Source organism: Telopea speciosissima, chromosome 11 (assembly GCF_018873765.1).
Source record: "Telopea speciosissima isolate NSW1024214 ecotype Mountain lineage chromosome 11, Tspe_v1, whole genome shotgun sequence".
Lineage (NCBI taxonomy): Eukaryota > Viridiplantae > Streptophyta > Magnoliopsida > Proteales > Proteaceae > Telopea > Telopea speciosissima.
The window spans coordinates 29,437,296-29,581,474 of NC_057926.1; the positions used below are offsets into that span (position 1 = coordinate 29,437,296).

Genomic DNA, 144,179 nt, shown 5'->3' on the forward strand with positions numbered 1-144,179 from the left:
CGCGGACGAACTTCTCCATCTCGGTCTCTGTTATCTTGGCCAAGGGTTTAGCTTCAACCCACTTGGTGAAGTAGTCGATCGCGACGACCAGGTACTTTCTGTTTCCTGGTGCTGCGGTGAAGTTGCCTAAGATGTCTAGTCCCCACATGGCAAAAGGTATGGGGTTGAGGATTGATGTCTGCTTGGTGGCGGGTAGATGGGGTCCTGGGGCGAACAACTGACATTGCTCGCACTTCTTGGCATATTGGATGGCCTCCTCTTGCATTCGTGGCCAGTATAGTCCCTGGCAGAGGATTTTGTAGGCTAGGGCTCGTCCCCCCATGTAGCTTCCACATATCCCCTCATGGACTTCGGCTAGGGCGTACTCTGCCCCCTTGGGTCCTAGGCACCGGAGTAGTGGTGCTGTTGCCCCCGCTTGTACAGTACCCCGTCTAGGACGGTGTACTTTGCAGCTCTCATCCTGATCTTCCTTGCCTCGGCCTTGTCTTCTGGTAAGACGTCGTCCTGTAGGTAGTTGAGTATAGGGTCCATCTAGCTAGGCCCCTCCTCAATCTCATTAACTTGCTTCTCCTGGCATGTTAGCTCATGTAATATTTCCACGTACACTGCATTGGCCAGGTTTCTGAGTTCATCATTGGCTAGCCTGGACAGTGCATCAACAGTTGCATTCTCGATCCTTAGAACTCGAACCATCTCAAACTTCCTGACCTCGGACCTCGAACCTCGAACCTTGAACCTTGAACTTCTACCATGGTTTGTCGATTGTGGTCCTTGGCCATGGCCAAAGACCCCCTTTTTATTTTTCTTTCTTCTCTCTTTTCTTCTTTGCTTTTGGGCAGCGGCCTTAGACGGATGGCACCCAAAAATTTTTTTTTTTTTTTTTCTCTGGCTCTGTCTCTGGTAAGGTGCATTCAACGACGAAGTCTGCCAAGGCTTGGCCTTTGATGGCAGTCCTGGGTTGGAACCTGATGTCATGCTCACTTAACTCCACCGCCCATGCTATCAATCTCCCGGAGACGTCCGGCTTGTGCAGTATCTTCTTCAGGGGTAGGTCTGTGAGGACTATGATGGTATGGGCTTGGAAGTATGGTCGTAGCTTCCTGGCTGCCATTACCAATGCATAGGCTACCTTCTCGATCCTAGTGTACCTGGTCTCTGCATCGATCAGGACATGGCTGACGTAGTAGATGGGCCTCTGGACTTTGTCCTCTTCCTTCAGCAGTACTGCGCTGACCGCGACAGGGGTGGCGGCCAGGTAGAGCTGCAACTCTTCGTTAGGTTCCGATCGCCCAAGCAGGGGTGGGCTCTCTAGGTACTCCTTCAATTCTCCGAACGCCTTTTGGCACTCTTCCGTCCATGTGAAGTCCTTAGGGCTTCAGAGGTTCTTTAATGTTTTGAAGAATGGTAAGCACTTATCACCTGATCGTGACACGAACCTGGAAAGGGCGGCAACCCTTCCATTCAACCTCTGCACTTCCCTGACCGTTCGAGGAGGTGCCATCTCTTGGATGGCCTTGATCTTGGATGGGTTGGCTTCTATTCCACGGACTGAGACCATGAACCCCAGGAATTTTCTTGACGTTACACCGAAGGCGCACTTTGCAGGGTTTAGCTTCATCTGGTTCCTCCTCAGTACTGTGAATGCTTCCTCTAGGTCGGTCAGGTGTTGGTCGGTGTGGACGCTTTTCACGAGCATGTCATCCACATATACCTCCATGTTGCGCCCGATCTGCTCCTCGAACATCTTGTTGACCATTCTCTGGTAGGTGGCCCCTGCATTCTTTAACCCGAACGGCATGACGTTGTAGCAGTAGTTCTCTTTGTCCGTCCGGAATGCGGTGTAAGACTCATCATCCTCATACATGAGGATCTGGTTGTATCCTGAGTAGGCGTCCATGAAACTCAGCATCTCATGGCCGGCGGTGGCGTCGATCAGTAGGTCGATTCGGGGCAGTGGGTACTCATCTTTTGGGCATGCCTTGTTCAGGTCGGTGTAGTCGACACACATCCTCCACTTCCCACTTGGCTTTGGTACCATGACCACGTTGGCGAGCCAGGTTGGGAACTTCTCCTTTCTGATGAACCCTGATCGGCTTAACTTCTCGACCTCCTCCTTGATTGCTGCTTGTCGGTCGAGGACGAAGTTACGCCGCTTCTGTTGAACGGGCTTCCTGGTTGGGTCGACATGTAGTCGGTGTTCCGCTATGGAACGTGGTATTCCTGGCATGTCGAAGGTCGACCATACGAAGACATCCATGTTCGCTTGGAGGAGGTGTCCAAGCCCTTCTTTCTGTTCCGTGCTTAGCAGCGAGCCGACCTGAACGACCTTGGAGGGGTCATCCTGGCTGAGGGGCCATGGGATGAGGTCTTCCACTGGCCTTCTCCTTCTCTCTGTCAGTTCATCTCTCTCGTCGATCATGCTCTCTAGGCGAGTGCCATTCCATGGGTGTTGCCATTATTCTTTTTCATGAAGGTGGCGTAGCACTCCCTTGCTTTCTTTTGATCTCCTCGGACTTCGCCTACCCCATTCTCGGTGGGGAACTTCATCTTCAGGTGAAGTGGTGATATGACTCCTCTAAGGGCTGTCAGTGATGGTCGCCCTAAGAGGCCGTTGTAGGACACCACGGACTTGACTACCATGAAATTTACCATGATGGTTACTTGTTGAGGGTGTACCCCGAAGGTGACGGGTAGCTCTATGGTACCTCTGATGGAGGCGGTGGCACCTGAGAATCCATGGAGATAAGTGGGCTCTGGTTTGAGCTGGTCATCCCCGAACCCGAACTGTCGATAGGCGTCCAAGGAGAGTACGTCAACAGACGCCCCTGTGTCTATCAGTACCCTGTGTACAGGTCGATTGGCTACCTCCACCTGTACTACCAAGGCATCTTCATGCGGGAAGTTTAGTCCTTCTAGGTCTTCATCCGAGAAGGGGATCACCGCCTCAGTCTTGGCTATCTTGCTGGGCTTCTCTGCCACTCCCACGAACCTGGCATGAGCTTTAGCTTTTCTGGTGGACTCTTGCCCTGGTCCTCCAAGTATGGTGAGGATAGGAGGTCCCTTGGTGCCACTAGGTTCTGTGGCATCTCTCCGCTCTTCTGGGCGGTCTCTCTCTCGATCTGTTCTTCTTTCTTCTCGTCTTGGCTCCACTCTGTCTCCGTCGCGACCTCTATCTCCTTGGCCTGAGCGGTTGTCACGTCTCCCCTTCACATACTTGTTCAAGCTTCCTGCTTTTACCAGTTGTTCTATCTCTCTCTTCAATTGATAGCACTCCTCTGTGTCGTGCCCATTCTCTTTGTGGAAGAGACAATATTTGTTAAGGTTTCGCTTCTCTGGCGCTGCTAGCATGGGTCGTGGCCAATGGAGTAGGTCACGGTCCTGGATCTGCATGAGTATCTGGGACCTGGTGGTGTTCAGTGGTGTGAACTCAGGGGTGCTTGCCCTCTCGCTTCTCTCTGGGTGGCGGTCTGTCCTCCTAGATGGGCGGTCGTTCTTCTCTTGTCGGCACTCTGTCCTCGACCTCTTACCCTCGTTGCGGTCATCAGGTGCTGACCTCTTGTTATCCTGTGGCTTGGCCTCGATTATTTTTGTTCTAGCTTGTAGTACCTCGGCCATATTTGCAAACTCATTGCACCGCTCCAGGAGCTCTTTCATAGTCCTGGTCTCATGACGTGCCAGGTCCTTGATCAAGTCCAGGTCCCTAATACCTCCTGCTAGGGCTGCATGCTGTGTCTGGTCATCCAAGTCTCGAACCTCCAGGGACTCCTTGGTGAACCTGGTAACGTATTCCCTGAGAGATTCCCCAGGGTTTTGTACCACATTTAGTAGATTGACGGTGGTCTTCTTCTGCTTGATGCTGCTTTGGAAACGGGTGATGAACTGTTCACATAGCTCTGCAAACGAGCATATAGATCTCGGTCGTAGCCTGGAGAACCATGATGTGGCCGCTCCCTTGAGGGACGCAGGGAATGCCCGACAGGATACCACGTCCGACCCCCCATACAGCGTCATCATGCCATTAAAGTAGTTGATGTGGTCATTAGGGTCAGTGGTACCACTGTAGAGTTCAAAGGTGGGTAGTCGAAACCTGGAAGGTAGTGTGGCTGACATGGTCTCTGCCGAGAAGGGGTGTTGTCCAAGTATGGAATGTGTCTCGCCTTTGGTCTGCTTCTTCAACCCTTCCAGCTTCTCATCCAGGTTGCGGAGTCTTTGATCGAGCTCCTCATCCGGTGTCTGCCCCCCACACCTAGCCGGACGTTCGCTGCGACCCCGTTCACGCTCTCTCCTGGATGTCCCCTCCCGCCTTGAGTGTTGGCGGGATGGTGAATGGTCATGCCGTGATGAACCCTATCATGAAGGTGAGGGGCTTTCTTCTCTGCAGGTCCGGCTTCGTCGTGGTATGTGACCTTCTTCCAGTCGTCCGTCGAACACAGACCTCCGGACCGATCTCTGCGGGCTAGACACCCTCGCCCTGGGTGTTGGCGTCCTCCCACATTCTGACCGTGGCGAGAGGTCTCTTGTTCTCCTGGGATGCTGGGAAGGCTCCCCCCGCTGCGGAGTGGGGGTTGCCTGTCGCGCAAGTCTCTCTGATCTCGCGCCCCTGGGAGATGATCTCCTAGGGTTTGGCTCTTGTTGAGGTATGGACTCCACCCTTGCTGATGGTGAAGTCCTCCAACGGTGAGATGTCGCACGCTGCGTCAGGTATTCTCGAAAGAGTCGTTGTTCATCGAGGATCTGTCGTTGCAGGTCGTTGATCTGACCCACAGTGGCTGGAGCATTGGGGTCAGGTGTCACCTCCACCACCACATCGTCGGCCTCGTCATTGTTGGGCTTGGCGATCACGAACTGGTCATTAAGGGTGATCTCCTCCTCCAGAGGGACATGGTCCTGGTTGTTGGCTCTGCGGCGAGAGTACTCTGGGGGTGGTGATCCATTCCTTGCTCCGTTGTTGGTGGTGGTAGTCTTCCTTCGTGCCATTGAATGAGTATGGAAGCGAGCTAGTAGCTGTAATGGCTAGCGTCATTCCCACAGACGGCGCCAATCTGTTGCGTCAAGAAATCATCGAGCGGTCCTGCGAGTGCCGTCACCTGCAAGTGGACCAAAGGGGTCAACAGAGAGAACCGGTGTGGTCCTGGCCTAGGGCTCTCCGATGCCAAAGTTAGATCTCCTGGCACAAACAGATGAATAGTGATTATTCAGTATGAGTTTAGATGTCCCTTGATGGGGTTGCATACCTTGCCTTTTATAGTAGCATATGGCGGTGTATGGCGGGGTGGAGAGTCCCCGTTTGATGGCGATTGTGCTGTTGAGTGGATAGAGGCCCTGGGTAACGGGGCTCTATCCTGATTGGCCATCTCCCCGTGGGAGGGAGTGTCCTGGTGGCATCAGGATCCTTGGTGGATAGATACCCGCGTGTGGTGATAACGTCCTTGGTGCTTGAATCCGTCTGGATGACGTGACCTCTAAGCGGCGGTCTAGAGTCCTGGTAGTGACATGAGTCTTAGCGATACGATCGGATCGTAGATGGGTGGCCCCCACCTCACGTGCCCACGATGTTGTGCCTGGGTGCAGGCCGTGCCTGGGTGAGGATGCGCCTGGATGTGTGGCTGCGCCTAGGTGAGGCCGCGCCCAAGTGGTGGCCGCGCCTGAGTGAGGCCGCGCCCTGGTGAGGAGGCCGCGCCCTGGGTGAGGCCACTCCCTGGTGAGGAGGCCACGCCTGGGTGAGGAGGCCGCGCCTGGGTGAGGCCGCGCCTGGGTGAGGAGGCCGCGCCTGGGTGAGGCCGCGCCCTGGTGAGGAGGCCGCGCCTGGGTGAGGCCGCGCCTGGGTGAGGAGGCCGCGCTTGGGTGAGGCAGCGCCCTGGTAAGGAGGCCGCGCCTGGGTGAGGCCGTGCCCTGGTGAGGAGGCCGCGCCTGGGTGAGGAGGCTGCGCCCTGATGCGGGGCTGCGCCAGAGTGGTGGCCGCGCCCCCGAGTGGTGCTGGGACCTCGGTTCGTTCCCCTTAGCTATGGAGCGGGTCGTCTGTGACATGTGGCGATCGTTGATTGGCCTGGTGAATATTGGATGTATCAGGTCCCAATTTTAAAATCAAAACCGAACCATTTAAAACGGTTTTATGGTTTTGGTGTAAACGGCTCGGTTTAGTTCGGTTCTAATAAACTATTTTGGTTTGATTTTGACTCCCTTACTTTAGAGTATGTGGTTTCGAGAATATTATGGGAATACGAATTAAAAGGAAAAGGGTGTACCCAGTGCACGAGGCTCCCGCAACTGCAAGGTCTGAGGAGAGTCATAATGTACACACCTTTACCCCTGCTTTCGCAGAGACGCTGTCTCCAAACTCAAACTTGTGACCACTTGGTTACAATGGTGCAACCTTACCGTTGCACCAAGACACAATGGGAGCATGAATTTATACACGTATTATTCGTATATTTACTAGTTATGGTCCGAGCACAACCCATTCTTTGGCAGACCTGCCAGCCTAAATGATCGTAGTAAGAAACTCTTTTTCTTTACAGTAGCATGGCTCAAACATCTACAATTTCTAGATTTTTAAGATCTAAATGGGAAATGTTAGGCCAACAATACTTGATTCTTAAGCTAAAAGGTATTGGAATTTTCTTAAAAAGTGGAATAGGAATTTTTTTTGCATCTCTTTAGTTTCAAAGAATCTCTTTTTCTACAGTACCATAAGTTGGAATCCTTAAAATGTTCTTCTCAGACAATTGTTCATTTTTGAATTAAAAAAAGAAGAAAAAAGAAGAATTAATTGGTTCCTCTTATTCATGAGGGTTACGTTTGGTCGCAAGGGGAATTAAAGGGAAGGGAAATGTAATTTTCAAATCTTAAAAGAAACTTTTGTAATAATTAACCCATGTGATTGTATAAACTTTTTAAATTTCATACCATATTTAGTAATGATAAATTTTACATGTAATTTTTATTTTACTTTTTAAACCATAGGAAATTGGATGAAAAGTAAAGTGAAATTTAATAACCAAATATGGAATGATATGGAGTTAGTGATATACTCACATGGTGTAATGATTACAAAAATTTATTTTTTAAGTTAAAAAATTTCACTTCCCTTCCTTTTACTTCCCCTTGCAACCAAACAGAGCCGAGGGGATTAAAATTCCAATTCTACCATATAATAGCTGGTCTGAATTGAGAAAAATCGTTATTGTCTATATTAAGGACCATGTTGGGAATATGGTCAATGATACATCTACAATGGCACAATTTTTGCTGATCATCTAAGAGGTATATTTGCCTCTTCTTATCTATTATACCCATATTTCATTGAAACTTTTTCTCAGCCCACTCTTTCAGACTAAGAAAAATTAGCATTGACAACTATACCATCGGAAGAGGAAATTAAATTTGCTTTTTTCAGTGTTGGAGCTTTTAAGGCCCCAGGTCATGATGGTATATCTGTTGTTTTCTATCATTAGTGTTGGGAAATCATTAAATATGATATTGTTAATGGTGTTCATGATTTTTTTCCCCCAAAATAACATCTTAAGTTTTGGGACTAACCACACCCTTATCTCCTTGGTTCTAGGATTTTGAGCCTATAAATATATGTATTGTTTCTTATAAAATTAGTGAGAAAGCACACATTGAACCTACGCCTTGACACAGGGGCACGCAAAATGATCGTTGTAGCCTGATCATTTCCAGTGTTCCAAGTGGGTGCGACGATCATTTCGAGAGCCAGGTAGCGTTCTCTTTCCCATAAAATTATTGTAAAAGTATTAGTGAATAGGCTTAAGTTTATCTTGATAGATATATTTGTCCATGCCAAATGACATTTGTCAAAGATAGACAACTATTTGACATCATCTTTACCCATGAAATATTTGTAAAATCAAAGGTTTTTTTTTAGGGGGGGGGGTTGTTAAGTATTCGGAAGAGCTTAATCCATAACAAGGCTTGTTTGAAGAAATGATTCATCGAAATAATGAGGCACTCGTTCCGTTGATATGGACGCATCTGAGATCACTAAATGCTCAGGAATTCTTCTATTCAATCCCTTTCCTTGATTCCTACTTCAGGCATTTGTGTCTCAGTTAAGAGGGGTGGGTCATGGAAAGAACAGGATTCTGAAACTAGGTTGGTGTGTCCTTATTAATTCCTCTACCCTTTGGGTCCGTGTGCTAAAAGCTAAATAGTTTTGAACCTCTAAACTGCTTGAGCCGTGTTTGAGACTTAAAAATGGCTCTTGGATTTGGAATAATGTTAAATAGATTAGAACTATAGTTTGTACCAAGATAGGAGATAGGAGACAGGACAGGCCCTTGGATTCCTAATCTTGATGGGTTTAGTATACCTGCAACAATCCTACCAAGCATCAATTTTTCTTGCAAGGCTCACGAGCTTCTTCACTTTGGTGAAACACTAATCTAATACACTCAATTTCCTTCATCATATTGTTGAAAGTATTTTGAAGATTTCATTACTTAGGCACATCACCAGGATTTCTTGATCCCTGCCCAGTTACTAAGAATGGTAACCTTTCATCTGAAGTGGTAGCATCTCACCGGTTACGGACTTCCTTCTATTCGGATTGGTGGAATCTGCACAAAGTAGGGTGGCAATTCCTTTGGAAGCTAACAATAAAACTACACCCTGAGTTCAAGTTAAATCTTTTGAAAAATTGTAGATGATGGCCTCCTTACTCAGTATAAACTTTCTGGTGGCATACTGTCTTGCAATTTTTCCAAAGGGAATTGGGTTTATGAACTAGTCTTATAGATTTGATTATTCCTGTGTTATGCAAGAAATTCGTGTGTTTTCCACCAATGTTCCCCAAAATCCATGGGTTGTTTTACAAAGTATTTGTAAGTGGATTCAGGTTTGTACATTTATAATTATGAATCATCCACTGGTCATTTGTGATGAGAGTTATGATTATACAACCTAAGAAGGTAGTTGGGCTTCTGTGGTACTGTTTAAAAATCAATTTGTTATGGAATATGGATTTTTGTTTTGTAGAATGTACCCAAGAAACAGAGGCAAGGTGATTGCAGGGACTGATATCACTGGGAAACACCAAGTTAGACAAATGGACTGATTGCAAGGGATGATCATCCTTGGCCATGAGAATTACTCTTTTTTAAAAAAAAAAAATATTGATGCTACACTTGAGACTTCTGGTTCTGTACCTATTTTAGAGCAGGACTGTATTTGGATTTCTGTTTCTCATATACTAGCTACCAAGGCAATACTAGGAAAAGTTTGAAGGGAACTATTGACAGACCACCATAGTATGTTATTTGATGATTAGTTTTTCAATGGTATAAAAAAGGCGGCCACAAGGCTCCTGCCACTGCGGGGTCTGGGGAAGGTCATAATGTCGGCGTCAGAATTACCCCTGCTTCGCAGAGAGGCTGTCTCCAGAGACTCGAACCCATGACCACTTAGTCACCGTGGAGTAACCTAACCGTTGCACCAACGTCCACCCTCTTTTCAATGGTTTTATATTCCATTAAAAAAAGATATATAACCTCAAAATATTTGCAGTTACAGGATTAATCAACTCAACTATACTATTTCCCAACTAGACGAGAGAGCACTCATCATTGTTAGAAAGATAAGGAAAACAAGAAATTGATTGTTAATGCATGTACCAGATATAGACGACGGACACACCCAACTTTGGCAATATTTTGGAAAATTTAACTCTCCACCATCAAAGCAATGTTGTACGATGCCTTGTTCTCCTTCATTCTTTACAATGCGTTGTTCTTCTCACTTCTTGTACTTGGATGGTTTGAAAATGCTGTCCTTAAAGTATTTTAGTTCCCTGATGCTCTCTTTGATGGCATCCATGGCTCTATGCCTGTTTTCCTTCGAAGGTGCTTTTGTACTTTCTATAGGAAAAATAATTGCCATAAGAACAATGAATATGACCAACATTAAGGGGGACTATCCCCTTCGTGTGTGTGTGTGTGCGTGGGGGTGGGGGTATGTCCTTAGATAATGCCTTCTTTTATCCTTCTGTCGTAAATTTGTGCAAATATGCATTTGGATGGGCCACATAATTCAAGCAAAGTGGAATTCATATGGCCAAACTAATGATTAGGTTGATAAGGCATCAATGGTCCACCATGTATTTAGTTTTTGGACTAGCATTTTCAGCTCCCAAACCATTTTGTCAGAAGGTCGACTATCAAAGATTTTTCAAAGTTTCATGCAGGCACATGGTGAAATGACTTGGGACTAAAGCTTACCATGAGTACCCAGATGAGGACTCATGCCACAAATTTGAGCAACAAACTATAACACACCAGATAAAGAGTGTATTTGGATCAGCCACATGCCATATCTGGGTCACCAAATTTGCTTGATCTGTTATTGTTGATCCTAGGTTGACACTGAGAGGGGGGTGAATCTGTGTTCATAAAAAATAAACCCTAAATTCTAACCCTGTGTTGACGTCAATGCAGAAGACTTCAAGCAAACCTGATTGGCCAGGGTAATCCCATAATTATCAATTCCACAACACACATGCACGCCCACCTCGCAACCACTGTGGCCAAGTCTACCAGACAGTGCACTGCACTTTACAGATCAAACACACTCCAATATATGCAATGGAAAGTAAAGTAGACAAGACACCAAGTTTACGTGGTTTGGCCAAACTGCCTACGTCCACGGAGCAATACCCTTCCCAGATTTCGTATATTGCTCAATACGCTACTCAAATTTTTGACTGCAACAACAGCCCTGGAACTACAATCCCTGCTTCGGTTTGTGCAACAACACAAATGAGGGCAACTACCTCAATCTCTGTACAAGCCCCCACTTGACAGAGTTACAATAATTAATTGCAAATAACATAACCAAATCCCCTAATACACTGGCCAATATTAGCTTACAATCAAACTAGGTTTTTTCAACTAAACATGCAAACTAGAAACTCACAATGGGGATTTACAATTGGGGATTATCTCTTGTAGAGTAATCCAACAATCATGAAGCCTCTGACACATAGAAATCGTGTCTATGTACGCTCCACTGCTCAAACCATCTGCAATACGGAGTCATCGAACATAAAACAGTAATATCATTAATTTTCTATGCTCAAACGATGCTGTAACTCCTTTCAATGGCTTCCTCTCGAAAAAATACCCAATTTCAAAAAAAATTTCGTCCCATTTGGATATCGGATGGCCAAGATACGGCATTCCAAAGTTGAATGCTCCAAAAATTGGTAACCAGTGGCAAATCCGTAAATAAAGAGATTCTTCGTGACAAACCATGCACAAAAGGAAAAATGCGTCAGAGATTTTCACACTCTTCCTTCATAAGAAATAGGGGTGATGTCATGCCAACATCACACTTCACTACACATTAGTTATTTCCTTTATTTCTTCCTTTATTTCTTTTTCATTCTTTTTCTTTTAATGAACCAAATCTGATGCAAGATACCGATCCGAAGCTCGAGGAGGTTTTGGAGTTTTAAAAAAACAATGGAGAACGTCTGTCTACAATATAACACTTAAAGATAAGCCAAAAATTTTGGCTAAATGTATAAACTTTTGCCTATTCCAGATTTGCTCCGTTTTCGTGCATCAACACGAAAATATCTGTAACTTTCTCGTCCAATACTAAAATGATACAAAACTAGTTGCGTTGGAACCATGACTCAAAGAAATTCATTTCTTGTCAAGACCACTTCACCCAGAATTGCCATTAAGCCTTCCAAAAATGACCTTAAACTCACTGTCATCGCATGAACCTGTGAAATCACAACTTTAACAGTATGAAACCTTCACTTGTTGCTTCGCCCCTTTGCCAAACACTATATAAGGACTTAATACACTGTTAAATGGTGTTCTTCAAGTGCGGGTACCCTTGTAACCCTGCCAAATGGCCAAAATGCCCTTATAGCTATGCAGGTGACTGTTTGACCATTTTGATCAGCTCTTTCAAACCACCAATAGCTACTGCCACAACACCACTTTGACCAAATACGTTGCCAACAATGACAACAACATTCCACACACTCCAATGTACTAACAGTTATGATTCACATGTAGGTTCCCAAACATTTCTGATGTCCTTGCTACTCGTTTCCTCATCAATAGAATGCCTTCGTTTGTGTTAGATAACAAATCCCCTTTCTCTGTGATTTATCCAACTAGTTCTCTTTTACCTTTACGACCACGACTATTTGGTTGTGTTTGATTTATTCAGATTTTATCCCATCATATTGATAAAAGTTCCTCCCGGGCTGTTAAGTATATTTCCCTTGGTTATTCTCGAACTCAAACGGGCTATAAATGTTACGACCTCATTTCTCATAAACAATACATTAAAAGTTGCTCGATCTCTTATGATTCACATACAGGTTCCCAAACATTTCTGCGATTCTTGCTATTCGTTTCCTCATCAATAGAATGCCTTCATCTGTGTTAGATAACAAATCCCCTTTCTCTATGATTTATCCAACTAGTTCTCTTTTCCCTTTCTCAAGCTCTTGCCTCCCAACACGGTCGGGTTCTGGCTAATTGTTATCATCTTCCTTCATTATCTGAAGCATCATAGCCAACCAAAGTTCACAAACTCGAACAATCAAAAGGGAAAGAAATAGAGGGCTAAATAGAGAAAAAAAGAAAAAACCCTAAGAAAGAAAAGCCGGAGAGAGAACATACCTCGCTTTCAGCAATGATTTTGCGACGTTCCTTAAGAACAGCTGGGGTGAGGAAAACTTCCTTCCGAATCATAGTGTCGTTCTTGTAGTTAGAGTTGTTGGCATATTGAAGTTTCCCATCAGGGCGAAACTCGAACTCCAAGAACTCATGTCCAAACTTTCCTTTGTGCCCTACGTAGTACCGTAGATAGAACTCACCGTTGTTTTCCCCTGCCATCTCTCTCTTCCCTTTGAAGAATACAAAGAAGAAGACCTAAAAATTTGGAAACAGAAAGTAAAGAGTTAAAAGACCCTCAAGTTTAAAATGCTCTTTGCCGCAGAGAATATCAGCAGAAGAGGGACCTTGAGTGCAACTGCCCAAGGGTATCAATACGACTCTTAACCCAAAGCCAAGTAACGAACCTGAACCAACCGGTTAAAACCAAAATCGAACCAATTGATTATTAAATGGTTTCATTTTAATTTGTGAGTATAGGTTGCCAAGACTAACTCAGTTTTATTATTTTTTTTATTGATTGATTTAGTATGTACAATCAGTTAAATACTATATCGAATTTTTTTTTTTTTTTTTTTTTGGGTAATCAATTATAATTGGTTCAAAACCAACATTTCAATGATTTCAATTCTTAAAATCAATATTGAACCATTTAATAAACAGTTTCACTTGTTAAAATCAAAATTAAATCGATTAATAAACAGTTTATCAATTATGATTTAAACGATTCAATTCGATTCGATTTCAATATATGATTTCGCTTTACAATTGAGACCTTTAAATAAGACCAAGGTTTGGTATTGGCTCCACGATTTAGAAATGATTTATTTTAATCTCAATAACTATGGTTCTAGCCCCAAAAGGATATTAGATGTATTTCAACTATTAGAATTTTAAATGATTTTGAAATACTTGATTCATAATATTTATTAATTTTTTTCTTAGAGGATTTTGTAATTTTCTAATAGACACCTAAATGACCAATGGGTGTGTCCGTTGGAAGACTTATTTGAATGGTCAAAAAACAAATAGTCTGGGAAAAGACATGATTTGTGGGTATATCTTTTAGAGACACCCCTTAGTTATATCTCTTCCTCTATTATATAAGGAGAGGAGGTCTTGCGTTTTTTTGAACAACCTCTTTGGAAGTAATTTCAGTTTTTGTTTTCTTCTCTACCTTAGTCTGTTAGTGTTAATGCATTAGTGCATGGTCAACTCGGATTCAAGAATTGGGGCATCTAAAAACTTTAAGTAGAGCATCGCTTGATGCGACTCAACTCTACCTTTATTATTCGGGTATCACAAGAGAATGTGTATTGGTGTACTTCTTTCTACAAGGATATTTCAATGCCATGCTAATAAGATAAGTCTCATTCTTATTGTTCGTTATATTATGTTTCTAGTCTTATACTTTCTGCCCATCTTATTCTATTAACATCAATAACTTGAATAATTGATATTGGCTCCAAGGTTTGGAATAGATTTGTTTTTTTTTTTTTTTTTTTTTTAATGAAAAGAAATCTTATATTACTTAAAGTGAAATATGAACATCACTGAGATTTGGAAGAGAACAACTGCTATTGACCCTGGATATAGCCAAACCCAAAACTGATTTATAGAAGGTTTTGTTACTACACCATTTAAAACTGTATTTTTTTGGGGTAGAAAGCAAGGCTATTCATTCATGCGAGCCCAACGCCAAACAAACAGGATACATAACACTGATAGATAACATGATAAACGCGAGGTTTGGATATACAATATCCAGAACCAAGGAATGGAAATTGATCCGGTCTCACATGTTAGAGAAGTTTGTAGTTTTCTTGCCTAAACTAAAGTAGTGTTGAAGTAAGTTCTAGGGTAAACACATTTTATCACTTGGATAAAATAAAGAACAAAGATCTTTGTTGTAGCAGCACACTTCTTTGAGCCTGATATTAGCTTTCACAGCATGTTTCCACCCCTGCAAGAGTTCGTATAGTTTTGCCTTCTTCTCATCAGTGGTTGTTAGTCTACCTGCAGATGTTAAACCATCCTGACCATTTAGCAAAATTCAAAAAGCCCAACCAGTTAATCTTAGTTTAGAGTCATAGATGCTTCGCAAATCAAACTAGGGAATTGCAAGTCAGGGTTAGAACCCTGGTTCAATTCATGGGATAAGTATGTGTAAGGTGATGATGCATATATAGTATGAGACGGGGGGTTGAATATGTAAATCAGCAACCCATCGAAATACATCTCTCAAAACCATCATGGGATCAGCCTTGGTCAATCTCTTAACAACTTTGTTTCTTATCAACCAGATGAAATAGCATGTAATAATAAAGACTAAAAAACCAAAACAAAGATTGTTTATCAAATCTTTTTGAGCAAAGGATAGAAGCACACAAATGTGCTAATGAAGGGCTGGGTAGATCAGTTCTCAATCTAATAGGGCCAGATGCCCAAATACGCTTAATCCAATAACATGACATGAATATATGCTACTCAATTCATCACAAGCACCATAGAAAACACAAGTAGGCTCGATGGGCATCCATTACAAGATAGAAGATTTACCAAGTAGTCCTGCATGTAAGACATGCCAAAAGAACATTTTAAATCTCGGATGAATGTTAATCTTTCAGAAAAATCGCCACCATTTGGTGATCATGGGGTAGGGCTGATTAGTTGATGAAATGAACTTGGCTACGAGTTGAGTAGAAAACAACCTTGAATTAGAAAAGGAACAACTCCAAACATCATTAGATTTCAAAATATTTATTTTCAAAATATTATTACTAACATGATTCGGGAAACAAGAAGACAGAGCAAGTTGATACCAATAACAATCAGAGATCAAGTCATTTACATTAACAAAGTTCAGATTAAAAAGCTGATTGAAGGAAAAGTATTACCTGGTTCTGATGGTATCCAAGGATCAAACCAACAATGGGTATTTTTCCCATTACCAACCCGAGAACACACCATTTTCTTTAGGTCTGGAAGGACTGATACAATGCTGTTCCAGGTCCAAGACCCCGTTTGGCTAGTGTTTTAGGATAAAAAATTGAGGTCTTGGGGAAGTACTTTGACTTAAGGATTCGAGCCCAAGTAGAAGACTTTTCAGTGAGTAGCGTCCACCCAACTTAAGAATGAGGGCCTTATTATGTGTTGCTGATTTACGCAGACCAAGACCTTCGGAGCTATTGAGTTGGCAAATTTCTGACCATCCAATCAGATGTCCCTTTATCCTGTTGTCATTATCATTATTCCAGAATCTTAAGTAAATTGAATCCAAAGATCTACAAATATTCCAGAATAGATTGGTTAATCTAGATGACTATGGTTTTAACCTTAAAAAGATATTAGATGTACTTGAACAAACAACAAATTAATTACTCAGCCTTATCACAACTTAATGGGGTCGGCGTACGGATCCAAACAAAGAAAGTAAGAAAAACTGGGATCTAGCAAAAATGTGAAGATGTGGAAATTGGTCCTGCACTTCTTGCGCATGCTTTTGTGCCACGACAATTTTGGTACCATGCATTCAATACAACAATGTTTCTTACTAACCGAATACCCACACCTATGCTCCATAATGTGTCACCTATATATCAAATTTATGGTAAACATCTAATATATGATCACCTAAGGGTGTTTGGCAGTGCATGTTATACTCTTTTGCGCTCTTTTTCTCAACACAAGCTGGATTATCGGTCTAGTTGTCACACCTTAATAGGATACACTTCATGCCACAGAGAATACAAGTGTTTTGACACTACAACCAAGAGGATGATTATCTCCTACCATGTGATATTTGATGAAGAATGATTCCCCTTTAAAGATCCCTTGGCGCTCTACCATGCACAATAATACCCAACTCTCTCTTCTAGGACCACCACCTCTTGTATCGTGGCTGCCTTCTACCTCTCCCCCAACATCATCAAGTGACACATCCTCACCACCTTCAACCACTCTCCCTACCTCCCCTAGTTTGGCCTACAATGCCCCTCCTTTACAATCTTCCTCTCTGACTCAATCCTCCTTCGGTGACACGTCTTCCCTTCCCACCTTCCCACCTTCCCGTTAGGGTTAGTTTCGTCAAACCTTAAATCTCTAAGACTCGCTTTATGCAGAAAACAAGTCATTAAAAAAAAGGCTCATGTTCTCTGAGTCGCAACGCAGACTACGCCCAGACACATGGACCTGCTACTTAGGGGGGCAGGATGATCATTGCGCCCACCCCCATGTGTCTGGGCGCAGCCTGTGCCCCCGACACAGAGAACATTCTCCCAAAAAAAAAATTATCACCATCAAGATGCTCAACTAAGGGTCTTTTTGGTATCATTTTTCATTTTGTTTTTGGCCAATTAAAAAAGTAATCATTAAAGAAAACCATTTGGATAAAAAAATAAAAACTGTTTGGTAACTATTGGACATAATAGAGTATAGAATGACAAATCATTTGAAAAATAGTTATGCATAAACAATTTTCAGTGGTGTTGAAGAAATTCCCCCATCACCCATCTTAATGTTTTTTTTTGATGGGTAGGGGGGGGATATAGGATGTGAACCAGGGGACTTGAACTCAAGGCCTCCTGATAGCGATGGGCCTTTACGCACCCCTAGCTACCAAGTGCACTAGGCATTTGACCACATCTTCTTAATGTTCATTATGAAAGTTTACTTGTCTAAATCAGTTTACCAAACCATTTAAAAACAATCACAAAATGAGCACTACTTCATTAATTACAACCCCAAAAGAAAAGAAATAGAACATTATCAATTCCTAATATAGACAACTAAATAAGAAAGATCCATCAAAACTCCATCAGGCATCCACATACTCTCCATAGTCTCCATCATTCTCTTCAATCATTGCATAAGGGTGAGTTCGACAGCCCAATAAGCAAAGTCCCCAAAAAACAACGATAAATGCATCATCGCCAATTCGCCACAAAACATACTTTATAAACTTTAAATCATATGAGTTCATAATTTACAAAATGTACTTTAAATCTTACTTCATTAAAAACACTACCTTCTTTGCTTTGCTTTACTTTATCTTCCTTCTTTATTTTCTATTCTTTACATTTCGTTTCCAAAGTATCATTATTGCATCTGCTTCATCATAGAGGGAATTCATGCTTTCATACTTTCATATTGTCTCCACCTCCTCGGGGTAGTGTCTTGGCCACCTTGACGTCAACTCTTCTGGGAAGGATAATGTCACATTTCATCTCACCACCTTGGGGTGGTGCCTTAAACATTTACATACTTTCATCCTCCTGGTAGCATCCTATGTGTACCGGCCTCAGATGCAAACTTTAACCCCAATGCACACCAGCCAAAGAAACATTGAATACTATTATACTAATGTATTTAAATGAATCCAATCCAATTATTTTATTACAAATTCCATATATACCCTTCTACCAATCCATGTTTGACTTTCATTGTTTTCAAATTAATCAACAACATATTGTTTAAAGGCACGAACTGTTGAACTAAATGGTCCCAATTTTAAAATCAAAACCGAACCATTTAAAACAGTTTTATGGTTTTGGTGTAAAACGGCTCGATTTAGTTCGGTTCTAATAAACGGTTTTGGTTTGATTTTGACACCCTTACTTTAGAGTATGTGGTTTCGAGAATAATATGGGAATACGAATTAAAAGGAAAAGGGTGTACCCAGTGCACGAGGCTCCCGCAACTGCAAGGTCTGAGGAGAGTCATAATGTACACACCTTTATCCCTGCTTTCGCAAAGAGGCTGTCTCCAAACTCAAACTTGTGACCACTTGGTTACAACGGAGTAACCTTACCGTTGCACCAAGACACAATGGGAGCATGAATGTATACACGTATTATTCGTATATTTGCTAGCTATGGTTTGAGCACAACCCATTCTTTGGCAGACCTGCCAGCCTAAATGGTTGTAGTAAGAAACTCTTTTTCTTTAAAGTAGCATGGTTCAAACATCTACAATTTCTAGATTTTTAAGATCTGAATGGGAAATGTTAGGCCAACAATACTTGATTCTTAAGCTAAAAGGTATGGGAATTATTTTCAAAAGTGGAATAGGAATTTTTTTTGCATCTCTTTAGTTTCAAAGAATCTCTTTTTTTGCAGTACCATAAGTTGGAATCCTCAAAATGTTCTTCTCGGACAATTGTTCATTTTTGAATTGAAAAAAGAAGAAAAAAGAAGAATTAGATTGGTTCCTCCTATTCATGAGGGTTACGTTTGGTAGCAAGGGGAATTAAAGGGAAGGGAAATGAAATTTTCAAATCTTAAAAGAAACTTTTGTAATAATTAACCCATGTGATTGTATAAACTTTTTAAATTTCATACCATATTTAGTAATGATAAATTTTACATGTAATTTTTATTTTACTTTTTAAACCATAGGAAATTGGATGAAAAGTAAAGTGAAATTTAATAACCAAATATGGAATGATATGGAGTTAGTGATATACTCACATGGTGTAATGATTACAAAAATTTCTTTTTTAAGTTAAAAAATTTCACTTCCCTTCCCTTTACTTCCCCTTGCAACCAAACGGAGCCGAGGGGATTAAAATTCCAAATTCTACCATATAATAGCTGGTCTCAATTGAGAAAAATCTTTATTGTCTATATTAAGGACCATGTTGGGAATATGGTCTATGATACACCTACAATGGCACAATTTTTGCTGATCATCTAAAAGGTATATTTGTCTCTTCTTACCAATTATACCCATATTTCATTGAAACTTTTTCTCAGCCCACTCTTTCAGTTATTGGTATTCATGATTTTTTCCCCCAAAATAACATCTTATGTTTTGGGACTAACCACACCCTTATCTCCTTGGTTCCAGGATTTTGAGCCTATAAATGTATGTGTTGTTTCTTATAAAATTAGTGAGCAAGCACACACCGACCTTGCACATTGACACAGGGGCACGCAAAATGGCCGTAGCAGCCCTGATCATTTCTAGTGGTCCAAGTGAGTGCGATGGTCATTTCGAGAGCCAGGTAGCGTTCTGTTTCCCATAAAATTATTGCAAAAGTATTAGTGAATAGGCTTAAGTTTATCTTGATAGATATATTTGTCCATGCCAAACGACATTTGTCAAAGATAGACAACTATTTGACATCATCTTTACCCATGAAATATTAGTAAAATCAAAGGTTTTTTTATTTTGGGGGGGGGGGGGAATTGTTAAGTATTCGGAAGAGCTTAATCCATAACAGGCTTGTCCAAAGAAATGATTCATCGAAATAATGAGGCACTCGTTCCGTTGATATGGACGCATCTGAGATCACTAAATGCTCGGGAGTTATTCTATTCAATCCCTTTCCTTGATTCGTACTTCAGGCATTTGTGTCTCAATTAAGAGGGGTGGGTCATGGAAAGAACAGGATTCTGACACTAGGTTGGCGTGTCCTTATTAATTCCTCTGCCCTTTGGATCCGTGTGCTAAAAGCTAAATACTTTTGAACCTCTGAACTGCTTGAGCCGTGTTTGAGACTTAAAAATGGCTCTTGGATTTGGAATGATGTTAAATAGATTAGAACTATAGTTTGTACCAAGATAGGAGATAGGAGTGGCCCTTGGATTCCTAATCTTGATGGGTTTAGTATACCTGCAACAATCCTACCAAGCATCAATTTTTCTTACAAGGCTCACGAGCTTTTTCACTTTGGTGAAACACTAATCTAATACACTCAATTTCCTTCATCATATTGTTGAAAGTATTTTGAAGATTTCATTACTCAGGCACATCACCAGGATTTCTTGATCTGCCTAGTTACTAAGAATGGTAACCTTTCATCTGAAGTGGTAGCATCTCACCGGTTACGGACTTCCTTCTATTCGGATTGGCGGAATCTGCACAAAGTACAGTGGCAATTCCTTTGGAAGTTAACAAGAAAAACTACACTCTGAATTCAAGTTAAATCTTCTGGAAAATTTTAGATGATGGCCTCCTTACTCTATATAAACTTTCTGGTGGCATACTGTCTTGCAATTTTTCCAGAGGGAATTGGGTTTATGAACTGGTCTTAAAGATTTGATTATTCCTGTGTTATCCAAGAAATTCGTGTGTTTTCCACCAATGTTCGCCAAAATCCATGGGTTGTTTTACAAAATATTTGTAACGTGGACAAAATATTTGTAAGTGGATTCAGGTTTGCACATTTATGATTATGAATCATCCACTGATCATTTGTGATGAGAGTTATGATTATACAACCAGAGAAGGCAGTTGGGCTTCTGCGGTACTGTTTAAAAATCAATTTGTTATGGAATATGGATTTTTGTTTTGTAGAATGTACCCAAGAAACAGAGGCAAGGTGATTGCAGGGACTGATATCACTGGGAAACACCAAGTTAGACAAATGGACTGATTGCAAGGGGTGATCATCCTTGGCCATGACAATTACTCTTTTTTTTTATTTTTAAATATTGATGCTACAATTGAGACATCTGGTTCTGTACCTATTTTAAAGCAGGACCGTATCTGGATTTCTGTTGCTCATATACTAGCTACCAAGGCAATAGTAGGAAAAGTTTGAAGGGAACTATTGACAGACCACCATAGTATTTTTTTTGATGATTAGTTTTTCAATGGTATAAAAAAGGCGGCCACAAGGCTCCTGCCACTGCGGGGTCTGGGGAAGGTCATAATGTAGGCGTCAGCATTACCCCTGCTTCGCAGATAGGCTGTCTCCAGAGGCTCGAACCCATGACCACTTAGTCACAATGGAGTAACCTAACCGTTGCACCAAGGTCCACCCTCTTTTCAATGGTTTTATATTCCATTAAAAAAAGATATATAACCTCAAAATATTTGCAGTTACAGGATCAATCAACTCAACTATACTATTTCCCAACCAGACGAGAGAGCACTCATCATTGTTAGAAAGATAAGGAAAACAAGAAATTGATTGTTAATGCATGTACCAGATATAGAGGATGGACACACCCAACTTTGGCAATATTTGGAAAATTTAACTCTCCACCATCAAAGCAATGTTGTACGATGCCTTGTTCTCCTTCATTCTTTACAATGCGTTGTTCTTCTCACTTCTTGTACTTGGATGGTTTGAAAATGCTGTCCTTGAAGTATTTTAGCTCCCTGATGCTCTCTTTGATGTCATCCATGGCTCTATGCTTGTTTTCCTTCGAAGGAGCTTTTCTGCTTTCTATAGGAAAAGTAATTGCCATAAGAACAATGAATATGACCAACATTAAGGGGGACTGTCCCCTTCGTGTGTGTGTGTGCGCGGGGGTGGGGGTATGTCCTTAGATAATGCCTTCTTTTATCCTTTTGTCGTAAATTTGTGCAAATATGCATTAGGATGGCCCACATAATTCAAGCAAAGTGGAATTCATATGGCCAAACTAATGATTAGATTGATAAGGCATCAATGGTCCACCATGTATTTAGTTTCTGGAATAGCATTTTCAGCTCCCAAACCATTTTGTCAGAAGGTCGACTATCAAAGATTTTTTAAAGTTTCATGCAGGCACATGGTGAAATGACTTGGCACTAAAGCTTACCATGAGTACCCAGATGAGGACTCATGCCACAAATTTGAGCAACAAACTGCAACACACCAGATAAAGAGTGTATTTGGATCAGCCACATGCCATATCTGGGTCACCAAATTTGCTTGATATGTTATGATTCACATGTAGGTTTCCAAACATTTCTGGTGTCCTTGCTACTCGTTTCCTCATCAATAGAATGCCTTCGTCTGTGTTAGATAACAAATCCCCTTTCTCTGTGATTTATCCAACTAGTTCTCTTTTCCCTTTATGACCACGACTATTTGGTTGTGTTTGATTTATTCAGATTTTATCCCATCATATTGATAAAAGTTTCCCCCGGGCTGTTAAATGTATTTCCCTTGGTTATTCTCAAACTCAAACGGGCTATAAATGTTACGACCCCATTTCTCATAAACAATACATTAAAAGTTGCTCGATCTCTTATGATTCACATACAGGTTCCCAAACATTTCTGCGATTCTTGCTGCTCGTTTCCTCATCAATAGAATGCCTTCGTCTGTGTTAGATAACAAATCCCCTTTCTCTACGATTTATCCAAGTAGTTCTCTTTTCCCTTTATGACTACGAGTATTTGGTTGCGTTTCTTTTGTTCACATTTTATCCCCTCATATTGATAAAATTTCCCCACGGGCTGTTAAGTGCATTTCCCTTGGTTATACTCAAACCCAAAAGGACTATAAATGTTACAACCGTATTTCTCATAAACAATACATTAGTGCTGATGTCACTTTTTCGAGAATACACCATACTTTTTTCCTTCTGTACTACCTTCTACTGCAGGTTTGCCCAGTCCTTCACTTCCAGAACTCATTCCTTCAGATGTTCCGCCTAATAAACCTCTACAGGTGTATCAGCGACACGAGAGGACTGTGCCCCCCGCTAGTATGACCCCTGCTCCACCAGTCAGTCCATCGAACTCTGATTCTGTGGTTCTTGCCTCTCCTCCCATGCCACCTGATCCTGCTCCACCAGTTTTCTCAGTGGATTCTGATCTTCCCATTGCTGTTCATAAAGGTAAGCATTCCTGTACTCAAAAGTCCTTGGGTGTATCCTATTGGGCAGTATATGTCCATTTCTCATCTTCCTGTTTAGTTACATAATTTTGCCTTTTCTCTCTCTACTAACTCCGTTCCTTATAATTACAGTGTGGCTTTTTCTCATCTTGGCTGGCAGGTAGCAATGGACACTAAAATGGAGGTGTTATTATCTCGGGGCACATTGGCATTGGTTGGTTTACCTCCTAATAAAGATCTTGTTTAGTGTTGCTGGGTATAAAATATCAAATACAATCCCGATGGTACTGTTGAACGTTTTAAGCCTATCTTATTGCCAAAGGGTTAGTCAGATGTATTTTGTTGACTATTTTGAGACCTTTTCTCTTATTGCCCGTTTGAACTCCATTCTTGTTATCAATTCTGTTGCTGTTAATTTGGACTAGCCCTTCTATCAGATGGGCATAAAGAATGCTTTTCTCTATGGTGACATGTAGGAGGACGTTTATATGGAGCAACCACCTGGGTATGTTGCTTAGGGAGAGAATTCTGCAAAAGTATGCAAACTGCATAAAGCTATCTATGGGTTGAAACAATCCCCTAGAGTATGGTTTGACAATTCAACACTATTGTTACTCGCTATGGTTTCTTTCAGTGCCACTCTGATCACTCTGTATTTATGCATCACAAAGATTCCAAGGTTGTGGTAATGGTGGTTTATGTGGATGTTATAATTATATTTGGGAATGATGCTGTTGGAATATGTAATCCAGAATACCGTGGGGGTATTCTGGTCCTTTTGGGGTAGATTTATTCTTATGATATTAGTATGAAGTTGCTGCTCTTATAGAGTCAGCTAGTTAAGGGTAATTATGTCTATTTCAATTCCTTTGTAACTTTCCCCTAGGGGCTTACCTATCAATGAATCTAAAACATTCTATTCTCTAATTCTCTCTTTCTAACCCACGGTTCTGCTAACATGGTATCAGAGCCAAGTCTGATCTAGGTTAGATAGAAAGAAAAAACCCTCCTTTTCTTCTTCAATCGACTTCTCCCTCCTTTCTCTCTTTCTCGGTTTCATCTTCTTCTGGTCTTCTTCTTCTCACCCTTGTAAGGGGTCAGCACTAATGAGGTAAAACCTAAACCAATGATTTAGTTGCTGCCCTCCTCCATCCTATCTACTTTTTTTCCTTTAAAATTCTGCTGGAACCATACCTGCAACTTGAAGGTTTCCAGAATTTTCTTGAAGATCAGATTCCTCTCACACAAGAAGGCTGATCCTCCATTGTTGGAGCCTCGTATGCAACCTTTTCCAGCACCTTTCTACCTTCTTCCATCTACTACCCTTTCTTTTCTTCTCCAGCCTTGATTTACCCCAATCGATCTGCCCAAACCCTTAACCTTCTAATTTTGGATCAACCCTTGGTTCTCACAATCCAACCATTAGATCAGGTTAAGATTTCTTGCACAGGTTACTACCTATACAAGCCATACTCGACCTAAGTTTGGACCTTTTCTGATGGCTGGATTAGTTTCTACAGCAAAGCCTCATTAACCTTCTAATTTGGTTACCTACTAAAAATCCTAACAAAACCCTGAATCTAATCGAATTTAGGTTACAGGTTTTAGCTCTTGCTGATTTTCGGAGGACTGATTACTTCCACTTCAAAGAGCACTCGACCTCAATAATTGCTCCATTCCAAGTTTTTGAAGACTTCTACCCCAATCGATTTCTACTTTTCAGGGTTTTCCAAACCCTGACACATTGATTTTGGGTTAGGGATTTTTGCTACTGATGTAATCTTATGGAGTGTTTCTACCATAAAGGGGATACTCTACCTCATCAATTAATGGCTTGAAGAAGTTCCTATTGAAGCCCCACTCTCAGGGGTTTTCCAAGACCCTGATTTAAATCGATGTTAGGGTTAGGGCTGTTCTTTTTTGTTGATTTTTTGAGGAGAGTCTTATACATATCGAAGAAGCATACAACCTAAATATCAGCATCATTCTTGGAGTTTTTTTTCAGGTTTCACTCATATGGCTTGATTTCTCCATCTATCAACCTATTCTTTTACTGGTTCCTATGTGGCTGGCTGCTTCAACTACCTATGGATCAGTTGGATTATTTATTTTATACTTGTTGATTCTATTGAGCTTTACTACATACCTTGCTGGTTCTATTGATTGGCTTCTGTAAACATGACTGGTTGACATGTTACTACTGCCTTTATGAGGACTACTGCTGCTCTGTTCTAGAGACTGAGTATCCTACTATTGGAGATCGAATTTCTTTCATTGTTGAAGACTCGAATCTACTACCCTAGAGATCAGTTTATTTGGGGTTATAACAGTGTGTTCCATAGTTATTGGTTGCAACTACGAACCTAATCAGTTGTGTGAAGTTTTTCTACTGGTTCATATCCAGCTTACTTTAGGAGTTTGGCCCTAGCATTGTTCACTAATTCAGATCTGATCCAAGTTTTTTTTAAGCTTATTACATCAGTTCTGCCAGATATCTTCGTTTGTTCTATTTAGCATGTGGGAGTTTGCAAATTGGAGTTTTGCACACTGGTTCTTCCGTGTTTAAAGATTAATCAAGCCTTGAAGATTGGAGTCTTTCCTTCAAATCAGATCTGTTTACTTATCAAATTTGAATATTGGAGTTAGGTGTTTCTCCCCTGCAGGTGTTTCCATCTAAGGAGTTTGTTTGATCCTTTGAAGATGGTTGACAATTTATCTGTTGCATTGTTTTTCTCCGTGATTCATTATTCCACTGTTTTTTTTTTTCACTTCACCACCTCCCATACCATACCTTTGGCATATACCCATAACCACTTTGGAAGTTTATGGTATTCTCTAAATTGCCATTTCTTCCTTTTCCATTACCCTTAGCACCTTTTGGAAAATTCTGGAATATTATATTTTTGCACTATTTCTTACATCAATTCTATTATCTGTCCATGTGAACTACTACACGTGAGGGGGGGATTATGTACAATACACATGCAGCCATTGCAGAAAGCAGAACTTGCAGGAACATTGGTGAAAAATATAGAAGGTCAGTCTTCTCCACCATTGCTATTGGGTATCTTTGCAGGAACATTGGTATAGAAGATTAGTCTCCTCCCCCATTGCTATTGGGTATCCTTCGTTATTGGGTTGAATTTACCGTAAGGGGGAGATGAAGAGTATTGAAGATGTTTGGTTATTGCCTGCCTATTTGAGGATTTATAGTGCCTATATGAGGATCTACAGTTGAGTTGATCATTTCCGTTGCCTGATTCATTTATTTGCGCTGCTTTCTGCCCTAGTTGCTTATCTTCAAGATTATCAGTTAGACATTCATCACTGGACAGTTGTAGAAGATTGGTGAAAGCTGCCTTTTTGGAAGACATTCCAGTCCTGGTTTGCTGATCAAGTCTACCCAGGTTTTGAAGATCTATTTTTAAAGTTCTTGAAGGTTTATTTGGGAGCTGCATTCATCTGTCAAGCTGGACTTTGCAGCAACTGTTTCTTCCTGTTTTGTTCAAGTTGGGCATTAGTGCCTTGTATGCGCCAACTTGAGGGGGAGTGTTAGCATTCTTATGGAGTTTTTTTTTTCTTATTAGTTCAAGTTGGATCCTCCTTCTTTACTTATATGTATAAGTCCAGCTTGCGGGGGAGCGTTGGAATGTGTAATCCAGAATATCATAGGGGTATTTTGGTCTTTTTGGGGTAGATTTATTCTTATGATATTAGGATTAAGTTGTTGCTCTTATAGAGTTAGCTAGTTACGGGTAATTATGTCTATTTCAGTCCCTTTGTAACTTTCCCCTCTATTATAAATAGAGGGGCTTACCTTTCAATGAATCTAACACATTCTACTATCTAATTCTCTCTTGCTAACCCACGATTCTGCTAACAGATGCTTTAGGAATTGCAACAGTAAAATCATATCTACATCAGCATTCTTAGATGAAAGACTTAGGTACTCTTTGGTATTTCCTTGGGATTGATGTGTTACGAACAACAAATGTATCAGTTTATCAAAAAGAAAGTATGTCTTAGATCTTTTATCTGAAACTGGTTTGCTTGCCTCCAAACCTGTTCATACTCCTACGGACCCTCACCAGAAGCTTGGGACTAATGACGGAGAACTTGAGGATAAACATTAGTACAGGAGAGTTGGCAAATTTATTTATTTAACTATTACTAGGCCAGATATTGATGCAATGGTAAAGGTTGCCCCACTGGGGCCAAGTGGTCACGGGTTCGAGTCTGGATACACCCTTTTTTAGGCTAGACATTGACACAGTGGCGGGAGCCTTGTGCATTGGGTACGCCCTTTTGTAGGCTAGATATTTCCTTCACTGTTGGTGTTATCAGTCAATTCATGCAAACTCACAAAAAATGTCATTGTGATACTTGAAAAGTGCTTCTGGAAAAGGGTTTATTTATAAGTCTCATTAGAGAGTTGATATTGTAGGATTCTCTAATGTTGATTGGGCTGGATCCGCCAGTAATAGGAGGTCGACTACTGGTTATTGTACCTTTGTTGGAGGTAATCTAGTCACTTAGCGGAGCAAGAAGCAAACTACTATGGCACGATCCAATGCCGAGGCTGAATATAGAGCTATGACTCACACTACTGCTGAACTTATGTAGTTGAAGTCTTTATGCACTGAGTGGGAGTTTCCAATTAGCTCCCCTATGGAGATGTTTTGTGATAATCAAGCTGCTACCTATATTTCTAGTAATCCTGTATTCCTCAAGCACACTAAACTTATTGAAGTAAATTGTCATTTTGTTCGGGATGCTGTTATGAAGCAATTACTGGTCAATCCGTCGGTTCCCTCTGGTGATCAGCTTGGTGATAGGTTTACTAAATCCTTGTTCAGTCTACCGTTTTAGAAGGGTTGTTCCAAGCTCGGCATGGGTGATTTGTATGCTCCAACTTGAGGGGGAATGTTAAAGTTGTGGCTATGTAACCACAATAGGAAGTTTCCTCTCTATCAAGGATGTCTCTCTCTCTTTCTTTAGTTTCCTAGTTGAGTTTTGATTGGTCTCTAGAGTCTAGGACTTCAAGTCCTTTTATTTGTACTTTCTTAGTCTGAATAGGAAAATTGTTAGAATTTGTGTAGTAAGGGTATTGTACGAACTAACTTGTTAACTAGTTGCCTTATATTATAATTTTTTTTACCTTTACCTCCCTAGGGAGGTGTATGTAATATCTTTCATATTATTAATGAAGTAATATAAGTGTGGAGGAGACATCACTCCAAAACATAACATTCCAACATCTTTTCTCTTCTTCAACCTTCTACTTTCAGTCTTCTCCTTGTCATTGTAGTTTTAGATAGGATAAAACCCTACTAGAAGCCAATTAAACCAGGACCAATAACAAGGAACTAAGGGGTTGTTGGTTCTGCAGTTTCAGTAGGACAGAATTGCAGTTTTTGGTCAAATCTAGGGCTTAGGTTAGGATAATGGAAGGGGGACTTAGGGGGTATGGTTAGACAGGTTTATAGGACTCTAATAATGTAGGTATTATAGAGTTTTAAGTGTTTTGAAAATTCTGTAAAACTGGCAGTAAGTCAGGATCGACTATGGGTTTTGGGGAAATTAATGAAGGATGAGGGGCTTAGGGTTTTGATGGACAACTATGGCTGAGCAGCAAGATCTAGAGTTTAATGGAATTAGGGTTTAATGGAATTCAAGCAAAAATAAAGGGGGATCAATTGGGGAAGGGAGTAGAGGATTAGAAGAAGAAATTAATGAACAAGTTGCAGCAGAAATCCACTAGCAGCAGCTTGGACAGAAGTGAAGGATAGAATCACCTTCGAATTGGGATCCTCCCGGCTGTCACGGCGCAAGGAGTCGATCGGATTCTACCAATCCCTTTCCACCTTGAGAGAACCACAAGGAGCACATGAGCAGCAACAATGGCAGCCAACAAGCAAAAGCTTTTTTCATTAATCAAATTCGTGTTTAAGTCTTTGTCCTCTTACAACCTTACATAAAAAAACTCAAAAATAGACTTCTACTCAAAAAAAAGGAAGGCCTAACCCAATCCTTAACCTATTAGGTAACTTAAACTGGCTAGGAAACTAAAATACTAAAAGAAATAGACTCAAAACCTGGCTAGACTTATAGAATCCTAATCCAGCCCAACTTACATCACATGACTACTTAAGTTGTCACATGACCACTTAAACAAGTCACATGATCACTTAAGTGATCACATGACCACTAATTACATAAAAATCAAAACTAAGGAATTAAAACAGCTAATCCCGTATGCAACCTAATTACCCATATTTTAGGCTCATAAAAATGGCCTATTACACAGAAAACCCATGGGATCAAAGGCCCAACATACATATAACCCAATACTAGACTTATTTCTAAAGAAATAAGCCAATTTCGGTGATGAATCTACATGAACTCTCCCCAACTTGAAAAAATTCGTCCTCAAATTTTGCAGTGATGAGGGGGAAACAACATATAAGTAGCAACTTCAACCATTCCCAAACAAAATTCTGGTGATGCAGGAACATTAGGGATGAAGTCTTCAAGGCGTGGAATTTCTCTTCGAAGAACCATGGTGGCATAACAAACTCTATGTGTTCAATCTCTGAATCACCCGTGAATGCCCTATCCATAAAGTCTTCAGTGTTAATAACCTTCTTAGACACCAGCTCCACCTCTTCCTCTTCTACTGTATCAGCCTTATCTACATTGATTTCTTTGACATAGACCACTTCAGTAGGATCTTACATGTTGATTTTCCATATTTGAAGCTATAGGAGTGTCTCTTTCTTTTCATCACAATTCACAGTCACTTCAGATTTATTTTCAACTTCCTTTGGCAATGAAAATATGTATTCTCTATACCTGTCTGTGTCTTCTCTGTAACCTTTGAGTCTATCCCTGTGATCTCTAACAGGGGTGACTCTTTGTTCTCCCAATCGTTGCAACCTATCCAAGATGGTTTCAGTTGCAGCCCTTTGTTCAGCAACAAATTTCTGGAACAATTCCAAAATAGCAGCCATAGGATCTGCTGATGGATTTACTACTTGATTACCATGCTGATCCATAGCTCTAATACCAAATAATGTAGTTCTAGATAGGGTAAAACCCTACTAGAAGCCAATTAAACCAGGACCAATAACAAGGAACTAAGGGGTTGTTGGTTCTACAGTTTCAGTAGGACAGAATTGTAGTTTTAGGTCAAATCTAGGGCTTAGGTTAGGATAATGGAAGGGGGGCTTAGGGGGTATGGCTAGGCAGGTTTATAGGACTCTAATAATGTAGGTATTATAGAGTTTTAAGCGTTTTGAAAATTCTGTAAAACTGGGCAGTAAGTCAGGATCGACTATGGGTTTTGGGGAAATTAATGAAGGATGAGAGGATTAGGGTTTTGATGGACAAATATGGCTGAGCAGCAAGATCTAGAGTTTAAAGGAATTAGGGTTTAATGGAATTCAAGCAAAAATAAAGGGGGATCAATTGGGGAAGGGAGTAGAGGATTAGAAGAAGAAATTAATGAACAAGTTGCAGCAGAAATCCACTAGCAGCAGCTTGGACAGAAGTGAAGGATAGAACCACCTTCGAAATGAGATCCTCCTGACCGTCACGGCGCAAGGAGTCGATCGGATTCCACCAATCCCTTTCCACCTTGATAGAACCACAAGGATGCACACTCACAAGGAGCACAGGAGGAGCAACAATGACAGTCAACAAGCAAAAGCTTTTTTCATTAATAAAATTCGTGTTCAAGGATTTGCCCTCTTACAACCTTATATAAAAAGACTCAAAAATAGACTTCTACTCTAAAAAGGAAAGGCCTAACCCAATCCTTAATCTATTAGGTAACTTAAAATAACGAGGAAACTAAAATACTAAAAGAAATAGGCTCAAAACCTGGCTGGACTTACAGAATCCTAATCCAGCCCAACTTACATCACATGACCACTTAAGTTGTCACATGACCACTTAAACAAGTCACATGATCACTTAAGTGATCACATGACCACTAATTACATAAAAATCAAAACTAAGGAATTAAAACAGCTAATCCCGTATGCAACCTAATCACCCATATTTTAGGCCCAAAAAAGTGGCCTACTATATAGAAAACCCATGGGATCAAAGGCCCAACATACATATAACCCAACCCTAGACTTATTTCTAAAGAAATAAGCCCATTTCAGTTATGAATCTGCACCACTTGTTCTTGTATATTCTTTAACTTCCAACTTGGCATCAGAGCACACTTTGCTGGTTTGCGAGTCGAGTAACTATCTTGTTCTTCCTTCTTTTTCTCTATGGAACCCTAGGTTAGAAAGGGGTTCCAAGGAAGAGAATACTAAGTGAAAGATTCGAAGAAACCACGAGATGAACTTGTTTGAAGATCATTGGAACATCAAGAAGAGGTCTCGCATGAAGAAGTAGAGCTTTTGAAGCTCAAACCAAAGTGGGACAGCATCTTCACCTTTACCGCCAATTTTTTCTTGGAATGGGCATATCTCACTCATCCGGCTGCCATTAAGGCTGGGGTAGGGTCCATTTGATCGCCCTAGGCCCTCCTTTCATTCCTTCTTGCCCCTCGGTTCATGAAGAGAAGGGCTGTTAAGCCACAACTCTGAGAAGACCTCATTCAAGGTACCGCCTCCCCTATTTTTTCCTTGTTTGTTGGCTGCCATGTGGACTGCATTGTGTGGAGACTGTATTATGTGAGATATTTGAAGTAACTTGCAGGGAACATGACAACCATGGAGAAACCAAAAGAGCATGTCTTTTGAAGGAATAGGCATTAGAAGCTCCTCCCAAGTAAATCCAGCCATGTCCATGTTACCGCCAGCCTATTTTGATATTTTCTCTCTCTCCTTCATTCGGTCAATGCTCCATACTTCTACATTTTGGTGCTTCACAACTCAGTTTTTCCCTTGTTTTCAAGTAACCGCCAGCTTCTTTTTTTCTCTGTTTTGCCTGAGAAATGGTTCATTATACTTTGGTTTGCTTGAAATTGGTGCCTTATGATTGTTTGAGCTTCCTAGTGGTTGTATAATGAAACTATGCTTTGAAGCATTTGGTGGAGTTGCTTTTCTTTCAGATGTTTGCCTTGTTTGATTGCAGGATTGTGATTACCAGTATTTGAAAGGCTCTTTTGAATGTATTTGGTTGAGACTTGTTTGATTGCTGGGCTGTGATTACCAGTATTTGAAAGGCTCTTTTGAATGTATTTGGGTTGAGACTTTACTCCCCATTTGGTTTGGGTAGCATTCCCTTTTTTCGTGTATTCCTACATTATGTCAGCAATTAGAGGAAGAGGCCAGGTTTCTCCCCAAGGGAATGACAGGGATAGATTCAGCTGTGACCACTATAGGAAATCTGAACACACTAGAGAGAGATGTTGGATACTTTATGGCTGTCCCCCTAGTATGTAAGGCAAAAAGAGAGGGGGAGCCAGAGCACACACTTTGATGACTAAGGTTTCACCTATGGGATCTCCATATGGACTACAGACAGACACCAGATCTCTCACTTAGGATGATATCGCAGTACTACACCAGATGATGTCTCGACTAGGCCACTCTTCTACTACTCCTGTAGAGTTAGATTCTTTGACCTCTGCCTTACAGGCCTCTACATCTGTACACTCTTAGGTCATTGACTGTGGTGCCACAGACCATATGACTAGTATGTCTCAGTGTTATGATTCCTACACCATTTACTCTGGTAGGGATAAGGTTAGAATTGTTAATGGTTCCCGTTCTTCTATTTCTGGTAAGGGTACTATTTGAGTCATTCTTCTATTTCTCTCGACTCTGTTCTTTATGTCCCTAACTTTGCCACTAACAACCTGCTATCTGTAATTCATCTACTAAAATTCTTGAATTGTTCTGTCACCTTCTTTCCTTCTCATTGTATTTTTGTAGGATTTGCTGACAAAGAGGATTATTGGCAGTGGACGGGAGAAAAATAGACTCTACCTTCTTGATCTAGGACCATCACTCCTACCCACTGCTCAGCCCTACATATGTGGCCATAGTGACACTAGTAAAGTTGACTATATGATGTGGCATCAACTTTGGGGCCACCCTTCCTTTAGTGTTTCAAGACAAAAATTACCACATTTGTTTTCTTCCAGTCCTCCTTCCCATGTATTTCAGTATGAACCATGTCTATTTGCTAAACATTGTCATTCTTCTTATCCTTTTTTTTTTTTCAAGATCCTAAAACAAAAATCCAGTTTACTCCCGATTGAAGTGAATCAACAGTGTAACAGAAACACTCCTAAAATTGTTTAAAATCTAGTACTCACAAATAAGTTGAATGTGAAACCCCAAACATATGCACATGCATGCGCTCAGGAGACGAGGTTGTCATTCAGCAACAGCGAAGCCAATTGATCAGTTGGACTGCTTGCCTGCTGCTGCTGTTGAACGTTCCTCAGAACCTCCATGGCCTCTGCAACCTTTGCTTTCAGAGCTTCAGGTGATTCCAGCAAATGCAAGACCTCGGTCTGGTCCATCTCCAAAAGCATTCCTGTAACCTTAGCTGCCATTTCATGCTCTAGCTGATCAACTAGCGGGTACAGACTTTCACCCAGCATCGTTCTCTGTTGCTCGGGTGATGAATTTGCAAGGGCAGAAGCCAAAGCACTAAGAAGAATAGGCTGAGACATTGCAGAATCTCGCAATGGCATGCCGCCCATATCATATGGCATAGAAAGCATGCCACCAGCAACCCCTGGCATTGGAACATCAGGCATGTTACGACCTGGCGGTACATACGTCCTCCCCTTGGAAGCACCTGCTGTTGCATCAGAGGCACTGGCTGTTGGTTTTGTTGCACTGGTCCAGCCCCTGCACGCCTGCCCCCTGGTCGTTGACCCTGCTGACCTTGTTGAACCATTGGTACAAAGAAATTTGCCATGGGAGCACCGCCAGGCCTCATCCCAGGAACAAGTTGCTGCTGGTATCCAAATCCAGGCTGAGGAGGAATCAGAGCAGGGGGACCCTGACCATAAAATATTTGTTGTCCAATACCAGGACCACCAGGAGGGTAAATTGGCACATGAGGAGCAACAGGCCTCATTTGAGTAAATTGAGCCTGCAATCTTGCTCGTCTATCTTCCTTCCTCTGTGCAAGCGCGACATAGAGAGGTTTGCTTACAAGCATTTTGCCATGCATTTCAGCAAGAGCTCGTGATGCTTCTTCAGGAGTAGAGAAAGCAACAAATCCAGAACCTCAACTTATTCCATTAGGATCTCGCATAACCTTGCATGACGTAATTGTACCAAACTCTGAGAACAGCTCCCTCAGCTTATCATCACCAATGCTATCATCTAAGTTCACCCCTTGATATTTATCTACTGCCTCCTTCACACTCTGATCAAATCGCCCTTTCAGTTCTTGTTCTCTTTCAGATTTCTTCTGTGCCGTCCCAACATACCATTCCTTCTCATCAAACTTCTTCCCATTAAGACTCTCAACAGCTTCAGCAGCATCATCTGCATTCTCAAAGTTGACAAATCCAAAACACTAGGATTTTCCATCTGCATCCCTCATTACCACCACACTAGTTATTGGTCCATATTCACCAAAACTTTTCTTCAGATCTTCTTCAGTTGTTGTCTCTGAAAGATTCTGTACATAAACGTTGTTGAATTTTGTCTTGGTCATAGCGGATTGTCTCTCCTGCTTACGAAGAAAGGGTCCAACATAAACTTGTTTATCGTTCATCAGCATGCCATTAAGTTTGTCTATGGCATTTTGGGCCGCTTCCTCACTATCAAACTGAACAAATCCATAGCCTTTTGACTGGCCAGAAGGATCTGTTGCTATCTTGCAAGACAAAATGTTCCCAAACACAGAAAAGGTATCCTGCAGTGCCTTGTTGTCAATTGCCCTGTCTAGGTTCTTAATGAATATATTAGCCGTCCCACTTTTACGGATACTAGGGTCACGGTGAGAATACACTATGCGAATGGCCTTTCCATTAAGAGGAGTGAAGTTAAGTACATTCAATGCCCTTGCCGCATCTTGAGTATTGCCGTAGTTAACATATGCGTAGCCAAGGGACCGCCGGGTGCTCAAATCCCTGCAAACACGAACAGACACTACCGGACCAAGCTGGCTGAACAGATCGTAAAGCTGGGAGTCCGTCACGTTCAATTCAAGGTCTCCAACATATAGAGACGTCGACAGAAATGAGTTAGCCCCAGTGTTGCCCGCTGCATTAGGGCCAGAAGAAGGAGGAGCTTGAGGCTGAACCCACAGAAAAACCCTTAATCGATCCTAAACCTTACCGACTTCCTTTTTTCACTTCTTTTTTTTTTTAATTTTTTCCTTTTTTTTTTCTTCTTTTTTTCACCCCTCTCCTCTTGTTATTGAAACAAACCCTAAGAGGAAAAAAAAAAAAAAGAGAAATATCAAATACTACTCTCTGCCTCGCTTCTACACTGATATAAAAAAGAAAGCCACACTAGTTACTCGCCGAAAGACCGTAGAGAACAGGGGCGATGAATTCGAACTAAAAATCCCTCTCCCTCTCTCTTTATAGAGACAAAATAGTGAAAGGGTTTTGCTGGAAAATTCCCTTTCTGGTTTTTCTCTTGTTTTTTGAAACTTTTTTCAAAAATGAATACTAATTGAAGAGGAGAGGGAAGGACAGAGAGGGTAAATGGTTGGAGATCCGAACTGCAACACAAGCGAAGATGAAGACGACAGAAGGAGAAAGAGGGATGGATTGAGGAGGGCAGCCCAAAACTGCACCGCCCTTGATCTTTATATCGTTCTTCTTATCCTTACAATGACAATAGATCAACAATTCCCTTCCATATTGTGCATACTAATGTTTGGGGCCTTCTCCCACTACATCTTTATTTGGTTACTGTTATTTCGTTTCATTCGATGATGATTATTCTCGGTCCATTTGGACCTCCCTTGATGAAGCACAAAAGTGATGTCTATGCTGCCTCTACAAATTTCTATCAGATTGTTCGTACTCAGTTTGAAACTATAATCAAAATCGTTTATTCTGATAAAGGAGGGGAGTACATGTATGGTGGCCTCCAAAACTTTTTCACTGTTATGGTATTATCCATCAAGTAGCTTGTGTTGATACATCCCAACAGAATGGGGTAACTGAGAGGAAAAACCACCATTTATTGGAGGTCACTAAAAGTCTTCTTTTACTTGGCATGCATGTTCCTAGAACCTTTTGGTCCGAAGCTCTACTCACTGCTGCCCTTTTAATCAACCGCATTCCTTACTAAACTTCTTCGCTCCAAATCCCCTTTGGAAATATTGTCTCCCCAAACTTCTGTTTTCTCTCTTCCTCCCAAGGTCTTTGGGTGTATGTGCTATATCCATGTCAATAAATCTATTGAGACTAAGCTTGACCCCAAGGCAGTCAAATGCACTTTCCTTGGATATTCCTCCTCTACCAAGGGATATAAGTGCTACTATCCCTCTTCCCGACAACGACTTCTCTCCCAAGATGTCACCTTCTTTGAATCTATGCCTTTCTTCACTTCTTCTCAACATCCTCTTCAGGGGGAGAATAGTGGGAATGAAGAGGCTATTGATATCCCTTTCCTCCCACCTTTGCCTACTCCCTTTCTATTTGATATTGGGAAACATAAAGAAGGGGCTGTTGGTGGTATTGATGATAATTCTGGTGGTGGTAACTGGTAATGAGAAGGATTACCACATTGTGTAGCGAAGAAAGAAGAACAAGCAAAAGAAGAGCTGCCAAGAGTCCTCCTTGAATCTATATCCTGAAATACATCCTCCTCAGTTAAATGACATCCCTCCTCTTCCTTCTGATTTAGACATTCCTATTGCTGTTAGAAAAGAAAAGAGAGCTTGCACTAATCATAGAGCCCATTCGTTTTCTATGATGCTCTTTCTCCTATAGGTGTTGCCCTCACTGTTGCCCTCTCTTCTATTTCCATTCTAAAAATGTCACTGAAGCTATGTCTGACCAAAAGTGGAAACAAGCCATGTCTGAGGAAATGATGGCTCTTAAGCAGAATTATACTTGGAAACTGGATGACCTTTCTAGGGGGAGAGTTTTAGTTGGATGCAGATGGGTCTACACAGTCAAGTACCAATCAGATGGCACAATCGAGAGATACAAGGCCCGGTTGGTGGCCAAATGGTATAGTGAGGTGTACATGATTGACTATCAGGAGACATTTGCTCCTATGGGTAAGCATAATTCTATAAAGGTTTTCTTATCATTGGTAGCAAATAGAGATTGGCCCACTATATCAGTTGGATGTGAAAAATGCTTTCCTCCATGGTGATTTACAAGAGGAAGTGTACATGCAGCCCCCTCTTGGCTTCAAGTTCCCTTCAGCTGAAGGGAAGGTGTGTTTCCTCAAAAAGGCTTTATATGGTCTAAAACAATATCCAAAAGCTTGGTTTGAGAGGTTCAGGCAATCTATTACGAAGGATGGGTATTCCCAGAGTCAAGCCAATCACACCTTATTTACCCAGCGAGGTAATGGTAATATTACAACCCTCATTGACTGTGTTGATGACATTGTTGAGATTGGAGATGACAGAGCTGAGATAGATAGGCTGAAGACCCACCTGACTCAACAATTTAAGATTAAAGATTTGGGTCCCTTGAAGTATTTCTTAGGAATTGAAGTGTCAAGGTCCAAAAGAGAAATCAACTTATGTCAAAGGAAGTTTGTTATTGATTTGTGTTAGATATATGACCAGAATACCGTGGGGGTATTCTGAACCTCTTTTCTTTGTTATTTTATTAGTTTTGTATTATGTGGTTTAGTCCCACATTGCTACCATACAGATGTTTACTGTTTTATTACTCTTATAAATAAAGAGTGCTTGGGATGAATAGATCATCCAAGCTTTCCCTAATTTTAAATCTCTCCACATGGTATCAGAGCAGATTTCGAGTTAGGGACAAAACCCCTCCTTCGAATTTCAGTTTTCTTCTCCCTCTCTCTTTCGATCTTCTTCTCTTCTAGTTCTCTCTTTCTTCTCCCTTGTTCTCCATTCCCATATAGGGCAGCACTGATGAGGTGATCATACGATCCAGTTGCTGCCCCCATTACCTCTTTTATGCACTATAATTCTGCTCGATAAGGACCTGCCAAGCCTGTCAGCGATATTGGATCTTCAGTTTTTTTGGAGCTTTGCTTCTACAACAACTACAAGGCATTAACTCCTTCCTATGAAGACCACAAACTGCAGCAGGATTCCTTTTTTTATTGGTTCAGTTCTTATCTACAGATTTGAAGACCTCCTTGAGATCGATCCTACTATCACAGGGTTTTTTTGCAAAACCCTGACACCTATCGGTCTTGGAGTTGTTGCAGCCCAGTGTTCCTGATTTTTCTGCAGGCTGTTTCTTCCAGTATAGAGGGTTAATTGACCTCAGTTGAAGCCATTTTTCTGCAGAATTTTGGACTCCTTATTATCCTCATCGATTTCAGCAATTCAGGTTTTCTCAAAAAACCCTGCCATTATCGATATAGGACTCTTCACTGCTGCTGTCTCTGATTTTTGGAGTTAGTTCAGCCTTCACTTGAAGACATTATTGGACTTCTTTACTGGCAGTATGGGTGACTCTCTCGATTCTTGACTACTTGGATCAGCCACCTACCGATGGTCACCACAAGACCGACTACCACGACTTCACACCAAATCCTATTAAACTTGATGGCTCGAATTACCTTTTATGGTCAGTGCCTCTTTTGCCATTGCTGACCGTGGTCTCACCACCATATTAATGGCACTAGTGTTCAACCTATCGCCCCAGGCCCCGCTCGGACGGTGGCTTGCTAATAATGGTGTTCTCATGTCCTACTTAATTGGTTCAATGGCTACAGATTTGCAGCATAACTTTCTTCTTCTAGACACAGCTGCACAGATTTGGGCTGCTTGCAAGGAAACCTACGGGCAGCTTGGCAATGATGCCCAGGTATATGAACTTAGGCAGAAGGTCCTCCATACCACTCAAGGTGAACTTTCGTTTCAAAGTACTATGCTACTCTACGCGATCGTGGCAGCAATTAGACCACTTCTCGACTTCCACCCGTCTAGATTCTTGATATTGCTTCCTATAAGAAGCATGTGGACAAGATCGGGTCTATGATTTTTTGGCTGGCTTGAATGTGGAGTATGATCCAATTCGTGTTCAAGTGTTGGGCCATAAGCCTTTTCCCACACTCGAACAATCTTATGCATTGGTTTCATCTGAGGAGAACCGTAGGGCTGCCATGTTGCACCCGCCTATTACTGATAGATCAGCTCTCAAGGCTGCTGCCCCGACCCCTTCTGCACCTAGTGGCACTGCTTCTCTTGGTGATTCTACTACAGGGACTGTTGTTTGTGAGCACTGTCACAAACCCTATCACACCAAAGAGAAGTGCTGGAAACTTCATGGGAAATCGGCTGATTTTAAAGCTAAACGGGCTGCCAAGACAAAGATAAAGACAAAGACCAAGGCCCATCAGACTGAGACTGTTACTACAGCCCCTACTACTGACACTGGTCTATCCCAGGATGATCTACAGGCCCTCCTACGTATGCTCAGGACTTCCGCTGCTGCTGCCTCTACTACATCAGCTACTGCCAATTCCTCAGCTCCTTCAGGTTCACACTTTGCCCGGTCAGGTATTCCATTTGTAGGTCATTGTGCTTCTATGGCTTCCCATCCTTGGATCATAGATTCTGGAGCCACAGATCATATGACCGGTTCCTCTAGTCTGTTTCACAGATATTCTCCCACTTCTAGGAAAGATAACGTCAAAGTGGCTGATGGGTCCCTTTTTTCAATATCTGGAAAAGGACTCATCAACTGCACTTCCTCTCTTCCCTTGTCTTCTGTTTTACATATTCCTAATTTTACTACTAACCTTCTTTCCATTAGTAGTATTACTCGTGATCTTAACTGCAAAGTCATTTTTTTTCCATCTCATTGTGTGTTTCAGGATCTGGACTCTGGGAAGACGATTGGATTGGGTAAAGTGCAGGGTGGCTTGTACCTGCTTGATGACGGTCGCTTCTCTCCACCACCATTGCCTTCTCCGCTGCATCAGAACTCCTTGGTCTCTTCTGAACTTTACCAGTGGCACTCTCAGTTAGGTCACCCCCCTTTAGGAATTTTAGCTCATTTATTTGCTAGTTTGGTCACCCTACATACTAAGGATGACTTTTTTTGTGAGGCTTGTGTTCTGGCCAAACAGACACGTTCAACTTATCCTATTTCAAATAAAAGGAGTTCTTCTTGTTTTAATTTGGTACATTCTGATGTTTGGGGCCCTAGTCGCAAGCCCTCTATTTCTGGTCATCGCTGGTTTGTCTCTTTTATTGATTGTCATTCTCGGAACACTTGGGTATATCTTTTGCACACTAAAAATCAGGTTTTCTCATGTTTTCAGCATTTTCATAAGATGATTCAAACTCGTTCCAGGCTACTCTCCAAATATTGAGAAGTGATAATGGAACCGAATTCTTGAATCACAATTTCAAAAATATTTAATCGATCATGGCATTATTCACCAAACTAGTTGTGTTGATACCCCCCTGGAATGGTGTGGCGAAGAAAAAACCGCCATTTGTTGGAAATGGCCCGGGCTTTGATGTTTGCGAGGAATGTTCCTTCTCAATATTGGGGGGATGCGGTTCTCACTGCCGCCTATCTCATTAATAGGCTCCCTTCTCGGGTTCTTAATTCCCGTACCCCCTCTGATATTTTACTGGGCCATTCCTCCTTTATTGTCCCTCCCAAAGTATTTGGGTGTGTGTGTTATGCTAGGGATACCAGATCTCCAGGCAAGCTTGAGCCTCGTGGGCTCCGTTGTATTTTCTTGGGTTATTCTCCAACCCAGAAAGGTTATAAGTGTTACCATCCCCCTTCCCGTCGTACCTTGGTGGGTATGGATGTTGTTTTCCATGAGACCCTTTCTTATTATTCTTCACCACCTCTTCAAGGGGAGAGTTCTAGTGAAGATGTGCCCTTTGAGATTCCTCCACTAGAGGTTCCTCTGGCTGCTGTCCAGCCTCCTTTGACGGCACCCACGGCTGCTGCCCAGCCTCCTTTGACTGATGCCCAACCTCCTTTGGATGATGTCCAACCTCCTCCGGCTGTTCCTCCCTCACCTAATGGGAATCCTTTACAGGGGAGACCATAGAAAATAGTGTTGTTAATGTTCCTATTCGGGGAGCGACTCGGTCAAAGAACTATTGGTGAATTTCGAAGAGAATTGACAATTCCAACATACTCACCTACACAAGGGGAAAACCAACAGAGGGCGATTGCATTCCACTTTAGCACCAATACCCATCCAATTGCCGGCTCCGGATCCGGATCCTCCATCTCCTGGTAATCCCTCTTCTTCGACCTACCTATTGCTCACCGCAAAGGTACTAGGACTTGTACTTTACATCCCATATCTCGTGTTGTTTCTTATAGTTCTCTTTCTCCATCTTTTCGTGCTTTTGTATCTTCTCTTTCTTACATTTCGATTCCTAAAACTTGGCAGGAAGCATCTGAGATGGAAAGTGGAAGCAGCAATGTTGGAAGAAATGAGAGCACTACATAAAAATAATACATGGGAGCTTGTGACTCTTCCTCGGAAAGAAACCGGTTGGATGCGAGATGGGTCTTCGTGGTCAAACGAAGGTGATGGTTACGTGGATCGATATAAGGCACGTCCTGGTTGCAAAGGGTTCACTCAAACTTATGGAGTTGACTATTAGGAGACCTTTGCACTGTGCGCGAAGCTCAAACTGTCCGGTGCTATTATCTGTCTTGTAAATCTTGGGTGGGATCTTCAACAGTTAGATGTAAAGAATGCCTTCCTCCATGGGGAGCTTGAGGAGGAGGTATATATGGACATTCCACAGGCTTCTCGATGACGGACCAAGGGCAAGGTCTCAGGCTGAAGCGTGCACTTTATGGGCTGAAACGATCGCCTAGGGCATGGTTTGGCAGATTTCACAAGGCTATGATTTCAGCAGGTTATAGGCGAGTAATGTTGATCACACTTTGTTTATCGACGAGTTGGTGACAAGGTAACTCTTCTCATAGTCTATGTGGATGATATTGTGGTCTGTAATGATGGTGATGCTATCGGGATTTGAAGCTCCTCCTTGCGTGAGTTTGAGGTCAAAGATCTTGGTCCTCTGAAATATTTTCTAGGGATAGAAGTTGCTCGCTCTTAAAGGGCATCTTTCTTTCTCAAAGGAAATATGTCCTTGATCTATTAGTGAAAGCAGGGCTGCTAAGTGTCATCCTTGGATACTCCTATGGAAGCTACTACAAACTTAGGGAGAAAGAGGGTGAGCTTGTTGACAAGGGTGTTTATCGGTTAGTGGGCAAGTTAATCTACCTTTCTCACACACGACCTCGACATTGCGATTCTTTGTGAGTTTGGTGAGCGGTTCATGCAAGATCCCTATTCCTCTCATATGGATGCAGTCAGTCGTATTTTGAGGTATTTGAAGTCTGCTCCAGGAAAGGGAATCCTTCTATCTCCCACGGGTCACCTTAAGATTGAAGCCTATCTTGATGCCGATTGGGCTGGTTCTCTGACGGAAATCTATCTCAGTTCTTGTTCCTTTGTTGGTGGGAACCTTGTCACATGGCGTAGCAGAAGCGAGAATGTTGTGGGCAGGTCGATCTTGAAGCCGAGTTTTGTGCGATGGCCCAGGAATTTGTGAACACGTGGCTTAGAGGATTATTACAGGATATCGGTGTTGCTGTCCATCTTCCCGTGATGCTTTATTGTCACAATAAAGCAGCCATTAGCATTGCTCATAACCCTGTCCAGCATGATCGTACTAAACACGTGGAGGTTGACCGACATTTCATCAAGGAGAAGCTTGAGGCCGGCCTCATTTGTGTTCCTTTTGTGAAGTCTCTTGATCAAGTGGCTGATGTGTTCACTACAGGTGAGTAGCAAGCTGTTTCATCCTATCTTAGTCAAGTTAGGCATGCATGATATATATGCTCCAACTTGAGGGGGAGTGTTAGATATATGACCAGAATACCGTGGGGGTATTCTGGACCTCTTTTCTTTGTTATTTTATTAGTTTTGTATTATGTGGTTTAGTCCCACATTGCTACCATGCAGATGTTTACTGTTTTATTACTCTTATAAATAAAGAGTGCTTGGGATGAATAGATCATCCAAGCTTTCCCTAATTTTAAATTCTCCACAATTTGTTTAAAGAGACAGTGATGTTTGGTTGCAAACTAGTAAGTTAACCTATTGAGCAGAATCATAAACTAGGAGAAGATTGTGGTCCCTCTCTTGTTGATGCAAGGAAGTACCAGAGGCTAGCGGGGAAGCTCATCTATCTGTCTATGACTCGTCCATATATTTCTTATGTTGTGGGAGTGGTAACTCAGTTTATGCATGCTCCGAAAGAGCGGGCACTTGGATGTTGTATACTGCATTCTCAAATACTGGAAGTCTTCTCCAGGGAAAGGACTATGTATGCCAGGTACAACCACTTGAGAGTTGAAGGTTTCACAGATGTCGATTGGGTTGGATCCATCTCAGATAAAAGGTCTACATCTGGCTACTACACATTTGTGGGTAGTAATTTGGTCATATGGAGAAGCGAAAAACAACCTGTTGTAGCTAGATCCAGTGTAAAGGCAGAGTTTCGGGAAATGACTCATGGTGTTTGTGAACTCATATGGTTAAGATGATTGGTTCAGGAGTTGGAGTTTGATACTGAAGAACCTATGCGGCTCTACTGTGATAACAAGGCATCTATAAGCATAGCTCACAATCCTGTGCAACATGATAGAACAAAGCACATCGAAGTGGACCGACACTTCATCAAGGAGAAGATAGACTCTGGCTGCAGTTGCACCCCTTTTGTGAAGATTAATGATCAATTGGCGGACTATCTTCACCAAAGGACTTACTTCTCTTCAGTTTGGTACTCTATTATGCAAGCTAGGAATGCATGACATTTATTCTCTAGCTTGAGAGGGGGTGCTAGAGTTTGTGTAGTAAGGGTATTGTAGGAACTAGCTTGTTAACTAGTTGCCTTATATTATAATTTTCCTTTTTTTTTACCTTTTCTCCCTAGGGAAGTGTATGTAATTTCTTTCATATTATTAATGAAACAAAAAATAGGTGTGGAGGAGACATCACTCCAATACACAACATTCCACCATCTTTTCTCTTCTTCTTCAACCTTCTACTTTCAGTCTTCTCCTTGTTCTTTTACATTCTTTAACTTCCAACTAAAAGTCCTTGTACTAAAGTTTATATCTATAAATAAGATTTAAGAGGGGGAGTCAGCCCATGGAACTAAAATTCGCAAGATCTCGTGAAATCTCGAGTGAGATCTTGGTTTTTTCAAAATGTCGAGACGAGATGGCCTACGAGTTAAAAAAGTGCAATTTCTCCATCGAAATCTTAGTCAAGTTGAGATATTTGGTTGAGATTTTGACCTGACCTAGATTTTGACCCATTTTACCTTTTAAAACACCCAGAACTCGACAGAACTCGCGAGATTTCGATCGAGTTCTGCTGAGACCCTCATTTCTTCCCCTGTGAGCTGTTGCTGGCTCATTTTGCCTCTGGATTTTAACCTACAACCTACCAGAGAGTTGATTCAGCTACAAAATTGAAGGATTTGTATCATATTTGTGATTCTTCAATTTCGGAAGCATGAGTATAGATACTACTAGTGAGCGTCAATCGTGGCATTCATCTCAGCCTCATCATGACTATGATTATGGCCAGGAGAGCACCAGTTCCGAATATAGTGGCTATGGTCAGTTTGGGCAGTCGACACTTGAGTTCAACAATCAAAGCACTGAGTTAGGTTTTGGGCCCATATTCCCCGTACCAAACCAACCACACCCATACATGCGTCCTATTTGGACTTTGTTTTTGCAAAATCTGATAGAGCCACTGTGTTTAAATGGCCTAAAATAGGCTGAGTACCAAGTTTCAGACCCAAACTAGGTCTAAAACCCACAAAACCAGCCTTCGAGTTGAAAAAAAACCATTCACCAACTCGACCGAGATCTTGGTTTTTCCCAGGCTGCAAACCTGGTCAAATTCCAAGTTTTAGTTCCATGAGTCAGCCATTGGTTCTTAATCTCTCTGTCTGCCTCCCCAATCGGTTCTCTTCTGCTGGTGCTCTTCTTCTGATTTCGTTACATTATCCCTCTCCATCCAAAACACCAATGGAAAAGGAAATTTTGAGGGAGGTCAGTCATAAGATAAAAGGGAAAATACCCAGAAGGTTCAAAAGAGGACAACCTAGACTCTCTTAATGCTTACTAAAAATGCCGAGGACGGTGAAACAGCAGGCCACCAATTCATCCATTGCTTCTTTGTGAGAAAGTATGGATTCATTCCTCATCCTATAGTCTGCATTAGCTTTCCTAGATCATATCTGTATTCGGCATCATAAAAAATAGGCGAATTTCTGCAGCATTCTTATGTTTTGATATATTGAGCACAAATGGGAGGAAGTAATAACAGGATCTCTAGGAGAAGTTCACTAGTTCATCACCTTCCACAATAAGGGTGACACATGGCATCTGTTGACACCTTATCTGAAAGAGAGAAATTTCTTTGCCTGTGAGTGCTTGGCTTCTTTGCGTTCTCCAGACTACCATACTTTCTTAACCGCTCTTCAAAAGGCTAATATCTTTCTTCTCATCTGCAAACATTTCATTCCATTGAAGCCCAAGATATAGGCACTGCTTGACAGACAAGTGGGCAAAGAGTGGAGCTGGAAAGGATTTGATCTAACTAGGGTAACTCATAGGGGTCACATTGGATTTTTATGGGACAGTCATACAACCGGCTATAATGTAAGATGCAGAATGTTGGGCAGTTAAGAAGCATCATATAGATAAACTCAGTGTAGCGGAGATGAGGATGTAGAGATGGATGAGTGGCAAAACTAGTAAGGAATGATCATATTAGAGCTGATTTGGGAGTAGCTCCAATGAATGACAAGGCTGAGTTGTTGTATATGTGGTCCCCATTAAATGATTTTTACTTTCCGTTTTTCCTTCATTACAAAATCAGCTATTCATCTAGAAAATAAAATATGAACATAAGAATATCAGATTCATCACAATGAAGTAACAAAAAGCCAAATTGTTACCTTTAGGGAACCAACGGATGCATAGAGCCTTGACACTGCTTACGTCAACAACTACGTGATGGAAAAGACTGGCCAAATCTGGCATGTATTTCTGGCAAAAAAATAAATAAAATTGCATGACTTAGTAAATAAAGCTTGGGAAAAAAAGAGAAGAATTCTCTGAGCATATCCTACTCATTTGAAAAGAAATGTATGACATATGTTCTTAGTATGAGTGTTTGGGCAAAGAGACAATCATAATATCATATTGAGGGTAACTTGTCCAAAAGCAACTTTGTTAATTTGTGTTGCCTTGTTAGTTAAAGGAAGATGAAGGGTCCGTCAAACTTGGCGTACTCACTTTTCAGGAGCCCCTATGCGAAAAACAAAAACCTCCAAAACAAGTCTTCCAACGAAACTCAACCCAAACCCAAGATAGCCTAATTTCAAATATTATAGCCTGCTTACTCGAAACCCAAATACCTGATCCCAGAAATTTGTCCTCAATGCTTGCATCCAAATAACCACCCTCTGCTTTTAACAGAGAGGTGCATTTCATTAACTATAGGACTGAGGACTCCTGCTAACAAGGTTAGCTTTCCAAGCCCAATTTAACAGGAAGCACCCAAGGAGGTGTCCTCACAAAATAGCCGTCCAACCCAGTTGCTTATATTGTACGATAAATGAATATGTTTGATGTTACAGAGATAAAGATGGTCATCTGATTGAATTACAACATTTTATGTCTCCAAGCAATAGGCTTCTCATTATTCAGTGCCCAAAGAAGTGCTAAACACATATAATTGATATCAAGCAGCTTTTTCAACATTATCAGAGCAGAACTTGATCCTCCTGACAGTGATGTTTAGTTATTTGATGTCACTAGCTAGAAGGACCTACTCTGCCCATCAGCAAATGAGAAATTATCCCAAAACGATTATATAAGTTAGCACATCTATGCCAGTGTTTTAAATCCTGATCCACGCACAGAAAGATCTGAGGTTGGTTTGATGAAGTCCAGCTATTTGGTCAGTGCAGGTCTCAAGGTTTAAAATATCGGTATCGGGTATCGTATCGGTTGGGTGATTTTAAGAGACGTATCGTATCGTATCGTTTTGGAGATACGTATCGAACAATACAAATAGGCGTAGAAATGGTCAAGATACACATGGAAATACACTTTTGGAACAAAAAACAATATTAATAAGCAATATATAATAAGTGTCATGCATAAAACCTAAAATGGTGAATAATATATAACCAAACAAGTGCATTAAATTGAAATTGTTATAAAAGATGAAGTTTCTCACATGTTGTAATCGTCTATAGCCCTAAAGAGTATTGGATGATGCAAAGGATGATGTTGTAGCACTCCTTGATTCGTTTTTTAGTTTAAAAGTGTAAAAACCCAAGATTAAATGCAAGATTTTAGACTCTTGGTTGAGAGTTTTCCTTCATTTTTTCGTTAGATTAGGAATTGTATAGAGTCCGTGAGTGAAAATGGCTTTTATATGTTACGTATCGATGGTATCGGTATGTATCGTTATGTATCGGTGCGTCTCGGTATGTATCGGTACGTATTGGTGATGTATCGGTATGTATCAAGCCGTATCGGCCGATACGTATCGATACATATCGATACGTATTAAACCACCCACTGAACCCTTTACTAGACGTATCGATACCATCAATACGTATCGGTCGTATCGTATCGTATCGGCCCGTATCGGTCGATACATTTCGAGAGTTCATTTAAAAAAATAAAAAGAGACGTATCGGTATCAACCGATACCGATACGTATCGATCTGTATCGTATCGTATCGATCGATACTTTAAACCATGGCAGGTCTACCTTTACGCCATCAGCAAATAGGTCACATACCTCCCTTATGCAATTTACAGATAGCCAGTTTGTAGCCATCCTTGGTCACCCTGTTGGTGTCTCCTTGCGTCCAGGTCCCCTCCAACGCCATGGGTCACCTAGACGCCATGACAACTATGATTATAAGATTTACCTAAAATATCACTTGTCAAATATCTCTAAATGTAGACTCGAATTCTTGAACTTTGAAACTAATAAATTTATAATCTATTAAATCAAGGAAGGCTTTAAACATCTAAAAATATGATTCAGTAATAATGAAGACCTAATTAATAACCACCAATCAACAGTCTAATTAAAATCCTACTACTGAAGAAGTCATATTTCCTCTCTTTTTTTTTTTTTTTTAACATTCCAAATCTAGAGGCTGCTATGGAGATTTCTCTTGTTATCAGACAATATTAAACACTTTTTCTTATTATTGTTGGAATGATGAGGTTCAAACAGCTATTAGAATAGAAGTCCTGTTTCAAAACATGACAAAGACTAACAATGAGGAAGATTTAAAAAATATAAAAATGCAAAGAATAATGCTACGAAACCAGTTAGTGCGGCACGAGCTAGTATATGTCGTATATGAGGACTTTTATAATAAGATACATATTAAGAATGGTGAAAATGATATCTATAAACTGGCAAAAACGATGGAGTTAAAAAAATAAGAACTTTAACCACATTAGGTGCATTAAGAATGAGGATGACAACTTCACTAGCTGCAAGATGTCTGGCATATCATTTTCCTCCTTCGTCCACCTCCCCCCTGCCACCCTGTGAGTGACCCGGTAAGTGCCCACCCTCCCTGGTTCGGTGCCTTCACCTGCCAGATCCCCATACTCTCCCTCTGCTTCTCCTTCCTCCACCTCCCCAGCCCCCTTCCCCCCTGCCAAAAGGCATGGTATGAAGCTCCCTTTTCAACCAGTCCTCCCGTGCATAGTTCAAAATCTCGCGAAATTTCGGTGATATTTCGCCAAATTTCGTATATCTCGAGCTGTCCGAGATACGATACCAATCCGAAATGGAAAAATACCATATTTCAACGATATCTCGTGAGATATCGACGAAATATCGTGGACTCACGATATATCGCGAGATATTGAAAAAGCCACGTGCAATATTTCGAATATTTCGGAAATTTCGGTCATCTCGTTTCGGAAATTTCGGAAATCTCGGTAATCTCGTTTCGAAAATTTCGGAAATCTCGGTCATTTTGGCATTTTACACCCACAGAAAAAATACCATATTTCGACGAAATTTCGGTATCTCGGAAATTTTGGTCAGACCGAAACACCGAAACGAAACGAGATTTAGTACCATGCTCCCGTGAAGGTCTTGCCCTTCACTTTGTCCCTCCTACAATCATAGATTCTTCTAGAACTGCCTTTTACCTTGGAGTTTGCTGGACAAAGAAGCGTCAAATTGGCACAATGCCTTGGTTGGCCACTTCATTGGGAGCTGACCGCCATTCAACATTGTGAAACTTTCCTTGTCTAAACAATGGAGACCTAATGGATTATTGGAACATACCTATTGGGCAGTGAATGATTCATTTTCAAATTCTCCGATGAAAAAGACAAGATACGCGCCCTTGGGGGTGGTCCTTGGCAAGTCAGAAAAAAAACCATTTTCCTCTGACAATGGAACAGATCCTTCCAACTCCACAGACTCTATCTCAACACCATTCCTCTGTGGATTACGCTCCTTCCCCTCCACTTTTGGTGTGAATACGACCTTAGAATTGTCGGTTTGGTCTTGGGGAAACTGGTTCTGATAGTAGAATCAAGAAGCAAGATAGACTTGCATATGTCAAAAATTGTGTGGAGGATTCAGCTGATGAAGTTCCTCCTTCCTCAATCTCTGTCACTAATGATGAGGGCTTTACCTTCAAACAGGATATCGTCTACAAATGGCTTCTCACCAATGTCTTTGGCTACGACACAAAACAATGCCAACATGGTATCAGAACAGGTTTGAATTAGGGAATTTCCTTCCATTCTGGATTTCCCCCCTCCCTTTCACTCTCGATCTCTTCTTCCCACCCCCCTCTTCTGTTTCAATCTTCTCTCTCCATCATTCTCCCACTAGGGCAGCACTGATGAGGTGATCGACAGATCCAGTCGCTGCCCGCCTTTTACCTCATCCTATGATACAGTTTTTTGATCGATAGGGACAGCTCTTGCTGCCTGCAATATTTGCTTCTTCCGTTTTTTTTGGATTGCTTCCACTACTTGCCAAGGGACCAATCTACCTCATTGAAGACTCAAGAACTGCGGCAGTATTTATTTCTTTGGCTCAGTTCCCAACAAGATTGAAGACCTAGATCGATTTCTTTTCATCAAATCAGGGTTTTCTCCAAAACCCTGACAAATATCGATCTAGGAGTTTCAGGTTTCCATTGGGGCTGGTTTTTGGAGGAGTACTTCAGTCCTATTAGAAACATACTCGATCCAAGTTTCAGCTATATCTTGTGTTTTTTTGTCAGCAATCAGCCCTCCATCTATTTCACCAAAATCAGGGTGTTTTTCAAAACCCTGAAAAAGTCGATCTCAAGGATTGCTCTATCAGATGCTGCTGGTTTTTTGAGACATCTCTCCCTATATTAAAAGAGGATTCTCCACCAAATTTCAGCCCTTACCTTGAAGGGATTCTTGGGTTTCTGATCACACCAACTTCTTTGTGATCATGGGTGACTCAGCTTATTCTACTGCAACTTCAGTTGGTGATGGCCAAGACAAATCAAAATTTCATACCTTTCCTACTAATCCAATCAAACTGGATGATTCTAATTACTTGCTTTGGTCTCGGTGTGTTTCCTTTGCCATTGCTGGCGTGGCCTTACTGGTCACATTAATCGCACCACTATTATGCCAACTGAGACTGGTCATGCTCAAGAAAGATGGTTTGCCAACAATGGTGTTCTCATGTCCTACCTGATTGGTTCTATGACTTCAGATTTGCAACATAATTTTCTTCTCCTTGACACAGCCTCTCAGATTTGGGCTGCTTGCAAGGAAACTTAAGGGTAGCTTGGCAATGATGCCCAAGTATATGAACTCAGGCAGAAGGTCCTCCACAGTACTCAAGGAGAATTTTCAGTTTCCAAACACTATGCTACTCTACGCAGTCTGTGGCAACAATTGGACCACTTCTCTGATTTCCACCCTACTGCAGTTGCTGACATTGCTTCATATAAGAAGCATGTGGGCAAGATCAAGGTGTATGATTTTTTGGCTCGATTAAACGTGGAGTATGACCATATTCATGTTCAAGTATTGGGCCATAAGCCTTTTCCCACACTTGAACAATCCTATGCCTTGGTGTCCTCTAAGGAAAACCGTAGGGCTGCTATGTTGCACCCACCTATTACTAACAGATCAGTCCTCAAAGCTGTTGCCCTGGATACTCTTGCACCTGTTGGCACTGCTTCTCTTGGTGATTCTACTACAGGGCCTGTTGTTTGTGAGCACTGTCACAAACCCTACCACACCAAAGAGAAGTGCTGGAAACTTCATGGGAAACCAGCTGACTTCGAAGCAAAAAGGGCTGCCAAGACGAAGACAAAGCCAAAGAACAAGGCTCATCACATTGAGACTATTACTACAGCCCCTGCTACTGACATTGGTCTATCCCATGATGATCTACAGGCATTCCTACGCGTGCTAAGGACTTCTGCTGCTGTTGCCTCTACTACATCTGCTGATACTGCCAACTCCGCTGCTCCTTCAAGTTCACACTTTGCCTGGTCAGGTATTCCATTTGGTGGTAACTGTGTTTCTGTAGCTTCCCATCCTTGAATCATAGATTCTGGAGCTACAGATCACATGAACGGTTCCTCTAGCCTGTTCCGTCGTTATTCTCCCACTTCTGGGAAAGACAAGGTCAAAGCAGCTGATGGTTCCCTTTCCTCCATATCTAGAAAAGGAATCATCAACCGTACTTCTTCTCTTCCTTTGTCCTCTATTTTACATATTCCTAATTTTACTACTAACATTCTTTCTATTAGTAGTATTACTCGTGATCTTAATTGCAAACATTTTTTTCCTTCCCAATGTGTTTTTCAGGATCTGGGCTCTGGAAAGACGATTGGATTGGGTAAAGTACATGATGGATTGTACATGTTTGAAGATGGTCGTCCCTCTCCACCACCATTACCTCTCTGCTACCTCAGAACTCCTTGGTCTCTTCTGAGCTTTACCAATGGCGCTCTAGATTAGGTCACCCTCCATTAGGAATTTTAGCACATTTATTTCCTAGTTTGGTCACCCCATGTACTATGGATGACTTTTTTGTGAGGCTTGTGTTCTGGCCAAACAGACACGATCAACTTATTCTTTATCAAATAAAAGGAGTTCTTCTTGTTTTCAATTGGTGCATTCTGATGTTTAGGGTCCTAGTCGTAAAACATCTCTTTTTGGCTACCGATGGTTTGTTTCTTTTATTGACTGTCACTCTAGGCACACATGGGTGTATCTTTTACACACAAAAAATCAGGGTTTTGAGTGTTTTCGACATTTTCATAAAATGGTCCAAACTCAATTCTAGGTTACTCTCAAAATATTGAGAAGTGATAATCGAACCGAGTATAAAGAATCTCAATTTCAAAACTATCTAGCTGACCATGGTATTGTTAACCAGACCAGTTGTGTTGATACCCCTGCCCAGAATGGTGTGGCAGAGAGGCAAAACCACTACTTGTTAGAGGAGACCAGGGCTTTGATGTTTACTAGACATGTCCCATCTCAGTATTGGGGAGATGCTGTCCTCACTGCTGCCTATCTCATCAATAGGCTACCTTCCCGGGTTCTTGACTACCGTAGTCCAGCTGAAGTTTTACTAGGGAATACCTCCTTTGTTGTTACTCTCAAGGTGTTTGGTTGTGTGTGTTATGCTACAGATACAAAATCTCCAGGCAAACTTGAACCTAGGGGGTTACGTTGTATTTTCTTGGGTTATTCTCCAACCCAGAAGGGTAACAAGTGCTACCACCCCCCTTCCCGTCGTACTTTGGTCAGTATGGATGTCATTTTTCATGAGACCGTTTCCTATTATTCTTTACCACCTCTCTAGGGGGAGAGTTCTAGTAAAGATGTGTTGTATTTTCAGGTTCCTCCTCTTGAGGTTCCTCCTTTTCTAACCCCTACGGTTGCTGTCCAACCTCCTTTGACTGCTGCCCAATCTCCCTTGCCTGCTGCCCAGCCTCCTCTGGCTGTTCCCCCCTCATCCGAAGGAAGTCCTTTCCAGGGGGAGACCATGGGAAAGAGTGTTGCTGATCTATTCAGGGGGAGGTGAATCCTATCCAGAGAACTATTAGTGAGTTTCAAAAGAAGATTGACAACTCCAATATGATCACCTATAAAAAGGGAAGCACCAAAAAGGGGCAGCTTCAATCCATTGTAGCACTGATACCCATCCAGTTGCTGGCTCAAGATCCAGATCCTTCCTCTCCTGGTAAGCCCTCTTCCTCTGACCTACCTATTGCTCATCGCAAAGGTACTAGGAATTGCACTCTACATCCCATATCTCATTTTGTTTCTTATAGTTCTCTTTCTCCTTCTTTTTGTGCATTTGTATCTTCTCTTTCTTCTGTTTCTATTCCTAAATATTGGCAGGAAGCATCTACAGATGGAAAGTGGAAGGCAGCAACGTTGGAAGAAATAAGAGCACTACATAAAAATAATACGTGGGATCTTGTGGCTCTTCCTCCAGGGAAAAGACCTTTTGGATATAAATGGGTCTTTATGATCAAACAGAAAGCAGATGGGACAGTGGATCGTTATAAGGCACGACTGGTTGCAAAGGGTTTCACTCAAACTTATGAAGTTGACTATCAGGAGACCTTTGCACCAATAGCGAAACTCAACACTGTAAGAGTGTTATTATCTTGTGCTGCAAATCTTGGGTGGGATCTTCAGGAGTTGGATGTACAGAATGCCTTCCTCCATGGGGAGCTTGAGGAAGAGGTACACATGGATGCTCCACCAAGTTTCTCTGATGACAGGACTAGGGGCAAGGTCTGTAAATTCAAGCGTGCTCTTTATGGTTTGAAGCAGTCACCTAGAGCCTGATTTGGCAGGTTTCACAAGGCTATGATTTCAACAGGATATAAGCAAAGCAATGTTGATCACACTTTGTTCATCAGATGAGTTGGTCACAAAGTAACTATTCTCATAGTCTATGTCGATGATATTGTGGTCACTGGTAATGATGGTGATGCTATCAAGAATTGAAGTACTTCCTTGGCCGTGAGTTTGAAGTAAAGGATCTGGGGACTCTAAAATATTTTCTAGGGATAGAAGTTGCTCGATCTTCAAAAGGGCATCTTTCTTTCTCAAAGGAAATATATCCTAGATCTATTGTCTGAGACTGGGTTGCTAGGTTGTCATCCTTCAGACACCCCTATGGAAGCTTCTACAAGACTTAAGGAGAAAGTGGGAAAATCTGTCGACAAAGGCCGTTATCATCAATTAGTAGTCAAACTAATATCTCTCTCACATACGACCTGACATAGCCATTGCTGTAAGTTTGGTGAGCCAGTTTATGCATGATCCTTATTCCTCTTACATGGAGGCAGTCCTTCGTTTTTTGCAATATTTGAAGTCTGCTCCAGGAAAAGGAATTCTTCTCTCTCCCAATGGTCATCTGAAGGTTGAAGCTTATATTGATGTCGATTGGGCTAGCTCTACTGAGAGAACATCAATTTCTGGCTATTGTTCTTTTGTGGGTGGAAACCTTGTCACGTGGTGTAGCAAGAAGCAGAATGTTGTGGCAAGGTCCAGTGCTGAAGCAGAGTTCCATGCAATGGCACAAGGAATCTGTGAATTTTTGTGGCTTAGAGGATTGTTGCAGGATATTGATGTTGCTGTCCATCTTCCCCATGATGCTTTATTGTGAGAATAAAGCAGCCATTAGCATTGCTCATAACCCTGTCCAGCATGATCGTACTAAACGTGTTGAAGTTGACCGACATTTCATCAAGGAGAAGCTCAAAGCCGGACTCATCTGTGTTCCCTTTGTGAAGTCTGTTGATCAGTTAGCCGATGTGTTCACCAAGGGGCTAAGTGGCAAAGTGTTTCTTCCTATCTTAGTCAAGTTGGGCATGCATGACATATATGCTCCAACTTGAGGGGAGTGTTGGATTATATGGGCCAGAATACCATGGGGGGTATTCTAGACTTTTTATTGTTTTATTTCATGTACAACAATGTCGGCTATGATAGGGACAATTCTGTCCATGTAACTTTGATCCCGTATTATAAATATATGACTTGGGATCTACCTTAGACCATCCAAGCATGCACTCCTAATTCTAATCTCTCAACAATGCCAAAGGGTAGGACCATTTCCAATCCATCCCGCCTGGGACCCTGCGAAAGCAGGACCTATGCCAGGTCAGGCCCTTATTCTTTATTACTTTGCACTGTGAGTAATTCAAATTAATAACGAGGACATCGATTTAATATCTTTCCAGATCATTGGGACCACTAACACATTCTTTGAAGAAAATATCATTTATCCTCTTCCACTCAAGCTCATATAGCCAGTCCACTATCAATCTAGTTAGCAGGTTCACTGATTCCCCATACTTGGGATTGTAGTAAATTTTTATTTCCCTCTTTTAATGGGAAATTCCTTGATGCTACGGTAAAAGGATGGACTGCCAATTTGCAGATGTGGTGTCATAGTCCGAAATCTCGGGAGATGGGGCAAGATCTCGCTGAGATTCTCGGTTTTTTAGAAAGCCGAGTCGAGATGCCAAGCGAAACACAAAAGTGCACTGTCTCGGCGATATCTCGGCGAGATCTAGTCTCGAATAGGCTTGAAAAACAGGGAAAAAATAGAAGAAAAAATGTAAGAATCTCGGCGAGATCTCGGGTATGCGGCAGGGTCGTTTAACCCAAATGACTTGTTTTAAGTGATTTCAGATGTGTTTTTGGGGCTAAGGCTCGACAGAGACACCTCTTCTTCTCTCAATCTTCTCTTCCCTTCTTCATTTTTTGGTTGGATTCAAACATTTGGAAGCTGAATTTGGTGCCAAAGTGAAGATTGCAGCTCAATTTTGGAGGATTGCTCAAGTTTGTGAAGGTTTTTTGAAAGGTAAACCCATTTTCCCTAAACCTATTTTTTTGAAAAAAAATTGATGAAATCTTGGTAGATGGATGTGATTTTGAGTTATGTTACACAAGTTAGGCCGATCTATCACTTGATGGAGGCCGACTTTTTTTTGGGTTATTAAATTATTTATTATAATTTCTGGAGAAAAAAAATTATTTTTTTCAAAAAAGAAATTAAAAAATATAGGATAAATACTTATTGTTTGGATGTGATATTGATGTATGCTAGACTAGTTTGCATGGTCTACAGCCTCATGGAGTCATTTTTTTTTTCACCCATTAAAAAAAATATTTTATTTTTCAGATTTAATAATAATATTATTAAAATAGTTAAAAAATATATAAAATTAAGGAAAAATACCTGTTTTTGTTGGAAAATTATGCACAACATCTATACATAATGTCCAACTTCAAATGATGTCAAATACATCATTATGTTATAATATTTATATTTGAAGGTATAATTATTTTTAATAAAAATTGTAAATATTATTTTTAATAAAAATTGTAAATATTATTTTTAATTAATTAATAAATACTAGGGTTAGGGAATAAATAAGAGATAGGTATTTGATTGTTCTAGTAGCTTCATATTATGTTTAATAGTTATGAATACAATACTTTATGTGTTTAATACCTTACTTTAAGTCTGTAATAGTAACTAATACATGTTTTTTTATGTAACAGTGCAAAAAATAAGATATTTCTTACACAATGGGGGATATAGCATGGCTACATAGAGTTCCGATGTCTGAGGACAAAAAGAAGTCAAAGTGTAACTATTGTGGAAAGATTTTAAATTCTGGAGGAGTAACTAGGTTAAAGGAACATTTGTCTGGTCTGGGCAAGGATGTTGCCAAATACCGAAATGTTTCGAGCCAAGTGAAACTGGCAATGGCACAAAACTTGAGAGGAGTACGAACAAAGAAAGCTGAGAGGGAAAGATAACAAATAACTTTCGATGAGGCAGTTCTAGAGAGGCCTAGTGTAGACATCATTGGAGTAGGAGATGATACTGAATCTAGGCCTACACCTGGTGAGTTCCAATCAGAGGCTGAATGGAGAATTTACCAGCAAACTTTGGCAGAGAGTAGGCAAAGTTTTCATTTTGAGAATATAAGAGCATATGAGCAAGCAAGAGGAGCTGGTGGATCTGGCTCAGCTGCACTAGTGCAAGAAGATGAGAGGAGGAGAAGCACTAGCACAAGAGATATCCCATGGCCCCAAGCCCGACCCCGAACACGTTCCCCAGATACCATTTTTTAGCAGGATCCATCTACCTTTAGGCAACAAGATGCCTTCCAGCCAACCATCCCGCAAGTGTTTGGTGGTAAACAAGAGGATGCACGGAAAGCCTTCAGCAAGTTCATGCTATACAATGGCATTCCAGCTAATGTAGCACAAGGAACATATTATAATGCATTCCTTGATGCTGCAGGGAGGGCTGGCGCAGGCTGGAAGGGGCCCACACCATATGAGTTGTATAATGTATATTTGCCTCAAGAGGTACAGGAGCTGAAAGAGTACATAAAGGGTCTAAAGCCAAGGTGGGACACATATGGAGTTACTCTTATGGCTGATGGTTGGACTGGACCTACTAGACAGTCCATCATAAATTTCATGGTGAGTTGTAATGGGAAGACTGTCTTCTTGAAGTCTGTTAATGCATCAAAGCATGTCAATGATGCATCATACTTGTATAAGCTACTGAAGCAATTGGTGGAGGAAGATATAGGAGTAAAGAACGTTATCCAAATTGTGAGGGATAACGGTTCTAATTTTAAGAAGGCTGGAGAGAAATTGATGAACAAGAAGAGTAAGAGGATCAACCTCTTTTGGACTCCATGTGCAGCCCATTCTATTGATTTAATGCTGAAGGACATGGGAAAAAAAACTTTGGTGGCTGGTGTGGTCAATAGGGCAAGGCAAGTGACCACCTTTGTGTATAACCATGGTTATGCTTTAGCCATGATGAGGGACAAATGCAAGGGGGATTTAGTGAGGCCTGGTGTCATTCGATTTGCCACCAATTACATTGCATTGAAGAGTATTCAGTCGAGGGTGGTAGGTCTGAGGTCAATGTTTGCAAGTGAACAATGGTTTAATTGGCCAGGTTCTAGAACACAAGGGAACGCAGTACAAGAGACCATTGCAAGTGATGGATTTTGGAAGGACTTGTATAAAGTTGTTGTCATATTAGAGCCAGTGGTGGCAGTACTAAGGATGGTTGACACGGAGAAGAAGCCTACCTTGCCCCACAAATATGCTGCCCTGCAGAAGATGAAGGAAATGGTCCAAGCTGCAATACCCCGCAGTGCTCGCTCATACATTAACATCATTGATGAGCGATGGGAGAAGCACTTGAGTCATCCCTTGCATAAAGCTGGTGAGTTCAACACTTCAACATACTTTACACTTTATGTGAGTTTTTACATTTACATATTCAAAACTCAAAAGTATTAAGTCACTAACAACTTATATTTGCGGTTTTCCCTTTACTAGCATACTATTTGAATCCAAAGTACCAGTATTCGCATAATCTTGGGCTGGACACGGATTTGATACTGGCAGTTGAAGCTGTTATTGAGAAGTTGGAGGTCAATCCCAAGACACAATCTGACTGCAATAATGAGGTGAGACTATGGGACTTTGGTACATTGGTAGTCAGTAAAGGAATGTAATTACTAAATAGCAAATACTAATGCCTTTAACACTGTTTGAAATTTAAAATGAAAATAGATCAAAGCCTTCAGAGAGGCCTCTGCAAGTTTCAGTCGAAAAGCTGCAGTGGAGGGTAGGCAAAAGTCAGACCCTGGTAGGTGGCAATGTGGCATGACTTTACATTTATGAATTATAATTTTATCCCTTTACAATGCACATATTCTTAATATTCTATGTTTATAATGCAGCTGACTGGTGGGTGCTTTATAGTACAAGTTCACCCAACCTGATGAAGGTAGCAACCAAAGTGCTCTCACAAACTTGTTCATCCTCTGGGTGCGAGCGCAACTGGAGTACATTCGCATTGACACACTCAGAGAGGAGGAACAGATTGGGTAGTCAACGACTGGAGCAGCTGGTGTATGTGCATTATAATATGAGACTAAGGATGAGGCACATACATGAAGAATTTGAGAACAATGACAAAGATCCCATCGAGCTAGCCAACATATTCCAGGAGGACTCTGATGATGATGAGGATCCCCTATTCCAGTGGGTGAGGGATCGTGGTGCACCAGAGATGGATGAGCCTGGAGCATAGTTGTCATGGCGTCCTAGCGCTGGAGAGGGTTGCAGGGCGACCTACGCCATGGCGTCCCTCTTTGATTTCTTCTTCCTGTCTCTCTTTCCCTCTTCAATTTCTTCTTCCTGTCTTCGATTTCTTCTTCCCTGTTCGATTTCTTCTTTCCCTCTTCAATTTCTTTCGATTTCTTCTTTCCCACTTCGATTTCTTCTTCGATTTCTGAATTTTCTTCTTAAAACTTGAGAAACAATAGAGAAAAAATAAAACATTGCTTGAGTACACATTAAAAATAGAGAAAATAAAAAATAAAACATGGTCGACATGCTCGCCATGCCATGGCGGGCAACATGTCGATATATCGACGTGACACCCCTCCACCGACTTGGATCGTCGTGACGCCGTGACAACTATGGCCTGGAGGTAGGCCCGACTCCACCATTGCGTCCGTAACCGGTACAGATGTTGACAACTATATGTCGCAAGAGGGGCGTGCACATTCTCAGTCACCGAGAGCTTTTGAGGCTGCAACAGGAACTACTCCTGATGATGATGATGGTGATGATGGTGATGGTGATGGTGATGGTGATGATCCTGCTGCTGGTGATGACCCTCCTGGTGGTGCTGGTGGTAGTGGTGGTGGTGGTGGTGGTGGTTGTGGTGGTGGCATGCAGAGTGGGGGTTATTATGATGATCGTCATGAGGGGATGCGCGAGCAATACCAGTATGATGTGGGAACGCAGGAGGAGGCAGTGCGTTTCACAGGTGAGTCTCAGTTTACACATGCCACACAAGATCAAGACCATGGTGGCCACAAAAAAACGTACAAGAGAAGGACAGGTCACAAACACAACCAACCTCAGTATGATGACACGACTATGAACACCATGCTAACAAGTTTTGGAAGCATGAGTATGGATACTGGTAGTCAGCATCAGCCGTGGCATTCATCTCAACCTCATTATGCCTATGATTATGGCAAGCAGAGCACCGGTTCTGAATATAGTTCCTATGGTCAGTTTGGCCAGCCAACACAGGCGTATGACTATCAAAGCAGTGACTCTGGCATTGGGTCAAGCATTGGGTCCACATTCCCAGTCCCATACATTCCTGGCAATGACAGTAACAAAAGCAGTGGAACTCATGATTCTCATCCTTCATGGCAACGGTCTACCGTCAATGTGGAACAGCTATACCCTAGGATAGGGGTCTTGGCATATGTGGATGAGAACTCTTATATGAATGCTGTGGAGGACTACATGCAACGGTGGAGCAACAATATGTCATGGGAAGACTATGTGGGACAAACGGGGAATGAATATGTCATTCAATCTAATTTTATGTGATGATAGTTGTAACTTGTAACAATGTAATGCTTATTAAGTTGTTTTCCTATTAATTGAATGTTTTGTTTGAGTCCTATATACATAAATTATGTCATTAATGTATATAGTATGCTATTTTCATACGTCGTCGCCTACCTACTAAGGGTCCAATGTAAAAGTCCTATTTGGACTTTGTTTTTGCAAAATCTAATAATGCCATTGTGTTTAAATGGCCTAAAATAGGTTGTATACCGATTTTCAGACCCAAAAGAGGTCTAAAACCCACCGAGATGGGCTTCCGAGTCCCCAAAAAAAAAAATGCATAAACTCGGCGAGATCTCGGCCCAACTCGGTTTTTCTATGGGCCGAGATTGCACCGAGACCCGAGTTTTCGAACCTTGTGTGGTGTCTTCAGGTGGCACTTCAAGCAAAAAAGCACTGAAGGTTAGGACTGACTCAAGTCCACCACTCCTAGGACCCCAAAAAAACAAACTTCCAGCCACTGCCCTTTTGTTTTTTTGAAGAAACCATACAATTTTCCACACTCCCATTAGAATTTCCTAGATTTGCATTTTGAAGTTAAAATGTAATAACTTCTTTATTCTTGGCAAAGTACTAAGTTACACATGAGTTTCGGCATGCATCCCCATGCATGTCTATGCATGCACTCACATAGTCCTGGATTTTCAAAGCTCTATTTGCCACTTGGCAAACTCTGATTGGGCTGAAACTTCATATGTGAGCAGGGGACCTTGTCCAAAAATTTTGGGCACCATTTGATCGGCCACGAGGCAGATATTTGGGCCGTTAAGGGAAAAGCATGATTAGATAGTAATAATAATGAGATCCATGGCCATGAAATTTTCTCTCGACTAATTTAGGAAAACTATCATTTGGAAACCAGATCACTTATTTTGCCAGTTCCACTAAAAATAGTGCCAAAAAGTAAAAGAGAAAAATGCTGCAAGTTGGGCTAGTCACAACTGATATCTTTGAATGAGTTCAATCCTTGGTAAACACTCAATTTTACAGTTAAGCTGTGACAGCAAGTGAAATATAGCAATTTTTTTCGACGGAGAAGTACTACCCTCTAGACTTTCAAGTCTAGAGAACTTTTACCATAAAAGTTTAGCACAGTCAATTCAACTAAAGCTGATTCTCCACCCCACCCCCCTCTTTTTGTTATTTGTCACCCTGCTCCCTTGGCCTGATCAAGCATCTAGTCAGCTTGTCTAAATGGGAACATTTAAAAATGAAGGGTGTTGAGGCCATTATGTGTCAAGTCATGCCTAGCATCTTGGCCCTACTCCCTAGTTTGGTACATAGGGATCAACTTTAGCCATTTAAGCTTGTTTTGCACCAACTATAGCAGGTAAACATTAAACAACAAAGAAATGTTGAAAATCCAAACTGACTGTCATAAGATGGTTCACGATTTCATCAATCATCATGCAATTTAGAATTCTCAGGAATAGCCAAGAACAGTTTATAAATTGAAGAACATTTATGAGGATCCTTATGGCTCTTTTCTAGTCATGATCCCCTTTGACATTTACCCATTCCACAAACTCAAATCCTGATTGAGCCATGACTGGTACTATAGATGAGGAATGGATAACATACCAAAAAATAAATAAAGCAAAAGTTGATGCAGAGTTCTGATTCATTCAACAGAGAACTGAAGTAACAAAGAAGATACAGGACATTGCATTGTTAATCTTACCTTCAAAAATAGAAAATCAACATAAACTGAATTTCCCGCTAGAAGAGGTGTATGTGCGCCAACATCAACATGTTTCTTTACAAATTCAATAACCTATAATGGCACAAAAGAAATTGTTGAAGTGGCAAATACAGAACCAAAACCAAACAAGAATCAAAAGAAACTAACATCAGAGGTAATTGAAACAATGAAAGCAAAAACAAATTATGACAAGATATCATCAACACCAACATCAGAAGAATGAGATTTGGATAGCCAAAATAAACAAGAGACTAGCAGAGACAGGAAGAGGGGGATGGTTCAGGATGGATGCTCCTTTTTCACCCCAGCGGTGTGATGATGAGACAAATCCAGAGCACCCACCAACAGGAAACCCGCAACTATATAGATTGACCACCTGTAGGATACACCTATCCAAATCCTGCATCCAATTGAGTACCTAAATTTCCAACTATGGCCATTTGAGTTCATTATTTTTCCAAAAAAAAAAAATTCTAGGGAAAGGAGTTAACAAAAACTTTTTCAAAAACTCACCTAAGCTTTCACTTCTACGGTAATCAAGCCTACAAAAGATGCCCCTTCTAGAAAAAATATCTCCTAAAGTAGAAGTAACAGGGTTCTTAAGAGCAATAAAACTAAAGAACAAAGCAGTGAAAGACAAAAAAAACACCATTTATTTCTGTCGGCTTTGTAAGGCAATACATGGTTTGAAGCGGTGACCACAAGTCTGGTTTGATAAGTTTCATAAAGTTGTATCGAGTTATGGATTCTCGCAATGCTACCCTCACTGGTCATTCTGTATTTGTTCGTCGTCAGAGTTCCAAGGTAATTATATTGGTTGTTTATGCAGATGACATCATTGTTTTTAGTAATGACCTATCTGGTATAGAAGGTGTTAACTGTTAAGGCCTATTTACAACAACATTTTCAAATGCACTTGGGGGTTCTCATGCATCTGGGAATTGAAGTTGTTCGTAGCTAGAGATATATCACCATAACTCAAAGAAAATATGTTCTTGATTTTTTATTTTTTTTAAAGATTGAAACGTTGGGTTGTAAGCTTGTTGATACACCTATTGGTCCTCCTAAAAAACTTGGGACTTGTGACAACAAGGAATTTGCAAACAATCATCACCAAAGATTGGTTGGTAAGCTTATATATCTTACCGTAAGCAGACCAGATATTTCATTTTGTTGTTGATGTTATAAGTCAATTTATGGAGAAGCCTAACCAGGCTCATTGGGAGGTAGTATGTCGTATCTAAAAGTATCTTAAGGGTTCTCCAGTGGAAGGATATATTTATAGATCTAATGGTCATTTTGATATTGTTGGTTATTCTGATGCTGAATTGCTGACTAGGTGTGAGGATCCGCCACAGGATTTTCCTCGCCATGGGAAAAATAGGTCCCTCCACATTTACGGGGAACCGTAAGAGAGTAAGTGGGTGTGTGGATAATCATAGGGGGATTGGGGTCATGCAATATGTGAAATGGATCGCCACCTAGGATTAGGGCCTAAGACCCAATTGGTGTATCCCTTTATAGGCCTACGTGATTCCATGTGGTCTGGTCAGAGGTGCTAGGTAAGTGGTCAGTTTCCGAGAGTGGGAAGTTGTTAGGCACCCACCTCCCCCGGATAAACCGGTCTTTTTACTAGATGCTTGTCTTTGAATATTCTCCCATTACAAGATGTTCTATACCAACACATACAGCTAAACCATGATGCATAAACTATAAAAAAAGGACCAAACTACATTATGCTAAGTGCTATGTACACTACACATGAATGCTTAAGAGTCTACATTGTGCCAGATCAAAGATTAACAGTAGAAATATATACCTACACAATAAATCAATACGATTACGAAGAATGCAAGATGGAGAGCGTCCCCTGGCTCAGGTGGAGACAAATGACTGACTTATCCTCTGTCGGGCAGAGTAACGGCTTGCAACGGTTGAGTTTCGTGCTCAAATTCTTGGGTAAAATAACGGCATCACGAGGTCTTAGGAGCCAGATGCTCAATCCTCAAACAGAATAACGGGGTCGCATATGATTCGAAAGACAAATCCTTGATCTTCAAGGGAATGGTGTGAAAATGGGTCGAGAAAGTCGAGTTCGGACGATCCAGACTTCGGATAGGGTAACGGAGCTCAAGATTTCGAAGCTGGAGGTGGGGTGAAGCCTGAAACAAGCGAAACAGGGCTCTAGGGAGCAAAACAGGCTAAATGGGGCCCTGGGGCGCGAATCCCAGGAAAATCCACTTCTCAAAATGAAGCATGCACTATGGAGGCTTCACGGGCCCGCAACGCCTCCATAGTCCAAATGTGGACCGCGGCGTCGCGGTTCTCTACAGTGCAACCGAAGAGAAGCTCTCTTTTCCACAGCGTCACAGAGGTTTGGCTGTGCTTCCACAGCTGGGGTGATTTTGGCTCTTCAGAAGGGATTTTGGGGTCTTAGGGAAGTTTTTTGGTTCGCGAGGTGCCTTCGTAGGACATCGTCGATCATCTGTGTCCAGTTGTCATCATTGCCGAGGGGGGTGACAAAATTCAGTGTCTACACTAGGCTAGTGTTGATTCTCACTGCTTGTTATTTGATTAATCGCATGCTCTCTTTTGTACTAGCCAACCATTCTCCTTTGCCTGTTTTGTTTCCGCAAACTCCTTTATTTGCTTTACTTCCTTGACTTTTTGGTTGTGTGTGTTTTGTTCATATCTTACAATCTCATGTTGATGAGTTGCCTCCCAGGGCTGTGAAAAATGTTTTTCTTGGTTACTCTAGGACGCAAAAAGGGTATAAGTGTTATGAGCCCCTTACTCATCGGCAGTTTGTCAATGTCGATGTAACATTCTTTGAAGATACTTTATTTTTTCCCTCCTACGCCTAGCTCTTCTCTGGATACTACTAGATACTTTATTTTTTCCCTCATGCTCCTACTACTTTAATTTACCTGTCCCTCTTCGCAAAGGTACCCATTTTTGCACTCAGAAATCCCTAACTGCTTACCCCATTGATAACCATGTTTCTATCTCTCATCTTCCATCTCCATTGCATAATTTTGCCTTTTCCCTATCTACGAACTCCATTCCTACAAATCTTCACGAGGCTCTATCTGATCCTAGGTGGAAAGCAGCTATAGAAAAAGAAATGGATGCCTTAATATCTCGAGAGACATAGACCTTAGTGAATTTAGGTAAAGATCTTGTGCAGTGTTGATGGGTGTACACAATTAAGTATAATCTAGATGGCTCGGTTGAACGGCTTAAGGGCCAGTTGGTTGTGAAGGGTTATACACAAACTTATTGTATGTACTACTTTGAAACCTTCTCTGTTGCTCATCTTAATTCAATACATGTTGTTATCTTTTTAGCTATGAATTTAGACTAGCTTATATATCAATTGGCTATCAAGAATGCTTTTTATATGGTAATCACCATGAGGTGGTATATATAGAGCAACCTCGAACAGTGCTTCTTTTCGCTCAGGGGAGAAATCTCACAGAGTCTACAAAGTTGAAACAATTACCTAGAGCCAAGTTCGACAAGTTTAGTTAAATTGTTACTCGATGTGGGTTTACACAATGTTATTATGATCACACCGTCTTTGTTTAGTGCTGGGACTTTAAAGTGGTAGAGTTGGTCGTATATGTTGATGACATTATCATATCTGAGGATGATGCATCCGGTATTACAGTGGTAAAATTGTATCTCCTTCAGCATTTTTAGATGAAAGACTTTGGAGGCCTCAAGTATTTTTTTTGGTATTGAAGTACTACGGACTAAGAAAGGTATTAGTCTATAATAAAGAAAATGTGTTAGAACTCTTATTTGAGATGGGTATGCTTGCCTCTAAACCAGTTGATACTCCTATGGATCCACATCAAAAGTTCTGGTCAAGTGATGGTGACTTTGATGATACACACCGGTACAAGAAATTGGTAGGGAAACTTATTTATCTAACTGTTACTAGACCTGCCATATCCTTTGTTGTTGGTGTTATTAAACAGTTGATGCAATCTCCGAAGAAAGTTCACTGGAAGGCAGCCTCTCGTATCTTAAGGTATCTGAAAGGGGCTCCAAGGAAGGAGTTCATTTATCCTCCTCATCAGAATATCGATATGGTAGGATTCTCTGTTGCTGACTGAGCTGGTGCATTGGTTACTCCGTTTGTCTCTTTTGTAGATTGGCTGGGGGATGTGTTCACCAAGCCCTTGTTCCGTCTTGCTTTTCTTAATAACTGTTCCAAGCTGGGCTTGGCTGATTGTATCATCCAGCTTGAGGGGGAATGTTAAATAATTGTATTATACTGCAGGGGTATTTGTGTCTATCCTTGCAGTATCTTAAGGTATCTGAAAGGGGCTCCAAGGAAGGAGTTCATTTATCCTCCTCATCAGAATTTTATATGGTAGGATTCTCTGATGCTGACTGAGCTTGTTCCGTCCTGCTTTTCTTAAGAACTGTTCCAAGCTGGGCATGGGTGATTGTATGATCCAGCTTGAGGGGGAGTGTTAAATAATTGTATTATACTGCAGGGGTATTTGTGTCTATCCTTGCAGTATTGTTGGTTGGTGGTAATGCTCCTTTTAGGTAATCACGATAGGAGATATTCCTATCATGTTATGTCCTGAGTTGTCTTGCTGTCCTAGACTATTTTAGTGTGATTTCGTCTCCTTGTTTAAGTCTTATTTTGTCTAATTATTTAGAGTTGTAATCTATCATGGTTCAGCAATTCTGTGTGTTCATAAAACCTATCAAGAAGCACTTTCTAAATCTGGGTGGAAAACGGCTATGAATGTTTAGTGTGATTTGGTTTCCTTGTTTAAGTCTTATTTTGTTTACTTATTTAGAATTGTAATCTATTATGGTTCAGCAACTGTTCTCTCTCTCATTGTAAGGGTGCTTTCTAACTGTTCTCTCTCTCATGGATGGACTCCAAAGTTGTGAGACATGGGAGATGTAGAATTTTGAGACATCTTAAGGGCGCTTCAGGTAAATAGATTATTTATAGACCCCATCGACATTTAGATATTTGGGTATTTTAATATTGACTGAGCTAGAGCTGAAGGTCATAAAAGGTCCACAACTGTTATTGTAATTTTGTTGGTTGTAACCTGGTCACTTGAGAAATAAGGAGGGGACTACCATGGCTAGGTACAGTGCAGAGGCCGAGAACAGGCCTATGGCTCACACCATAGTCCGAAATCTCGCGAGATCTCGCCGAGATTCTCGGTTTTCCAATTTCCCAAGTCGAGATGGCCTACGAAACTTAAAATGTCAATATCTCTCCGAGATCTTGGTTTGACATAGGAAAATGCCCATCTAGGTCCTTTATATGAGTGCCAGATCTCGAGATCTTGCTGGAAATTCTTGATATACAGACACCTATCTATGACAGGAACCAAGACAGAGAAGACAGACACTTATTTATGCCTAATATCATTTAAGTAAATGCTTTTGTATTTATATTTCATTTACTTAAGATATTATTCATAAATAAGCAAATATCCCCCCCCCCCCATTTGAATCCAATAAAAATAGTTAAAAAATCAAATTTCAAAAGGAAAAAAAGTCAACCCCCCAGTTCAAGAACAAAAACTGGATTTTCGGTGATAGGTGTAATTTTCAACTTTCTAATGTTGGGGTTTTTCTCAAATCTAAAAATTACATAAATCTTATTATGGTAAAACATTACTAAAAACCAAAAGTGCGGTAAAATATTCATTTGTTTTGATGTCCAAAAAATTATTTTCATTCAGAGCAATTTTGACAGCATTCGCACACACCGAATTATGTTTGACCGGTACATAACTCTTTCAATATAAATCAGATTTAAGCAATCTTGGACTAGTTGGAACGCTATGTTTTGAAAGCTTTCCAACAAGTCCAAGATTGCTTAAATCTGATTTATATTGAAGGAGTTATTGCTTAATGATATTAGGCATAAATAAGACTGTTTGTCCTGTGTCTGTCCTGAGAATAAGTAAGTGTCTGTCCTACTTTCTCACTAACTGAAACTCCTATTTGGACTTTGTTTTTGCAAAATCTAATAATGCCATTGTGTTTAAATGGCCTAAAATAGGCTGTATACCGATTTTCAGACCCAAAACAGGTCTAAAACCCACCGAGATGGGCTTCCGAGTTGGAAAAAAAAAAATGCACAAACTCGCTGAGATCTCGGCCCAACTCGGCTTTTTGCTGGGCCGAGATGGCTCCGAGACCCGAGTTTTCGAACCTTGGCTCACACTGCTTGTGTTTTGATATGGTTGAAGTCTCTTGTTCAAAGGCATCTCAACACGGTTACTAAATCTTTGTTTCGAGGGGTCTTTCTCCAAGGATGTTCCAAGCTGGGCATGAGTGAAAGTTATGCTCCTGTTTGAGGGAGAGTGTTGAGATGTATCGCAACAATTTTTTGTAATTAACTATTCTGCATGAGTGTCTTTGATATTGTTTTCATAGTCAATGGTGTAATTATAATTACTGCTAGTTGATTTATTATAAATAAGTGCGAGAGGTCAACCGAGATAGATTTTCTGTTTTTTCCCATCAGGCTTCTCTTTTCTCTCTTTTCTCTCTTTTCTCTCTTTTCATCTTCTTCTTCACTCTCTGTTACTGTTACTATTGCTTTTGATTTAGTAACAGAGATCAGTATTAATGCTCCTGTACTTTAGAAAGAAGGAAAGCAACCATCCCAAACAAATATTGAAGAGGTAATCCATATTGTCATTGACAACAAAATCTCTTAAGCTTTCAAATTACTTCTAGTATACAGTCTATTCAAAAGAACCTTTCGAGTCCATGGCTTCATATATAACATAGCATGAATAGACAGAAAGCAAGTATGGCACATAACAAGGTCTCACAAACCTCCTTTTCAGCTTCCTGTTCACTGACTGTACTTTGAAGCACTTTCTTTGTCAAACCTAAAAGGAACTCAAACATTAAAATAGCATTTTTTAAATATAGATATGAAAATGCGGTTATGTGCATTTCTTAGCAAGAGGAAGCAATAAATGATACAAAGTAATATTGCATCAGCCCTGAAATGCAAACTTGATACAGCGCTTACCACTAGATGCATGATGATTTTGACACCAATCTCCCATATTATCAAGGCTTTCCTTTGATTGATGAATAACCAAATTGGGACCCTAGACACAGAATACTACTACTTCAGTTTTTAAAGGTTGACAGGAAAACCAGATAATCTAACACTAAGGTGCTATATTGCTGGGACATGCAATCCATACAACATTTATCATTATTTACAGGATTAACCCAATATCTGAATTCATCAAACAATAAAACACTGGAGAAACCTGTCAAGCATGGATATAATCATTTGAAGCCAAGTCTTTACACTCCTCCAGTATCTATGCAGATATATGGCTGGCAGTATTATTAAGTAAAACAAAATACAACCTCTCTATTATAAACTAAAAATATCAACCATCTTAATTGGGAAACAGAACCAAAAGAATGCAGTCCTGTGCAGGATTCAGCACTTTGAAATTAGCATTTGCATAGGCCAAAGGAAAGGCACTCTCAAAACATCCCAAGGCTTACTAGAAAACATGAAGGAACCAGAGAGGCATGCACGTCAAAGCTTGAAAGCATGAAAGAATTATACAAATCTGAGAAAAGCAGAAGCTATACAATCAAACAAGCAAGAAAGAGGAAGGAGACCGCAAAAACAAAATTGCCCTCAACATGGCCTGAGCCCCCCACTCCCAATCCAAAAAAATAAAAAGCAACTCCTCTGCACCACAGCCTAAACCCAAACCACAACCTGGCTGTGCATCAGCAGAAACCCAACATTAACCGTTGCACCAACCACTAGCAACTACAACCTCCCAGCAACAATAACAACAAAACCACAAAGCCAGAAGGGATTAAGATAAGAATATAAAGAAAGAAGACAAAAATAGAAAACAAGACAGCTACATTTAGTACTTCTGGAAGGCATAGTTGTCACAGCATCTAGGTGACCCAGGCATTGAAGGAGGCCTGGACGCAGGGCAATACCAACAAAGCGACTAACGCATCCAAGGCGACCAAGGCACCCGGACACCTAGGTGATGCCTTGACAACTATGATGGGAGAAGCAACGTTTAAAGTTTCGGTGTCGGGTATCGTATTGGAAGCGTGACTTTAAGAGAAGCATTGTATCGTATCAGAGATACATATCGTACACCACAGAAACGCATGGAAATGGTCAAGATACACATGGAAATACTCTTTTGGACATAGATGTTTTTGCATGGTCTTTTCGATCCCGATTCCTCCCCTTCCACGGGCATCGCTGCTTGCTCTAACCTGCAATTGGAAAAGAAAAAAAAACAGAGCATAGTCTCGCGCAGTCAGATTTTTCAGCTTCCTTAAATCGACGAGTGACTCATGAATGCTGCCGGGTCGGATGAGCAACACAGAGCACAGGAAGCGCAGAGGAGAAGAGAAACGAATCAGTAAAACATGTTAAGTATTAGTCTCCTCCCCCTGTGCAGACTCAATTTGAGTACACATCATTGCAAATGATAATTTGATATATCAACTAACTTAGTGTTACCCATTGCATTACTGTATCTGTTTAATTCATATGCATATGAATCAAGTACAATCAATTAACATTAATAATCTTAACTCTCTAATGTATATGAATGGTGGGTGCTATATGAGAGTGATGCACCTAACTTGAGGAAGATAGGAATCAAGGTGCTCTCCAAGAGATGTTCCGCCTTCGGATGCGAGTGCAAGGGAGTACATTCTCACTTATCCACTCAAGAGGCGGAACCGATTGGGTAACACATGGTTGGGGAAGTTGGTTGGATGCAGATAAGTCACTTACAGCTTATTTTAGTGGAAATAAGTTTTGGGTTAGGTCATATATGTATTGGGACTTTGATCCCATGGGTTTATTTTGTAATTGGCCAATTTAATGGGCCTAAAATATGGGTAGAAAATAGGGAAACGGGATTTACGTCCTAGTTAGAGTTCTATTTTGAGTTTGATTTCTATATTATTTCACTTTCTTAGTCAATTTAGGTTACCTTAATAGTTAAGGATAGGGTTAGACATTTCCTTTTTAGTGCCTAAGTCTATTTTTGTGTCTTCTACATAAGTTTGCAAAGGAGGCCAGCATTGTACACGAATTTGATTAATAAAATATTGGCTTTAGCCTTTGTTAAAAATCTTGAGATACGTTGGGTGAGATGCCCAAGGTGAGCTGAGATAGCCAACCCCCCCCCCCCCCCACATCAATCTTCAATCAAGCTCCATTCAAGGTTCAATGCTGCCCTAGCTGATATCTTGAAGAAACATATTCAGTTGCTGGAAATTCTCTGGAAGGTTCAAGATATTTTCAAACAACAAGAAGTCTGAAATTGAAATGTTGCAATTATTCTTCTTCCCTTCTAGAAGGTCACATGCAAGGTGATTTTTGCGAGAATTCTGTCCAGCCAAATCTAACCGTTAGAACCTGCTGAAGTTTTAATTGAATCTTCCTAAAACCCTAAGAGAGACTTGATCCAAATTTCATTACCATCAACCAAACCGATTGTCTGAAATTACCCTTGTACCCCTCTATCCTATTTCTACTGGGATTCCTCAACAACTTCAGATTTAGTCATCTGATTTAACTATAACTTTCAGCATCTCTTCTCTCCCACATAATCCACACTCCTCAATCTTATTTCTACTGGGATTCCTCAACAACTTCAGATTTAGTCATCTGATTTAACTATAACTTTCAGCATCTCTTCTCTCCCACATAATCCACACTCCTAACTTAACCCTAACATCTAATCCTAGGTCCCATCAAACCCTAACCCTAATTTCATAATTTCTCATAATTAGACCTAGCCGATTTTCCCAATCCATAGCAGATCCTGGTTACTGGTTCTAGTTGGTCTCCTACCAATCTAGAATTACATAATGGTGTATGTACACTATAACATGAGATTGAAGATGCAACACATACACATGAGCATGGAAAATGAAAAAAACCCAATTGATCTCAGCAAAATATTCTACATGGAGTCAGACGACGAGTATCCCCTCTACGAGGATTGGATTGAGGTGATCCTATCAGGGATTGGCCTAGGAGTAAGCCCAACATTGAGATTGCTAGTCAGATTGGCGGTGAAGTCAACAAGTTCATGGTACCTTGAGAGTGCTGAGTTCACCCACTGGTCGCATTCTAGTGGCCACGCTCGCAGATTCTTTCCGTCTGATGGTTGTGGTGATGATTATTATAATGGTGATGGTGGTGATATGGTGGTGGGGGTGATAGATTTGCATCCCTCCATGAGTACGATCAGGTGGAGCCAGAGCCATAGTCAGCATAGTTCAAAATCTCGCGAAATTTCGGAGATATTTCGCCAAATTTCGTATATCTCGAGCTGTCCGAGATACGATACCAATCCAAAATGAAAAAATACCATATTTCGACGATATCTCGTGAGATATCGATGAAATATCGATGGACTCACGATATATCGCGAGATATTGAAAAAGTCACGTGCAATATTTCGGAAATCTCGGTAATTTCGGTAATCTCGTTTCAAAATTTTCGGAAATCTCGGTCATTTTGGCATTTTACACCCACAGAAAAATACCATATTTCGACGAAATTTCGGTATCTCGGAAATTTCGGTCAGACCGAAACATCGAAACGAAACGAGATTTAGTACCATGATAGTCAGAGCTCATCTGATTGATAGGCAAGAGTCAGTTCAATTGTGCCACATAGGATGCTGACCACGGTACACGTGCCTCCACACTCAGACTACTCAAGAGGCTCGCCCCGTCGATTCAGATTTCAGACCGGATGAGGAGGATGATTACAAGGATGTTACAAGCCTAACTGGCGCTCTAAGAGGCATGATTCTGGAGAAAAGTAGTGTACACGGGCAATGGCATCCACCATCCAATGCAGCAGAGGGCCACAGTTCCAACTACATTGGCGTGGTGGCTATAGGTAGTATATCTCTTCTTCTTCATCACCCTCTAAGTTTGAGGGTTAGTCACATGGTGGGTCATCATTTGTGGACAACATCTTCTCATACCTAGCCTCCCAAACCAACCACACATGCCAATGCCGACTCCACCATCAAGTTACAGTGACTCTCGATAGAGTTCTTCACAGTTGAAAGATCTATATCCTAGGTTAGGGTACCTCCAGTTTGTTGACAATGTCATTTATAGGGATGTTGTTCGAGCGTTACTACCGGCATACTATGACATGGCCAGCATTTGTGATACAATCGGAGGATAACTTGCTTCGACAGCAACAACAATCTGATAGTGATTTTGATCCTGCCCATAACTCGAAGGCAGAGGGGTCCAATGTAACTTGCTTGTAGCCTTCGCTCTTCAGAAAAATGAACCATATATAACATTTGATAATTATTATGAAATGGTTTCTAATTTTAAGTTTTCCATTCCTAATGCAAATTTTAGTTGTTTTCTTGAATTATGTGTGCACTAGTACTAAATTTGTGTAGAATAGGCCATATTGGAGAATGTATACATCAATGCGCAGCGTACACTACAACCTAGGGTCCAAAGCAACACTACCATTTTGGGCATGTTTTTTATAATCTAAGGGGTCCACTATTTAGAGGGCCTAAAATAGGGTTTCCTATAAGTTTCGGGACCTAATTTGGCTCTCAAAACCATCAATCGAAACTAGCAGCTGAAACTTACCAAGGTTCAGTCGAAATTTTGCAGTTTCACGAAATATTTCGGTTTCGAGTCAGGTCGAAAACAAAACTTCAAACCTTGACAAAAAGCAGAAACCTAGTAAACTTCAAACACAACACCTAGATAGTCTAATAACTATAAACAACTAACAGGGAACCTATCATAACCAACTACTAACATGGACAAAACCCCAGGACCTATAATTGGACTCCATACTAAAATAAGTGAAAATTACAATAATACCCTTGGAACTTAAAGGAATTACAAGAATGCCCCAACTAAATAAAAGATTATCTAATTACCATTACGTACCATATTTGGACCCAAACTTGAGCCCAATGGCTTAGAGAACAGACTGAATCTCTTGGCCTTTGATTTCCAAATTCTATCGTGTCTGTCCAGCCACTCTAACACCACTGCATCATTATCAGAAGCACAATCCAATGTAGTCAAACCCCAAATGCTAATGATTTAGTGATTCCACAGCATGACAGCATTTTGAAAGCTAACCACAGGTAGTATCTCCACCCGCCTTTGGTTTTAGATGATTACAATCTTGAAGGTGTAGAGTTCTCAATATCAGGTTAACTCATCCTCTCTGTCTTCAGAAAAACCGCAGAATCATGAGAACGCAAAGCCTCACCATCAACTCTCAGCTAACGTTTAGAGTGGTAAGAGATTCCTGGAACATCTTGTCTCTGCCCTTTATATACTAGCGGGAAAGGTTCAATATAGTTACTTTGATAATTAAGACCCCGAACTAAAATCAGATCAGAACCTGCAAGCTTTGCAAATTGCAATAGAATCCATTCTGTGTAACTGGTAAGAAATTGGCAGGTCTCCTCCCCCACCACTTTGCAGAAAAACTTATCCTCCCTTGGATCCATCCCCTGATGACTCCAAACTCACAACTTTCATTGTCATTCTTTACTAACTGACTCACTTTAATATTGGGGATATTCAGTGAAAATGCAGGTATTTATGTCCCATAAAAGAAGGTGACTCCATGCGTGCAGATATCAGTTTGCTGTTATTGCTCTCAAACTTTAAAGGCTTTTTCTCTACCATCGAGCAGATGCTCAAGAAAATTTCTGCAGTAATAATTGGACAGATAAATTCTATGCCACGGAGGTTGGGCCAGACCATTCAGGAGAACCAATCAATGCATCCTCCAAGAACATCTAGTCCCGTAATAGGCATAATTTTAGCATTGACACAAGCACCTATTTAAGTGGATCAACTAGTGTTACGACTTACGATCCTATACCAGTCATATGAGGAGATGATCACAAATCGGTTCCGTAAGGGACTTAGAGGGGGTTGACAAGGCCTTAGGCACCTTCAACTTACAAGCCAGCTTTTTGGGGTGAGCTCTCCTAAGGTTTGTATTAGTGCTATCAAAGGAGCCAATCCTCGGTCTCCACCCCCTCTACGGAAGGGGTAACCCGGTGCCAAAGTGTAGCCACTAGGAAAGGCTACCTACTGCTAGGCAGAGAGACCTTGGAGCAGAGTGGAGTTACCTAAAAAGACCTACCTGGTCCAAAGTGGGCAGCTGTGGACGTTGGTTCAGAAGCATGGTGGTCTGTTATGATCCCATACTAGCCATATGGGGGGTAGATCCCATATAGGTCCTGTAAGGGACTTGGTGGAGGATGATAAGGCATTCGGCTCCCTCACCTTCCGAGTCGTCTTTCAGGGGTGAGTTCTTCTAAGATACGTATCAGGTAGCTAAGTTTAAGATTATCTAATCTCAAACATAAATGCTTCCTTTCTTAACTACTAAGGTTTGGCACAAGTCGGTTTTCGGGGGGATAGGATAGGCTCTGGTGGCGCAGGATAAGATTTGGGGTTTAATGGGGTTTTGGAATGGTTTGATCTCCCTACCGGGAGGATCGCCCCCTGATCCTGGTCTTGGGGGGGCCCTGCTGGGTCGCGCCCTGCGTCTTTTGCTGCCATCGTCTGTCGATCTCTTGCTCCATCGCCGGTTCAGGTAGAAGTGAAGAAACCATTGACTTTCTTTGGGGTTCCGGCGGTGTTCTTCTCTAAGGATGAAGTGATGCTATCGGAGCGAGCTTTCTCCTCTTTGATTGCCAAATGCAGCTTTGGTCGTCCCTCTCTGTTCACGATTAAGGAGTTTTTGCTGAAGAATCTCTTCCTTCAAGGAGAGGTCGTGGTTTCGATTTTGGACCCTAGACATGTGCTGTTGAGGTTCTCGATCCAGGCAGATTTTGTTAAGACTTGGATGAAGGAGCAAGTTCATGTCTACGGCTACCTGTTGCGGTTCATGAGGTGGACGTCGGACTTTATTCCTGGCTGGGAGTCTCACTTTATTCCGGACTTTATTCCTACCTGTAAATTTTTACCACGGCAACTTCCTCGTATCTGTTGCTGGCTCTATTGGCAGGGTGCTAAAAGTGGATGGCGTAACTGTGAACTGCACTCGCACGGTGGCGGCTTGCGTCAACCTTGAGGTGGACTTGAGGGCTTTCCGCCCTTAGCAAGTTTGGGTTGGCTGCGGCTCGGATGGTTTCCATCAGAAGATTGCTTATGAGCGACTCCCATCGTATTGCAGCTTCTACTCGAAAATTGGACACGCTAAGGAAGCGTGCAAGAAGGCGTTGAAGGTCTCGTCAAAGCACAATGGTCCTCTTCCGCAGGGTGTCAGCGAGGTTGTTCATGGCACTGTTCTTGGCGAGGGGGCAGCTACTACTGCCAAGGAGGATGAGCGAAATTCTTTGGGGGGGTTTTATCCCTATGGGGGAAGGACCTTCGCGGCCTGGGGCTGGCCTGCGTCGTGGAAGTGTCGCGACTGGCCACGGTTCACACAGAAGGGATGGAAGGTAAAGACCAGCTGGGCTGGGCTTTGACGGTGTTCAAAATAGGCTGCCAGGCGTGGCTGCTGATGAGCACATTTATGTGTGAAATCTTAGGGCATAAAGCATACATTTTAGCACATTGGACAGAGTTACTCGGTGCTTTCTTGTGCTTTTCAGGTTTTAGGTGAATTCTTGTGAAAATGGAGGAGATGATGCTAAGGAAATGTTTTTAAACCGTTTAAAGGTGTTAATGGCTTGGATGCGTAGCCCATCGAGTCAGCTTCGTAACGGTTCAAACGGCACTTGATTCCGAGTTGAAACGAAGAAGTTACGGCCATTTCTGTAACAAAGCACGAAAATGGTCTATAGGGGTTTATTTATAATTATTGACAGTCGGCTGGGGACAAAGTGAAGCGAAAGTTCAGATTTTAGGGGCCTTAATGCAATTATTAGAAGTTATATTTCTTGTACCCGAAAGATTCCATTTGGAGGGCTCTGGACAGTCCAACTTCAACTTGAGATATCTTGGGCTCCCGAACTCCAAATTGGAAAAAATTTGGGTCTATTTTGGGTGATTTTTCGCAAGGAACACAATGGTGAGGCCTATATAAGCACCCCATGCTCCACGTTTTCTGAAGGACAGAATGGGTATTTTATTTATTCTTGAAGGAATCCTAGTCATCACCCTTACCCTCTCTCTCCCCCAACTTCTCAAGGGCACTTCTGGAATTCTACTTGGGATAGATTTATTTTGAAAGATATTCTCTCACCTATGGAAAGTTGAAAAATCAAAGATGCTTTGATTTTATTGCTTGGCGAAGATATCTACAAAGAAAAGGAAGCACTTGTTAGAATTGGAAGTTTACTTTTCTAGAAATAGAAGGTCTATGTAAACAATCTTCTCTTCTTCTTTTTTCTATTTTTTTTCTTTTTTCTTAGGATTCAAGGCATTGTAAAAGAGGAAGGAGAAGAGAATATTCTCTTTTCTTAGGGAATATTTCTCCTACACTTCCCTCTTCTCTCTTCTCCTCTCTTCCCCTTATAAATACCCCTTGCCCTCTGGGTTGTAAGAAGTTAGTTTTTTAGTTCAGTTTTTACTTAGTTTCTAGTTCAATTTTAATTCAGTTTTTTAGTGTAATTTTTTACTTCATTCACTTAGTGAAATTTTCTCTTCTTTTTCTATTTTTGGCTTAAGTTCTTAGTTTTGATTTCAAGTTCTTAGTTTTGATTTCATAAGTCTAGTTTAATGGTTGTAATAGTTTTAGTTTAAAGCTTCCTAGTTTAAGTTCCTATGTTGATGACAAGACATGGAGATTTAGAAGAGGAAGCCATGGTGAGTTTATTCAAGTATTCAAGCACATCAAGGTATCTCATTCTCTAAACCCTTAATCTCATTCTCCCTCTCCTCTATCTCTCTCTATCTTCTTCTTCTTCTCCCTCTTCTTCTCCCTCTATTTCTTTTATTTTTTTTATATATGATTGTGATTTGTGGATGCACTTTTATTCCCTTATTCCTTTTTATGTGGTTATTATGTGTGGCTGCATTTTTATTCCTTTCAATTTGCGTTAGTTTGATAGGTTAGATGCTCATGTGTTAGGACGCCAATTTAATCCCTTAATTTTGTTAGATGCTTATGAGTAGGTTGCATTAATTTTCATTAGTTTAATTTAACACTTTAATTTGGTTCACTTTGCATTACTTTTAAATTAGTTAAATAAAGTGGCGTATATCTCCTCGTGTTCGACCCGTAGCTACGATTGACCCGTACGCTTGCGGTATTATTTTAACTCAAACAGCTGCCCCCACGGTGGAGGCTGTCAGCGTCCGTGAGTAAGGTGGTACTGCGGGTTCTCCGACTGGGGAGGAGGGTGTGCTTCCTGCGTTGGCTGATGAGGCGGGTGCCCCTGTGCAGGTTGTCTTGGAAGCTGAGAAGGCTACGGCTCCTTGTTTGGCTGGTGTGGTTGACATGTGAAGTATGGTGGCTTCGCAGGTGGATTTGGGCTCCTCTTGTGAGGATGTTGGAGCTGAGGGCAGCGTCGATGTCCGGATGGCAACCTGCTCTCCATTGAAAGGCTGCTCTCGGTCGGTGGACAGTGGCCCTCGGCCTAACTTCGAAGGGAGGTCTGGGGCTCTCATTTGCAGGGATGATTCACAGGTGGACAAGGTACAGGTTACCCACGTGGATCGTGTTGCCTTGCTGAACAGCTTCAAGGTTTTTCAGGCCTCTCTAGGGGGGAGAGTTCGTAGAACCCTTGAGAGGTTAGATGAGGGGAATGGTCTTTCCCCATTGGACCTCCCCCTGGTGGAGGGGGGGGGCTCCAGCCTGCCACAGGCAGCACTGCCAAGGTCTACAAAAGGAAGCTGCAAAAACACGCCCGCTTGCCAAATGGTGCTCGGCCAGTGCACGGTGGAAACCAGCGGCGCATCACAAGGTCTATGGGACCAGTGGACTCAGAAACTACAACCTCCACATGAACTGCTTATTTTGGAATGCTTGGGGGTTGGGAACAAGCCTACTTCTAGGCGCCTGAAGACCTTAATCGATTCACATAATGCAAACATTGTGGCTATTGCTAAACCAAAGGCGCAGCCTTCCAAGGCGACATCGGTTTTGAGGAGGATTGGTTTGGCCTCAATGCATCACACAGAGAGGACCTGGATTTTCTGGAGGGCTTCGGCATACGTGCAGGTTGTGGTGGAGAACTGTCAATTTGTTACTTTTGAGTGTCTGGTGGCCAGCTCTCTGCAATGCCATATCACTTTGGTTCATGGTTCGTGCTCAATGTTGGAAAGAAGGGAAATGCGGGAAGCTCTTTTTCAGTTTTCCGTTACTTCTAGCCTTCCCTAGGCGGTTGGAGGAGATTTTAATGTTGTTCTGTTGCCTCAGAAGAAGGTGGGTGGGAGACCTGCCTGCTCGATGTCTATGGATGAGTTTGGTGACTTTATCAGTAATGCTGGCCTCATTGATGCGGGGTATGAGGGTAACATGTCCACTTGGTCCAACAACCAGGGGGCGCGGGAAGGGTTTTGGCCAAGCTGGACCGCTTTCTGGTTAACTCGGCCTAGTTGGCAGCTTTTCCAAGGTGTGAGGTGGCTCACCTCAGCAGGGCTTGCTCTAATCATGCGCCGCTATGGCTTTCCTGCTCTGCTTCCCGGAGCCGCTCCTCTTCTAGCTTTAAATTCCAGCAAATGTGGTTGCATCATCCGAGCTTTCAGCAGTTTGTGAAGTGTCAATGGGAGGTTCCTATTGTTGGCTCTCTCATGGTTTTGTTTTTTAAGCTTAAACGCCTTCGAGGCTCTCTCCGTACTTGGAATAGGAGGTGTTTGGTAATGTCCACCAAAAGGTCAGGTATACAGAGGACGTAGTTAGAAGGGCAGAAGTGGGTTCGGACCAAAATGTTGACCCTCAGTCTTTTGGGGCCCTTGAGGAGGCTAGGAAAGTCTTGGAGGGGGTTCTATGCAGGAGATCTTCTGGAGGCAGGAGTCTAGAATTTCGTGGTTGAAGGAGACAGGAACACCAAATTTTTCCACTCTATAGTCAATGTCCGGAGAAAGCATGGGGAGATGCACAAAATTAGATCTAGTGATGGCTCCTAGGTCACTGGTCAGGAAGGGGTGCAGACGGTCGTGGTGAGTCACTTTTCGAAGATCTCTGCTTCCCAGGGTTGTGTGTGGATGAGGGGCAGCTCTCTTTTATCCCCCAGGTCCTAACGGAGGAGGACAACATCTCTTTGCTTGTGTCGTTATGTCTGGAGGAGGTGAAAATGGCGGTGTTTTCATTGTCTTGCAACATTGACCTGGGCCCGGATGGTTTCTCAAGGCATTTTTTTACGGCCTGCTGGGATGTGATTGGTTATGATGTCTGGACAGCGGTTAGAGACTTTTTTGAAGGGAGGAAGCTCTCGAGAAGCTATACATCTGCTAATCTAGTGCTCATCCCCAAGAAGGACAGCCCTGAGGTAATGTCGGATCTTTGCCCCATTAGCCTATGCAAATTTTCCTTTAAGATTATTGCCAAACTCTTTGTGTCCAGGTTGGCCGGTTTACTCCCCTCCTTGATTGCGAAGGAGCAGGGTACTTTTGTGCAGGGGAGAAGCATTCAGGATAACATCTCAATTGTCCAAAAGATCACCCAAGCCTTGAACAGGAAAGTGCGTGGTTGAAATGTCGCACCGAAGCTAGAGTGGAAGTTCCTCTACTTAGTGTTTGCTAGGTTCGGTTTTGCTGAGGCTTGGATAAACTTAATCAAGAAGACTGTGGAGAACTGTTGGTTCTCTATTGCGATGGGTGGTCATGCATCCGGCTTCTTCAAATCCACTAGGGGTGTGTGCCAAGGGGACCCCCTATCCCCTCCCTTTTCATCTTAGCTGAAGAAGTGCTTAGCAGAGACATCAAGAACCTGTTTGCTGAAGGACATGCAGCCTACTTCTTCCTCCCGTGGGGGTGTCCAAGCATCTCTCACTGTTTATATGCAGATGACATTATCATTTTTACTAGGGGTTTAAAAAGTTCACCAAAGCAGATCCTTGGATTCATTAGCAGATATGAGGCTTTTTCGGGACAGCTGGTAAATAAGCAGAAAAGCTGCTTTGAGTTAGGTAACAAGGTCTCGGGAGCTAGAGCATGTATGGTGGGAGCGGTTACAAGGTTCTCAAGGCGGTCTCTCCCTTTAACTTATCTGGGGGCTCGTCTCCACATGGGGCATCTAAAAATTTGCTTCTTTGATGATTTGGTTGGCAAATTAAGAGGCAGGATGGCTGGGTAGAAAGGTAAGCTGTTATCCTCAGAGGGGTGCGTTACCCTCTTAAGACATGTGTTGTCTTCCATTCCCCTCCATGTCCTTGCTACTTTGGAGCCCCCTAAAGCCGTCTTTCGTCGGATCTATGGTATTCTGGCCGATTTCCTATGGGGCAGGTCGGAGTGGAGAAAACGCAAGCACTGGGTGGGTTGGAACAAGGTTTGCAGGCCTCATGAGGAAGGAGGGTTGGGGGTCAAACTGTTGGAGGAGGTCGACTTCTCCCTGAGGCTTAAGGGTCTATGGAGAGTCATGTCGGACCATTGGCTTTGGAGTGATTTTTTTAAGGCAAAGCTGCTGAAAAACTGCCATCTCGTATTGTCTTTGCCAAATGGTGTGGGATCCAGATCTTGGAGAAATGCTTTGGCGTGCAAACATATTCTACCGTCCAGGTCTATGTGGCTCATTGGAACAGGTGACATTCTCTTCTGGCTGGATGATTGGACAGGTATGGGGCCATGGATTGATCATGTGGACAACGCCCTCCAGGACAATACCTCTCTTTGTGTTAAGGAAGTGTTGGGGTTGGAAGGAGCATGGAACCAGAATGTTTTAGGCCTAATTGACTCTGATGAGGTGCGTTAGGGTATTACCCATGGTAACTACTCTCTTTCGGCTAATGAGGACCGGCTGGCTTGGGCTCCCTCTAGTGATGGTTTTTTCTCAACGAAGTCTGTCTGGAATGAGGTGAGATGTCGCTCTGCTAAAGCTCCCTACTCCAGATGGATTTGGAATCGGACTTTGCCCACCAAGATCGCTTTCTTCACCTAGCAGCTCTTTAATGGGTCGATACCTACGGATGAGTCTATCATAGCTATTGGTATTCCCCTAGCATCGAAATGCAGTTGTTGTGGGAGTCCTAAGAGTGAGTCTATGGACCACTGTCTTGTGTCCGGCGGGACAGCTTCCAAGGTGTGGAGGTTTTTCTCGGGGGTTTTTTATGTTCTGTTTGTACATGCTCAAGATGTCCGAAATAGGTTTTTGCTTTGGCATGAGTCGGCTAGCTGCAGGAGTCTCTCTGACTACACCACTAGGTGCTTGCCCTCTTTGATTGTTTTGGAGCTTTGGAAGGAGAGGTGTAACAGAAGGCATGGGAAACGGATGAGGCCGGCTATGGGGGTCATTGACTGCATTAAGGCTTGGGTGAGGAGCCTTCTACTGCCCTCCAAGCTTGGAAGAACTTCCACAATCAAAGGTAGGCAAATTCTGCGTGCCCTAGGGATCTTAGCTCCCTCTCCTATACCGGCTCGACCTCTTCCGGTGTTTTGGTGCCCGCCTTTTGTGGCGGTAAAGCTGAATATGGATGGTACATGTAGAGGGAACCCTGGTGAAGGTGGAGGGAGAGGTGTTATAAGGGATATGGAGAGTTTTGTCTTGGCTGCCTTTTATGATTTCTATGGTCCTTGCACGAACTCTGTTGCTAAGCTCCGAGCTTTGAGAAATGGGTTGACGTTATGTTACGATTAGGGCCTTTCTGGGGTTGTGGTTAATTCGGATTCCAGCTCAACGGTGCACATGGTTAGCCTTAAGAGATGCAATTTATGGAGGGGCTGGTATTGGTTTCAGGAATCCTTGGAGCTGATTGGGCTGGTCAAGCACTGCATTGCATTTGCGTATAGGGAGAGCAATAGGGCTGCCTACTAGCTGGCTAATCTCGCCTGTGATGTAGGGTTCTCCACCATGTTTGGTCAGGACAATTGTCCTCAGGAAGAGTTCCAGCGTATCCTTCGGGAAGATAGGTCAGGTTTACCTGTCCTCAGAATGTAGGGTCCAGATTCTTATGTTTGTATCTTTTCTTGGGTTAGGGGTAAGGTGGCAAGTCCCCCCGTGTATCTATTCATTCTTTTTGGATATTAATAAAATTCTAGGAGCTGCCCCAGGTCCCAGGTAATATTCGGGTTTAAAAAACAAAAAAGGTTTGATGATCAAGTGAGTTTCTGCCATGATGGTAGAATAGATCACTTCTTGGTCCAACCAGATCTTTTGGAAGATCAAATGCATTGCATCCTTGTGGAAAATCTAAATCAATTGGAGTTCAAAGGCCTTGATCAGCTAACATGTCAAGGCACAGGGTCGCAACTAACACAGAAATATAAACATTTGGGTCTAATCCTATTGGCATAGTTCTCCGGCTTTTCATGGTTTGTAAGTTCTTTTCCATCTTTCTCCCTCCATTTCCTCCCTTCCATCTTGTTGAATTATGTAAATCAGAATACCGTGGGCATATTCTGGTCATTTTACAGTTGTATTTTTTACTTCTTTGTACCTCCTAGTTAAGTCGGCTGTACTAGGGGTACTTTGGTCATTAGTATGTAATCTTTCTTATTATAAATACAATGCTTGTTTGATCATATTGATCATTCAAGCAATTACTCTCTAATTCAGGTCTGATAACATGGCATCAGAGCAGGTTTCGAATTAGGGCAGTCCCCTCTCCTTCGATTCGCGATTTCCCCTCTCTTTCCCTTCATTCTCAAGCTCTTCTTCCCCTCTCTTTCCCCTTGTTTTTCATCCCACAAGGGCAGCACTGATGAGGTGATCTATAGATCCAGTTGCTGCCCTCCATCACCTCATTCATATTATGAAAAAAATTTTAGATCGATAGAAGCTTGTACACTGCCTGCGATATTTGAAGACTTCAAGTTTTTGGACTGATTCATCTACACTGCCAAAGGATCTCTCCACATTATTGAAGCTCAAGAACTGTAGCAGATTTATATTGGACAAGGTTCTATCTCCTGCCATATTGTGGCTCCTCTCCCTGAGCGATTTTGCTCTCCTCTTGGTTTTTTTTCAAAACCCTGCAAATATCGATCTTGGCTTTGTGATTCTCTGTTGATGCTATTTTTGGAGTAATTCAGTACTTTTAGAAGCACACTGGATCCAAGTTTCAGCTCCTTCTAGTGTTTTTTTTGTCTGCAATTTGCCCTCCATCGATTTCACCAAAATCAGTTTTTTTTTTTTTCAAAACCCTGAAAAAGTCGATCTACTGGATTTCATTGTCAATTGTTGCTGGTTTTTGGAGACAACTCTTCTTATATTTAAAGAGGTCTCCCCTCCAATTTTCAGCCCTTATCTTGGAGTTTTTATTTGGTTTCTCATCACCACAGCACCTCTCTGCAATTTGGTTTTTTCTGTTGCATAATGGGTGACTCTGAAGTCTCTACTGGCACTTCTACTGCTGATGGGTACAGTAGAAATGACACCCGTGATCTTCTTCCTAATCCTATAAAACGGGATGGGAGCAATTACCTGATATGGTCTCGCTCTGCCTACTTACCATTGCTGGCCATGGGCTTACAAGCCATATTGATGGCACTACTGTTATGCCAACTGAAGCTGGCCCTTCTCTGAACAGGTGGATCTCCAATAATGGTATCCTCATGTCTTATCTGATTGGCTCCATGCAATCAGACCTTGCGGGTGGATTTCTTCTTCTTGATAATGCTGCTCGGATATGGTCTACTTGCAAGGAAACATATGGACAAGTTGGCAATGATGCCCATGTCTATGAACTCCGGAAGAAGGTCCTTCATACCACTCAGGGAAATTGATACTCTCCAAGTACTATGCTACGCTTCGTAGCCTTTGGCAACAGTTGGACCATCTTTCTGATTACCATCCTTCCACTCCTGGTGATATTGCCTCTTACAAGAAGCATGTTGACAAGAAATGGGTCTATAACTTCTTAGCTGGATTAAATGTGGATTATGATCATATTAGAGTTCAAGTATTGGGCCACTCTCATTTTCCACACTTGAACAATCCTATGCCTTGGTCTCCCCTCTAAAGAGAACCGTAGGGCTGCTATGCTCCATCCTCTACTTATTGAGAGATCAGCTCTCCAGACTGCTTCCACGGCTGTTCCTATGATTGCTGGTTCCTCCTCTTCTGGTGATGGTTCTACCAAGGGCATTGTCACTTGTGAGCATTGTAATAAGCCCTACCACACCAAGGACTAATGTCGAAACTTCATGGGAAACCAGCTGACTTTGAAGCCAAATGGGCTGCCAAGAAGAAACCAAACAAGAAGGCCCATCACTCAGAATCTGTTGCTATAGCTCCTACTACTGACACTGGCCTATCTCAAGAGGATCTATAGGCATTCCTACGTGTGCTCAAGTCTTCCGCTGCTGGTGCCTCTACTACATCAACTACTGTCAATTCACCTACTCCTTCAGGTTCAAACTTTGTTGGGTCAGGTATTTCATTTGGTGGTCATTGTGCTTGAGCAGCTTCCCATCTTTGGATCATTGATTCTGGAGCTACAGATCACATAATTGGGTCCTCTAGCCTCTTCCATCATTATTCTCCTACTTCTAGGAAAGACAAAGTCAAAGTAGCTGATGGTTCCCTTTCTTCCATCTCTGGAAAAGGAATCATCAACTGCACTTCCTCTCTTCCTTTGTCTTCTGTTTTGCATATTCCTAATTTTACTACTAACCTTCTTTCTATTAGTAGTATTACTCGTGATCTTAACTGCAAAATAACTTTTATTCTTTCCCATTGTGTTTTTCAGGATCTGGCCTCCAGCAAGACAATTGGATTGGGTAAAGTGCACGGTGGCTTGTACCTACTTGATGATGGCCGTCTCATTCTACCCCCATTACCATCTCCACATCAGAACTCCTTAGTCTCTTTTGAAATTTTCCAATGGCACTCTAGATTACGTCATCCTCCATTAGGGATTTTAGCATCTTTATTTCCTACTTTGATCAAAAAAAGTGATGAGACCGATTTTTTTTGTAAGGCTTGTGCTCTGGCCAAACGGACACGTTCAACTTATTCAATTTCAAATAAAAGGAGTTCTTCCCTTTTTCAATTGGTGTATTCTGATGTTTGGGGCCCTAGTCGTAAAACTTCACTTTCTGGTGATCGTTGGTTTGTCTCTTTTATTGATTGTCATTCTAGACACACATGGGTTTATCTTATGCACACCAAAAGTCAAGTTTTTACCAGTTTTCAGCATTTTCATAAAATGGTTCAAACCTAGTTCCAGGCAACTCTTAAGGTTTTGAGAAGTGACAATGGCACTGAGTATAGGGAAAATCAATTTCAAAAGTATTTTGCTGATCATGGGATTGTTCACCAGACTAGTTGTGTTGATACCCCAACCCAAAATGGAGTGGCTAAAAGGAAGAACCGGCACTTGTTGGAAGTATCCAGGGCATTGATGTCTATACGTCATTTCCCTCTCAATATTGGGGGATGCTGTTCTCACTGCAACCTATCTTATTAATCGGTTGCCTTCCCGTGTTCTTGACTCCCGCAGTCTGGCTGACATTTTACATAGGAATTCCACCTTTGTGGTTCCTCCCAAAGTGTTTAGTTGTGTGTGTTATGCCAGAGAAACGAAATCTCATGGCAAACTTGAACCTCTTCGGTTGCGGTGTATTTTTTTGGTGTTATAACTGTTACCATCCCCCTTCCCGTCGTACTTTGGTCAGTATGGATGTGGCTTTTCATGAGAGTCTTTCCTATTATCCATCCCCACATCTTAAGGGGGAGGGTTCTAGTTCTGGTGAAGATGTGTTTGTGTTTCCTCCCCTTGAAGTTCCTCCTCTCCCATTTCCTTTGGCTGCTGCCCAGCCTTCTTCGGCTCCTACAGCTGCTGCCCCATCTCCTTTGGCTGCTGCCCAGCCTCCTTTGACTGCTGCCCAGCCTCCTTTGGCTGCTGCCCAACGTATTTTGGCTGCTGCCCCTTCTTTCGAAGGAATTCCTTCACAAGGGGAGCTTGTATAAAATAATGGTGGTGATGTTCCTAGTCAGGGGGAGTTGACTCCAGTCCAGAGAACCATCAGTGAATTTCAGAAGAGAATCGACAACCCCAATATCATCACCTACAAAAAGAGATGCTCCAAAGAGGGCAGCATCAATCCACTGTGGCACCAATACCTATCCAATTGCCGGCTCAGGATCCAGATCCTCCTCCTAGTGAGACCTCTCCTTTCGACCTACCTATTACTCATCGCAAAGGTACTAGTACTTGCACCCTGCACCCCATTTCTCGCTTTGTTTCTTATAGTTCTCTTTCTCCATCTTTTCGTGCATTTGTGTCCTCTCATTCTTCTATTTCTATTCCTTAAAATTGGCAGAAAGCTTATACAGATGGAAAGTGGAAGGTAGCTATGTTGGAAGAAATGAGAGAATTGAAGAAAAATAATACTTAGGATCTTGTAGCCCTTCCTCAAGGGGAAAAACCAGTGGGATGTAAGTGGGTATTTGTGGTCAAATAAAGATTGATGGGACTGTGGATCGATATAAGGCACGTCTGGTTGCAAAAGGCTTCACTCAGACAGATGGAACTGACTACCAGGAGACCTTTGCTCCTGTTGCAAAGTTGAATACAGTTCGAGTTTTGCTATCTTGTGTAGTCAATCTTGAATAGAATCTACAACAGCTGGATGTAAAGAATGCCTTCCTAAATGGAGAATTTGGTGAGGAGGTGTACTTGGATATTCCACCAGGGTTTTCTTGTGACACTAATCAAGGGAAAGTGTGCAAATTGAAGAGAGCACTTTATGGGCTGAAGCAGTTACCTCGAGCATGGTTTGGTCGATTTCACAAGGCCATGATTTCTGTGGACTATAAGTAGAGTAATGCTGACCACACTCTCGTTATAAAGAGGGCTGGTGAAAAACTCATTGTTCTTATAGTCTATGTGGATGATGTTGTGGTTACTGGCAACGATGGTGATGAGATCAGCCGGTTGAAGAAGTTTCTTGGGCAGGAGTTTGAGATTAAAGATCTAGGGAAGCTACGGTACTTTCTTGGCATTAAGGTTGCCAGATCTTCTAAAGGCATCTTTCCCTCCCAAATGAAGTATGTCCTAGACTTGTTGGTTGAAACTGGTTTGTTAGGGTGTCACCCTTCAGATACCCCTATAGAGACTACTGTCCATCTCAAAGAAAAGGAGGCTGAACCCGTTGATAAAGGCCGGTACCAAAGACTAGTGGGGAAGCTGATTTATCTCTCACACACACGTCCAGACATTGCTGTTAATGTGAGTACTGAGTCAATTCATGCATGACCCCTATTCTTCTCATACGGAGGATATTCTTCGGATTCTTCACTATTTGAAGTCAGCTACTGGAAAAGGCATTCTTCTGTCTGCTCGTGGTCACCTATGGGTAGAGGCATATACCGATGCTGACTGGACTGGTTCTGCAGATCGAAAGTCTATCGATGGGTACTGTTTGATGCAGCTCCAAGTAGGAAGAAGAAGTAAGCCCTGAACTTAGGGTTTGATTAGGGAGCCATAGATTAGGATTATTTTTTTCCATACTTCGTTCATTTTCCTGTTTTTAGGTTGAACCGGTTTAGAATCGGATGCATCCAATTGGTTCAATTGGTCTAATTTAAGTGAAGTGTTCCTATTGGTTAACAGGTCCTTAAATCCTATTGGCTAGGATGGAATCTTCTTTTAAATTATATGTTTTAAGTTAGATTCTTTTAATCTAAGTTAGGAGGGGTATCTTAGGTCCCGTTTGGTAACACTTCTGGAGAGTACTTCTGGTGTTCTTTTGCTCTATGGGAGTGCATATAGAATAGAAATGAGTTTGGCATACATGTTCCAATCTTTTGTTCTCACAGACTGGACCGGTTCAAAAAACATGAAAAGAACAGGAATTGAGAAACACGAATTTGAAGCTTCTCTATTCTTTGGCTCAAAAGAAAGATCAAAAGTGAAATGTGTTCCCGACGAAAACACAAAACGCAAAATCCCAAAACTCTTATGTCGCAAAACGCAAAACCCAAACCCCTTCTCTCCAAACCCCTTCTCTCTCAAACCATTTGCCAAACCCTCTGCAACTACTCTCTCCTCTGAAGACCTAACTCTTCTCTCGCAGCCACACAAAACCCAAAACGGAAACCCAAAACCCTTCTCTCTCAGCCACACAAAACCCAAAACGGAAACCCAAACCCCTTCTCTCCAAACCCCTTCTCTCTCAAACCTTCTGCCAAACCCTTGTCCGCCTGAAACCCTCTGCAACTACTCTCTCCTCTGAACACCTAACTCTTCTCTCGCAGCCACACAAAACCCAAAACGGAAACCCAAACCTCTGCAACTACTCTCTCCTCTGAAGACCTAACTCTTCTCTAATAGCCACACAAAACCCAAAACGGAAACCTAAACCCCCTCTCTCCAAACCCCTTCTCTCTCAAACCTTCTGCCAAACCCTTGTCCGCCTGAAACCCTCTGCAACTACTCTCTCCTCTGAAGTGTAACTCGTCAACAAGTAAGGCGAATCCTCTGAAGCTCGATCTGCAACTCCATCGATTCCTCCATAAGGTAGCTTCGATCCCCTCTTCTCTTCACCCCTCTTCTCTTCTCTCCACAAAGGAATTTCAACCCCCCCCCTCTCACTATAAACATTTCTTCTTACTCAGCTCATGTTTACCAGGGCGGCCTTTGATTCATTTGTTGATTGACGGAAAATATAGGTTGTATTTCCTTTAATCCTTGTGTTCAAGTTTCGCTCTCCCTATGCCATGTTGTGCTTTCTGTTCAATGGTTCTTCTTTCCTTGTGAAAACAGTTCTTACATGAAACTCAATTTTTTCTTAAACTTTTGCATAACTATTTCTCTCCTTATGGTTTCATGCTGTCAAGACCCACTCTATTTGGTATTTTTCTTTGTAATTATGGTTTGTTGTTGTTGTTGTTCCGGAAGGCTATGCTATCATAAAGTTCTGCATTACCTGTAACAGCAAGTGTAGAGGACTGGAAAAGGCATCCCGGTGTGTTCAAAAAATTGAAACAATACCAAATACAGAAAACTAGTGCTAACAATGTAGAAGAAGTGAGGAAAACAAGGAGGAGAAGAGAATGCTGCATCTGCATCCAATGGTTGTGCTAAGAAGAGAAATGCTACAGGCATGAGCATTCTAATGGTAAGCAATAATACATGATGTTAGGCAACAAGAGATGAAGCATTCAGTATTCTCAGATTTGGAGCCAAGACTAGATTAAATGGAAGCTAAATATTCTAATGTCATAATGTGCAGTATAAAGGAGAGTAGGACTGTAGGAGTCTTCAAATTTAGAAGTCCCAAAGCTACATAACTGCCTTTGCTCAGTCCCCAGGACTGGATTGAGAAGCTTTTGAAGGAGCTTGCTCCTGTCCTGAAAGCAGCAACTGGCCATATTAGCGCAAGGGAAACATTAGACTCAATCACCGTCGCAGTCCTCTCTGATTTTTCTTGTTAAAATCAAAGAAAACCAAGAGATATACTAGGTTAAAACCGGAGCACAGAGCAGCTGCTCGGCAATTTCTATTAATGATTGAAAAAGAATAACCGATTACAATAGAAAATAGAATATATTATAAGCCCAACAACCATCAGCCATAATCCTAACTTGAAGTACCAAAAAAACCACAACTTAAACTCTAATAACAGGGACATACTTGTCCAAAAAAAATTTAAAAAAAAATTACAGAAATAAACACTCATAACATTATTAATCAGGGGTCTTATTGATCAAAACATAAAGAAAAATAAAAATAGGAGCTAGAAGGGACAGTAAGACATGAACAGTGCCAAAGTGTATTAGAACTGTCTAATCCACCCTTCCAATACGATACCTGATACAATACTTTTTTTTGGGTGAATAAAATACTCATTACCAAAAGGGAGAGAGATACTGAGTGCGGCAGGTTCACCTGACTCCAACCACTCCATCATTCAAGTTGTACTGTTTATTTTTGTCAAGTTTAAAGTAGCATCTTTCTTGAACCTCCCAATCTTCATGTTATTCAACTTCTGCTTTGAATCATTTATATTTGAGAGTAGTAATGAATCCCCAGCAGGACAACAGCAATGAGACATATCTCAAATTTTAAATGCTACTTTGAAGCATTAACTGTAAACCTAAGGATGAGTCTTAGATTAATCTGAACTGCTGATATGAAACGATTTAAGTAGTAGGGGAGGTTTCAAATCAATGATTTCATGCAAGAAAAGTTGAGAATAAATGGTCCTCACAGTTGTTTAAGGAGAAGTGGTTCACATGTGTTTTATATAACACTCTCAATTATACCACAGACCTGTTAAGTTAATGCCATAGTTTGCAGTGCACCTATTCACCTTTAAAATCCACCTGTTTAAGTGCATCCGATGGTAGGCAGTGCACTTATTCACCTTTAAAATCCACCAATTCACCTTTGGTTGCATAGTTGGAATGAGGTGAATTGGCTGATTTGAATTTTTTTTTTTTTTTTTTTTTTTTTTGATGAAACAAAGTGTAATCACACAAACCACACACCAATGGTTGCATAGCTGGTTCAGTCATGGTTCACAAAGTAAGTTGGAATGAGGTGAATTGGCTGATTTGAATTTTTTTTTTTTTTTTTTATGAAACAAAGTGTAATCACACAAACCACACACCAATGGTTGCATAGCTGGTTCAGTCATGGTTCACAAAGTAAGTTGGAATGAGGTGAATTGGCTGATTTGAATTTTTTCCTTTTTTTTTTTGATGAAACAAAGTGTAATCGCACATACCACACACCAATGGCTGATTTGAATCTGACTCATCCATATTTGAACTGGCTGTCCTCGACTCTGATTCTGAAATAAAAGTGTTTTGACCAATTCACTGCTTCGGCCTAAACTAATTACCAGCTGATTTGATATCGGATTCCATGGAGACTGGTCTGATTGCCTGATGTAGAATTTTGAAACCTTGGTTTCAATGTAAGAGAACCAAGGGCAGTGGAACTAGGTTTTAAATTTACTGGTATAATAGTTCAATTACAAGGGCGCACAAAATTATCACACATTTCTGAATGCGCTTATAATTAGTTCATATTTCACAAGTAGATAGATGTCTTGTTATTACATTTCGAAATTGCTTTAAAACCATTCTCTTCTCTCGCAATTTGCTTTGAATGCCCAATATCTTCAGCAAATGCGTTGCTCTTTGTGCCAATAAGCTGATGATATGGCCGCTTATAAGAGTCATTAGGCCACATCCTTGCTGCCAACTCTGTTAGAGTTGTCTTGCATTTTCCTGCTAGGGCTGTCGGAGTCATTAAGAAGTTATTGCCAATGCTAGAAATATAGAATTTGTATTGATGGTTGTTTCTTGTTCAATTAGGGAACTAATTAATCATATTTTATTCAATGTAAGCAAAATGGCATCTTCATCAAGAGTCCCGAATGAGGCAGCAAAATGGTCTCAAACAGAACAAGATGAGTTCTTAAGGATAATGGTTGAACAAGTGAAAGTTGGAAACAAGACAACCACTACTTTCAACAAGACTGGTTGGAACAATATAAAAAGCAACTAGAGTTTTTTGCTGCTCGTTCATTTACCATGTTACAATTAAGGAACAAGATGAATAAGATGAAGCTTGGTTATACTGCTTTTAAGAAACTGTTGGAGACTACTGGTTTTGGTTGGAATTCTGTGACCAAAACATGTACTGTTGAGGATGAGTGTGTGGGATAGACACATCGAGGTAAAAATAAAAAATTCGTCTTGTTATATATTAGGAAAATGTATGGATTTTCTTCTAATAGTAGTAGTGTTTATATATTTTCGGGCAAACCCTACATGGTCTAAGTTTAGGAGGAATGGGCTATCCCATTGGCCTGAATTAGTCTTGCTCTTCAGGGATCATTATGCTAGTGGGAATGGTGGTGCTAGCTCGGCATATGATTTCCCGGATGATGATGATCATTTGCTTGATGTTACTGATGATGTTGAAACTGTTCCTGTTACTCCCACTAATAGAGATTTGGAAAGAGGAGGATACTATAATAGTCAGGAGATGGATCGTCTGAGTGTTGATCGTCCGAATGTTCAAAGGAGACTTGATAGAACACCTACCGGTTATAGGAAAAAGAGTAGGACATCAGGTATTGACCGAGCCATAATGACCTTAGCTGACTCACTTTCAAAAAGAAGTGAAAGATTCAACATTCCTACTCCTACCCATACCGCTACTACCCCTTCTTCAATGTCTCCTCCTCCAACTATCCCAGATTACAGCATTAATGCATGTATTGCATTATTGAATACCATGGATGATATCCTTAAGGAATTATTTCTAAAAGCGAGCATGCGGATCTTGGTGGACCCTAATTGGAGAGAACTGTTCATTGCATACCCTGCTGAGAAGAAAAAGTGGGTATTAGAGATGTTAGATCGATGATTGAAAACAATAACTTTTTTGAATGTGGATGATTGTAATTAAATACTATTTAAATTTCTTTAATAGGTTTCTTTGTTTTGCTTTTATTGAGATGGATTATGGAACAAGATAGACATTGACTTTAAGGGTAGTTTGTTGAGGACATGGTTACTTAAGTTGTGTTGGATTTATTTGTTTGATTGATTACAGGTTTCACATATATGCTTATAAATGCTATAATCAGTACGATATATGACCAATAATGATATATTGTGGATGAAATGCAGTTATGGCAAATGTCAATTTTAATCCATATAATTCTGAGAATGAAGAAGATCAATTGGAGGAAGATCTTCTAGATCTTGCAACTATGTTGATAATAAGAGAAGTGCAATCACGAAGTATCAACATTAGAGAGCCGTGTAGAGATAGTGTATTCACAGGAGCAATGTGGGTACATGAGATCCTTATTGGACATGCAAACCGATGTTACCAAGAATTTGCCATGGAACGACATGTGTTCCTAAACTTGTGCCTACTAATGCGTCATCGTGGTTGGCTACAAGATAGTCCATCCATAAGAGTAGATGAACAGTTAGCGATGTTCATGTTCAGAATATCAGGAGGGGGACCTAACAATAGAGATGTGGAAGAGAGATTTCAACATTCTGGAGAGACAGTCAGTCGTTACTTTGGCATAGTGTTGAAAGCTATGCTTAAATTGGTTAAAGAATATATCAAGCCACCATCTTTCAACAAAATCCGCATCGAGATAACTTCCAACCCCAAATACAATCCTTACTTTAAGGTAACATCAACACTTGACTTCTCTTTTAAGGTCACAAGAATTGTGATATTAAGAAAAGTTTTCATATTATTTAACACATGTATTTCTGTTGAATATACTAGAACTGCATTGGTGCCATAGATAGTACCCATATCACAGCTATAGTCCCTAAGGGCAAGCAGATTCCATATCGAGGTCGAAAAGGGATAACAACCCAAAATGTAATGTGTGCATGTTCGTTTGACATGAAATTCACATTCGTATATGCGGGTTGGAAAGGCAATGCGAATGACTGTCGTGTTTTTGCTAGAGCTTTGGAAGACACAACTTTGGCATTTCCTCATCCACCCGAAGGTATATCACTCAACAATTGTTAATCTATTATTTAGTAGATTCAGGTTATTTTGCATGAAATTCACATTCTAATATTTTGCATTCCCTCATTAATTTATAGGTAAGTATTATTTGGTAGATTCAGGTTACCCAATGTCAATTAAAGGCTATTTGACACCTTTCAAAGGAGATAGATATCATTTGCCAGATTATGACGGAGGGAGAAGACGACCTAAAACTAGTAAGGAATTGTTCAATTATCGGCATTCCTCTTTAAGAAATGTGAGTGAGCGTAGCTTTGGAGCGTTAAAAGGCAGATTCCCTATTCTTCGCTCGATGCCTCAATTCTCTCTTAGGTACTAGATAATGAGTCATAGCTTGTTGTGGGATTCATAACTACATTCGAGAGGAACAAGATGCAGACGCATTGTTTGAATTCTATGGAAATGATAAGTATCATACCCGTTCTTTGCAATCTGTTGTTGAGGATGTTGTTGGTCCTTCTACATTTAGCTCTCATGGTAGTCAGCGGGATCGTGCAGAGAATGATGACCTAAGGAAACAAATTGCGAATCAGATGGCAAGACTAAACGGTTACCCTAGATTATGATTGTTATCTGTTTTTTATTTCAACACTTGAGGTGTGGTTTTGTTTATTGCAATGTATTTTGTGATTCCCACTACTCTGAAATTGAATGCGGTATTAGTGTCTTTACAAATTTATATTGAAAACTTTCACTCTTGGCATCCATATTTCATTATTGTGAGGTTGCTTGCATATTCCATATTTTATGTCATGTGCGCAAGTGGCACAGGCATATCCACAAGTAATATAATCATAATTATTATGGATTAATAATGAACATAATGGCATTTATGTAATTTTTTTTGTACAAAAGAAGTGATTTTGTAAAATGTTTGCCTAACAATGTTTCTGTTCTTTTTTTGTTCGTGGAGCACTTCTAGAACAGTTTTACCAAACGCTGTTTCTCTTCCACGAGAGTATTCTCACAGCAAGGAACCGAAAAAGAGCACTTCTATGAAAAGAACATTCTCCCAGAACGGAAGTGTTACCAAACGGAAACTTGGTCAATTTACTGTTTTAAATTAATTAAGTTAAATTTAAATCTCTCCCTTCCACGATTTTGTGAAGGAGAAGACTTTAATTTGTATTAGGACTTGGCATAAAGCCATATCATAAATAAACAAATCGTGGGAGGCTTCCCCACACTGAATTTTGAATTAAAAGACTCTTTTGCTGTTGGCCGATTGCTGCTGCTGCTGTTCCTGCTCCTTTGTGAGTGTATCCTTGTGGATTTCAAGGTGTATAGGGTAGGTGGATTCCTGCGACTCCTTGCATCGAGACCATCGGGAGGTTCCTTAAATTATCAAGCTGCTGCCGGTGGATTCCTGTGGTAAGTTTGAAGTTTAATTTTCTGTTTCATCCATTCTTCTTCCCCCCCCCCCCCCCTTCAATCCCTCTTATTTTCTGTTTGAATTTTTAAAACCCTAGACCATTTAAGCCCTATCCAGCAACAACCCCTTACCAGAATCTTACCAAATTCTGATCACAACTTCCTCATACCACTACCTATACTTGAACCCAAGCTGCTGCCTTATTTGTCTCTCAAACCTTAAAATCCCCCAACTCCATTAAATCCCAAAAACCCTAAAATTTCAGAATCAGTTCTTCCAACCATCAAAAACCTCTCATACTTGGATCGAACACTCCCCTCCCTGTTTAGTACACATCAATCCCAAGCCCAGCCCTCACAGCCCTTTTTTTTTTTTTTTTTTTAACCCCGAATATTACCTGGGACCCGGGCTGGCCCCTAAGCTTTTATTAAAAATATATGCAAATAATAAAGAATACAGGGGGGACATTCCGCCTTACCCCTTCCCAAAACAAGGACACTTCACTCAAGATCAAAAAACCCTCCCATACAAGAGGTAAAAACAATAAAAAACCATTAGCTTCGCAGGACTGGAAGGCCAGCCTTGTCCTCACGAAAAATGGCCTAAAAGGTACCCATCGGCAAGCTCCCCAACCTATAAACAAAAGAGCTCTTCGTATGACAAGCGTGTTTCGCTAACCAGTCCGCCGCTCTGTTGCTTTCCCTGTAGGCAAAAGAGAGGCTGGCCCCCGACCCTCACAGCCCACTTGAAACCCTAGTTTTAGTAGTTTTCCTAATTTCTAAAACCCAAAACCCTAACCCTAAATCTACAGAATTATAAAACCTAACCAAATCCTTTTTTTTATATCAAAATAATCCCCTAAACCTGCTGATCATTACCATGTATCACATTCATCCCTAACCCTGGCCTAAACCCTAAATTTGCCCTAAATTGCCTAGCCAAACCAGCAGCTTGATTTAGATCCGGTTGCTTGGCCTCTAATAGGATCCATCTCCTATTTAGAGCTACATTAACTTGGCATCAGAGCCATGGCCAACCATGGCAATCCAACCCCAGACACCAATCTGCCCCCCCAACCTGATCCCATGACAGTAATCATGGATATGCTGCAGAAACTTAATGACAAAGTGACACGATTGGAAGAAAGGCAGGTTGTGCCGCTTGTCAACAACCCTCTATATGTAGAGGAGGATAGGTTTCAAGTTCACTTTGAAGTTCATGGGACTCTGGGAAGGAAGCGACATCATAGAGATCATTCTAGACATGACAGAGATTATAAGGACCAACATAGGCATGACAGAGATGACTACAGAGAGGATAGGGACAGAACTAGAGAAGACCATCAAAGACCTAATTTCGAGGAATACATGAGATCCTACTTCACTGGAGATGAAGCTACTAATAAGAGGTACGATACGCAGAAGGTCCAACTCGAGCTAAAGGAGTATAATGGGCATGGTGATCCCCAAGTGTTCTATGATTGGCTTGCTGTCCTGGATGATTATTTTGACTGGTATAACTTGCCTGAAGATCGAAAGATGAGATTGGCACGTACCAAATTGATTGGCCCTTCCCGAATGGTGGCGAAAGACTAAGAGAGACATGGAACGCGAAGGTAATGCACCTACCAACTGGTAGGACATGAAGTATGACTTGAAGGAGAAATATTTGCCCAGACATTACAGAGCTCAGATGCAAGATCAACTCAACTCCCTACGGCCAGGAACCATGACTGTAGCTGAGTACATGCAGCAATTCGATGCTCTTTCTTCTCGTACTGACACCAGAGAAAGTAATACTCAGATGTTGTCTCGATTTCGGCTGGGATTGAGCTTAGACATTATTAAAGCTATTGGAGTTGTTGACGTTCTGGACATCAAGGACTGTTTTGAGAAGGCATTGAAAGCAGAGGAGCTATTAACTTCAAGTAAACAGCCGGATTCTACTTCCAAGCCGGTCTACATCAACACTAGCACCTCAAAACAAAGTTCCTCTATAGGCAGCACCTCTCGCCCTGCTATTCCCCCACGTGTGGATGATAAGGGCAAAGCTCCTATGGGCCAAAATGACACTTTCACTTATTACTGTCAAGACAAGGGGCATATTGCTAGGGACTGCCCACACAAGAAGAAGTCTGTCAACGTGGTTGAAAAGGAAGGAGTTCAAGGTGAAAGTAAAGGCCAGGGCAAAGATCATATCCATACACTTCCTCCTGATGATGATGACGATGTGGCTGCTTATCTCGAAGACAAAGGTACTGATCCTAGAGGTGTTCATTTGATCCTTCAAGAGGCTGCAGCCCAACCAGAATTCAGCCTTCTTCATCTGTCTAAGAGCTGTTGTCTGCATACAAGCTTGAACCATCCACTGAAGATGAACTCCAGAAACTTGATCCTGATTTGGAAGACCATTCTTTGATCTCCAGCCATTCATCGGAGATGAATACTTTCAAGACGGGGAGAGTTGATGCAGCTCCAAGTAGGAGGAAGAAGAAGAAGAAGCCCTGAACTTAGGGTTTGATTAGGGAGCCATAGATTAGGATTATTATTTTCCATACTTAGTTTATTTTCCTGATTTTAGATTGAACCGGTTTAGAATTGGTTGCACCCAATTGGTTCAATTGGTCTAATTTAAGTGAAGTGTTCCTATTGGTTAATAGGTCCTTAAATCCTATTGGCTAGTATGGAATCTTCTTTTAACTTGGTTGTTTTAAGTTACATTCTTTTAATTTAAGTTACTAGGGGTATCTTAGTCAATTTACTGTTTTAAATTAGTTAAGTTAGATTTAAATCTCTCCCTTCCACGATTTTGTGAAGAAGAAGACTTTAATTTGTATTAGGACTTGGCATAAAGCCATATTATAAATAACAAATCGTGGGAGGCTCCCCCACACTGAATTTTGAATTAAAAAGACTCTTTTGCTGCTGGCCGATTGCTGCTGCTGCTGTTCCTGCTCCATTGTGAGTGTATCCTTGTGGATTTCAAGGTGGATAGGGTGGGTGGATTCCTCCGACTCCTTGCATCGAGACGATCAGGAGGTTCCTTCAATTATCAAGCTGCTGCCAGTGGAATCCTATGGTAAGTTTGAAGTTTAATTTTCTGTTTCATCCATTCTTCTTCCCCCCCCCCCCCCATTTGATTCCTCTTATTTTTTGTTTGAATTTTTAAAACCCTAGACCATCTAAGCCCTATCCAGCAACAACCCCTTACCAGGATCTTACCAAATTCTGATCACAACTTCCTCATACCACTACCTATACTCGACCCCAAGCTGCTGCCTTGTTCATCTCTCAAACCTTAAAATCCCCCAACTCCATTAAATCCCAAAAACCCTAAAATTCCAGAATCAGTACTTCCAACCATCAAAAACCTCTCATACTTGGATCGAACACTCCCCTCCCCGTTTAGTACACTCGATCCCAAGCCCAGCCCTCACAGCCCACTTGAAACCCTAGTTTTAGTAGTTTTCCTAATTTCTAAAACCCAAAACCCGAACCCTAAATCTGCAGAATTATAAAACCTAACCAAATCCTACTTTTTTTTATATCAAAATAATCCCCTAGACCTGCTGATCATTATCATGTATCACATTCATCCTAAACCCTGGCCTAAACCCTAAATTTGCCCTAAACTGCCCCAAACTGCCTAGCCAAACCAGCAGCCTTATTTAGATCCTGTTGCTTGGCCTCTAATAGGATCCATCTCCTATTAGAGCTACATTACTATTCTTTTGTAGGAGGCAATCTTGTCACTTGGCGTAGCAAGAAGCAGAATGTGGCGGCTCAATCTAGTGCTAAAGCAGAGTTTCGAGCTATGGCACAGGGCATTTATGAGGTTTTTGCTGATAGGCTTGCTACAAGACCTTGGTGTTCCAGTTCATCTTCCTATGATGTTGTACTGTGACAACAATGCTGCAATCAGCATTGCACACTACCTGGTACAGCATGATCGCACCAAGCATGTTGAAGTGGACAGACATTTCATCAAGGAGAAGTTGGAAGAAGGGTTGATTTATGTTCCCTTTGTGAAGTTGAAAGGTTGCTAATATTCTCACCAAGGGATTGTCTGGGAAATTGTTCCATCCTAATCTAGTCAAGTTGGGCATGATTGACGTATTTGCTCCAACTTGAGGGGGAGTGTTGAATTATGCACACCACAATACCGTGGGGGTATTCTGGTCATTTTACAATTGTATTTTTTACTTCTTTGTACGTCCTAGTTAGAGCTACATTAATGTTCTCTCGTTTGCTTCAGGTAGAGAACATTTCTTGGCAAGAAGTGAGGAGCAGAATTCTTTTCTGGCAAGGTAATGCAAGCAGAGATAGTCTTTGTGGTGTCATTACCGGGTTGATTCCAGCGTTTATTGTTTGGGAATTATGGAGGGAAAGGAACAATAGGAGACACAGTGAGAAAGCCCAGTCGGCTAGGATGATTGTGGAAGCTATAAGAGGGTGGATTCATGAGATTCCGATGGGCTATGCGTTTTCAAAACCCTCCTTCTATGCAGGAGTCATTGGCCCTTCAATTCTTTGGTTTATCACATCACCCCCCAACTTGTAAACCCCCGGTCCCGGTATATTGGTGCCCCTCGTTCAACTCTGTAAAACTTAATGTAGATGGGGCGTACAGGGGAAATCCAGGTGTGGGGGGAGGCGGGGGTATCATTCGAGATAGTGAGGGGTGTGTGGTGGCGGCTTGTGCCAAGTTTTATGTGAAAGTACGAACACTATGACAAAGATCAGAGCTTTGAGAGATGGTCTTGTCTTAAGTCGCGAGATGGGGCTCCAAAATGTTTTTGTTGACTCGAATTCGGCTACAACCATCCGATGTGTTTCCAAGAAGCAATGTCGGTTGTGGAAGGTTTGGTACTGGTTTCAGGAGACTTTGAGGTTGGTGGAAGAGATTTGCCCTGTTTTGTCCTTCACATACGGAGAGGGTAATAGGGCAGCGGATTGGCTTGCAAACTACGCCTGTAACACGCAATGTGACACAAATTTTGTAGGTGACAGCGACCTTCCAATTGACTTACGGCGACTAGCTTGGGAAGATGCGTTGGGTTTCCCAGTGTTAAGAAAGTAGTCTGATTTGTCTTGGGTAGAGCGTGAGTTTGGTCTTGAGTGGTGAGTCTTTTGTTCAGTCAGGGCTTGAGGTAAGGCGGGCATGTCCCCCCCGGTGTATTTATTATTCTTTGAAAATTATTAATAAAGTTTCAGGGGCTGCCCCGGTCCCAGAGAATATTCGGGTTAAAAAAAATAAATAAATCAGGCTTAAATTTTAGGTCCATAGGGGGTACACGGATTTAGTCATTTAATTTAGTATTCTACTTTATGGGGGCCCTCTTCCAGATATATCTTTGGTAGTCTTAGAAATTGAGTAGTTTTAGTTAAGTAGTTTATCCAGCAGTTTATTCTTGTTAGGTTGCTTATTTAGTTAATTAGTGTCTCTAGATTTAGGAATTACAAGTTAGGCAGGGGAGCACCACACCACCAGCGTGGGATGGAATCCCAATGCCCAACCAATGGGGGCGCAGGATGTGGCGCTGCACGGGTTCGTCAAGAGGGAGGCCACATGTTAGAGAGGAGAGAGAGAGAGAGAGTGATTCCCATATTGCCAGTGTGGGGATCATTTTTTCCATAAGAAGTTAAGTATGACTCTTATTTTCCGATTCTACAGAAGAGATTTAACCCCCAATTGATTAGAGTTGAATTAAAGAAATTTGAACTGAAGTGTGTGAATGCTTGCTTCCTCCTTCTCTCTCTTCCTCTTTTTTCTTCTCCCCCCAGCAGATCGATCTTTGTCTCTCTCTCCTCCCCCTCCAACAATTTGATTTATCCCCTCCTATATTTTCTCCCACTTCTCTCTCTTTCCTCTCTACAGCTCTCTTTCTTCTCTATTTGGACAGCATCTTTTTCCCTCTCTTTCCCCATAGCGGCTGCTGGAATACCAGAACCCGAGATCTTATCTTCTGGTTTATCATGAAATAATTCAAATTTGGCCCCGTGGAGCCGCCAATCTGATATTAGATTCCTAAACAAAAATCTAGGATTGGTTGGCTACATCAATTTTCTTTTATATGCTACTTCCAATAAAATAAAGAGAATCTAAAACCATTATCAATCAGATTGGAGTAAAATTATATACTCCCATTTGGTAATTAGACCAATAGCACGAGTACCCATGGAATAAAGTGAGGATGATGTGATGGACAAATCCCTAGCTTAGAGCTATATCTTATAGGTTGCTGGATCAAAGTAACTGTCGAAAGCCTGGTTTTTCTATTTTTAAAATTCTAAAAGATAGAAAAGATTGGCAACAAACCAACATCAAAGATAGAGATATTAAATTAGGTCCAACTATGAATAAAGATAAAAATAATAAACAATGCAGAACACCTGAAATAAAAGAATATCTAGTCCTATGAAGAATAAAATAGAATAACCTCCACCAATTTGGCCAAACTTCCATCAGTAATAATGCACGCAATCTCCAATATCCGGTCCACTTCAACATTCAAACCTATAGGGGCCACGAAAGAAAACAAGTGGTAAAATCAATTTTTCTCCCATACATTCAGCTATAATAGAACACTATAACTATTAAACATTTAGTTGTCAACATGCTTGCCAGAACATAAGCGGCACAGAAAAACACTGACACATCAACCCATCTTTCATTTCAGAAAAAAAAATGTTTAATTATAGAGAAAAGTAAGGCTGCCTGGTCGCTTGGATCCTGCACCAAGACACAAAAACTCGCGGAATTATTGTCCCACTCCCCGTGAAATAAAAAATCTCATCCATGTTGATGCCCCTGAACGCACACTCATTGGCCCTCATGTTGTTGTAGAGGCTACACGACCAGGCAGCAATCTCTTGCCCAATATTATATTAGGGTCCTTGTAGGCATCACTATGCCTAGTGAAGTATACATAAACAATAACTCAGCCTTATCCCAACTAAATGGGGTCGACTACACGGATCCTTGCCCTCCAATCAGCTCTATTCGACGTGATACTAGAAACAAGACCTAAACTATGCATGTCCTTCCTCACCACTTCTCCTAGGGTCATTTTAGGCCTGCCCCTAGCTCTTTTAGTACCTCAATCTGAATTAAGTAACTCCTCCAAACTAGAGCATCCGAAAGCCTCCACTGAACATGGTCATGCCACCTTAGACAACTTTCTCGTAGCTTATCTTGAATTGGAGCTACTCCTAAATCAGCTCTAATATGATCATTCCTTATTTTATCCTTCCTGGTTTTGCCACTCATCCGTCTCAACATTCTCATCTCTGCTACACTCAGCTTATCTATATGACACTTCTTAACTGCCCAACACTCTACGGCATACATCATAGCCAGTGTTATGACTGTCCTGTTAAATTTTCCTATATGTTTTATAGGAATCTATTGATCACATAACGCTCTGGATGCACCTCTCCACTTCATCCATCCTACTTTAATTCACTATGAGACCATCTTCTATATCACCATCCTTATTGATGATTGATCCTAGATACTAAAAATGATCATTTGTGGGATCTCCACCTCATCAACTTTCACCCCCTTATTATCCGTACCGTAGTTGTTACTAAAGTTAAACACCATATACTCCATCTTTGTTCTACTTATTTTAAAACCTGTTGATTCTAAAGTTGATCTCCATAACTCCAGTCTGACGTTAATTCCAACTTTTGTCTCATCCACCAAAACAATGTCATCAACAAAAAGCATACACCAAGGAACCTCATCTTGGATGCCTCTGGTTAACTCATCCATGATAAGTGCAAACAAATAAGGGCTCAAAGCTGATCCTTGATGTAACCCAACTGTAATTGGGAATTCCCTACCTGGACCCCCCACGGTTCTTAAACTAGTCACTACACCATGATACATATCTTTAATTATGTCCACATATTTACTTAAAACACTTCTCTTCCCTAGCACATGCTAGATTAAATCTCTAGGCACACTCTGTCATAAGCTTTTTCTAGGTCAATAAAGACTATGTTGAATAATGTACACCAGAATACCGCCACGGTATTCTGGTCTTTTTACTTTCATTTCTTTGTATTATGTATCCCCTAATTAAGTCGGCTATGCTAGGGGTATATTAGACTTTATGTTGTAACTCTTTTTATTATAAATACATAGGCTTGTGTGATCATATTGATCATTCAAGCATTCTTTCATATTCTGTTTTGTTAACAAGTCATCATAGCCAAATTCTCTAATCCAGGTGTTCAAAACATCCCCCTCCATTATTCTTCTCTTCTTCTCTTCTTCTCTTCTTCTCTTCTCCTCTATCGTTTCTCCTTGCCTCTCTCCATCCCTTTTAGGGCAGCTCTAATGAGGTGATCTTCTGATCTAGATGTTGCCCTTCATCACATCTCATTCATCAATGTTCTAAAACACAACTTTAGATCGATAGCTGCTGAATTCCTCCACTGCGATTTTTTGGTTTTCTCCTCTTTTTGAAGATTGAGCCTCTATTACCCTGAGGATTGTTTCTACCTCTTGGAGATCCATATTAGCAACCTTGGACAGCAACTATCAAAGGTCTACACCAACAATTGAAGACAATTCCCTAAATCAATCTCACTTTCAGGGGCTTTTTCAAAACCCTGACTTCAGTCGATTTTAGGGTTATAGGGTTCAAAACTTGCTGATTTTTGGAGGGAATGTTCCTTCAACCTAAAAGAGCACTCGACATCAATATCAGCCACTTTCAGATTTTTTTAAGACCCCCAATCCCAATCGATCTTCTCTTTCAGGGTTTTTTTCAAAACCCTGAACTTTATCGATTTTGGGGATTGGGGCTATTTGCTACTGATATTTTTTTTCAAGCTAGTTGCTGCTGCCAAGGGGGTTTCTAGACCTAATATTCAGCCTCTACTTCTGATTTTTTTGGCCAAGTTTCACCATCATCATGCCAAATTCCGATATGACCACGGCTACTTCTAGAGGAGATGGTCAGTCCAGGACTGAATCCCTCCCTTATGCTGCCTCCATTAAACTTGATGGCACCAATTATCTCATGTGGGCCAGATCTCTCTCTTTGACTGTGGCTGGAAGAGGACTCAATGGCCATCTTAATGGCACCTCTCAACAGACAACTGAAGAGGGGGCCCCCTCAAGCTCGGTGGAACGCCAATGATACTATGGTTATGTCCTTTGTTCTGAACTCCATGCCTCAAGAATTCTCCAGCCAATACTTTCTCCTTGACACAGCCACACAAGTATGGGCTGCTGCTAAGGGAACTTATGGACAATTGGGGAATGATGCACAAGTTTATGACATCCGGAAGACACTCCATACCACTACTCATAAGGAGTTTTCAGTTACTAAGTACAAAGCTGTCCTCAAGAGCTTATGGCAACAATTGGATCACTATGCTCGATTTCAGCCCTCTACACCTAACGACATTACTACCTATCCCAAGTATGTGAACCAGTTTTGGGTTTATGATTTTTTGGCTGGTCTTAATGCTGAATATGATCCAATTCGAGTGCAAGTTCTTGGTAGGATTCCTTTCCCAACATCGGAGCAGGCCTTTTCTTATGTTCACACTGAAGAGACACGTCGGGCTGCCATGATGTTGACTCCTACTATTGAGAGATCAGCCCAACAGGCTGCTGGTTCCAACTCTTCTACTACTTCTGAGAGTAGTGCTTCTGCTACTGCTGCTCCTGCAGGAGAGCCAATCAAGTGTGATCATTGCAACAAACCCTATCACACTAAGGTTCATTGCTGGAAATTACATGGGCAGCCCACTGATTTTGAGACCAAACGTGGTCGTGGTAAACCTAAAGGCAAGGCTAATCACACTGAAAGTGTAACTACAGCCCCCTACTACTGAACCGGTTTTCTCCCAGGAAGAATTTTAGGCTCTCAGGCATATGTTACAAACTTCCGCTGTCTCTACTACATCTACTGCCAATTATTCCACACCATCAAGTTCCCATTTTGCTCATTCAGGTATTTCCTTTGCTGGTCATTGTGCATCGGTTGTCTCCACTCCATGGATCATCGACTCCAGCGCCACTGATCACATGCCAGGTTCTTCTAGCCTTTTTCATACTTATTCCCCTACTTTTGGAAGGGATAAGGTTAAAATAGCTTATGGGTCCCTCTCATCTATTTCCGGGAAAGGATGTATTAGTTATTCCCCTTCTCTTACCTTCTCTTCCGTGTTGCATATTCCCAATTTCACTACTAACCATCTATCTAATAGTAGTATTACAAAAAATCTGAATTGTAAAGTGACCTTTTTTCCGTCTCATTGTGTCTTTCAGGGTCTGGACTCGGGGAAGACGATTGGATCGGGTAAGGTGCATGGTGGATTATACCTGTTTGATGGTGACCCTCTTGTTACACAGGCTTTACCTTCTCAACTATGTCAGCCTGCATCATTCTCCTCTGAAGTACACCGATGGCATTCTCGACTAGGACACCCTCCCTTAGGAACTTTATCACATTTATTTCCAGCATTAATAAAAATTGTATAAATTTTTTTTTGTGAGCCTTGTGTCTTGGCCAAACAGACACATTCAAACTATCCTATTTCTAATAAAAGGTCTTCTTCCTTATTTCTATTGGTTCATACTGATGTGTGGGGTCCTAGTCGAAAAGCTTCTCTCTCTGGTCATAGGTGGTATGTCACTTTTATAGATTATTATTCCCGATTCACATGAGTCTACCTGATGCACACACAAAATGAAGTTTTTTCCTATTTTCAGCATTTTCACACAATGGTCCAAACCCAATTTAATGCCACTCTCAAAGTTTTGAGAAGTGACAATGGGACAAAGTATATGGAAGGTCAGTTCCAAAGATACCTTGATGCGTATGGAATTTTACATCAGACCAGCTGTGTTGATACTCCAGCCCAGAATGGTGTGGCTGAAAGAAAAAACCGCCATCTCTTGAAGGTGGCCAGAGCACTTATGTTTGCTCCACATGTTCCTTCTTTTTATAGGGGAGATGTTGTTCTCACTATGGCCTATTTGATTAATAGGCTGCCCAATCAGGTTCTTGACTCTAAGGCCCCTGTCAAGCTCTTACTTGGCTCTTCCTCTTTATTGTTCCCCCTAGGGTGTTTGGCTGCGTTTGCTATGCCAGAGATACTAGGTCCCCTAGTAAACTTGAACCCCGTAGTCTCCGCTGCATTTTGCAGGGTACTCTGCCACCCAAAAGGGGTACAAGTGCTATTATCCTCCTGCCAAACGTACATTGGTCAGTATGGATGTGGTTTTTCATGAAACTGTGTATTATTATTTGTCCCCACCTCTTCCGGGGGAGAGTGTTAGTGAAGATGTGCTGACCATAGAACCTCCCCTACAGTCTGTTTACAATGAGTCTGTCCCTCTTCCTCCTACTCCTAGTCATCCCTCTGCTTCAGGGGGAGAGGTTCCTATACAAAAGGAGAACATCCTAGATGATGTTGTTGATATTCCTACTCAAGGAGAGCAGAATCCAGTCCAGAAAACCATTAGTTTGAATTTCAGAGGAGGATTAATGAATCTAATGTGCAAACTTATACAAGGAAACATAAGCAGCTTCAAACAACTATAGCACCAATACCCATCCAATTGCCGAACCTAGTTCCAAAACCTGCCTCTCCACCTGGTAATACTTCTTCTCCTGATTTACCTATTGCTATTCGCAAAGGTGTCAGGGCTTGCACCAAGCATCCTATATCCCATGTTGTTACTTATGACTCTCTTTCTCCATCTTTTTGTGCTTTTGTTTCTTCTCTTTCTTCTATTCGTATTCCTAACAATTGGCAGGAAGCTCTATCAGATGGAAAGTGGAAGGCAACAATGATGGAAGAAACGGAAGCCCTGAAGAAAAAAAAAAAATAGCACATGGGAACTTGTGATTCTTCCACCTGGGAAGAGAACTGTTGGATGTAAGTGGGTGTTTGTAGTGAAACAGAAGGTGGATGGCACAGTAGATAGGTATAAGGCACGATTCGTGGCAAAGGGGTTCACCCAGACATACGGCATTACTACCAAAAGACCTTTGCCCCTGTTGCAAAGCTGAATACTGTTTAGGTTTTGCTATCCTGTGCAGTCAATCTTGGATGGGAATTGCAACAGTTGGATGTGAAGAATGCTTTTCTCAATGAAGAACTGGATGAGGATGTTTATATGGACATTCCACTAGGGTTCTCTTGTTACAAAAACCAAGGCAAGGTGTGTAAATTGAAGCGTGCGCATTATGGGCTGAAGCAGTCACCTCGAGCATGGTTTGGCCGGTTTCACAAGGCCATGATTTCTGTGGGCTATAAGCAGAGTAATGCTGATCACTCTCTTTATAAAGAGGGTTGGTGGAAAACTCACTGTTCATATAGTCTACGTTGATGACATAGTAGTCGCTGGCAATGATGGTGATGAGATCAGCCGGTTGAAATCCTTTCTTGGCCAGGAGTTTGAGATTAAAGATCTAGGAAAGCTACGGTACTTTCTTGGCATTGAGGTTGCCAGATCTTCTTGAGGCATTTTTCTCTCCTAAAGGCAGTATGTCCTAGATTTATTTGCTGAAACTGGTTTGCTAGGATGTCACCCTTCAGATACTCCTATGGATGCTATTGTTCGTCTCAAGGAAAAGGAGGTGAACCTGTTGATAAAGACCGATACCAAAGACTAGTGGGGAAGTTGATTTATCTCTCACACACACGTCCGGATATTGCTGTTGCTGTGAGTACTGTGAGTCAGTTTATGCATGATCCCTACTCTTCTCATATGAAGGTTGTTCTTCGTATCCTTCACTACCTTAAGTTAGCTCCTGGAAAGGGTATTCTCCTGTACACTGATGCTAATTGGGCTGGTTCTACAGATCGCAAGTCTATCTCTGGGCATTGTTCTTTTGTAGGTGGCAATCTTGTCACTTGGCGTAGCAAAAAATAGAATGTGGTTGCTCGTTCTAGTGCCAAACAGAATTTTGTGCTATGGCACAAGGCATTTGTGAGTTACTTTAGCTCAAAGGCTTGCTGCAAGACCTTGGGGTTCCTATTCGTCTTCCTATGATGTTGTACTGTGAGTCTGTGACAATAAGGCTGCAATTAGTATTGCACATAACCCGGTACAGCATGCTCGTACTAAGCATGTTGAAGTGGATAGGCATTTCATCAAGGAGAAATTGGAAGAAGGGCTGATTTGTGTTCCCTTTGTGAAGTCGGTTAATCAGCTTGCTGATATGTTCACCAAGGGATTATCCGGAAAACTGTTTCATCCTAATTTAGTCAAGTTGGGCATGATTGACATATTTGCTCCAACTTGAGGGCAAGTGTTGAATAATGTACACCAGAATACCGCCATGGTACTCTGGTCTTTTTACTGTTATTTCTTTGTATTATGTATCCCCTAGTTAAGTCGGCTATGCTAGGGGTATTGTAGACTTTATGTTGTAACTCTTTTTATTACAAACACATAGGCTTGTGTGATCATATTGATCATTCAAGCATTCTCTCATATTCTGTTTTGTTAACAGACTATATGGAGATCCTTTTTTCTCTCTCTAAATCTTTCCATGAGTCTCCTAAGTAGGTAGATAGTTTATGTTGTGTAACTTCGGTAGATAGTTTATGTTGTGTAACTTCTTGGCATAAAACCAAATTGGTTCTCTGAAATAGTGGTCTATTTTCTCAGATGTGGTTCAATAACCCTCTCCCATAATTTCATACCTCATTAGCTTTATGCCTCTATAGTTGTTGCAACTTTGGACATCACCTTTATTTTTGTAAGTCAGGACCACAATGCTTCTCCATTCATCTGGCATTCTCCCAATGCACATAATCTAATTAAACAGCTTGGTTAGCCAAGATAAGCCACAGATTCCTAAGCTCTTGAGGGCAAGTGTTGAATAATGTACACCAGAATACCGTGGGGGTATTCTGGTCTTTTTACTATTATTTCTTTGTTTTATGGATCCCCTAGTTAAGTCGGCTATGCTAGGGGTATTTTAGACTTTATGTTGTAACTCTTTTTATTACAAATACATAGGCTTGTGTGATCATATTGATCATTCAAGCATTCTCTCATATTATGTTTTGTTAACAAACTATATGGAGATCCTTTTTTCTCTCTAAATCTTTCCATGAGTCTCCTAAGTAGGTAGATAGTTTATGTTGTGTACCTTCTTGGCACAAAACCAAATTGGTTCTCTGAAATAGTGGTCTCTTTTCTCAGATGTGGTTCAATAACGCTCTCCCATAATTTCATAGTATGACTCATTAGTTTTATGCCTCTATAGTTGTTGCAACTTTGGACATCGCCTTTATTTTTGTCCAGGACCACAATGCTTCTCCATTCATCTGGCATTCTCCCAATGCACATAATCTAATTAAACAGCTCGGTTAGCCAAGATAAGCCACAGATTCCTAAGCTCTTCCACACTTCTATTAGGACCCCATCTGGGCCTAGAGCCTTGACTATTTTCGTCTTTCTTATTTCTTCTTTTACTTCAGAAGCTCTAATTTTACGTATATACCTCAAATCCAAGATTCCTTAAATCTAATTATATTGAGGGAGTTATGTTTGGGTCAAACTTAATTTGATGTGCGCGAAAGCTATCAAAATCTCTCGGAATGAAAATATTTATTTAGACATCAAAACAAATGAATATTTTACCGCACTTTTGGTGTTTAGCAATGTTTTACTATATTAAGATGTATGGAATTTATAGATTTGAGAAAAACCCCAACATTTAAAAGTTGAAAATTGCACCTACCGCCGAAAATCCAATTTTGTTCTTGCATTGGGAGGTTGACTTTTTATCCTTTTGGAATTTGATTTTTTAACCATTTTTACTAGATTCAAATAGGGGGTATTTGTTTATTTATGAATAATATCTTAAATAATGAAATAACAAATAAGCATTTTAGGTGTTTTTGTTTTTGTCATGCACGGTGTTTAGAATGTCAAAATTAGGCTGTATAGAAAAAACCAGAGCAAAAGAAGCATTTCTGGGCCTCGAAACCCACCAACTCGAGTTGGCTAGGAAAAAAACCCAGGTTTCGACCATATCTCGATTTCGCACTGGTTGAAACCGAGTTCTTGAACCTTGATCAAGCTTACTAATACGGAATAAGAAGAAATTAAGCAAGATGATTTGGAAAAGAAAAACAAATATGCATATAAAGATACCAGTCTAAATTAACCCCTAGAGCTTCAAACAAAGAAAGCAATATATAAATATAAACATAGTAAAATTACTACTAAGTATTAAGTAACATATGCACATATAACCATACTATGATAATACTACTCTACTACTAATATATTGAACAAATCAGATGTAGTATGTAACTATTAATAATAGAAACAAATATAATTAGACAGAGCTAACAGATGACGGGAAAGGTACCTCCACATTTCTAACCTTGGAAGTAGCAGAATGCGAAAATTTAAAAAATCATGGGAACCATAGAACCAACAACAAACAACAAACTCAGCCTTATCCCAACTTAATAGGTTCGGCTACATAGATCAAAACAAAATACAGTAGGGAAAACTAAGGCCTAAGAAAGGATGGGAAAAGAGATGAGAAATGGAAAATGCCAAATGAAAGATGGAAAATAAAAGGAAAAATGAAAGACGAAACTAAGAGGAAAGTAACATAGCCCAGCAAGTGAGGAGAATCTCAGCTAAATGGGGTCTGCTACATGGATCCTTGCCCTCTAATAGGCTCTATCCGAGGTCATACTTGGTACAACTGTACAAACCTAGATTTTGCATGTCCTTCCTCACAACTTCTCCTATGGTTATTTTAGACCTGCCCCTAGCTCTTTTAGCTCTTTCAATCAGGGTCATATTACTCCTCCTTATTGGGGCGTCCCTAGACCTCCGTTAAACATGACCATACCACCTCAAACGACTCTCTCGGAGCAACTCCCAAGTCAGCTCTATTACGATCATTCCTTACTTTATCCTTCCTAGTTTTTACGCACATCCATCTTCACATCCTCATCTCTGTTACACAACTTCTCAATTTGATACTTCAAAACTGCCCAAAATTCTGCCCCATACATCATAGCTGGTTGTACAACACCCTTATAGAACTTTCCTTTAAGCTTTAAAAGAATACATCGGTCACACAGCACTCCGGACGCACCTCTCCACTTCATCCATCCCACTTTAATGCTCTATGAAACATCATCCTTTATGTCACCTTCTTTATTTATGATTGAAGCCAGATATCTAAAATAGTCACTTTATGGTATTCACACCACGGGAACCATAGACCATGCAAGCCAAAACACATACATACTATTTACATAAGAATATTACATTGAGAGCAAGAAAATAAATTTTCCCAAAATTTCACTATAATCTGTTTTGGGGAAAAAATCCAAATAATAGTGCATAAATCCATGGTTAGCTTTCCAGTTTAGTTGTGATACTTGGCAAAAACAAGCAAGAAAAACCAAGATTCAAGCAAACAAAATAATTGTTTTAACATACTTTAACCCACAATGGCTTTTATGTTTAATCTCTACTTTGATAAGCTGTAAAGCAAATTTTTGTTTGTTTAATCACTCCTCCTGGGTTGTATTTGAGTGCAGATGGGGTCCACTAAGGTTTTGGGCAAAAAATATAGGAAGGTTACTTTCAAAAACCAGAGATTTTTGGTTTTTGACAGCATGTTTACCAAGTCTATTCGGCCAGTATCAATCCGTATTGGTTCAATACGGTTCTGTACGTAATATTTTTTATATATTGGTCCTGTATAATATTTTTTGGTGAATAATATGATTTGTATGGTAGGGTCCTGCATCATATTGGTACGGGCCAAAACAGATGTATCGGATCGATACAGCTAATATGCATCGATACTCAAAAGTCAAAACCTTGCCACCAAGGATTCCACCATAATTGAGAGGACTTATTTTGGCTAAAGTTGGAGCTCTACTTTGATGGACAACTGGTTAGCAAGGTCTTATTTTGTAGTTTCCATTACTTCAACTCTAAAGTTCTGATCACATAGAAGTTTCTCAGCTTCTACTCTAGATCAAGGATTAAACCAGCTTTGAGTTATAACAGGTTGACGAATGACAACGTCAATTGACAAGTTAACACTTAGTATAGAAGATGAAAAGGTTTATGTGCAATTTATAAGCTAATGACTTTAAATAGTTGTAGTCAAACCTAAAAATTCCAAATATCTGATGCTACTGGTGAAGAAAACTAAAATATGAAATCCAAGATGGCTACCTGTCATTTCTAAGTCAATCCACACAAGTGGTAACTTGAATTCTCCTGAAGATGTTGCTGAACTCTGCTTATCCTCTTTGTTGTTTTTCTCCATGTTCACTTTTCCAGAGCAGTTGTCACTTTTCTTACCCTTACCTGTACCAAGGAAATACATTCCATGGAAAAATCCCATCAATCAGCCTAGTCAATTATTTGAAACAGTAACTTATCATCAACCAAGAACATCAATACTCAATAAGTAAGAATGCAAAAGGATTCACATAAAATTGCAAAACCATGTTCAGACATAGGATGGCTAGGGTTATAACTATCAGGGGACAAGCAAAAGAATTTCCAATTATAATTGGATGGTATCGAGGAACTATTATATGCCCATATTTTTGCTTTAATGATGGTTGACTGATTAGACACATTCAAGACAAAGTTCCATAGTCTAGACTATTTGCTACCAATATGGTTTTAGCTGCTGAAACAAAATGCCAAAATAGAATCATGGAGGAATATGCTGGAATCAAACAGTTTTATCATTAATATAAAGGGCTTGATGTTTAAGTGAGAATTTAAAAATTAGAAAATTAGGGTTTCGGGTTTTGGGTTTTGGGGAAGATGAGGGTGATGAATTTTAGGATTTAGGTTAGGAGTTTTGGGCTGAGCTTAAGGTCGAGTGCTAGAGGCAATGAGGGGGTGGTTCGAATGTAATATGGAAGGATTTTGATGGTTGGATTGGTCTAGACATGTTTTTAGGGTTTTGGGATTTTACTGGAGATGAGGGGAATTAGGTTTTAAATGGTGGATTTGGACTGTAAGCTGGATCAAGTGCAGGGTGTAGTGAGAGGAGGCTGTGGTGAAATTTTGATTGGATTCTGATGGTGGGATAAGGCTGTGGGAGGTTAAGGATTTAATGGATCTATGGTTTTTAATGGGGAATGATAATAGGGATAGATGGGGTTTAGGTTGGAGGATTAGAAGAAGGGGATTGCTAAAAAGTAAACTACTTACTTGTGTAGCAGATCTTCAATGGCAGTACCTTTGAAGATAGAAAACAGCTTCTCCCGATCTACAAGATGCAAGGGGATGAGTAGAAGATCCTCCCGATCTAGAAGATGCAAGGAGTCAACTAGAGATCCACCAGTCCCTTCACCTTGATATTACTCACAAGGCACACTCACAATGAGTAAAGACAGCAGCAGAAGCATAAATTGAAATCTGAATTATGGGGGAGCCTCCCTAGATTTTATTTATTTATAATATGGCCAAAGGCCTCTTTCCTATTCACTCTAGGAATTTGAATCCTAGCCTGAATCCTAATTACAAACTAAAAAGCACTCCCTCCAAAAATCGTGGAGGGGTGGGACTAATTAATTAAAAGCTAACAACTTAAAATATTCCCTAACAATCAATAGGATTAAATCCCCTAACAACCAATTGGAATAGATCACTTAAATTGGACCATGGTCTGAATCGGTTCAATTTAAGTTTACAAATTAGACTAAGTATGGAAACTTGCAAACTAAAACTAAGGCTCCAACAATTGGCGCTACTCCTAGGGCTGTTTCTTCTTCTTGTGGATGCTTGGAACTGCATTAAATGCTGCCCAAGAAACATTAGATTCTTTCTTCCCCTAATCGGCACTCTTTACTAATCATTCTAAATCCCCCAACTCCCATCTCATCCACTCTGAATCTCTGCTTTTCATAGAATCGAGGATCTTGTAATTGTAAGCACTTAAAGAAAAATTTTCAGGTCTGAAGATTCACGGTCTCATTACTTTGGGTTGCCCCACATTATAGCCAAACCAAGTTTGTTCCAAGTATATATTAATGGGTTAAAAATGGAACTCTAACCACAAAGAAACCAAATCACTGGCTCTTTATAGGTCTCAAAGAGGTTGATTTTAAAATCTCATATCCACTGCAACATACTCACATTGCAAACACCAAAATGAAGAACCCTTCGACAAACAATCTATCAAAACTAAAATCACTTTTTTTTCTACCTTTTACCCAAAAAGACGCGGTTAAAGAAATAAATGGCAAAACCAGAGATAAATTAATCTAACCTGCTTTAGTTGAACTTCCTCCATCTTTGGCGACAGCATCAGAACTCGTCTCCGCTTTATCATCTTCAACATCCAGTTCGAGCACAGAGAAAGTATTTAGTAGATGATTCATCATTTGGATAACTTGATTGTAACAATACTACAATAGGAGATTCCAAACTTCAACCCCTTCGCTCTTCTTCTCTGAACCTTCAGCTCCACTAAGGGCTGCACAACAGCAAACACTAGTGACTACTGACTAGAAGCAGAAACAGTGAAAATGAAGATCAAAAGGAGGAGAAAAGTGCAGATACTGTGGAGACCAGAATCATAGGAACCAAAGAAATCAGAGCATGGCCCTATAACAAATACGCAAATAATGTTGACTAAACCATCTTCAGTATTTCAAGTGTTTATTTTTTATTTTATGGATTTTCAAGCATTTCTTTACTTGCTTTGTATTCGAAAAACAAAGGCAGGTAGAGCCCATTTTGGTCGTTCAGAATTTCAGTTATCATACCATTAGCCTGCGTTGACGCGTTGAGGGCCTTGCGGCCTCTTTTGGGTGCAGCCTGCCGCATGAAGAGCTGACATGGCACATCAGACAGCTTACTTATGAAAGCAAACTAGCATATAGCATGCCAGAAGTTTAATTAAAATGAGAACTTTAAAAATAAAAATAAGGTAGAGGGTTTCCAACGCTGTCAGTGTGAGGAATCTCCCATGCCATACCAATCAAGGCAATGGGATCGATTTCGTCAATAGAGCCATAGAGGGCCCATATGATCCGAGAGGAGAAAGAGTGTCAATCATATAAGAGGGCGTGGGAAAGCATCCCACACTAACGGCATGAGGATCTATTTCCTTTTTTTTTTTTTTTTTTTTAAAAAAAGAAAAGAATGTAATAACAAAATGTGATGTAATGTCATTAGTGGTTTTCCATTTTAAAAAACAGAAAAGAAAATAATGTAATAACAAAATGTGCTGTAATGTCATCAGTGGGCAGTGTACATGCAAAAAAAGGGTGTACCAGGAGCACGAGGCTCCCAGCACTGCAGGGTCTGGTGAGGGTCATAATGTACGCAGCCTTACCCCTGCTTTCGCAGAGAGGCTGTTTCAAGACTCAAATCCGTGACCACTTGGTCACAATGAAGTAACCTTACCCTTGCACCAAGGCCGACCCTCATGTACATTCAACTTCATAAAATTGACATGAGATTTTCTTGCAATATTGGCATGTTGTTCAAAAAATTTCCCATCCACCAAGATATCATTTATGAGAATATATTCAAAACAGGCAAATTATTATTGTTACTAGGGTATCTTTATCTTTCCAAACGTCACAAGTCATGTATTCTGCCACTTGGATAGATGATGCGTCCATTCCGACTGTTGGATAGAGAAGGGATGGTATAGATTAGCAACGTGTCGAATTTCATTCTGATTTAATCAAATACCCCTTATTGACACGCATCTCATGTATGTCCATGCATATGTATCAGCATTTATACAATACTGTGCACTCTCCCACGGGAACAGACGGTTCAGATTAAAAAACACGTAAAAAGGGATGTTTCAGATTTGTTTTACGATTTTCGGAAACATCACATACCATTGTTACATACAATACTGTGCACTCTCCCACAGGAACAGACGGTTTAGACTGCAAGTGCCTTCTTTGATTGTAAATCCAACGATGTAAGTAACAACTTAACAATTGTAAAGTACATGCTAGCATGAGGAACAAGTCATCGATAAAGGATGGAATACTTATTTCCCTTTAACACTTAGTAAAATGCTGCAATCAATGGACGTGTCTTTTAATAAACAAACATCAAAGGGTAATATAACATCTTTTAAAACAAACATTAAGGGTATTATAATGATATTTTAAGAAAAAATATGAGCGACTTATATTGAAAGAACAAACTTATCTGTAAGGTTAGTCAATCAAAATAGTTTATGTCGCTTCAGTGAGAAAAATCAAATAAAAAACTCAATGAAACTGCAACAATTGTACACGCCAGAGACATAGGTGGGTTGCATTTTAACTCTTTTTTTGCTATAAATCAATAGATTAAGGAAAATAATATGATTCATTCATAGTTATCAAGGCGTCGCCATGGCGTCCAGACACCTTGGTCGCCTTGGACGCCTAGGCAGTTGGCAGTCGCCATAGTCCGAAATCTCGTGAGATCCCGCCGAGATTCTCGATTTTTTAGAAAGCCGAGTCGAGATGCCAAGCGAAACACAAAAGTGCACTATCTCGGCAATATCTCGGCGAGATCTCGTCTCGAATAGGCTTGAAAAACAGGGGAAAAATAGAAAAAAAAATGCAAAATCTCGCCAAGATCTCGATCTCGGCGTGATCTCGGGTCGAAATCTGGGTCTCGGGTATGGGGCTGGGTCGTTTGACCCAAATGACTTGTTTTAAGTGATTTCAGATGTGTTTTTGGGGCTAAGGCTCGACAGAGACACCTCTTCTCTCCAACTCTCTTCTTCTCTCACTCTTCTCTTCCCTTCTTCATTTTTTAGTTGGATTCAAACATTTGGAAGCTGAATTTGGTGCCAAAGTGAAGATTGCAGCTCAATTTTGGAGGATTGCTCAAGTTTGTGAAGGTTTTTTGAAAGGTAAACCTATTTTTTTGAAAATAAATAGATGAAATCTTGATAGATGGGTGTGATTTTGAGTTATGTTATACAAGTTAGGCCGATCTATCACTTGATGGAGGCCGAATTTTTTTTTGGTTATTAAATTATTTATTATAATTTCTGGAAAACAAAAATGATTTTTTCAAAAAAAAATTAAAAAAAATAGGATAAATACTTATTGTTTGGATGTGATCTTGATGTATGTTAGACTAGTTTGCATGCTCTACAGCCTCATGGAGTGATTTTTTTTTTCACCCACTAAAAAAAATATTTTATTTTTCAGATTTAATAATAATATTATTAAAATAGTTAAAAAATATATAAAATTAAGGAAAAATACCTATTTTTGTTGGAAAATTATGCACAACATTTGTACATAATGTCCAACTTCAAATGATGTCAAATACATCAGTATGTTATAATATTTTATATTTGAAGGTATAATTATTTTTAATAAAAATTATAAATATTATTTTTAATTAATAAATAAATACTAGGGTTAGGGAATAAATAAGAGATAGGTATTTGATTGTTCTAGTAGCTTCATATTATGTTTAATAGTTATGAATACAATACTTTATGTGTTAAATACCTTACTTTAAGTCTGTAATAGTAACTAATACATGTTTTTTTTTTCTGTAACAGTGTAAAAAATAAGATATTTCTTACACAATGGGGGATATAGCATGGCTACATGGAGTTCTGATGTCTGAGGACAAAAAGAAGTCAAAGTGTAACTACTGTGGAAAGAGTTTAAATTCTGGAGGAGCAACTAGGTTGATAAATACTGCAGAAAAAGAAGAAGAAAATGAAGAAGAAAATGAAGAAGAAGATGAAGAAGAGAAGCCGAGAGAGAGGATGAGGCGAGATTCAGCAGAACTGGGAGAGTTCCACGATATGTGTAACTCTCCTCTCAATCTTCATTATATCAATCACTTAAAGGGTAAAATAGTAAACACCTAAATAAAATAAAAGAAACACCCTACCAACATATTAGACTGAAATACCCTTCTCATTATGATCTCGGTATTAGCTCTCTGCGGTAATACCCAGATCACGATAACACTCCCCCTCAAGCTGGAGCATAGATGTTAATCATGCCCAGCTTGTTACAAATATAATCCACTCTTGTACTTCCCAATGACTTTGTGAACACGTCTGCGAGTTGTTCTCCTGTACGGACATGGCCAGGAGAAATCAAACCTTGTTGTACCTTTTCTCAAATGAAATGCCAGTCAACTTCAATGTGTTTCGTCCTCTCACGAAACACCGGATTTGAAGCAATACTGACAGCAACTTGATTATCACACCACAGTTTCATTGGAGCACCATCAACAAAGCCAAGTTCAGTCATTAATTGCTTTACCCACATCAACGCACAGGTAACATGTGCCATAGCCCTGTATTCTGACTTTGCACTGGAGCGGGCAATAACTGTCGATTTCTTACTCTTCCAGGACACCAAATTTCCACCAACAAAGATACAGTAACCTGTAGTAGATCGTCTATCAACTGGAGATCCTGCCCAGTCAACATTTGAAAAACCTACTATCCGACCATGACCATGATCACTGTAGAGAAGACCACGTCCAGGAGCCTTTTTAAGATAGCGTAAAATATGCACAACAGCCTCCCAATGAGTTGTCCGAGGAGCAGACAAAAACTGACTCACCACACTAACCGGAAAAGCTATATCAGGCCTAGTCACTGTGAGATAATTCAATTTACCAACAAGCCTCCGATACTTTTCTGGATCACCTAAAATCTCACCATCCTCTGCAATAAGTTTTAAGTTAGGATCCATAGGAGTATCTAGAGGCTTAGAACCTAGCATTCCTGTCTCTGACAAAAGATCAAGAACATATTTCCGTTGTGAGAACGAGATCCCTTTCTTTGATTGAGCAACTTCCACACCCAAAAAATATTTCAGCTTTCCCAAATCCTTAGTCTGAAATTTCTGCTTCAACTGTGCCTTCAAACCATCAATTCCAGAAACATCATGTCCTGTGATGACTATATCATCAACATAAACCACAAGAAACAGTTTTCCACCTCCAGAACAGCGGAAAAATACAGAATGATCACTATCACACCGTGTCAGCCCAAACTCTAACACAACTTCAGTAAACCTGCCGAACCAAGCTCTAGGGGACTGTTTCGGCCCATAGAGAGATTTCTTCAATTTACACACCAAGCCAGACTCCCCCTGAGCAACAAACCCAGGAGGTTGCTCCATATAAACCTCTTCATGCAAATCACCATGCAAGAATGCAATCTTGACATCAAGCTGATATAAGGGCCAATGATAAGTAGCAGCAAGAGATACCAAAATACGAACAGAAGTAAGCTTTGCCACGGGTGAAAAGGTATCCAAGTAATCCACACCATATACTTGGGCATACCCCTTAGCAACCAGACGAGCTTTCAAGCGAGCCAAGGACCCATCAGGATTCACCTTCACCACATACACCCAGCGACAACCAATAGCAGTCTTCCCCGAAGGTAAGGGAACAAGATCCCAAGTCTGATTTTCTTCCAATGCCGATAATTCCTCACCCATAGCAGCCCTCCAACCAAGACTAGACAATGCTTCTACGACAGACTTAGGAACAGGATGATGCTCAACAGTATGTAAACAAGAATGAAAGGTGGAAGACAAACTATCATAAGAAACAAAGTTAGAAATGGCCCCTTTACGACGAGCAATAGAAATATCAAGATCAGAAGAAGGGTCCAAAGGAGGAGGATTATTACCTATCACAGGATCTACCGGCAAAGTAGGAGATGGCGTAGAAGTCAATGTAGCAAGGGTCCAAGGACATAGTTTCCATTGGTGACGTTGATACACACTAGGTTGAGGTGCCGGTAATGAGGCAGCCTGCGGAGCATGGTGAACAGTAGACCGAACAACAGTAACAGGAATATCATCATCCAAGTCAAACACAGTACTAGAAGAATGAACGAACAGTGTAGACTCAAAGAAAGATACATCAACGGTAACAAAATATTTTTGCAAGTCAAAAGAATAACAACGATAACCCTTTTGAGTGCGAGAATAACCAACAAACATGCACTTGAGAGCCTTGGGATCCAACTTGGAAACTCCTGGACGATGATCACAAATAAATCAAACACTACCAAACACACGTGGTGGCAAAACAAACAGTGACTCAGAAGGAAACAACAAAGAAAAAGGAATACCACCACGTAAAACCGAAGAAGGCATACGATTAATGAGATAACACGAGGTTAAAACAGCATCTGCCCAAAAGAATTTAGGCACTTTCATCTCAAACAAAAGACAACGAGTAACCTCCATCAAATGTCTATTTTTCCTCTCAATCACACCATTTTGCTGAGGGGTGTAGGCACAAGAGGACTAATGAATAATACCACGCTGAGTCATAAAATCAGCAATCGATAAAACCTTGAAAAATCCCTCAGATAAAACCTTGAAAAATCTAAAACCAACAGTAGAGACAGCAATCGATCTTCTCAACAAAATCCTGACAAAATCTTCACTTCATCTAATAACTCCTTCAAATAATCCTTAAACAAAAAGGGGAGAGACCTAGTTCTTAATTCATATCATGAACTAGTCTCTAAACCAATCCAGAAAACAGCATAGGGTGCTGCACCCCTTCAAACAGAAAATAGGAGAAGCCGCAAGTGCTGCAAATCTTCAAAAAAAAATATTTCTTCAATCGAATGCTGTAAAGAAGGGAACCAATTCCACGAAGTATGTAACAACCCTTACAGCTCTGATACCATGATAAATACTGAAGAAAAAGAAGAAGAGAAGCCCAGAGAGAGGAGGAGGTGAGATTCAGCAGAACTGGGAGAGTTCCACGATATATGTAACTCTCCTCTCAATCTTCATTATATCAATCACTTAAAGGGTAAAATAGTAAACACCTAAATAAAATAACAGAAACACCCTACCAACATATTAGACTGAAATACCCTTCTCATTCTGATCTCGGTATTAGCTCTCTACGCTAATACCCAGATCACGATAACATAGGTTAAAGGAACATTTGTCTGGTCTGGGCAAGGATGTTGCCAACTGTCGAAATGTTCCGAGCCAAGTGAAACTGGCAATGGCACAAAACTTGAGAGGAGTACGAACAAAGAAAGCTAAGAGGGAAAGACAACAAATAGCTTTCGATGAGGCAGCTCTAGAGAGGCCTGGTGTAGACATCATTGGAGGAGTAGGAGATGATACTGAATATAGGCCTACACCTGGTGAGTTCCAATCAGAGGCTGAATGGAGGATTTACCAGCAAACTTTGGCAAAGAGTAGGCAAAGTTTTCATTTTGAGAATAGCATATGAGCAAGCAAGAGGAGCTGGTGAATCTGGCTCAGCTGCACCAGTGCAAGAAGATGAGAGGAGGAGAAGCACTGGCACAAGAGATATCCTACGGCCCCAAGCCCGACCCCGAGCACGTTCCCCAGATACCATTTTTTAGCAAGATCCATCTACCTTTAGGCAACAAGATGCCTTCTAGCCAACCATCCCGCAAGTGTTTGGTGGTAAAAAAGAGGATGCACGGAAAGCTTTCAGCAAGTTCATGCTATACAATGGCATTCCAGCTAATGTAGCACAAGGAACATATTATAATGCATTCCTTGACGCCGCAGGGAGGGCTGGCGCAGGCTGGAAGGGTCCTACACCATATGAGTTGTATAATGTATATTTGCCTCAAGAGGTAGAGGAGCTGAAAGAGTACATAGAGGGTCTGAAGCCAAGGTGGGACACATATGGAGTTACTCTTATGGCTGATAGTTGGACTGAACCTACTAGACAGTCCATCATAAATTTCATGGTGAGTTGTAATGGGAAGACTGTCTTCTTGAAGTCTGTTGATGCATCAAAGCATGTCAAGGATGCATCATACTTGTATAAGCTACTGAAGCAAGTGGTGGAGGAAGATATAGGAGCAAAGAACGTTATCCAAATTGTGACAGATAATGGTTCTAATTTTAAGAAGGCCGGAGAGAAATTGACGAACAAGAAGAGTAAGAGGATCCGCCTCTTTTAGACTCCATGTGCAGCCCATTCTATTGATTTAATACTGAAGGACATGGGGAAAAAAGCTTTGGTGGCTGGTGTGGTCAATAGGGCAAGGCAAGTGACCACCTTTGTGTATAACCATGGTTATGCTTTAGCCATGATAAGGGACAAATGCAAGGGGGATTTAGTGAGGCCTAGAGTCACTCGATTTGCCACCAATTACATTGCATTGAAGAGCATTCAGTCGAAAGTGGTAGGTCTGAGGTCAATGTTTGCAAGTGAGCAATGGTTTAATTAGCCAGGTTCTAGGACACAAGAAGGGAAGGCAGCACAAGAGACCATTGCAAGTGATGGATTTTGAAAGGACTTGTATAAAGTTGTTGCCATATTAGAGCCAGTGGTGGCAATACTAAGGATGGTTGACGCGGAGAAGAAGCCTACCTTGCCCCACATATATGCTGCCCTGCAGGCTGCAGAAGATGAAGGAAATGGTCCGAGCTACAATACCCCGCAGTGCTCGCTCATACATTAACATCATTGATGAGCGATAGGAGAAGCACTTGAGTCACCCCTTGCGTAAAGCTGGTGAGTTCAACACTTCGACATACTTTACACTTTATATGAGTTTTTGCATTTACATATTCAAAACTCAAAAGTATTAAGTCACTAACAACTTATATTTGTGGTTTCCCCTTTACTAGCATACTATTTGAATCCAAAGTACCAGTACTCGCATAATCTTGGGCTGGACATGGATTTGATACTGGCAGTTGAAGCTGTTATTGAGAAGTTGGAGGTCAATCCCAAGACACAATCTGACTGCAATAATGAGGAGAGACTATGGGACTTTGGTACATTGGTAGTTAGTAAAAGAATGTAATTACTAAATAGCAAATACTAATGCCTTTAACACTGTTTGAAATTTAAAATGAAAATAGATCAAAGCCTTCTGAGAGGCCTCTGCAAGTTTCAGTCGAAAAGCTGCAATGGAGGGTAGACAAAAGTCAGACCCTGGTAGGTGGCAATATGGCATGACTTTACATTTATGAATTATAATTTTATCCCTCTACAATGCACATATTCTTAATATTCTATGTTTATAATGTAGCTGACTGGTGGGTGCTTTATGGTACAAGTTCACCCAACCTGAGGAAGGTAGCAATCAAAGTGCTCTCACAAACTTGTTCATCCTCTGGGTGCGAGCGCAACTGGAGTACATTCGCATTGATACACTCAAAGAGGAGGAACAGATTGGGTAGTCAACGACTGGAGCAGCTGGTGTATGTGCATTATAATATGAGACTAAGGATGAGGCACATACGTGAAGAATTTGAGAACAATGACAAAGATCCCATCGAGCTAGCCAACATATTCCAAGAGGACTCTGATGATGATGAGGATCCTCTATTCCAGTAGGTGAGGGATCGTGGTGCACCAGAGATGGATGAACCTGGAGGTAGGCCCGACTCCACCATTGCGTCCGTAACCGGTACAGATGTTGACGACTATATGTCGCAAGAGGGTCGTGCACATTCTCAGTCACCGAGACCTTTTGAGTCTACAACAGGAACTACTCCTAATGATGGTGATGGTGATGGTGATGATCCTGTTGGTGGTGATGACCCTCCTGGTGGTGGTGGTGGTGGCAGCATGCAGAGTGGGGGTTATTATGATGATCGTCATAAGGGGATGCGCGAACAATATCAGTATGATGTGGGAACGCAGGAGGAGGGTGTGCATTCCACAGGTGAGTCTCAGTTTACACATGCCACACAAGATCAAGACCATGGTGGCCACATAAAAACGTACAAGAGAAGGACTGGTCGCAAACACAACCAACCTCAGTATGATGACACGACTATGAACACCATGCTAACAAGTTTTGGAAGCATGAGTATGGATACTGGTAGCATAGTTGTCACGGCGGTTAGGAGACCCAAGGCGGTGGGGAGGGGCAAAATTCAAGGCGACACCAACTAGGCGAACAAGGCGCCGCCTAGGCGACGCCTTGACAACTATGACTGGTAGTCAGCATCAGCCGTGGCAATCATCTCAACCTCATTATGCCTATGATTATGGCCAGCAGAGCACCGATTCTAAATATAGTTCCTATGGTCAGTTTGGCCAACCAACACATGCGTATGACTATCAAAGCAGTGACTCTGCCATTGGGTCAAGCATTGGGTCCACATTCCCAATCCCATACATTCCTGGCAATGACAGTAGCATAAGCAGTGGAACTCATAATTCTCATCCTTCATGGCAACGGTCTACCGTCAATGTGGAACAGCTATACCCTAGGATAGAGGTCTTGGCATATGTGGATGAGAACTCTTACATGAATGTTGTGGAGGACTATATGCAACGGTGGAGGCGTGGAGCAACAATATGTCATGGGAAGACTATGTGGGACAAGCGGGGAATGAATATGTCATTCAATCAAATTTTATGTGATGATAGTTGTAACTTGTGACAATGTAATGCTTATTAAGTTGTTTTCCTATTAATTGAATGTTTTGTTTGAGTCCTATATACATAAATTATGTCATTAATGTATATAGTATGCTATTTTCATACGTCGTCGCCTACCTACTAAGGGTCCAATGTAAAAGTCCTATTTGGACTTTGTTTTTGCAAAATCTAATAATGTCATTGTGTTTAAATAGCCTAAATTAGACTGTATACCGATTTTCAGACCCAAAAGAGGTCTAAAACCCACTGAGATGGGCTTCCGAGTCCCCCAAAAAAAAAATGCATAAACTCGCCGAGATCTCGGCCCAACTCGGTTTTTCCATGGGCCGAGATGGCACCGAGACCCGAGTTTTCAAACCTTGGCAGTCGCTTGGCCGCCATGGCTGTGTCGCCTTGATTTTTTGACCCTCTAAAACGCCATGGTCGCCTTCCCGCCTTGATAACTATGCATTCATTAGATCAAACTTGTTTGTTTGCACGAATTTGAGGATCAATTTGTTATTAATGGACCATTTCCATGTGTCTCATTAGCGTATCTTGCATCTCTCCGATGCAATACATCTCTTAAAATCACCCTCCTAAAACGATACCCAACACCAATACTGAAATTCTTGGTGACCTCACCTCCTCCGAATGTGAAAACCATTCCAGAACTAGACTTTCTGTCGTCTTTGTCAGTCTGGAAATCTGAATCTGTGTAACCAATGACTGACGGACCATCTGCACCATAAACCAAGCAAGAAGTAGTCCTTGGTTCTAATCAAATACTTGAAGATGCACTTGACAACAGTCCATTGTTCGTTAATGTTGTCCAAGGTTGTCTTCTTGGGTTTTACCGTATTGTCAAGGGCCAAAGAAGCTGATCTGGAGAAGATCCAAAACATCTTTGATTGGCCTATACCAAAGACCCTCATAAAAGTTTGGAGTTTCATGGCCAAACATTTTTCTACTAGAAATTCATTAGAGGATTATCATGGCATCCATCACTGATGCATGACGCAGAATAAGGGCAAGTTCTAGTAGACTCCATTTGCTACCACTAAAGTTAAAACCATCTCATGCACGATAATGGGGATTATCTTCAAATCTCTCAAAGTCATCTTCCCACTAGATGGTTGCATGAACATCTGAACTATGTCGTTGTTTTCACGTCTAGGATACCTTTTCATGTGATTGTTTAAGCTGGTGGTCCCATTTTTTATAGGGCCGGCCATGACCAACTGCCTATACTTACTGCATTCAGCCCTAGGCCTTTCATGTGTAAATTTTTTTGGATCCACTAGTTGGAACCAGTTACTTGTCCAACATGCTGCTGACTTAGACTTGGCCCTATTATTAAGATGGGCAGCTGCGGCACCATCACTATTACTCTCTGTGTGTGAGCTAACAAAAGGCTGAGTAGGCATGTGGTACCGATGTACCAATAATAGGTTGTGGTACTGAAGTACCACCATTCGACTTAGTCATCTCAATTACAGTCCTTTTAATTTTACCCGTGTAATAGAAAATATAATATCTTAAAACACCTACAAATCCAAATTGATGAAACATATTAACGCAAGTCCAATATTGTACTGATGCATCATTACAAAACTTTTTGTTAACAGACTTAGAATTAGAGTAAGGCTTGGATGATTAATGATCACCCCTAGCTCTTTATTTATATCCTTGAGAACAGAAGAAAGAAATACAAATAAGCAATGTGGGACTAAAGCCCACATAACAAAAAAATAAAAGAAATAACACGAGGGTCCAAAATACCTAATGTAGTCCTAGAATAGGAATTAATCCCACTAGAAACCAAGTAGAACCAAGCTTAGGGTAAGCCTGCTGTTTAGGGCTGATTAGGGGCTGTTTTAGGGCAAAATTAGGGTTTAGGATGGGAATTTGGGAATGGGGTTTATAGGGTTTTAATCTGCATGTTTAGAGGGTCATTATGATATAAAAATATCTGGAATTGGTTAGGTTTCAAAATTCTGCAGATTTAGGGTTAGGGTTTCGGGTTTTTAAAATTAGGAAAATAGCCAAAACTAGGGTTTACAGTAGGATTCAGGGGCAGCGGTAAAGGTCGCGTGTTAGAGGGACTAGGGGGAAGGTTCGGCTGCAGCAGGAAGGTTTTCTGATGGCTGAATAGGTCTGAACTGAAATTAGGATTTCTTAGGTTTATAGTGATTAATGGGGAGTTAGGGTTTCGAGTGATGGAAAGGGGCAGCAACTGAGATCGAGTATAGGCAGGGGTGTGATGGAGCTATGGTCTGAATCTGATTGAATTCAGATGGGTGATGAGTATTAAAAATAACCTAGATGATCTACGGTTTAAGGGAAATCGATAGGGAGGGAGAATGAATGGAAAAACAGAAATTAAAGAGCAGACTTACTACTAGATTTCCCTAGCAGCAGCTGATTGAAGAAGGATGAAGCCACCTTCGAATGAGAGACCCTCCCAGCCGTCACGGCGTAAGGAGTCGCAGGATTCCACCCACCCTTCCACCTTGATGTACCCACAAGGATGCAAACACTCTTGAAGAGCAAGGAGCAGCAGCAGCAGTCGGCCAGCAGCAGAAAACAGGGTTTTTTTTCAAATTTCAATTGTGGGGGAGCCTCCCACGATCTCTTATATTTATAATAAGGCCATAGGCCAATTCCTACTACAAATTAAATACCTCTCCTTCACAAAAACGTGGAAGGGAGAGGTTTAAGTCTAATTAATTACTTAAAACAGTGTAATAACTTAACTACCCCTACTAACTTAAAAATAAAAGAATCTAACTTAGAACAATTAACTTAAGTGAAGATTCCATACTAGCCAATAGGATATAAGAACCTATTAGCCAATAGGAACATTTCACTTAAATTAGACCAATTGAACCAATTAGATGCAACCAATTTAAGTCGGTTCAATCTAAAAAACAGAAAAATAACTAAGAATGGAAAAATAGAAATCCTAGCCTACGGCTCCCTATTTAAAACCCTAAGTTCAGGGTTTCTTCTTCTTCTTCTTCCTTCTTGGAGCTGCATCAATACCCCTACGGTTCTAACAGTTCTAACATTGCCCCTCAAGTTGGAGCAAATATATCAATCATGCCTAACTTGACTAAATCAGGATGGATCAATTTCCCAGACAATCCCTTAGTAAAAATATCAGCAACCTGATCAGTAGACTTCACAAAGGGAACACAAATCAATCCGTCTTCCAACTTCTCCTTAATAAAATGCATGTCCACTTCAACATGCTTGGTGCGATCATGCTGTACTAGATTGTGAGCAATGCTGATTGCAGCTTTGTTGTCACAGTACAACATCGTTGGAAGATGAACAGGAATACCAAGGTCATGTAGCAAGCCTTTCAACTAAAGTAACTCACAAATGCCTTATGCCATAGCACAAAACTCTACTTCAACACTAGAACGAGCCACCATATTCTGCTTCTTGCTACGCCAAGTGACAAGATTGCCCCCTACAAATGAACAATACCCAAAGATAGATTTCCGATCTGCAGAACCAGCCCAGTCAACATCGGTATATGTCTCTACTCGTAGGTAACCATAAGGAGACAGAAGAATGCCTTTTCCAAGAGCTGACTTCAAGTAGTGAATCATCCGAAAAACATCCTCCATATGAGAAGAATAGGGGTCATGCATAAACTGACTCACAGTACTCACAGCAACAGCAATGTCTGGACGTGTGTGTGAGAGATAATCATCTTCCCCACTAGTCTTTGATACCGGCCTTTATCAACAGGTTTACCCTCCTTTTTTTTTTAACGAACAGTAGCCTCCGTAGGAGAATCTGAAGGGTGACATCCTAACAAACCAGTTTTAAACAACAAATCTAGGACATACTTCCTTTGGGAGAAAAAGATGCCTTTAGAAAACCTAGCAACCTCAATCCCTAAAAAGTACCGTAGCTTCCCTATATCTTTAATCTCAAACTCCTGCCCAAAAAGCTTCTTCAACCGGTTGATCTCATCACCATCGTTGCCAGTAACCACAATGTCATCCACATAGAATATAAGAACAGTGAGGTTTTTTCCAGCCCTCTTTATAAAGAGAGTGTGATCAGCATTACTCTGCTTATATCCTACAAAAATCATGGCCTTGTGAAATCGACCAAACCAAGCTCTAAGTGACTGCTTCATCCCATAAAGTGATCGCTTCAATTTGCACACTTTACCTTGATTACTTTCACAAGAAAACCCTGGCGGAATATCCATGTACACCTCCTCACCAAGTTCTCCATTTAGGAAGGCATTCTTCACATCCAGCTGTTGTAGATCCCATCCAAGATTGACTGCACAAGATAACAAAACCCGAACTGTATTCAACTTTGCAACAGGAGCAAAGGTCTCCTGGTAGTCAATCCCATATGTCTGAGTAAAGCCTCTTGCAACCAGACGTGCCTTATATTGATCCATAGTGCCATCAATCTTCTGTTTGACCACAAACACCCATTTACCTCCCACTGATTTTTTCCCTAGAGGAAGATCTACAAGATCCCAAGTATTATTTTTTTTCAAGGCTCTCATTTTCTTCCAACATAGCTGCCTTCCACTTTCCATCTGCATAAGCTTCCTGCCAATTTTTAGGAACAGAAACAGAAGAAAGAGAAAACACAAATGCACGAAAAGACGAAGAAAGAGAACTAACAAAACAAGAAATGGGATGCAAGGTGTAAGTCCTAGTACCTTTGCAATGAGCAGTAGGTAGTTCGGAAGGAGAAGTCTCACCAGGAGGAGGAGGATGAGGATCTGGATCCTGAGCCGGCAATTGGATAGGTATTGGTGCCACAGTGGATTGATGTTGCCCTCTTTTGGAGCATCTCTTTTGGTAGGTGATAACATTCGAGTTGTCAATTCTCTTCTGAAATTCACTAATGGTCTTCTGGATTGGAGTCAACTCCCCTTGACTAGGAACATGACCATCATTATTTTCTACATGCTCCCCCTTGTAAAGGGATCCCTGCGGAAGTAGGGGCAGCAGCTAAAGGAGGCTGGGCAGCAGCCAAAGTGGGCTCCAAAGTAGGCTGGACAGCAGCCAAAATAGGCTCCAAAGGAGGTTGGGCAGCAGCCAAAATAGGCTCCAAAGTAGAAGGGAGAGGAGGAGCCTCAAGGGGAGGAAACACAAACACATCTTCACTAGATCCAGAATTCTCACCCTGAATATGTGGGGATGGATAGTAGGAAAGACTTCCATGAAAAACGACATCCATACTGACCAAAGTACGACGAGAAGGGGGATGGTAACACCTATTTCCTTTCTAGGTTGGAGAGTAACCCAAGAAAACACACAGCAACCCACGAAGGTCAAGTTTACCATGAGATTTCATGTCTCTAGCATAGCACACACAACCAAACACCTTGGGAGGAACCACAAAGGTGGAATTCTCATGTAAAAGTTCGGCCAGACTGCGGGAGTCAAGAACACGAGAAGGCAACCAATTAATGATACAGGTTGCAGTGAGGATAGCATCCCCCCAATATTGGTCAAGTTTACCATGAGATTTTATGTCTCTAGCATAGCACACATAACCAAACACCTTGGGAGGAACCACAAAGGTGGAATTCCCATGTAAAAGTTCGGCCAGACTACGGGATTCAAGAACACGAGAAGGCAACCAATTTCTGATAGAGGTTGTAGTGAGGATAGCATCCCCCCAATATTGGGAGGGAACATGGCGCAAAAACATCAACGCCTTGGTCACTTCCAACAATTGTCGGTTCTTCCTTTCAGCCACACCATTTTGGGCTGGGGTATCGACACAACTAGTCTGATGAATAATCCCATTATCAGCCAAATACTTTTGAAATTGGTTTTCCTTATACTCAGTGCCATTATCACTTCTCAAAACCTTGAGATTAGCCTGGAACTGAGTTTTGATCATTTTATGGAAATGCTGAAAACAAGAAAAACTGGACTTTTTGTGTGCATAAGATAAACCTATGTATGCCTAAAATGACAATCAATAAAAGAAACAAACCAACAATGACCAGAAAGGGCAGCTTTACGACTAAACCCCAACCATCAGAATGCACCAAGTGAAAAAGTGAAGAACTCCTTTTATTGGAAATCGAATAAGTAGAACGTGTCTTTTTTGCCAGAACACAAGCCTCACAAAAAAAATCAGTCTTATCACATGGTTTGACTAAAGTAGGAAATAACGATGTTAATATTCCTAATGGAGGATGACCTAATCTAGAGTGCCACTGGTAAATTTCATAAGAGACTAAGGAGTTCTAATGTGGAGATGGTAAAGGGGGTGGAGTGAGACGACCATCATCAAGCAGGTACAAGCCACCATGCACTTTACCCAATCCAATCATCTTCCCAGAGGCCAGATCCTAAAACACACAATGGGAAGGAAAAAAAAAAGTCACTTTACACTTAAGATCACGAATAAGACTATTAATGGAAAGAAGGTTAGTAGTAAAATTAAGAATATGCAAAACCAAAGAAAAAGTAAGGGAGGAAGTGCAGTTGATGATTCCTTTCCCAGATATGGAGGAAAGGGGGACCATCAACCACTTTAACCTTGTCTTTCCCAAAAGTGGGAGAATACCAATGGAACAGGCTAGAGGAACCGGTCATGTGATCCGTAGCCCAGAATCGATGATCCAAGGATGGAAAGCTACAGAAGCACAATAACCACCAAGTGGAATACCTGACCGGGCAAAGTATGAACCTGAAGGAACAGAAGAGGTGATAGGAGCTGATGTAGCAGATGCAGCAGCAGCAAAAGACTATCATTCGTAGGAAAGCCTGTAGATCATCCTGGGATATACCAGCGTCAATAGCCAGGGCTGTAGGAACAGGTTTAGAGTGGTTTACCTTATTTTTTGTCTTCTTTTTGGTAACCTGTTTAGCCTCAAAGTCAGTTGGTTTCCTATGAAGCTTCCAACACTCCTCCTTGGTGTGGTAAGGCTTATGACAATGCCCACAAGTAACAATCCCTGTAATAGAATCACCAAGAGAAACATGTCCGACAGGTGCAGGGGGAGCCTGAGCCGCAGACTGGAGGGCTGATCTGTCAGTAATAGGAGGATGAAGCATAGCAGCCCGATGGTTCTCTTCAGAGGAGACCAAAGCATATGACTGTTCAAGTGTGGGAAAAGGGGAATGACCCAATACTTGAACACGAATCTGGTCATACTCCATGTTCAAACCAGCCAAAAAATCATACACCCTGGTTTTGTCCAGATGCTTCTTATATGCAGTGATATCACTAGCTGTAGTGGAATGGTAATCAGATAAATGGTCCAGTTGTTGCCAGAGACTGCGCAAAGTAGCATAGTATTTGGAGACAGATAACTCCCCTTGATTAGTATTATTGGACTTCTTCTGAAGTTCATACACCTGTGCATCATTACCAAGCTGGCCATATGTCTCCTTGCAAGCAGACCAAATCTGATGGGCTGTATCAAGAAGAAGAAAACCATTGGCAAGGTCAGATTACATTGAGCTAATCAAATAGGACATAAGTATACCATTGTTGGAGATTCATCTGGTCAAGAGAGAACCAAGAGCAGTCAGCACGGTGATAGTACCATGAATATGGCCAGTAAGCCCACGGCCAGCAATAGCAAAGTAAGCCAAACGGGACCAGATCAAATAATTGCTCCCATCCTGTTTGATAGGATTAGGGAGGAGGTCACGGTTATCATTCCTACCAAGCCCATCAGCAACAGAGATGCCAATAGAGACTTCAGAGTCACCCATACTGCAGCCAAAAAAAAACAAATCGCAAGGAGGGCTGTGGTGACAAGAAACACAAGAAATCCTTCAAATTAAAGGCTGAAAATTGGAGGAGAATCCCCTTTCAATGTCACAAGATGTGTCTCCAAAAATCAGCAGCAGCAGACAAGTGTAGCCCCTATATCGATTTTTTCAAGGTTTTGAAAAAAAAAACCCTGTTAGACTGAAATCGACATAGGGAAGAATAGGCCCAAAAACTGAATTGTTGAGGCTCAAATTGGAGGCAGATATGTCTTTATAAGTGGAGAACCAGCCTTCAAAAAATCAGCACCAACAGAGGCTCAAACCCTGAGATCGATTTTTTCAGGGTTATGAAAAAAACCTTGATTTTGTTGAGATCGATGCAGGGAGAGAAACCAGCAAAAAAACATTGGATTGTGCTGAAACTTGGCTCGAGTGTGGGTCTAGAAGAGACTGAGCACCCCTCCAAATATCAGCCCCAACAGAGGACAGCAGCCCTTAAATCGATATTTATCAGGGTTTTGAAAAAAAACCTGTTTTTGGAGAAATCGATCTAAGAGGTCTTCAAGGCAGATCTGAGATAGAAAAAAATTCAACAGAGGAACCTGCTGCAGTTCTTGATCTTCAATAAGGGAGATTGGTTCCTTACAGTTGAGGTGGAATCAATCAAATATGTGAAGCTTCAAATATCGCAACCAAGGTGTTGTTGATATCGAAAAATTTTATTTAACCATGGAATGAGGTGAGAAAGGGCAGCAGCTAGACCTATGGATCACCTCATCAATGCTGCCGTATTGAAGAATTGGAAACAAAAGAAGAAAAGAGAGAAGAGAAGAGGAGATCAAGAGAGAGAGAGAGAAAAGAGAAAGGAGCTGACAATAGAAGATAGAGGACCCTAATTCAAAACCTGTTCTGATACCATGTTAACAGGTTTAGAATTAGAGTAAAGCTTGGATGATTAATGATCACTACAAGCTCTTTATTTATATCCTTGAGAATAGAGGACAGAAATACAAATAAGCAATGTGGGACTAAAGCCCACATAACACAAAAATAAAAGAAACAAAGAGAGGGTCCAAAATACCCCTACGGTTCTAAAAGTTCTAACACTTTTTAACTCATCAAAATCAAGTCCTAAGCAAAAGAAACTCATAACAACACTTGGAAACAAGAATTAATGACTTGCAACTTATTTTTACAAGTATTGGGTAACAAAACCACAAGTACAAAATGATGTGGGTAGGTTTAGTTTAGCATAATTGCAAAAAAGGAAAGAAGTGCATTATTTACATCTATTACTGCATGCAGATCACTCCACACAAGATAAATGCAAGAGCTATTAGTTTCTACTTTGATTGGATCTAAATATGAAAATAGTAAGACAATTAAAAGGAAGAAATGAATCAAGACACTAATTTCTATTTTTCTCGGTATGTTTGAAAAACTAGCATTTTGAATAAGCTAGGTTGCAAATTAAGTTTGTCTGTGTGTGTAGGACGTATAGGAGTGGCAAGGTGCTCCACTTTCAAAAACAGATTGATCAACTTTGATGCAACAAATGAAGGGGATCCAAGTCTAGATTCCAATGTCGCAAAGACATTATCTAAAATATGCAGCACAGGAACACCCACTGATTCAACAAGAAACTTGTTTGATAATTCATATTTCAATGCACTACAGATGAAAGTCAGCACAATCAGAACACAATTTGGCATAACCTGCTATTGTAATCAAATGCAAGTGGAGGCACAATAGGTAATGCACTACAGATGACAGCCAGAAATATCAGAACAATAATTTGGCATATCCTGCTATAGTAATCAAATACAAGTGGACCAACAATAGAGAATGCATATTTCAATGCACTACAGATATGCTATCTCTTTTTCCAACAAGCCTTGTCTGATGATGAACAAATATGAAGATCCAGAAAATACGAAGTAACAAGAAAAAAGGTATCAGAGATTCAGGGAAAACAGAAACCAAAGTTACAAAAGTAGAGAATAGCCTTACTGATGGAGAAGGTTGGATGCTAAAGGAGTGCCAGGATGAGAAACTCAAGCTCCAATTGAAACCCTAAATAGATCAACAAACCGATAACAAAAGACCTACATAAATCAAACAAATCATACAAAGAGAATCCGCTTCGATCAAACCATCAAGCAACGAAAGCACAAAAGAACCCAAGAAACAAAGATGAAAAATGAACCACATCCATAACACACCAAAAGGAAAGCAGAAATCGGGGGGATATTTAAAGCAAAGTAAGAAAAAAAATGATGCATCTATCAATCCATCAAATAGAAAGAGCATCATATGACAAATGCACAGATCAAAACAAAAAGAATAAAATCGAGATAACCACATGATATCAGCGGAATCAAAACAAAGAGACCTTAAATTCTTTTTCTTTACAGAAGAAATAAATATATATTATATATATATAAAGTATAAATGCAGATTTCACTTTCTCAGAGATCAAAATAATATAAAGTACAAAGATGTCACAGGGAGAGACATAAGATTTACCTTCTCAGTATGCTTCAAGGACTTTTGGTTTTTTCGAATGGATGCACGAACCTAGATTGTCTTAGCATCAAGCCTACAAAGCAACCGTTGATGAATATAAAGTATAAAAAAAGAAGAAATTAAAAATAGAGAGAGGGGAATGTCTCAGTGCACTATGATAGGCAACCACGGAGACAGAAAAAGAGCGATAGCCGATCAGATATCAACTGTTGTGGTCGCAGAATGAAGAGAGACAAGCACAGCCTATGGAGAAGAAGAGAATAATTAGGTTTGGGGTTTCAACTTTCGACGGATTATATATGTATCCAAGTTTGTCGGTTCAGTTCGGTTTTGAACCGACAGTTTCAACCAAACCGAGAAAAGGTTTTTATTTTTTAAACCAAAACCAAACCAATTTTCTTTGTCTCAACTTTAAACAGCCGTTTCGGTTTTGGTTTCGTTTCCAAATTGACACCCTTAGGTACAGCTCCTACCTAATCTAATGATGCTACCAAGAAACACTAGGTTCTTGATGCAGAATTGCTACATCGATTAAGTTTCAAACTGGGTCCATACCTTGCCCATATTATGGTATTATTTAATTCCAATTTCCCAGCCTATACTCTGCCTAAGGATAGCCATCAGCCAGCTTTATTTGGGGGGAGAATATAGCTATCGATCTTGCTGATTTGAAGGGGGACAAATTCCAGGTCGATCAGATTTATTTGGAGATAATTTTGAGAAGATTCTGTGGAACCCATGCCATCCTGCATTAGAGAAAGATGCTGCCAAGAAGCCATATTGCGTGAGATTTTCTGGTGGGGCCCAGCTTCTTAGGGATGTGTTGGTTTCCTATGATTTAGGATTTTAATTGTATTGCTTATCTAGTCCTTCTGTAGGGGACTTAGAGCCTGTATGGCAATGTTTCTATTTCAAATTAGTATTTCTGAGTCAGAAGTACTTTTTAGTGTTTCTGTTAATTTGGAATACTTCTGTGCCAACAAATATTGTATGCTAAAACTGGAAAAAAAAATACTTTTGTCATTAAAAAGAACAGAAACATGTATGGAATGCATCTTAGCTGAAGTATTTATTATGTATATACCAAATTACATTAAATGCTATTCTACATATATTTATTCTGTTTAAAGCATGAATAAAAGGCTGTTTGAGCTTGGAATTTTGTTGCACAGAGTCAACATAGGCCAGAAGCTTTACTATTGCTGTAACATGACAATGGTTATAATTTTCCTAATGAACGAAAACCTTTACCCCCTGGTGCTATTGGATTACAAGGAACACCCTCCCAAGGTGTTGGCTGGATTTAATCCCAAGATCATAGGACATGGCAGGTTCTTATGAATGTCAAACAAGATTGGGTTGCACCAAGCTTTCTATAGAGCAGCCACCATCCTTACATTTGTTTCTCCCATTCTTGTTTTACTCCTCTCCCCCATTAATTCAAGGAAAAAAATTGAAATTGAACAAGCTGGAGCCATCGACAAGGATATCTAAGAGCTCAAACCCTTATAATTGTACCCAACATAGATGAGGTGCATCACCAGTACCCCACAACATTCAAGTGAAAATTCAAATTGAGGATTTGAGCTTCACCAGGAGCCATCCACAAGCACCTCTAAGAGCTGAAAACCCATCTAAGTGTACCCAACATAGAAGAAATGACCCCAAGTGCCCAACAAGCCAAACTTACCGTCTCAGAAGATCGAACATGAGTACATGACCAAGGGTCTCCAATTCAAGCAGTCAAGCTTCAATATGGAACAAAGCAAAGAGAAAACAACCCAATAAACTATACTAATCCCACTCACTTCTGTGTAATGTACCAAATTAAACGGGTGTTTTGGACTGCATTTGAGGAGGAACCCAGATAAAATCAACATTAAAAAAGAAATAAACAACCGCAGACAAGACCCAGGAGTGATTGTTGAAGAAATCGGCAATCAAATAAACCATATAGGCACAGAAATTTGCTGTAAATGTCAAAAATTGAAACAAAAAAAAATTTCGTCTCAAAACGCAGGAGCAGCAATCAAATAGAACCAAGGTACCTGGGATTTACTATGAGCAGCAACTTCAATCGGCAGGCCAAAAGAGTTTTTCGTTTCAAAACGCTGAGACAGAACTTCACGGTTGCCGAAAGGGTTTCTTGTTGAAAAAGAAAAGATATACAGCGAGTACTTCGTTCGCATGGCTTGGAGAAGAAGAAGAAGAAGAGAGCTACAGAGATGACATTCTTCGCTTGGCTTGGAGAAGAAGACAGAGCGACTGATCACACTATCATCTCAGTCCTTCACTCGGCTTGAGGAAGAAGGGTAGCAGGAGACCTTCGATTGCCTTCAGGCAGGTAGCGGGGACGAAGAGGTAGCAGTAGAGTTGCAGAGCGAACTTCGATGGAGTTCCATAGTGGAGAACCTGTTGAGGTAATATAGAGTGAGGAGAGATCGTCGAGTACCATCGAGCGTTGGGTTTCGTTTTGAGTTTTTTACTTCTGTTTTTAAGAAGTTTCACTTTTTTGGTTTCTCAAAAGACAATCAAAAGTGTTTTTTTCATCCGGTTCATTAAGTTCTACACCAAATTGGTTCAAAAAAATTATAATAAAAAAAAAAAACCAATAGAAGTACTTTTAGAACCAAATTTGTTCAAAAAAATTACAAAAACAATAGAAGTACTTTTTTAGACTGTTACCATATGTTTATCCTCTCCTGTTACAGCAGAGTGCTGTAATGCATTGTGCGGCGGTTGCAGAGGCCATGTGCATCATGTAGGACCTGTTGTGCCACATGGCCTTTGCAGCGTCGTACGATGCAATACAACACCGTGCTGTAACAGGAGAGGATAATGATTCGCCCTTGGTAGCTTTAAGATTGTTTCATTTTTAAATAGATTTGTTTATGTGATTAGCAGTTTTAATTCCTAGAACTCTTTCTATTTACGTTATGTAGATAGATTGAATTTGATTGTAATTTAGTTTCCAATTAGGATAACATCTAGCGTGTAAGGGGATTCCTTTCCACGCAAAGAAGGATTTAATTGCTGTGATCGATTAAAGGTTATAAATAAGGGAAAACTGCTGGATTTCAGTGGCCAACGAATTGCAGGAAAAATAATAATAATAATAATTTTGGTTTTCAAACCAAGATATACTGTGAGATTTAGTGGGGAAGGGTGAGATGCATGTACCTATGAGTAGGTGAGAGACCCGGGAGAGAGTGTGGGATACTCAAGCCAATTCGATCATCCTTCTTTATTTTCAATTATTTTTTTCTTTTTTTCAGGGAACAAAAAGTATCCGGCCTTTGGCCGACTAAACCCCCAAGGTTCATGTACAACCCTACAACACATACGAACAGGGAGATACAGGCCCTCATGTTCACCGGGGGAGTTTCTTCTTTGTTTCTATTTCAATTGATTTCATTATACGATCAGCTACAAGTTCATCAATTATTGCCAGATCAATAATTATTGAACTTTGTTCAATAAGAGCCTGCCTGGTTCTCTAAATCTTTACTTTTCATATGCATTATCAACAACATTATTGCGGCTATTTTAGGCCCCATTTGGTAATCAAGGATCGAAAATTCGGTGCCGACACTGGTTTCGACCAGCCAGAAACTGAGATTGTCTCGGTTTCAACCATATCACGATCGAAACCTGGTACTTTCTCCAGGCTAACTTGGTTTCGAAGCCCATAAGTTGTTTTTTCGCCCTGATTCTTGTTGTGCTGCCTATTTTTGACCTTTTGAACTCAATCCTTGCATTAATTTCACATAGAGAATACTCAAAATGATACTTGTGGTTTTGACCCAAGTTTGATACTGTATATTGTTCTTGGACATGGTATGGAATAAGGTTTGACCAGAGCATAACTCCTTCAATATAAATCAGATTTAAGCAATCTTGGGTTTGTTTGAAAGCTTTCCAACAAAGCTTTGGAAAACTCTCAAACAAATCCAAGATTGCTTAAATCTGATTTATATTGAAGGAGTTATGTTCCGGTCAAACTTAATTTGGTGTACGCGAATGCTATTTAAAAGTGCTCTGAATGGAAATAAATTTTTAGACATTAAAACAAATGAATACTTTACCGCATTTTTTGTTTTTAGCAATGTTTTATCATATTAAGATCTATGGAATTTTTAGATTTGAGAAAAACCCCAACATTTAAAAGTTGAAAATTGTACCTACCGTCGAAAATCCAGTTTTTTTTTCCTGAACTGGGGGATTGATTTTTTATCTTTTTGGAGTTTGATTTTCTAACCTGGTTTCTAACATAAATAAGTGTAGGTCTTGGTTTCAAGCCAGGTTTCCTCAATTTTCAATGGAGATACTTGAATAATATAGGTGTTTAGGTCAAAACTTGCAAAATTACCAAAATATGGTCGAAACCATGTGAAACCAGGTCAAAAATAAAGTCGACCCACATCTCGTCTCGCTAGGTTGAGAAATCAAGACAACTCTTCTTCCATGTTGGTAACACTTTTGTTCCTTACAAGTATTTATAAGCTAGAAGTGTTTTTTGCTTATTTCTGCTCTGGGAGAACACACTTCTGTGGGAGTGAAACACGCTTGGAAATAGGGCTTAAGTGTTTCTGAATCCAAAAAAAAAAAACAACAAAAAAACAAATTTTGAAGGTACATTACCAAAAGCACTTATAGCACTTTAATAGCATCAAATTTTAATATTGAATGATAGTGTAACCATCTATCATTTAATAAACACTATTTATTCAAGGAAGAAAGTCAAAAGCACTCACTGAAAGGTATAGACAAATAAATTTTCTGTCGAGTCCAACAAGAGCAGAAACATGGTACAAAGACTTAATAAATAAATTAAATCCACACTATTCATTAACCTCTCCTATCCTTCTTTTACATTTCTTGATACACAGACCTAAGAAAATAAAGTACATCTTTTAAGAGCAGTTGAGTCTAGCAAAACAGGTCAATCAGACTACAATATGCTTGAGTCTGTGAACTATCTTAAGGGTTCACAAATTAGAGAGACTAGGTTTTTGGATTATAGTTGCTAGTTGGACTTGTAAGAAATTTCTAACTCATTGTGGGCTTAATTAATTATTTGGATTGGTCAATTGATGGGGATCCTACTACTGCAGCTGGTTCAAGCATGTTACCCGGTTTTAATTGGGATGGGCCAGCCTTAGCCCATTGTGGAAGTGGGTTAGGGGTTTAGGACAGTATTTTATAAATACTAATAAGGAGGGTCCCTGTAGTCACGTTACTTCACTTCCCTATTTCTCCCACAAGAAAAGGGTGTTCATAGTAAGAACGGGAGACTGCAGAAGATCCCTTCAAGTTTATTGGTCTAAGGCTGCAGATTAAAGAGAAGATTTCTTTGGGTATTCTAATATTATTCTTCGTCAGCATACAAAGGTGAAAGGTACAATCTCTCCCCTTCTATTTCCATTATCGTTGTGTTCTAAGATTTCATATGGGCATGATAGTGATAGGATTTATCACTGTATGTCTATGAAATAACAAATGGCATCAGAGCCATCCCATATGTTTTAGAATCAACTATGGAATTTTATATCAACATACGTTTCCGCTACCCAATTGGGATTTGTTTATTTATTTGAAAATAAGGAAAGAATGGAAGCCAGTACAAACCAGATTTGTCGTTTGTTTTAATAATTAAAAGGTTAAATCATTTTGATTTCTTTTGGCCGGTAGTAGAAGGATTTTCTAAAAAATTAAAAGTACAAAATCAGGGTCGGGTACGGTGGTTTTGGCCAGGAAAACCAGGCATCTATGGTCATATCCTAGTCGTCGCCGCTGCAGAGGCCTGCAGATCTTAGAACCCATTATGATGGGTTCTAATGGTTTCTGTTCGAAGTTCCTATTAAAAAAATAAAAAATAAAAAAATCTGCAATTGGTTCTCCATGTTTTCAACCAGTTCGAGAGGTTTTCTAGCTATTGAATAGCCGGAGGTGGTCAGTGTACAACGTTCCTTTACCGGGGAAGGTTGCAAGGCTAGCAGTGGCCGTTGCACGTTGCCACTACCTCCGTGGCTTGCAGCTAAAGTTCTGCCAAAAAAAAAAAAGACGTTTAAAGAATACAAAACGTTAAAGTAAAAGATAAGTGGTAGGGATGATGGCATATTCCCAAAGAATATGCCAGATTCCCAAAGATTTTAAAATTTGAAAAGTTAAAAAGGTTAAAAGTTAATAGGTAAAAGGATAAGTTTATTAAGAAAAAAAAAGGGGATGTACCTTTTAACTTTTTGGGTAAAAACTGACCCGACCCGAATTGTTGACCCACCACCAACCCGGTCAACTTGACCCGACCCGGATAGATGACCCGACCCTAAACCCGAAGGTTGGCCTGGATTTGTGATCCGTTAACCTGATGATTTGACCCGTACCTATTTGGCTTTGAACCGAGTTGGTTCTATTATCCTGACCTGCTTTGGTTTGAACCAGACCGAACCAAAATTGAACCATAGTTTGACCAAAAAGAGTGCAATCACTCTCCAGCTTTGACCGGCTCATGTGAACTCATGCCAACTCCGTTTTGGCTGTTTTCGGACTCTGTGGCTTCGTTTTTTAGAGGCCTACGTCGTGGTATCCGCTATTGGTCAAAACAGTAACTTTAAGGATATGATTTTTGAGGTTTTGTGTCCCTCCCTTTGTGGGGATATTTTTGAATTTTGGCATTATGCTTGCCTAAACTTGTCAAAATTTCTATTTGTGCGTGACAACATTATACATTTACACTAATTATGTTGTTAGAAAGATGTAAATGCACATTCTTTCACCTTTTGGCTGCATGTTTTTTCTTTATGGGAATTGTAGGGAAATAAGATGCTGACCACCAAAGTGGCACATCGAGTTTCTCTGCAATTCTGTCATGGCAGCAAAGTTGGTAGTATATGCCCAAAGGTGATGCTACCAAAGTTTAAAGAAAACATATATGCACATAAACTCTTGGGAAGGAATGATAATTTAAGGGTTCTATATGCCCAAAGGTGATGGAATTCCTGAATTAACATTTCTTTCACGGTAAATGTGGTATTATGAGAGGACCAGTACATCTTATGCCCCAAAGGAAAAAGATGTAGGGCGGTTGTGACTCTCATTTGGATGATATTGCTAGTTTTTTATATTGTCTCTCATACTAGTTGATTTGATTATTTTGGTGTGTTTATAACATACCTTAGTTATGCTCCAAAGATTTAGTGTGTATATTTATCTGGCCTGTACTGTGTCCAGGATGTCTATTCAGGGTAGTCTATTTTCTACTGTTCCTATCTTATCTGGAGATAATTATAAGAAATGGAAAGAAGACCTGGATGTAGCACTGTGTCTGATGGAGTTGGACTTAGCTCTTAGAGAACCTAAGCCCATAGTTACAGCCACTAGCACGACTGAGGAGAAATAGAAATTAGAAAAATGGGAAATTGCTAACAGAAAGTGTGTCACCTTGATGATATCCCTGAAAATATGAAGGCTAGTGTGGAAAAGATGGACACTGCAACTGAATATCTGGCTGCCATCAAAAAAGTTTTTGAGGTTTTCCAAAGTGCTGAGAAAGCGGAATTGATTAATCAAATCCTCTCAGCCAAATTTGATGGTAATGGAAGTGTCAGGGAGCATATTCTGGAGATATCTTCCATGGCACAAAAGTTGAAAGATCTAGATACCAACCTGGATGATGATTTTCTAGTCTCTCTTACACTGAAATCTCTCCCAGAGCAGTATGAGACTTTAAAGACCACCTATGCGGCCTTAAGGGTAAAATGGACCATGAAAGAATTGATCTCTATTTGCACACAAGAAGAGCAGAACAAGAAAAGTAGGAAGAAAATTGAGAGTGCAAATGTCACCACTTCTAAGGGTGGTGTTGGACCTTACAGGAACAAGAAGAGGTTTACCAAGAAAGGCAGGTTTAGGCCATATGACAGGTCTAACAGGGACAGAGCACCTCAGCGGGATCAGTCTCAAGCAGGCAAGAAAGATATGGGCGGTCTGG

General features: G+C 40.9%; 2 protein-coding genes, 1 long non-coding RNA gene and 1 pseudogene across 8 annotated transcripts; all 4 read right to left on the reverse strand.

Moving 5' to 3' along the window:
- Positions 1-9,671: 9,671 nt before the first annotated feature.
- LOC122645631 (oligoribonuclease-like) lies at positions 9,672-118,333 on the reverse strand. 6 transcript variants are annotated; one of them, XR_006330491.1, is made up of 9 exons: positions 115,834-116,132; positions 113,775-113,909; positions 103,000-103,076; positions 69,643-69,724; positions 69,441-69,496; positions 62,580-62,672; positions 46,321-46,411; positions 21,680-21,824; positions 9,672-9,739 (listed from the first exon to the last, which is right to left on the reverse strand). XR_006330491.1 is itself a non-coding variant. In XM_043838950.1 (9 exons), the coding sequence occupies exons 1-8, from the start codon at positions 115,946-115,948 to the stop codon at positions 21,710-21,712; spliced, it is 771 nt and encodes a 256-aa protein (XP_043694885.1). In that variant the 5' UTR covers positions 115,949-116,132; the 3' UTR covers positions 9,673-9,739; positions 21,680-21,709. The 6 variants fall into 6 exon arrangements, 5 of the variants coding, with proteins under 5 accessions (XP_043694885.1, XP_043694886.1, XP_043694887.1 ...); XM_043838950.1 differs by having other exon boundaries at positions 9,673-9,739; positions 46,314-46,411; XM_043838951.1 differs by lacking the exon at positions 9,672-9,739 and adding an exon at positions 118,321-118,333 and having other exon boundaries at positions 21,425-21,824; positions 46,314-46,411; positions 115,834-116,001.
- LOC122644932 (protein mago nashi homolog) lies at positions 12,515-15,604 on the reverse strand. Its single transcript, XM_043838294.1, has 4 exons — positions 15,554-15,604; positions 14,578-14,691; positions 12,663-12,914; positions 12,515-12,541 (listed from the first exon to the last, which is right to left on the reverse strand). Exons 1-4 carry the CDS (start codon positions 15,602-15,604, stop codon positions 12,515-12,517), a joined length of 444 nt encoding a protein of 147 aa, XP_043694229.1.
- Positions 33,461-36,090, reverse strand: LOC122646131 (annotated as a pseudogene).
- LOC122645632 lies at positions 78,866-95,167 on the reverse strand. Its single transcript, XR_006330492.1, has 3 exons — positions 94,937-95,167; positions 88,052-88,058; positions 78,866-78,877 (listed from the first exon to the last, which is right to left on the reverse strand). It is a non-coding gene; the product is annotated as an uncharacterized LOC122645632 (long non-coding RNA).
- Positions 118,334-144,179: the final 25,846 nt, after the last annotated feature.

What these genes read in the sequence shown, in the direction of transcription:
- LOC122644932 (XM_043838294.1), bottom strand. Translation starts at nt 15,604, where the DNA reads ATGGGAAAAATACCCATTGTTGGTTTGATCCTTGGATACCATCAGAAC. An exon ending in CTAATATCAGGCTCAAAGAA is followed by an intron (nt 12,915 to 14,577) that starts GTGTGCTGCTAC and finishes CCAAATTTTTAG; the next exon opens with GTCTTCTTCTTTGTATTCTT. An exon ending in AAATCATTGCTGAAAGCGAG is followed by an intron (nt 12,542 to 12,662) that starts GTATGTTCTCTC and finishes ATGATGCTTCAG; the next exon opens with ATAATGAAGGAAGATGATAA.
- LOC122645631 (XM_043838950.1), bottom strand. Translation starts at nt 115,948, where the DNA reads ATGATGAATCATCTACTAAATACTTTCTCTGTGCTCGAACTGGATGTT. An exon ending in GTTTGGCCAAATTGGTGGAG is followed by an intron (nt 69,725 to 102,999) that starts GTTATTCTATTT and finishes TTCTGTGTCTAG; the next exon opens with GGTCCCAATTTGGTTATTCA. An exon ending in AACAGGAAGCTGAAAAGGAG is followed by an intron (nt 62,673 to 69,440) that starts GTTTGTGAGACC and finishes GTGCCATTATAG; the next exon opens with GTTATTGAATTTGTAAAGAA.